Here is a 143,074-nt window from a genome sequence, read left to right on the forward strand (position 1 = left end):
AGAGAAGCAACTTAGAACTAAGGAGAAACTTCCTGACAATGAGAGCACCAAAGACCCCACAGTCCTCCTATTCTCCTCCTCTTCCTCCTCCACCTCCACCTTCTCCTTGTAACCCCTATTCTCTTCAAGCACTGATGAGGTTACCTAGTTTGGGTCATGAAACAAGCAAGCTCAGAGAGCACCCAGGACCCCTCATGTCAACCGTGAGCTTCAAATGTTCTCCTTTATTGGTTCATGTCTTTCTCATTTTCTCCAAACTTTTAGTGGGGCCCATCGTTCAAGTCTGCCAAGACCTTTTTGGATCCTGAGCTTATGTCCAGGTACAAAGCAGGAGTAGTTTTCCTCTGCTGTGCCCCACCCGTAGCACCACCTCCCTACCTTTGGAGGACGGGGAGCAGGCTGGCCAGGCAACATTTTCCATCCGGGAAAGAATTCCTGCCTGGGAATGGAATTGCTTGACAGTTTGCAAGATTGGTGTGGCTGGGCGAGTAAATTTAGACCCCTCTTCGCTGGCTTTGGGCAAAGGAACAAAACTTTCCTTTGCCCAATAAATCACCCTAAGAAAGGCAGACGGGTTCTAAGGAAACGCCGGATCTTACTCACCTATATTAGCAGATAGTCCTTCCGATTTACAAAAGTTCACTTAGTGACCGTTCAGAGCTACAACGGCACTGAAAATAGCGACTTAGGGCCGTCTTTCACATTTACAACCCCCGTGGTCATCTTCTTTTAACGACCCCATATAATCCCTTGCGGGGCAGAGCCTGGGCAACTGAATGAAGCTAGCAGAGTATTTACTGGCCGGATGCCCTTCCTGTCACCAATGCGGAGTTATATTCAGCGGATATATTCTCATCGCGCCCAGAGAGAGAAATAGCTGCCTCTACCTAGGATCGAACTCACAGCCTCCTGACTGTGAGGCGAGAGCTCCGCCTCTAGGCCACCGCACCCACTCTGCAGCATCCCATGGTCATGCGATCAAAATTCAGAGGCTTGGCAACTGGCATGTACTTATGACGGTTGCAATGTCCCGGGGTCACGTGATCCCCTCCTGACAAGCAAAGTCGATGGGGAAACCAGATTCACTTAATGACCGTGTTAGTAACTTAACAAATGTAATGATTCACTTAACAATGGTGGCAAGACAGGTCCTAAAACGGGGCAAAACTCAATGAATGTTTCACTTAGCAACATAGATTTTGGGTTCAGTTGTGGTCGTAGCTCAAGGACTACTTGTATTTCTTTGCCTCTTTGCATCTGCCTTTTAAGAAAGGACTGGACAACCAGTCTGAAATGGTCTAGGGAATCTTGCTTGAGCAGGGGGTTGGACTAGAAGACCTCCAAGGTCCCTTCCAACCTTATAGGATTCTAATTCTCAAATATTTGGGGCGTGTGTGATTTTCTCTTGACTCAGCTCACCATAAGGAATTAAAACTGAAATAATAGCAGCGCTCTCCTTGCTTGGTGGCTTTCGGAGTCACTAAATTCTTCTTCCCCTCCCACCCGAGTCCTTTCATTTCCATGTTGATCTGCACCTGATTTGGGGAGGAAAATGGAGCACCCACGACTTCTGGTGGCAAGCTGTTCCACTGGTTAATTGTCATCACTGTTAGGAACTTTGTCCTCAGTTCCAGGTTGCTTCTCTCTTTGATTAGTTTCCATCCATTGTTTCTTGTCCTGGTGCTTTGGAAAATAAATTGAGCCCCTCTTCTTTGGGGCAGCCCCTCAAGAGGGAGTCGGGCTGTTCTCCAAAGCACCTGAAGGCAGGACAAGAAGCAATGGGTGGAAACTGATCAAAGAAAGAAGCAACTTAGAACTAAGGAGAAATTTCCTGACAGTTAGAACAATTAATCAGTGGAACGACTTGCCTGCAGAAGTTGTGAATGCTCCAACACTGGACATTTTTAAGAAAATGTTGGATAACCATCTGACTGAGATGGTGTAGGGTTTCCTGCCTAGGCAGGGGGTTGGACTAGAAGGCCTCCAAGGTCCCTTCCAACTCTGTTGTTATGTTATGTTATGTTAATCCCCCCCTAATTCTTCTTTTCTTTAGCCTATAGACATACCCAATTATTGCAAACCATTCTCACTGTCCAGAAATTTCTCCTTAGTTCCAGGTTGCTTCTCTCCTTGATTAGTTTCTTTCTGTTGCTTCTTGTCCTGCCTTCTGGTGCTTTGGAGAATAATTTGGCCCCCTCTTCTTTGGGGAAGCCCCTCAAATACTGGAAAACTGCTGTTACGTCCCCCCTAGTCCTTCTTTTCTCTAGACTGGCCAAACCCAAATCCTGCAACCATTCTTCATATGTTTTAGTCTCCAGGCCTTTGATCCTCTTAGTTGCTCTTCTCTGAACTTAACATCTTTTTTTGTAATGTGGGGACCAAAACCGGATGCAGTACTCTAGGTGTGGCCTTACTAAGGCTTTACTAAGCAGTACTAATCCTTCACCTGATTTTGAATCTACGCCTCTGTTTATACAACCAAGGATTGTATTAGCTAGATTGTATTATTATACTGGACTGTATTAGCCTAGACATACCAAATTCCTGCAACCATCCATCATCCCTTTCCACAGATGAGATGTTCCCCCCCCCCATTGATCTTGACCTCCTATGGGGAGCGAAGCCCCTTTCCTGTGGCCTCTGCTTCTGCACTGCTTCGGTTGTGGTCTAGATCGCGTTGTCTTTTATAGCACAGGTCCCATTGTGTTTATTTGGATTCGCCTCGGGGGCTTAAATTTAGCTCCACGGAACAGCAGGGCAGACCGAGGGCATTGCAGCCATTTATTTTTACATCTCCCATTTCTGTATCTTGATAATAAGGAGGCGGCTCCTTCCTCAGCCACCAGCTGCAGCTTCTGACCGTGGTGAGTCCAGTGTTAAACCCTCCCTCCCTCCCTCCCTTCCCTTTTTCTTCCCTCCCTCTTCTTCCTTCCTTCCTTTCCTCCCTTTCTTCCTCCCTTTCCTTCCTCCCTCCCTCCCTCCTTTCCTTTCCCTTTTTCCTCCTTCTCTCCCTCCTCCCTCCCTCCCTTCCCTCTTCCTCCCTTATTTCCCTCCCTCCTTCTTTCCTCCCTCCCTTTCTTCTCGCCCTATCTTATTTCTTTCTTTCTTTCTTTCTTTCTTTCCTTCCTTCCTTCCTTCCTTCCTTCCTTCCTTCCTTCCCTCTTTCTTTCTTTCTTTTTCTTCTTCCTTTCTCCCTTCTTTGCAGGATTTTTTCACCCTCTTTGCTGTTCTTCTCTGCACTTGTCTCTGATTCTCAGGATCCGTTTTGCATTCTGTTAACCAACCCTAGTGGCCTGACGGAGGCAGCCTCCTGCACAGCCGTCTCTCCAGGTGATCTCCGCATCCTCCTCCTGTTAATGCAGCCCAAGGTCGCATTGGCTCTTTTGGCTGCTGCAGCTCAGAGCTGGCTCCTGCTTCCCCCGTGGCCTTCCAAGACACCGGCTCCTTCTCCAAGGTTGAGCCAGGTGTTCCTGAGCCTCTGGTTTGCCTTTCCTTACGGCAAGACGTGGGCAGCAAGCGCCTTCTTTAGGAGCCTGGATTATTTTATAACAGGATAACAGAGCTGGAAGGGACCTTGGAGGTCTTCTAGTCCAACCCTAGATGATTCTGGACAAATGGCTGTCCAATCTCTTCTTAAAAACCTCCATTGTAGGAGCACCTGCAACTTCTGAAGTTTTCACAGCTTAACTGTTCTCACAGTCAGAACATTGATCCTTAGTTCCAGGTTGGGTCTCTAATGATCTTCCACCCATTACTTCTTGTTGAGAATAGAATACAGACTACAGAATAAAAGAGTTGGAAGGGGCCTTGAAGGTCTTCTAGTACAGTCCCTTGCTCAAGCAGAAGTTATCTAATCTCTTCTTAAAAACCTCCCGCAACTTCTGGAGCCAAGTTGTTTCACTGATTAATTAAAAGATTAACAGAGTTGGAAGGGACCTTGTAGGTCATCTAGTCCAACCCCCACCCAAGCAGTAGCCCCTACACCACTTCTGACCAATGGTAGACCAGTCTCTTCTTGAAAGCTTCCAGTGATGAAGCTCCCACAACTTCTGAAGGCAACTTCTGTTCTATTTGTTCTCACTATCAGGAAATTTCTTCTTAGTTCTAAGTTGCTTCTCTCCTTGATTAGTTTCCACCCATCGCTTCTTGTCCTGCCTTCAGCAGCTTTGGAGAATAGCCTGACCCTGTCTTCTTTGTGTTAGCTCCCCCAAATATTGGAAGACGCTATCATGTCACCCCCAATCGTCCTTTTCATTAAACTAGACCAGGGGTCTCCAACCTTGGTCCCTTTAAGACTTGTGGACTTCAACTCCCAGCTTTGCTGGCTGAGGGACTCTGGGAGTTGAAGTCTACAAGTCTTAAAGGGACCAAGGTAGGAGACCCCTAAACTAGACGTACCCGGTTCCTGCAACTATTCTTTTATATTTTAACTTCCAGTCCTCTAATTATCTTTGTTGCTCTTCTCTGAGCTCTTCCTGAGCTGAGCTGAGCTGAGCTGCCTTCTGTTCCAAAACAGCAGTAATGACAAATTCTACGTGTGGCTGAGCTCAGCAGCCTTTGGGACTTTCTGAGAAAATAAAAAAAAAAGAGTGCATTAATTCTAAAAAGGATCCAAGAATAAAAACCGAGCAAACTTTCAGTCTGGCAGCATTTTCGTTGTCAGTGAAGGGAGATTTGTACAGCTTTGCGGAGCCTGTGTTTGTAAAAGCTTTTCAGAAACCTTTGGGCACAAAGCCTGCCCTTCACAATCTTGTCTACCTGCTGCAGACACAGATCAGGATTTTTAGCCCATGCTTTTATTTCCTTGCTCCAAAGAAGGAAGCAGAAAGAATTCGTTCCAACTCGGCCTCCTCGCTCGTTTGCCCAGCTTATTGTGCACGTGGGAACAAGAGGCGGAATCTTGCAAAGAGTGGGGCAGCCCCACTCCCTCCTGATCCTGCTTTTAAATCACATCAGGTGGGGAGGGGGATTAGGCCTCCTCCTAATTCTTATGCAGAAACATTTGTGCAGTTGAGAGAGAGAGTGGTGGGCGAAGCTGTCAGTCTGTCTTTCCCCAAAGAGCAGAGCAATCCTTCCGCTCAACCCCAGGAGCCAGGAGAGCCAGCTGGAACCAAAGTCCCTAAAAGGCATTTTAAAAACTTCTGCCCAATGGAAAGATTTATGGGGATGCTGTCCTTTGTTTAATTTTGCTATTTTAAATATCCCTCAGTGCTCCCTGAGCTTGGTGGTTTTCTTGCAGACATTTCATGACCCAACTAGGTAACATCATCAGTGCTAGAAGGGAGAGGGAGTTGCAGAGAAGAGGAGGAGAACTGTGAGGTCCTTGGTGCTCTCTGAGTTTGGGGGGTCTCTTGTAGACATTTCATGACCCAGCTAGGTAACACAATCAGTACCGGGATAATGTTCCCTAGTTGGGTCATGAAATATCTGCAAAAAACATCCAAGCTCAGAGAGCACAAAGGAACCTGCAGTCCTCCTCCTCCTCAAATCAAATCAAATCAAATCAAATCAAATCAAATCAAATCAAATCAAATCAACCTTTATTGTCAATGCACAACATGGGTACAATGAAATTGAATGAGCCTCCCTTGGTGCAGCTCCACCCGCCAAAACACAGAATACATCTCAATAAATCAGTAAGTAAAAAGAAATCCCTAAACCCAATAAGTAATAAACTAACACGCACGTATATATATATATATATATAAATTGGCAGAGCTGGTTGTGACAGATTCGCCCAAAGCAGTAGCGGAAATCACAGGTGGGCCCGTCCCCCCCCCATTCCCCCCATGCCATCCTATTTAAGCGTGTTTTTGTGCGCCTGCGAGCAAAGCACATGAACGGAAGGCTGGGCGCATGTGTGGAAAGCAGGCACGTGTGTGCATGAAGCGAGTGTACGTACATGTGGTGAACCAGTAGTAAGAAAATCTGAAAGCCACCACTGTATTATATACTATTATATTACACCAGTGTGTTACATGTTACTCTGGCCCCGCGAGTCTATCACATTAGCCTGATTGTGGTGTTGTGTTGCATTTAAAAGTCTGACAGCCCCTGGATAAAACTTGTTTTTCAGCCTATTTGTTCAGCTGGCTACACTTCTGTATCTCTTGCCCGATGGTAGGTAGGAGAATAAAGAAATGCTGTCCAGAGTGTGAAATCATCCCTGAGGATTTTCCTCCCTCTGCTGAGACAGCCGGACCTGGCCATTTCATCCCCCTCCCCGCAAACCCCTCTCCCTTCTAGCACTGATGATGTTGCCTAGCTGGGTTATGAAATGTCTACAAGAAAACCATCCAAGCTCAGAGAGCAGGTAGGACTCCACAATTCAGTTGTGACCCACCTCACAGGGTTGTTGTGGAAAAAATAAAAAAAAATTATATATGTTTGTCACCTGGAGCTATTTATAAAATAATAAAGACAAGATAAAAATCTGAAATAAAAAAATCATAAACTTTATTCTGTCTCTCTAAAATCCCATATCGGAGCTACTTAGGAAGGTGTTGTTAGTTTTCCATTTTGGCACTTTTGAAGCAACAAGCACATCGGAAGGTAGTTGCCTTCTGCACCAAATTGTTCTTCTTCTAACGTTGTGATGCTAACCACAACCAAACACAATGAGGAGCAAAACTGTGTCTCTTCCAGTACATGAAAATCAGGGGTGGGTTCTACTCACCTTTACTACTGGTTCGCAACGGGGCCGCTTCTGTGCATGCGCAGATCGTCATTTATGATGTCCGGACGGGGGGGTGACACCTCCCACCGATTTTATTACTGGTTCTATAGAACCGGACAGAACCGGGATCTACCCAGCACCGGTGAAAATGCTTCATATTGTGCTTGGTAAGACATCTTCCAATTTTGGCAGGCAAAAAATGTCTAAACTGGACTTGTGCACCAAGGTTTTGAAATGAGTGTCTTATTTCCTGTTCTTTCTGGATTTTTGTGTGAATTTTTACACAATTTCTTGGACCAGAAAGAATTCTCCATTTAACAATCAATCAAATTGTTAAATGAGGAGAATCAAATGAGGGGCTACAATGCAGCAGCCAGAGAGCACCAGTGCCATCTGGTGGTACATTGGAGCACAGCAGCTAGTTCCTGCTGTTTTGACCAGGACCTTATCTGGCCCAGAAGTGGGTAGATTTAGAATTTAGAATAACAGATTAACAGAGTTGGAATGGACCTTGTAGGTCATCTAGTCCAACCCCCCACCTTAGCGGGAGACCCTACACCATTTCTGACAAATGGCAGTCCACTCTCTTCTTGAAAGCTTCCGGTGATGAAGCTCCCACAACTTCTGAAGGCAACTTCTGTTCCATCGGTTGATTGTCCTCACTGTCAGGAAATTCCTCCTTAATTCCAGGTTGAATCTCTCCTTGTTCAGTTTCCATCCATTATTCCTTGTCTGGCCTTCAGGTGCCTTGGAAAATAGCTTGACCCTCCTCTCTGTGGCAGTCCCTCAAATATTGGAAGATGCTATCCTGTCTCCCCTGGTCCTTCTCTTCACTAGACCAGCCATGCCCAGTTCCTGCAACCATTCAGCGTAGGTTTTAGCCTCCAGTCCCCTCATCATCCTGGTGGTTCTTCTCTGCACTCTTTCTAGAGTCTCAACATCTTTTTAATAGTGTGATGACCAAAACTGGATGCAGTATTCTAGGTGTGGTCTTACTAGGGTTTTATAGAATGGTATTAGTACCTCCCTTGATCTTAATTGTATTCCTCTGTTAATGCAATTTAGGATTGCATTGGCTTTTTTGGCTGCCATCACACACTGTTGGCTCATATTTAATTGGTTGTCCACTAAGACTCCAAGATAAGGTGAGCAACTTTTTTACAATGAGAAGGAGGACACAAATAAATTGAAGAAAAAATATCGTAAATAAAAGAAACATTTTATTTATTGCAACAATAATACAGAATACACTATGATAAATGCATAATAAAAACATTTGTAACAACATTTTATATTGTAATTATGCTTACATGCCTATTAATTATTATTTAAATGAGTACTTTTCCATTGAATGAATATTTTTTGCCAATGTATCATCTTCTAACAATATATTGAAAATATCTGAACAAGAAATATCCTTCATATTGAGTATTACGGCAAGTGCTGCAGCTGGAGTATCAACATTCAATCTCGATTTCTCACCTTTCCAAAAATCATTAGCAATTGAATAAATAAAATTAATTATTAAAACTGAAACAATAACATAAGCGAATACACTTGTAAATAAAATTATACATATCTGGAAATTATTAAATAGATAATGAATTAATAAAACGTGAATTATTGTGCTCACCTGTGTATGGTTGAATATTCACTGAGAAAGAAGTGAGTCTAATGCGTGCACGTGTGCCATGCCGAGTTTCGGTAAAAAGTAAATAAAGCCACTTGCACGCGGCACACTCATGCATGTGCAAAACAATTCTCCTTTGGGGAACGCATGCGTCTCATAATCGTGTCTCGACACACTGTACCGAGCCTTGACGAATCGTCATGTCAAATACAAATACGTCACATCGCACAAAACGGATTGGATTGGCATTGATCGAATATGGAGATTTACAAATTAGTCTTTAAATATCGAAAAGGAGGACAGAACTTGCAAAAGAAGGACTGTCCTCCCTAAAGGAGGACGATTGGTCACCTTACTCCAAGATCCCTCTCACAGTTCCTGCTATTAAGACGGGTTTCACCAAGTCCATATGTGTCCTTTTGGTTTTTCTTGCTTAAGCGTAAGATTTGACTTTTTCTATGCTGAATTTCATTTTGTGAGATAAGTGTTCAAGTCTGTCAAGATCCATCTAAGTTTACTGTTATTTTAAATATACACTAATCGGCATATTTTAAAATGAAATTTTGTTGCATACTAATATATCTTTTTTTAAAAATATATATTTTTTATTTTTTATTGTGAAAGTTAAAATGCAAATTCCACAAAAAAGGGAGGGTGGAAATCAGATTTTTACCAAAAAACTTTAACAAAGCTTCAAAAAACATTTATTAAAAAAAACGAAAGAAGATTCTACTTCACCTTTCTGACTTTTTTCTCTTTTAGTGCATGCTAAAATACCTTGTGCCCTCCGGGAAAAGCTCAGGCGGGCTTCCCCTAGCAACATCTTCCTGCAAATTTAAGAAAGGAGCTGTTTTCTTTTGCAGATGCAGCCCTGCCAGCAGACAGCGGGATACCTCATCCTGACCCTTCTGCTCCTCTGGCAGCCCAGGAGGGCCTTCCAGGCACAAGCCATGCAAGAGGTAAAGTGGGGCGTGGGTGGGGGCTGAGACCACCTTCTGCCGGTGCTTGGCCAAAATCACTGGGTGGTGACATTCTCTCTCCTGTGGCTTTCGCCTGGGGGTGATCTCATGTGGTGAGAATTCCTTTCTCGCCAAACTTTCCAGAGTTTCCAGAGTGTTCACGTGTAATTGGGAAAGACCTCGGGAGATGGAGGAAGGGAAGGTAGCAAGGGAACAGACAGATTAGAGGCAGCTGAGTCCTCAGCTGCATAACAGATGGAGAAAAGAGTCTTAGAAGGGACCTTCCTTCGTTTCTCAGGCTGCAAACAGACGGTGGGAAATTTGTACTTTCAGACAGCTTTAAAGAACAGTCAGGTAAGAAATAGCTCAGCCCACAGTTGCATAATGCGTGGGGGGGGGGGGGAAAGAGGCTCAGAAGAAAGCTATAAAAAGTACAAGTCTCAGGCTATAAAAAAGACAGTGGGAGACTTGTACTTTCAGATTTGCAAGATTTTATTAATGGATCTTGAAAACAGTCAGATAAGAGTTAGAATAAGATCATCTTTATTGTCATTTGATGACAAATGTACCTTGATGAACGTATCTTTTCTTTTATGTACACTGAGAGCATCTGCACCAAGACAAATTCCTTGTGTGTCCAATCACACTTGGCCAATAAAATTCTATTCTATTCTATTCTATTCTATTTTTACTGTGGATACACTGGCACATATTAAAAATGAAATTCCTGGTGTACACATACATACATACGTAACATACATATAGACGTGCTATATACATACATATGTGTATACCTACACCCATACGTATAAATACATGTAAATGTTAATCACTGTTCATCTTGAATATATGATGGAAAGAAGAAGTTTGAAAAGGTTGATACTGTATGGAACAGATAAGGGACAGCGTAGCCCACAGCTGCATAATGGATGGAGAAAACAGGCTCAGAAGGGACCCTCCCTAGTTTCTCAGGGTGTAAAACAGATGGTGGGAGAATTGTACTTTCAGACTTTCAGGATTCTATTAATGTTGGTTTAAGGAAGAGGCAGGTAAGAGGCAAGGAATATAAACCCATCTTCCACCATTCAGTCAGAGCTAAAGAATGGCCCACAGCTGCATTATGCATGGAAAGGGAGGCTCAGAAGGGACCCTCCCTAGTTTCTCAGGGTGTAAAAGAGATGGTGGGATAATTGTACTTTCAGGTGTCCAAGATTCTGTTAATGCAGCTTTGCAATAAAGTGGAATTAGCTCACCTGGTCAAGTTTCCTGTCTGGTCTACCTAATAAGATGGACATCATGCTAGCCTCAGTCAGGGTCAACATCATTTAGTGAAGGTGGCAGGAAGCAAAAAACACTCACAGGAGTTTTAAATAATAAACTCTGCTGGCTGGGGAATTCTGGGAGCTGAAGTCCACAAGTCTCAAAGTGGCCAGGTTTGGAGACTTCTGGACACACCCAGTTCCCACAACCATTTATTGTATGTTTTCCAGGAGACGTCTGCCAGATCTTCAGGCTGGAGATTTGGGGGAGACCTTGAGACCTTCTGCCTATATAGCCACTGTCCCTCACTCTCCATCTTCTTTTATGTCACAGCAGCCCCTTGATCCCGCGCTCGGCCCCGGCCCACGACAGCTTCTTCCTTCCAGGGAAGAGAAGTCCACGACTGACCTGGTGGCCAAAATGTTACTCCTGAACGAACTGGTGTCCTTGGAAAATGACGTCTTTGAGACCAAGAAGAAGAGAAGCTTCACAGGGTTTGGTTCACCCCTCGACAGGCTTTCCAAGGGCCTGAAGACCAAGCAGAGGTGGGTGACTCCTCCTCCTCCTCCTTCATCATACTTGCTGCTCTTGAGGTGATCCCAGATGTTCTCCATTCAGTCGTGTTCGATTCTTGGTGATCCTCTGGGCGAGGGGGTCTCCCCACCTCTTCCAGTCTTGCTCTGCTTCTTTGAGTTATTCAGTGCTCTGGCTGAGGTCAGCTTTGATGGTTTCCAGCCACCACTGTTCTTTAGCGGCCTGGTTTCCTTTGACCGCTGATTCTTCACACAGTTGCTTTCTCCAATGAATTCTCCTGCATCACGTGATCAAAATAAGGGAGATGCAGTTTCCTGATATTGCTTTCTTTCAATCAGATTGGAGCTGGAAGGGACCTTGGAGGCCTTCTAGTCCAGCCCTCTGCTCAAGCAGGAGACCCTTGGCCATTTTAATGCAATCTCTTCTTAGAAACCTCCAGTGAGTTCTAGGCTGATTCTTGTGACGTGTCTGGTTTGAGGGGGTGACTCCTAGGAAAATTAAGTTGGTGAATTGGGGCATTGGCTGGAAGACCACCCAAGGACATCAAAATGGGTTAAGATCCTGCTTTGCAGCTTCACGTATGTCCTGGATCCCTCACATCCTGGACATAAACTGTTTCAACTCCTACCCTCAAAACGACGCTATAGAGCACTGCACACCAGAACAACTAGACACAAGAACAGTTTTTTCCTGAAGGCCATCACTCTGCTAAACAAATAATTCCCTCAACACTGTCAGACTATTTACTAAATCTGCACTACTATTAATCTTCTCATCGTTCCCATCACCAATCTCTTTCCACTTATGACTGTATGACTGTAACTTGGTTGCTGGCAATCCTTGTGATTTATATTGATATTGATTGTTCCTGATTGCTTATTTGTACCCTATGCTTATCATTAAGTGTTGTATCATTAAATGTTAAATTTGTACCCTATGACTATCATTAAGTGTTGTAAGTGTTGTTGTACCTTGATGAAGGTATCTTTTCTTTTATGTACACTGAGAGCATCTGCACCAAGACAAATTCCTTGTGTGTCCAATCCCACTTGGCCAATAAAAATTCTATTCTATTCTATTCTATTCTATTCTATTCTATTCTATTCTATTCTATTCCACGTACACATGTCTGTGAGTTACCAAAGTTCCAAACAGCAATGAAAACAGTGACTTATGACCATTTTTCACACTTACAACTATTCCAGCATCCCCAAGCTCATGTGATCAAAATTGTTTCCTGATTGCTTATTTGTATCCGAGGACTACCATTAAGTGTTGTACCTTATGATTCTTGATGAAGGTATCTTTTCTTTTATGTACACTGAGAGCATCTGCACCGAAGACAAATTCCTTCTGTGTCCAATCCCACTTGGCCAATAAAAAATTCTATTCTGCTCTGCACTGCTCTGCATTGAATGAACTGGATGGAAACTCATCAAGGAGAGAAGCAACCTGGAACTAAGCAGAAATTTCCTGGAAGTGAGGTCAGTTAACGAGTGGAACAGAAGTTGCCTTCAGATGCTGTGGGAGCTCCATCACTGGAGATTTTTAAGAAGAGATTGGTCAACGATCTGTCTGGAATGGTCTAGGGTCTCCTGCTTGAACAGGGGGCTGGACTAGAAGACCTCCAAGGTCCCTTCCAACTCTGTGATTCTGCTATTCTGTTATTCTGAGGGGCTGCCCCAAAGAAGAGGGGGTCAAGCTATTCTCCAAAGCACCTGAAGGCAGGACAAGAAGCAACAGATGGAAACTCATCAGGGAGAGAAGCAATCTGAAATTGGGGAGAAATTTCCTGCCCATTAGGACAATTAATCAGTGGAATAGCTTGTCTCCAGAAATTGTGGCTGCTTCATCACTGGAGGGTTTTAAGAAGAGGTTGGACAGTCACTTGTCTGAAATACTCTAGGGTTTCCTGCTCGAGCAGGGGGTTAGACTAGAAGACCTCCAAGGTCCCTTCCAACCCTGTAATTGTACAATGCTATGAGATCCAACTTGGAAATATGGAGAATCTTCCTGACAATTAGAACAATTAACCAGTGGAACAGCTTCCCTCCAGAAGTTGTGTTTGCTCCATCACTGGAGGTTTTCAAGAAGAGATTGGACAGTCACTTTGTTTGAGATGGTCCAGGGTCTCCTGCTTGAGCAGGGGGTTGGACTAGAGGACCTCCCTGGTCCCTTCCAGCTCTGTCTTTCTCTTACTCTGAATTCTATTTGGGAGCCAATTGAACTGAGGACCTGCAAGAATTATTTTTTTAGACATCGGCATGAAAGCGATTGAGAAACGGCAAAGAGTGCAATTTGAGGAAAGGTTATATAAATGCTGGTGTCACAGGGGGAAGGGAATGATGACCGCAAATGGTTTTCAAAATGTTGGGAGAATGGTATTCTTGGTGTGACCAGGAAAACAAATGGCCCGAGTGCAAAAAGAGCTGTGGAGAAAAGCGAAAACGCCCGCGTGACAAAGCGGCTGTGCAATCGGCCAAGTGGGGCTGCGGAGGCTGCAGCTGCGCCCCACAATCGGAAGACTGGGGGGGGGGGCATTGTTGTGCGGTTCAAAGAGACGGGAGGCTAGAATGAACACAGAAATGAAAAGGGGTCCTTTCATTTGGGAAAGAATTTTAATTGAAAAATTCTGAAAGGATACTAAAAAGTGAACGAACCTGGGAAGGTGATGGGGAAATCTTTATGCCGATCTGCAAGCTTTGCTCTTCAGCAGCTTTCTCAGAAATAAATGAATTTCAGAAATGTGGTTTTGTTCGTGGACGTTTTGCAAAAAAAAAAAAAGGGGGGGGGATAGCACCAAAAAAAAAACAAAAAAACAAAAACGGAGCTGGATGATGGAGCGTTTTGTGCAAAGCTGGAGCCGAAGGTCGATTTCCGAAGAAGTTAAGATCGGTGCCTGATGGAAGTGAAACATTGGAGAATAAATGAAATTCTTCAAAGAAGGTTCAGGGCGGAAACGAGAATCGAAATATGATGGATGATGTTCCTCTGTTTGTTGAAGGCATCAATGGAGGGATGGAGGGATGTGTGCTGTGAGGGAAGAATCCTGATGAACTTAGAGGTGTGGTGGGTGGGGACATGAAAATAGGGGTGCTTTTGTACCCAAGACTGGGAGGAGGAGGAGGAGGAGGAGGAGGAGGAGGAGGAGGAGGACTGTGGGCTCCTTGGTACTCTCTGAACATGATTGTTTTCTTGCAGACATCTCATGACCCAACTAGGGAACATCATTAGGAATAGAATTAACTTCTCCATCAGCAAACCCCTCTCCCTTCTAGCACTGATGATGTTACATAGCTGGTTCATGAAATGCAAGAAAACAACCCAGCTCGGAGAGCATCAAGGACCCCACAGTCCTCCTCCTCCTCCTCCTCCCATCTACATACCTTCTCCCTTCTAGCACTGATGATGTTCCCTAGTTGGGTTATGAAACATCTGCAAGAAATCAACCCAGCTCAGACAGCACGCAGGACCCTACAGTCTTTCTCCTCCTCCTCCTCCTCCCCCCGCAAACCCCCCTCCCTTCTAGCTGACGATGTTCCCTAGCTGGGTCATGAAATGCCTGCAAGAAAACCTCCAGGCTCAGAGAGCGCCAAAGACCCCACAGTTCAGCCCTGAGCTAAAGAGATGCTCTTCCATGGGTTGGCAGGAAGGCTGATGGGGTGGGGTCTACCCGCCAGGCCTGGAAGGAGCTGCCTTGATGCCTCTCTTTCTTGCAGGAAAGTCGTGCCGCTGCCAAAGAAACGGTTTGGGCTTCCTCTGGACCGGATCGGCGTGAATCGCCTGAGCAGCTCCAGAGCTTAGGAGAAGTGGGTAAGATCAAGCCACCCAAAGCTGATTCCAGGAGCACCCCGTCTCCCGCCCCCCCACCTTCTCCGTCTCTTGCCAGGGGCTGGGGAGGGGGCGGAGGGGGGCAGGGAGGGACCTGTTTTCCTCCTCCGTCTTCCATTGGTGGGAAATTCTTGGACACTCCTTGTGGACCTTCTCCCTCTTCTAGGGTCACCTCCGGGGTTTAAAACGCCTCTTGGGGGGAATTGCAAGTGGGAGGAATCTGGGTGCTACCTGGGTCAAGTTTCGAAGGGACCCAAAAAGCTGAATTGGTATCTTGGGCTAAATGGAAGTTGCTTTACTTTATTTTAATTATTATTTATATTTATTATTATACACAAAATGACCGTATACACAGCAAACGAGATAACTATGCTGGATTTCGTATCACAGATCGCTAGTCGAACTCTTCCCAAGCATTTAGGACTGCGTGATGTATCAGCGAATTATGCGAGCAAATCCCAGTAAGGTGGCCGTCTGCAGCTGACCGATGGTGATCTTGTCAGCGCCAATTGCTTTTAAGTGCTTGCCCAGGTCTTTAGGCACAGCTCCCAGTGTGCCCAGTACCACTGGAACCACCTGCACTGGTTTATGCCAGAGTCTCTGCAGTTCGATTCTCAAATCTTGATATCTGGTGACTTTTTCAAGTTGTTTCTCATCGATTCTGCTGTCACCAGATATAGCAATGTTGATGATCCACACTTTTTTCTTTTCCACAATCGTGATATCTGGGGTATTGTGTTCCAAAACTTTATCATTATTATCATTTATTATCATTATTTATCATTTATTATTATTATCATACTATACTATTTTATTTTACATTACGATTTTATGTACTTTACTTTATTTTACTTACTTCATTTTCACTTCACTTCACTTTTTTATTTTATTTTATTTAATTTAATTTATTATTTTATTTTATAAATATTTTATTTATTTATTTCTATTTTAATTTGTACCCCACCTTTATTATTTTTGCAAATAACTCAAGGTGGCAAACATACTAATATTTCTTCCTCCTATTTTCCGCACAACAACCCTGTGAGGTGGGTTAGGCAGAGAGACTGGCCCAAAAGCCATCCAGCTGTCTTTCCTGACTAAGGCAGGACAAGAACTCGTCTCCTGCTGATTAGCCCAAAGTCACTCAGGCGGCTTTCGTGCCTAAGGCGGGACTAGAACTCACCTGGTGATTGGCCCAAAAGCTTTTATGCCTAAGGCAGGACTCGAACTCACAGTTTCCTGATTTCTAGCTTAGTGCCTTAGACCAAACTGGCTCTTCAACATTAACCGAGATTTGCTTGGTGTGGCTAACACAGCCCCGATTGCATAACTCGGTTTAACCTAGTTAAGGATATTAGCCAGCATCAGGAGCTGCTTCATCTGGGAGATGCAAACCAGAGGATTCCTCCCCAATCCTGCAAACTGAAAGCCTTGGATTCGATTCCTTCCATCTGCAGACGGGCTGGGAAAAATTCCCTCTGTTGCGCTTTTCTCGTGGGACAAAAGAGGGAAACTATTAAATGCATCTGGAATATAACCGCTTTTAATTCATCTGATTTCATCGCATTTTGTGTTTCTATTGAAAAAGCCTCTGTAAAACTCTTTTTTTCCACCCACTTGGCTTGTCGGACCCCCTCCATGGCCAGACGCAGCCCCCTCCTCCCAAATACCCACCTGATCTGCTACGAAATTTGTGTTCCAGGGTAGAAGCTGTCTCCCCCCAGGAAAGCTCCTTCTGACTCAATGTCCCTTCCTTTCCTACAGATTCCCGCCTCCTGGAAGGTCCCCCCATGCCTGGAGAAAGAACTGCGGTGACCCTCCCCACTCCGCTCCCCCCAACCCATTTCTTCCCAAAGACCTTGCAATTAAGGGGACCTTTTGTTAAGCTGCTTCTTCTGTAGTTCTTTGCCGAGTATTTCTGGCTAATTTCGTTCACTGGGTCAGACTTGTGTTCACTGACGCTCTGTCCTCCTGATAAAACAGGCACAGAAAGGCTGTGTGTGTGTGTGTGTGTGTGTGTGTGTGTATGTGTACGCATGTACTATCTAAGAATTGCATTGCATGCCACTGAAAATAAAATAAAAGGATGACTTTAGGCATTTGTAAGGTTCCTGAGCGGTTGTGTTGATGTCCTTCTTCCTGGACAAATTCACAAAAGTTGTGAGCACAGCTGTGGAGGGCTACAACCGAAGCTCTTTTCCACATCTTTGCAGGTTGGGGAACTTCTGGGAGTCACCCAGTTTTCAGCTGCCAAGGTTGAGAAACACTGTGGGCTCCTTGGTGCTCTCTGAGCTTGATGGTTTTCTTGCAGAGGTTTCATGACCCAACTAGGGAACATCATCAGCTAATAGAGAAGATGATGTTACTGAGTTGGGTCATGAAATGTCTGCAGGAAAACCATCAAGCTCAGAGACCACCAAGGAGCCCATAGTCCTCCTCCATGAACCCCATTCTCCACGAACCCCATTCCCTTCGAGCACTGATGATATAATCCAGTTCGATAATGAAACATCTGCAAGAAAACAAACCAAGCTCAGAGAGCACCAAGGACCCCACAGTCATCTTCCTCCTCCTCCTCTTCCTCCTCTCCACGAACCCCATTCTCCTTCTAACACTGATGGTGTTACTTAGTAGGGTCACGAAACACCTGTTAAGAAAATCACCTTCCCCCCAGAACACCAAGGGCCCCCCAGTTCGACCCTGAAACACTCCCTGGTCACTCCAGGTCTCTGGTGAAATGATGCAGTTCACCCAAGTGGGCCTCTGGTGGCTCAGACTGCTAAGACAGTCTGTTATTAACAGCAGCTGCCTGCAATTACTGCAGGTTCAAGTCCCACCAGGCCCAAGGTTGACTCAGCCTTCCATCCTTTATAAGGTAGGTAAAATGAGGACCCAGATTGTTGGGGGGGCAATAAGTTGACTTTGTATATAATATACAAATGGATGAAGACTATTGCTTAACACATTGTAAGCCGCCCTGAGTCCTTGGAGGAGGGCGGGATATAAATGCAAAAAAAAAAAAAGTTAAAATAAAATGTCACCTTCACCATTCATCCTTGTAGCCATGGTCAACTCAGGATGAAGGCTTCTTCCCAACTCAGACGGTCCTGAGCTCTCTTTTGCCAATTGGACCCCCAATACTTGCTGATGTCATCACTCCGTCTTGTTGTAGGTCTCTTTCGATCAAGTGGGATCCATTCTGTGACTGCCCTGGTCCACTGCCACCGGTTCTTCTTGCTATGCGATCAGCCCCATTTCCATGGCAGTTCTTTGACTCTTCTGATGCCATTGAGTGCTTGGGTTTGTCCTCTAGTCCAGGGGTCTCCAACCTTGGCAACTTTAAGCCTGGAGGATTTCAACTCCCAGAATATCCCAGCCAGCTTTGCTGGCTGGGGGATTCTGGGAGTTGAAATCCGCCAGGCTTAAAGTTGCCAAGGTTGGAGATCCCTGCTCTAGTCCAAGCGTGGGGCTTTCTATCTTCTCTTGGGATGCTGAGCATCTATCTTTCTGCGGCTCTTGGTGCCACTTGTAGCTTTTGTATCGATTGTGAGGTTAGTGTCCACGTTTCGCTGCCGTGTGTTAAGAGCAGGTAGCAGGCACCCATCAAAATCTTCCCTCTATAGGCTCAAGGGAGAAAGTTGTTCTTGAAAATTATGTTTAGCTTGCCCACTGCCTGTCAACCCCCTTGAACACGCCCTTCAATTTCCTAGAATCAAATGTGCCAGGGAGAAAAAGGGGCTACCAGGTTCCTTCTCATTTCTATTCCATTCTAGAATATCTTCTAGAAGAGAAGTTCTACAGAGGAATTATTGAGTCTGTCATTTGCACCTCTATAACTGTCTAGTTCAGTTCTGCAACCCAACAAGAAAGACACAGACTTCAGAGGATAATTAGAACTGCAGAAAAAATAATTGCTACCAACCTGCCTTCCATTGAGGACCTGTATACTGCACAAATCAAGAAGAGGGCCGTGAAAATATTTACAGACCCCTCGCATCCTGGACATAAACTGTTTCAACTCCTACCCTCAAAACGACGCTATAGAGCACTGCACACCAGAACAACTAGACACAAGAACAGTTTTTCCCGAAGGCCATCACTCTGCTAAACAAATAATTCCCTCAACACTGTCAGACTATTTACTGAATCTGCACTACTATTAATCTTCTCATCGTTCCCATCACCAATCTCTTTCCACTTATGACTGTATGACTATAACTTGTTGCTGGCAATCCTTATGATTTATATTGATATATTGACCATCAATTGTGTTGTAAATGTTGTACCTTGATGAAGGTATCTTTTCTTTTATGTACACTGAGAGCATATGCACCAAGACAAATTCCTTGTGTGTCCAATCACACTTGGCCAATAAAATTCTATTCTAGTCTATTCTATTCTATTCTCTGTTCTCCTCCTGACCAGATCTGGTTATGGATACAGTGCTCTAGAATGGGAAGGATAAGAATTCAAGAATTCCTTTTCTGGCCACTAGAGGGCAGAGCGCCCTTTGGTGAGAGAACCAGACATTCCGAATGTTGCCTGTTTCCAGTACTGTGGACTTCAACTCCCAGAATTCTTATCAATAACCAAGCTGGGTGTGGAATCTGGGATTTGAAATCCAGGCATCTGGAAATGGCCAAAACTGGGATCAGGGAGCTATGATCTCACTACAGGTAGTCCTGAATAGAGTAGAGTAGAGAATGCAGAATGGAATGGAATGGAATGGAATGGAATGGAATAGAATAGAATAGAATAGAATAGAATAGAATAGAATAGAATAGAATAGAATAGAATAGAACAGAGTTAGAAGGGACCTTAGAGGTCTTCTAGTCCAACCTCCTGCTTAGGCAGGGGATCCTATATCATGTTAGACAAATGGTTGTCCAATCTCTTCTTTAAAACTTCCAGTGTTGTAGCATTCGTCTGGACTTATGTCCACAATTGGGACTATGATTTTTGTTGGAGGAGAAGAAGAAGAAGAAGAATAGAATAGAATAGAATTTATTGGCCAAGTGTGATTGGACACACAAGGAATTTGTCTTGGTGCAGATGCTCTCAGTGTACATAAAAGAAAAGATACCTTCATCAAGGTACAACATTTACAACACTTAATGATAGTCATAGGGTACAAATTTAACACAAAATTAACGCTTCATCACTGAAGGTTTTTAAGAAGAGACTGGACAGTCACTTGTCTGAAATAGCAAGAGCAGAAGCTCTTAGACTTATATTCTGCTTTACATATAGTGTTTTTACAGCCTTCTCAAAGCAGTTGACAGAGTCAGCCTCTTGCCCCCAACACTCTGGGTCCTCATTTTACCCACCTCGGAAGGATGGAAGGCTGAGTCAACCTGGTGATATTCGAACTGCCAAATTGCAGGCAGCCAGCAGTCAGCAGAATTAGCCTGCAGTATCGCACTTTAACCACTGCACCATCGCAGCTCTTGGCATAGGGTCATAGGAGGTTGGACTAGAAGACCTCCAAGGTCCCTTCCAACTCTGTTCTTCCAAGTTGCATCTGTTTTTGTTGAGTGGCATTGTATTTTTACTTGTGTCAGTTAATAACCAGAAACAGAAGCTGAAACATCTGGAGCCCAGCTGTTGCACATCCGTTATGTGTGGTGTATTTCCAGAACAGCTACACACAACCCGATTGCACTAGAAGCAGGAACCAAGGAGACCCTCTCACGCTTGCAAGGAGATGCATCTGAAGGCCGCCATCACTGGACGTGCACAAGATGTTAAGCTTGTTTGTTTGTTTGTTTACATTTATACATTTATACCCCGCCCTTCTCCGAAGACTCAGGGCGGCTTACATTGTGTAAGGCAATAGTCTCATTCTATTTGTATATTTATATACAAAGTCAACTTATTGCCCCCCCAACAATCTGGGTCCTCATTTTACCTACCTTATAAAGGATGGAAGGCTGAGTCAACCTGGCTTAGGGTTTATCTCCGTTCGTGGTTTAGTGGGATGTCTGAGCCCAGCATGTGGGGTGAGCTTAAGAGTCAACACAGAGAAACCTCTTCTTCACCACGGAATCCCTTTAAATACCTTTTGTGGCCACGAACCCCCAAGACTTAACTCAAGATTTAAATCATAACAAGAGCTCCTCGGTGCTCTCTTAGCTTGCTTGTTTTCTTGCAGACGTTTCATGACCCAACTAGGGAACATCATCAGTGCTACTGAGGAGTGCTGTTTGTTGTCAGCTTATATTCTGGTGGCTTGCTTGTCTGTGTTGGTGGGGGCAGTCATAAAGATTCTTTGGTTCAGGTGTTTACTGATGGCTCTTCGGCAGTTTCTAGATTTGGGAATTGTTTATTTGATTGCTGGTCGGGTGTTAACAGCAAACAGCATTCCTTACTAGCACTGATGATGTTACCTAGCTTGGTCATGAAACGTCTGTGACAAAACAAGCAAACTCAGAGAGCACCAAGGACCCCACAATCCTCCTCCTCCTCCAAGACTTTGCAGACACCCTGTGATGACAACGCAGCCCCCACCCCAGGCTCCGAGGATCATAGGCTGAGAACCAATGATGTAGTAGAGTCTGAGTTCAGCAGATGTTGGAACAAGCTGTATGAAGGTAAGGGCCACAGATGGTCCCCCCTTTTGTTCGGATCTGCTCCCAGATTCAGGACCAGCTCTGAGTGCTCAAAGCCTCCAGTTCCCAGGATGAAGAAGGGCAATGGTAGTCAACCTGGTCCCTACTGCCCACTAGTGGGCGTTCCAGCTTTCATGGTGGGTGGGAGGGGTTTTGTCCGATACTGTAGCATTCCTTTTTTTTAATTTAATTGACTTTTAAAAAAAAAAAATCATAGCATTATTTAAAAACATTTTCATTAGGTTTTCGTCAAATTCCCCATGACAGTTTAAATTTCTGAAAATATACTATTTATTTATTTATTTATTTATTAAACTTATATACCGCACCATCTCCCATAGGACTCAGGGCGGTTCACAGGCATATTAAAACAATATAAAACAATATAATAAATAAACATTTAAGACCCAGATTAAAACTAAATATTATCAAAGCCTGATCACTAAAACAATAAGAACCAATAAAACCCCCATTAAAATTTGGTTAAAACATTTTGTTCTTAGGCTAGTCCCGCACGCTGAAATAATAGAGTCTTCAGTTCACGCCTGAAGGTCCGGAGGTCAGGGAGTTGTCGTAATCCTGGAGGAAGCTCATTCCACAGGGCTGGTGCCGCCACAGAGAAGGCCCTCCCCCTGGGGGTCGCCAACCTACATTGTTTGGTCGACGGCACCCTGAGGAGGGCCACTCTGTGGGAGCGCACAGGTCGTTGGGAGGCAATCGGCGGCAGAAGGCGGTCTCGAAGGTATCCCGGTCCTAAGCCATGGAGCGCTTTAAAGATGGTAACCAAAACCTTGAATTGCTCCCGGAAGACTACCGGTAGCCAGTGCAGGCCGCGCAGGATAGGTGTTATATGGGAGCAATGCGGTGCTCCCTCTATCACCCGCGTGGCCACATTCTGGACTAACTGGAGCCTCCGGGTGCTCTTCAAGGGGAGCCTTGTATTTTGTATTTTGTATTTTGTACAATATTTGTATTGCCCGCGCATAAGTTTAGTTCATGTTACCTAACTGAAACTAAATGGCGCTATACTGCGACCGCAAACAAAAGAGCCTCGTCCCAGAATAGCTCGCGCATCTCCCCCCACACCATCCAGCTGTAACAGACAAGCAGAGCTGGTAGCTGGTGCTCCCCCCCCCCAAACCCAATCCACGATGCGCAAGAGGCATGCGCAGACGACGATACATAGCGCATTACTGTGGAACCGGTGGGCGGTTAGAAAATTTTACTACTAACAGAGATACAAAAGTGGGCGGTAGGTATAAAAAGGTTGACTACCCCTGTTCTAGAGGGTCTCTGAGGCTGGCCAAAATCTGTAGGAAAGGAAGTTGCCTTCTCCAACTACAACAATTGTCAAAAAGACAACCTGGAAGATGGAGGTTTCCACCAAAGCCTAGGTGGCATCCATGGGACACTTTTCAACGTGATGCTTATGGCACAGAATGGCACACTTTGGCTCTTCCTTCTCCCTCGCTCTCTCTCACACACACAGGACCCCACAAACAACATTTGCACGCTAGAGCACACACAAGCACGCTTGCCTGATTCCACAAGGTTGAATTAAGACTTCATTGAAGGGAGTCAGGCTCTTACGTCATTTGCTCTTTCCCTGAAAGTAATCTTCACTTCGCCCCAGAGAGTAGAATTGAGCTGTTGCGAAACTATTGGTTTGCAATAGAAGGGACGTTTCATGACCCAACTAGGGAACACCTTCAGTGGCTGGAAGGGAGTGAGGTTTTATACACATACACACATATATACACACAAATATACATACGCACATATACATATACATGTGTGTCTGTGCGCACGTGTGTGTGTAGAATTTATAAATAAATATTTTGAAAACGTAGGGTCCAAGCATTTCGTTTTATCAAAAAACCAACAGATAAAATAATAATAATATCATACATAGCAATTATAGCAATATTAATAGTTATATTAGCTTATTTATAATCACGTTCATTATACTAGCATACTTACAGCCATAAACAACGTCTATATTTTACGTGCCCATAACAATAATCTTTCTTCATCTAACCAAGAAATAATCTTTCTTCATCTAACCACTACCTCTTATGTCCAACCATTGATAAAACCTATCGCACATTGAGTACTTCTCTGTATCTCCTTTATCTTTTATTTTCAATGTTAGTCTATCTATCTCTGCACCATCCAATATTTTCCGAATTATTCTTTCAGCCTTATTAATAAGGTACCACCAAACCCCCTTCCCTTCTTGCATTGATCATGTTACCTAGTTTGGTAATGAAACCGCCACCTGAAACAGCACCAGGGCAGAAACAGCCCAGGCTACCCCACCAGAGGCGGAATTTCTCCAGCAAATCCGTTCTTCTCACCCAAGAAGCCGACTTTTTTTTTTTTTTTGGTCACAACAGTATATACAATCATCAACATAAACAATAACCCATCATGAGAGAAAAAGTATATATAAGTAAAAGTATAGAGCTGTTGGAGCTCCTACTCTTTGGAACGAACTTCCCCCTGGTTTGCGCCAATTGCCTGATCTTCGGACCTTTCGCCGTGAGCTGAAAACGCATTTATTTATTCAAGCGAGACTGGCTTAAAAGTTTTATTAAATTTTAATTGGGGTTATTTATGAATTTTAGGGTTTTAAATTGATTGTTTTAAATTTCGGCCATTTATTTAATATGCTTGGTTTTAAGTTTTTGTTTTAATGTGTATATTGTGGGGTTTTATTATTTGGCTGTACACCGCCTGAGTCCTTCGGGAGAAGGGCGGTATAAAAATCTAATAAAATAAAATAAATAAATAAAATAAATATAAGTAAAGTATGCATATAATACTATAATGAAGAGAACAATAGGACAGGAACGGTAGGCACTTTTGTGCTCTTATGCACGCCCCTTATAGTCCTTATAACTTGATCCCAATCCCAGCCAAGAAACGTTTATTCTCTCTGTGTGTGTCTCCCATCGAGGCTATACAGATCCTAGATTACAGATATTTAACCACTGGTTGGAAATGATATGATAAGCATTAATGAAGAGGACTTGGGACACAGCAAAATTTGGGTTGCAACTCAGCCGGGACCTTGGAAAGAGCCAGCTGGGCCTGCTTCCTTTTCTCTCACGCCTGACTTCCTGAGTTTCCCCAACAATTCCCAATTAGTTTGGCATTTCCGGTCACTTCTAGGGATGGTGGACGAAATACCAGGGAAAGAATGGAACTCAGCTTCCCCTAGACAAGGGGGTCAAACTATTCTCCAAAGTACCAGAAGGCAAAACAACATCTCAACATCTTTTTTTACTGAATATTGCAATTGAAGATTTCATCCGGTTTTGGTCACCACACTATAAAAAAGAAGTTGAGATTCTAGAAAGGGTGCAGAGAAAAGCAACCAAGAGGATTAGGGGGCTGGAGGCTAAAACATATAAAGAACGGTTGCTGGAATTGGGTATGTCTGGTTTAATAAGAAGAAGGACTAGGCGTCCTTCTTAGCAGAGTCTTAGCAGAGACTCTTAGCAGAGTCTTCCAATATTTGAGGGGCTGCCACAAAGAAGAGGGAGTCAAACTATTCTCCAAAGCTCCTGAAGGCAGGACAAGAAGCAATGGATGGGAACTAATCGAGGAGAGAAGCAACCTGGAATTAAGAAGACATTTTCTGACATCACAATTAGAATAGAGTTGGAAGGGACCTCGGAGGTCTTCTAGTCCATCCCCCTGCTCAAGCAGGAGAACCTATACTATTTCAGACAACTGATTGTCCAGTCTCTTTTTAAAAACCTCCAGTGCTGGAACGCTCACAATTAACCAGTGGAACGGCTTGCCACCAGAAGTTCTGGCTGCTCCATAACTGGAGGTTTTTAAGAAGAGATTGGGCAGCCATTTGTTTGAAGTGGTTTAGACTCTCCTGGTCGAGCAAGGGTTTGGATTGGATGACTCTGTTATTTGAAGAAGGGGCAGATTTGCAATGTATTGTCTCTCCCCCTTCTGTGATGGACAAATCTTATTCGCCATGTTTCCACCCTGGTTCTGAAAATACTTTCCCCAAATCTTATAGCCAAAGGCCCTCCTTGCTTTCTCTTGGAGGGATGGGATTGATTGGTTTAACTTTATATCCCACCTTCAGTATTTTTATAAAGAGCTCAAGGTGTGGACTCCTTCCTCTTTCACTTTTCCCAACAACAACCCTGTGAGGTAGGTTGGGCTGAAAAAGAATTTCTCAAAGTCACCCAGCTGTCTTTCATGCTTAAGGCGGGACTAGAACTCACAGGCTCCTGGTGATTGGTCAATTCACCCAACCGTCTTTCATGCCTACGGCGGGACTAGAACTCACAGGCTCCTGGTGATTGGTCAATTCACCCAACCGTCTTTCATGCCTACGGCGGGACTAGAACTCACAGGCTCCTGGTGATTGGCCCAAAGTCACCCAGACAGCTTTTGTGCCAAAGGTGGGACTAGAACTCACCGTCTCCTGGTGAAAAGACACCTAGCAGAGTTGGGCAGGGAAGGAAGACAGGCCCCTCCGTTCTTGGGCTTCATGGCATGATCTGGAAGCCGCCCCCATTTTCCGAGCAGCCACATTGCATCACAACTGGTCGTTAAGCAAGGACTCCCTGTATTCAAGTCTCCTCCGCGGTGGGGGAAGAAGAGAGAGAGAAATGAGGATTTTGACTGTCTTCGATGGGCCGCTTCGGCTATTTCAGCCCCGAATTGGATTGGCCCTTTCGGAAGGCATCTCAGGCTGCTGGCCGATGTTCAGCTGGTTGCCGGTGTGCAAGACAGATGTTGCATTATCAAACCCGGCATTCCCCATCTTTTATGTCTGCCCTACGTTCACCCCCCGCACACACGCAAGGGATTTCTCCTGGTTGAAGGGCATCGTGTTCTTCTCAGCCTGATCCTTCAAAAGCATCCAAATTAAATTTCAATTTTATTCCATCATCCTGGGCATTGAGCCAGGCCTCCCAGTTCTCTGTCCTCTTCCAATTAGCAGCTTCTCAATCCCATCGTCCATGAATAATCCTGCCCACCCCCCACCCCCCACTCCGCTCCCCAAAGAGAAGGGACCTTGCCAGGCATTTTTCCCACCCAAACACCTGCAGCCAATCACGCAGGAGCCAAAACCAGGGGATGAGCTGGGTTTTCTGCAATGGACTTTCCTCCTGCCTCCTCCATCCATCTTCCTTACAGGAAGGAAGGCCCTTCCTAATTCCCTATTTTTCTAGTCCGGCTGGATTCCTGCAGCCACTGAAGCAGATGGAAAAAGCAGCTGAAGTGGGGGGGAAAAACGGCTTTAAGCAGGCCCTTTGTGCACCCGCACGCACGCACACACACACACACACACACACACACACACACACACACACACACAGGCTTGAAATGACAGGAAGACTTTTTTTAAAAAAGCAATGCATAACTTCAGGATTCTTCTCTGGGCAGCTTCGGAAGTCCTGCACCCGAGCTAAGAATATATCGCCCTTCCTGTTTGCCCGCTGGCTGCCAATTCCTCTGGCAGGGAGCAGCCGCTGAAGTGGGTGGAAGCGAAGCCTTCGCGAGAGACCCAGTCTGGAACGGAGGAGGAATTTCCTGGCACTGGGCACAATCAGTCAGCTTCCCTCCTCCGGAAGTGGTGGGTGCTTTTAAGAACCATTTGTCTGTAATGGTCTAGTCAGGGGCTCCTGCTCGAGCAGGGGGTAGGACTAGAAGACCTCCGAGGTCCCTTCCAATTTTTGTTACTCTGTTAATTAACCGGTGGAATGGCTTGCCTCCAGAAGTTGTGGTTGCCCCAACTCTGCAGGTTTTTAAAAAGAGACTGGAGAACCATTTCTCTGGAATGGTGTAAGATCTCCTGGTTGAGCAGGGGGGGTTGGACTAGAAAACCTCCAAGGTCCCTTTAGGGCTATGATTCAAGAGGGAGGGAGGGAGGGAGGGAGGGAGGGAGGAAAGAAGGAAGGAAGGAAGGAAGGAAGGAAGGAAGGAAGGAAGGAAGGGGAGAGAGGAAGGGAGGGTGGGAGGGATGAGACCAATGGATGAAAGCTCATTAGAGGAAGATTTAACCTGGAACAAAGGAGGAATTTCCTGACAGTCTAAACAATTAAGCCTTGGAACAGCTTTCTTCCCAGAGCCGTCAGTGCTCCGTGGACGTCTTCAAGAAAATTTTGGCCAACTGGGTTAGTATAAGGATTCCTGCCTTGATCGGAAGTTGGACTAGAAGACCTCCGGAGTCCCTTCCTTCCCTAGAATTTATGATTCAGCCAAACCCAGTACAGGGGATGAGATGCCCAGTCTACTGGCAAACATAGAACACAGAATATAGAACAATAAGCTAGGAAGGGACCCTGGAGGTCTTCTAGACCAACCCCCTGCTCCGGCAGGAGACCCTAGGCCATTCCAGACAGACCTTCCTTAGCTTCCCACAGCCAGTCCCCAGACCCAAATCTTCTTAATTTCTCCCTTGAATTTCCTGCCTTTGGCAAAAAATCTGGCTCATTTTTTGGGCTTTCCACTTATAGGAGGGATTCTCAGGATGTCTGCTTTCAATCTCCGCTGGAAAATTATGGCATGCCCTGGCTGTCCACACAGCCATCTTTCCTGCAAAGGAAGAGCGAATGATTGCCTTAGCTCCTTGGGAGGAATTTCATTGTTGGGCGTCGTGTGAAGCCAACTTAGTTAAACTGGGTTAACTGAATGAAATAGAACAGAATAGAATAGAATTCTTTATTGACCAAGTGTGATTGGACACACAAGGCATTTGTCTTGGTGCATAAATTAGGTTTATAAAGGAAGCTAGCTAGATACAAGCATTAACCGTATTCGTCCAATGTGCTTAAACCAAATTAACCTTTTTTCTGGACACATACAATATCAAAGAAGGTGGATTTGCAGAAAAAAGCAAAGTCACTGAAGATTAACCAGGATTAATGCTAATTAGGTTTAAACATGTGGATGGTCTTTACCTGTTTGGTCTCTACCTGTAATAGTTAAATACATCATTGTATTATGTTACAAAGTACTGTATAAATATAGAATAGAATAGAAGAGAAGAGAATGGAATAGAAGAGAAGAGAAGAGAAGAGAAGAGAAGAGAAGAGAAGAGAAGCTGGGAGGGACCTTCGAGGTCTTCTAGTCCAGCCCCCTGTTCAAGCAGGAGACCTTATCCCATTTCAGACAAATGGCAATCCCGTCTTTTCTTAAAAACCTCCAGTGATGGAGCACCTGTAACTCCTGTTCCACTGGTTAATTGTCCTCACTATTAGGAAGTTTTTCCTTAGTTCTAGCTTGTTTCTCTCCTTGATTAGTTTCCATCCATTGTTTCTTGTCCTGCCTTCAGGGACTTTGGAGAATAGATTTGACCCCCTCTTCCTCAAATACTGGAAAACTGTTGTCAAGTCCCCCCCAGTCCTTCTGTTCTCTAGACTAGCCAAACCCAGTTCTTGCAGCCCTTCTTCATATGTTTTAGTTTCCAGGACTTTAATCCACTTGGTTGCTCTTCTCTGCACTTTTTCCAAACTCTCAACAACTTTTTCCCCCCTCATTCTCTCTCACACAAAACACATACACAAACACATTTATACAAACAAGGAAAAAAGTATTTTCCATTTCTCCTTTCCCTGAAAACTGGCAAAGAGAACCACTTTGAATTTTGAACTTTAAACCTAGAATTATGCTCCGAATGAAGGCACCCTCTGTTTTCTCCCAGTGCCTTGAAGCTATGCTGTAATCTTCCAAATGAAAGTTTTTAAGGCTAAAAACCTCACTTTCTTTAACTTAAATGTACTTACTTAGGCAGCCTACAGTCCCAGGAAATATTTCCTAGGGGTCGCAGGATACTACATGTGTTTATTTACCCTCCTCATAGCCAAGGCCACCCAACATCACAACATCTGGACAGCACAGGAAATAAAAAGCAAAGGAATAGAACAAACCAGATAACATACAAGGGAGTTGGTCATCCCTGAAGGACAGACAGAAAATCCACCCCCAAACCTGCAACCGCCACCCCCACCCCCCGGTGCTGCACCCCTTCTTTCTAGGGAAGAGCAAGCCCATCGAGCAGAAGAGATAGATCTAGAAAGCAGAGTTGTCCTTGACAGACTGGGTGACTCAAGACCACTCAATGACCACCTCCAGCAGATCAGGCAGGGGACACGGGTGGTCTGAAAGCCAGGTGGGCGTGGGCATCTCTCCCCTCCAGCTGCTGGGATTGCAAGTGTCTCGTTTAATGAAAAGAAGGACCAGGGGTGACATGATAGCAGTCTCCCCATATCTCAGGGGTTGCCCCAAAGAAGAGGCAGTCAAGCTCTTCTCCAGAGGTCCTGAAGGCAGGAGAAGAAGCAACAGATAGAAACTCATCCAGGAGAGAAGCAACCTGGAACTAAGGAGAACCTTCCTGACAATGAGGACAACTCATCAGTGGAATGGAAGTTGCCTCCAGAAGTTGTGGGTGCTCCATCACTGCAGGTTTTCAAAACTAGACTACACAACCATTTGAGTGGGATGGTAAAAGGTCTCCTGCCTTGAGCAGTGGGTTGGACTAGAAGATCTCCATGGTCCTTTCCAACTCTGTTATTCTACTTCCTGGGCCGTCTGTGTCCTGCTTAGAGAAACCGAGTCTCAAAAATGGAGAATGGGCCATTAGCATCTGTTGCAGTGCCTTTACTACAGGACTAAATGTCTTTCCTGCACTGATGATGTTACTTAGTAGGGTCATGAAACGCCTGCAAGGAAACAACCAAGCACAGAGAGCACCAAGGGCCTCTCACGGTTTTTTGAAAGACAGATCCCAATTCGAATCAAGTAAATATGGATTTATTGAGTACAGGTAGCCCTCAACCTACAACCATTAATTAAGTGACTCTTCAGAGTTAGCACTGAAAAAAGTGACTTATGACCATTTTTCACCCTTATGTCTATAGCAGCACTGCAGGGTCACGTGATCCAAATTCAGACGCTTGGCAATGGACTCCTTATCTATGACGGTCGCAGTGTCCCAGGGGGGTCACGTGATCCCCTTTGGCAACCTTCTGACACGCAAAGTCAGTGGGGAAAGGCAGATTCACTTAACGACCGTGTGACTAACTCAACAACTGCAGCGATTCACTTAACGACCGTGGCAAGAAAATTCGTAAAACGGGGTCAAAACTCATTTGATAAATGTTTCACTTAGTAACAGAAATTTTGGGCTCAATTGTGGTTGTTAAGTCGAGAATTACCTGTATTTATGAGGGTTGCAACGACCTTGGGCGATGGGATCACCCTTTGCAAACCCGATGTCGTGTCCCACTCCTCCGCTGACGGCCGGGTCAGGGAAATCTGAATCAGGCTTGCCTCTGCAGCTCTGCCAAAGTCCTAGCAAAGTTCTCAAGGCAGGCAGGAGACCAGAAAGTGACTTCAGCAAGATAAGGTAGACTTTGCCTGACTCAGAGAATGCCAGAAAGCAGATCCTTTATATAGGCCATGGGGTGTGGCTCCATGACTCAGCACTTATCCAGGCCTGCCCCTCCCTTCCTTCTGTTGACGCCGCTTATCAATTCTCCTGAAGTGAGGGTCACTCCAGTCTGCAGCTGTTGGTAATTGACCTCCCTCAGACTCACATGCTGTGGGGGAGGGGGAGGGGTCTAGTTGCTCCGTTTGCCTGGGCATGGAGCCAGAGCTGGGGGCTGGAGGTACTTCCTCCTCTTCAGCCTGTCTGGGCATGGAGCCAGGGCTGGGGCCGGGAGGCATACTAGGACATTCCTCAGCGTTTGGAAGCAGATAAGAAGACCCCGGCTGTGGTGAGATCGGATGAGACACAACACCCGACAGGCGAAGTCAATAGAGAAGCCAGATTCAGTGAAGAACAATTGTGGAAGAAAACTCACTTAACAACCATCTCGCTGAGCAATGGGAATGTTGGGCTCCATTGCAGTTGTAAGTCGAGGACTGCTTGTACTTCGACTTCAAACAAGATGCACAAAGTAGCCTCAAACCTCATTGTACTTCAAGCATCCACTGGCACGGGGATGGACTAGATGTCCCCTGGCGTGCTTTCCAAGTCTATGGCCTGAAATAGCTGCTTGCTCTCCAGAGGAAAGCCCTTTGCAGCTGTTCAGAAGAGATCATCGGGCCTCCCTTGCACGTCCTTCTGAAATGGTCTAAGGTCTCCTGCTCGAGCAGGGGCTTGGACTAGATGACCTCCGAGGTCCCTTCCAACCCTGTCCCTTCTGTGATTCTGCAAGGGTCTCCTGCTCGAGCAGGGGGTTGGATTAGATGACCTCCAAGGACCCCTCCAACTCTGTTGTTCTATTATTCAGAAGAAAGACAAAGTTGCAAAACTGCAAGGCAAATGGGGAACTTGAGGCCGGTTCCAGTTTAAGGAGGGCAGATATTTGTGTGTGTGGGGGGGGGAAACACCCCCTCCCAGCTTCTTCTTTCACCTGCTGTGGTTGCCTGTGGGATGAGGTTCCCCCTCCCCACATGGGAAGGTGTCAAGTGCGGGAGAGTGCCGGGTTCCAGTTTCTCTTCTGGCTGGAAAAGAAAAGCAGCTGTGGGCAGAAACTCGGGCGGCTGGCCGGCCGCCTGCCCTTCGTTCAGAACAGCCCTGGAACCGCAAAATAGCACTTTGTGTCAATTCGCAAAGCCCCTAATTACCCCCTTCCCCTGGGTTATTATGGGTTTGCAAAGATAGCCGGGCTTCCGATGGAGCCTCCCCCTGCAGGAGGTGGGGGGGAAGATGGGTTTTTATAATTTTATTTTATTATTTTTTAACTTTTTAGCCAAATTGAATTAGATTTTTAGTGATATATTGTTTTAATTCTTGTGTTACTGTTTTATTTTGGCTGTACACCGCCCTGAGTCTTTGGAGAAGGGCGGTATAAAAATATAAATAAATAAATAAATAAATAAATAAATAAATAAATAAATAAATAAATAAATAAATAAATGGGTGCAATTCTCTGGCACTTTGGGGGGTGTTTTGTGTGTGCACTTGGGTGTATATGCAGCTCTTAAAGGTGGCTCCTGTCTGGGCTGAAGAAAGAGCAACACCCACCTACCCACCCCCTGGGAAATCCCGTTCCTGTTCCTGCTCCGTTGGGGCTGGGGTCTCATGGGGGACAGGATAACAGTCTTCCAGTATTTGAGGGGCTGCCCCAAAGAAGAGGGAGGGGGGTCAGCCTCTTCTCCAAAGCCCCTGATGGCAGCACAAGGACAAACTAACCAAGGAGAGAAGCAGCCTGGAATTAAAAAAATAATAATAATAATTGCTACCAACTTGCCTTCCATTGAGGACCTGTATACTGCACGAATCAAGAAGAGGGCCGTGAAAATATTTGCAGATCCCTCACATCCAGGACATAAACTGTTTCAACTCCCACCCTCAAAACGACGCTATAGAGCACTGCACACCAGAACAACTAGACACAAGAACAGTTTTTTCCCGAAGGCCATCACTCTGCTAAACAAATAATTCCCTCAACACTGTCAGACTATTTACTGAATCTGCACTACTATTAATCTTCTCATAGTTCCCATCACCAATCTCTTTCCACTTATGACTGTATGACTATAACTTGTTGCTGGCAATCCTTATGATTTATATTGATATATTGATCATCAATTGTGTTGTAAATGTTGTACCTTGATGAAGGTATCTTTTCTTTTATGTACACTGAGAGCATCTGCACCAAGACAAATTCCTTGTGTGTCCAATCACACTTGGCCAATAAAAAATTATATTCTATTCTATTCTATTCTAAAGAGAAACTTTCCGACAGTGAGGACAATTAACCAGTGGAACAGCTTGCCAACCGAAGTTGTGGGTGCTCCAACAGCAGAGGTTTTTAAGAAGAGACTGGACAGTCACTGGTCTGAAATTGTGTAGACCATTTGTCTGGAATAGTATAGGTTCTCCTGCTTGAGCAGGGGGTTGGACTAGAAGACCTCCAGAGTCCCTTCCAACTCTGTTATTCGGCTATTCTCTTATTCTGAGGGGCTGCCCCAAAGAAGAGGGGGTCCACCTATTCTCCAAGCTAATCAAGGAGAGAAGCAACCAGGAATTAAGGAGAACCTTCCAAACAGTGAGAACAATTAACCAGTGGAACGGCTTGCCACCAGAAGTTGTGGGTACTTCAACACGGGAAGTTTTTAAGAACAGACCGGACAGTCACCGGTCTGAAATTGTATAGGGTTTCCTGCTTGAGCAGGGGGTTGGATTAGAAGACCTCCAAGGTCTCTCGCAACTCTGATTGAATGGTTAATCTTGACTTCAAAGGCCCCCAACATCCTCACAATCAAATCTGCCCCATAGCGTCTGTCTCTGGAGGTGGTGGGTTTCCATTGCTGAAGGTTTTTAAGGGGAGGCTGGAGGGACCCCCTCTCAGGATGACCTCATGGGGTTTGCTAGATGACCACTGGGGGTCCCTTCCAATTTAGCAGTACAGGGAGTCCTTGACTTATAACAGTTGAGAATATATCCGCTGAATATAACTCCGCATTAATAATAATAATAATAATAATAATAATAATAATAATAATAATAATAATAATAATAATAATTATTTAATTTTTATACCGCCCTTCTCCCGAAGGACTCAGGGCGGTGAACAGGCAGATAAAATAATACCATATATACAATAAAAACACTCTTTAAAAAACTTATTCAATATGGCCTAAAATTTAAAAATACAATACAAAATATAAAATACCCCAATAAAATCCATATTTAAAAACCCTATTTAAGCATGGTGACAGGAAGGGCATCCGGCCAGTAAACACTCTTCTCCGTTCAGTTGCCCCGACTCCACCCCGCAAGGGATTATGGGGTCGTTGAAAGGAGATGATGATTCTTCTATATTCTATTCTATAAAAGAAGAGGCCGATCTCACCTTTATGAGCTGATCCCTGATGTGCCACGTGAGGCTGACTCGGAAGGCCAGGCGGAGGCTCCAACTCCTGGGTCGATGGGGGAGCAGCTCTGGCGGGGAGACGGCACAACAGGTCAGCACCACAACTGCTGATTTTGGGAAACTAAGCCTGCTTAGATAGTCCTCGACTTACACCACTTCATTTACTGGCCGTTCGAAGTTACAACTGCACTGAAAAAAGCGACTCAGGGCTGTTTTTCACACTTACGACCGTTGCAGCGTCCCCAGGGTCACGTGATCAAAATTCAGCTGCTTGGCAAAACTGACTCGTGTTTACGACGGTCGCAGTGTCCCGAGGTCGCAGTGTCCCGAGATCGCCTCTTGTGATCTTCTAACAAGCAAAGTCAATGGGGGATTCACTTAATGACCGTGTTGAGAAAGGTCATAACACGGAGGAAAACTCACTTAAGAACTGTCTCGCTTACCAAGGTAAGTTTTGGGCTCAGTTGGGATTCTCTCTCCTGCACTGATTCTCCCAGGGTGCCGTGGGGTGACCAGGTTGGCTCTCCAGGAACTGTAGCAGCTACTCAACCTCGGTTGAGCTTGAAAAATCCAAGCCAGGATTGATGGGCTGGTTTATTCTAGGATGGGAGGCCACCAAGAAATCTCTGGGCTGAAATGAGAAACTAAGCCCTTTAAATCTCTGAGAGGGGCAGGGTGGGGCTCTGGCAGTCCCCAGAATGGCCACTCAAGGGCATCTCTCCCCTGCAGTCTGCTTTGGGGGTGGGGGTTGGATTGGAGGGGCCAGCCGGCTGAAGGGGAGCTTCAAGTGCTTCCCAAGTGTGAGAATGGGCAGTGCCCCCACTGACTGATTTCAGCCCAAGGGGGGCCCAGCAGTGGGATGCAATGGGGGAGGAGAAACCAGCCCCGTTTGGCAGAATCCGAACCCAAATCTTCTTGAGCCCGCCTGCTCCGAAAAGGTGTCAAAAGCTCCGCAACCCGGGCTCGCCCTTCAGATCCGCTCCTCCAGCAGACTCGCAAGGCAGGGGTGCCGGGTTCAGTTCCTGCTCGCCCCCTCTCCCTCCCTCCCTCCCTCCCCAGCGCCTTCCTCCTGCCCCTTTCGGGGAGCCATGGGGTTGGATTCCCCCGTAGGCACCCAGCCTTCCCCGGGCTGCCTAGCTGGGCTGGTCCCTGCCAGGGTGGCCGTCTTCCAGCCTTCCCTCTCCGCGACTCCCATCATCCGCAGCCAGCCAGGCCGGCGGGGAAGGGGAGGCCAAACAAAGGGGAGGAGGAGGAACCTCACGGGGGGGGGGGGAATTGGGGGAATCAAACTACACTTCCCGGCATGCGCAGGGGAAGGGGCGGGGGCGGGGCTCGGGGGGGAGAGAGAGAGAACGGGGCGTTCCCGCTTTACCTGGAGGGGGCGGAGTCGGGGTTAGGGTTCCTCCCCGCCCCTCCCGCCTGAGAAGAGGAGGAGGAGGAGGAGGAGGAGGAGGAGGGGAGGCGGGAGTGGCCGGAGCGGCTGAGCGAGAGGCCAGGCGCGTCCCCGCGGCGGCGGGGGCAGAAGAGCAAGCCGGGGGGGGGGGCTGTCCGGACACGCGCGCTCCCGCCCCGCCCGCAACATGGCCGAAGTGGGCATCGACCGCTCCAAGCTGCCGGGCGTCAAGGAAGGTGAGGCGGGCGGAGGGCGGCGGGCGGCGGGAGGCTGCCCGGCTGGAGCGAGGGAGCCGCCAGGGCCGCGCCGCATGGGCTTTGTCGTGCCCGGCTCCTCGGCGGGAAGGCAGCGGCGCCTCGGACTTCGGGCCTCTCGGGCCGCGCGGGGAGGGGCCGCGGCTGGAGCCGGGGAGTGGGCCGGGGTCCCGGGAAGGGCCGGCGCCACCTGTCGCGGGAAGCGGCCGGTCTTGGAGGGGCTGCCGCTGCCTCGGCCGGGCTGGCTTCCCCGGCGGAGCGGCTTCTTCCTGCGCTCGTTACTTTGTAGCGGCGGCCAGGAAGGAAAGGAAGGCGGCTCCGGGGAGGAAGGGGACGAAGCCCCGGCACCCCCCGAAAGAGGAGAGCTGGCTGGGGGTCTTCCCTCCCTCCCTCCCTCTCTTTCTGTCTTTCTTTCTCTCTCCCTCTCTCCCTTTCCCTCCTTCTTTCTCTTTCCTCTTTTCCCCTGTCTCTCTCTTTGTCTATTTCTCTCTTTCCTCCTTTCTTTCACTTTTTCTTTCTCTCTCTCTCCCCCCCTCCCTTCTCCTCCTTCTTTCTCTTTCGCTCTTTCCTCTTTTTCTCTTTCTTTTTCTGTTAAATTTGTACCCTATGACCAGTATTAGTGTTGTAAGTGTTGTACCTTGATGAAGGTATCATTTCTTTTCTGTACTCCGAGAGCATATATGCACCAAGACAAATTCCTTGTGTGTCCAATCACACTTGGCCAATAAAAAATTCTATTCTATTCTATTCTATTCTATTCTATTCTATTCTATTCTATTCTATTCTATTCTATTCTATTCTATTCTATTCTATTCTATTCTGCTCTCTTTCTCTCTTCCTCCTTTCTTTCACTTTTTCTTTCTCTCTCTCCCCCCCTCCCTTCCCCTCCTTCTTTCTCTTTCGCTCTTTCGCTCTTTCCTCTTTTTCTCTTTCTTTTTCTGTTAAATTTGTACCCTATGACCAGTATTAGTGTTGTAAGTGTTGTACCTTGATGAAGGTATCATTTCTTTTATGTACTCCGAGAGCATATGTGTACCAAGACAAATTCCTTGTGTGTCCAATCACACTTGGCCAATAAAGAATTCTATTCTATTCTATTCTTTTCTATTCTATTCTACTCTATTCTGCTCTCTTTCTCTTCTTCCCTGTCTCTCTCTTTGTCTATTTCTCTCTTTCCTCCTTTCTTTCTCTCCCTGTCTCTCTCTCTCTCTCTCTCTCTCACAAGCACATCTGGCTTGCTGGGGCAGACTCCTTCCTCACTTCTCGCAGGTGCAAAGCCTTCTCCTCAACACAGCTGCTCCTTGACCACAATTCAGCCCAAAACTTCCACGGCCAGGCTAGGCAGTTGTTAAGTGAGTTTTGCACCACTCTATGACCTTTCTTGCTGCCGTTGTTAAGTGAGCCACTGAGGGTGTTAAGTTAGTAACCTGCTTGTTCAATGAATCTGGCTTCCCCGTCAACTTTCCTCGTCAGAAGGTAGCAAAAATGGGATCACGTGACTTTGGGACTCTGCAACCGTCACAAATACGAGTCAGCTGCCAAGCCTTTGAATGTTGAGCCCCTGACCCCAAGGTTGCTCCAACAGCCATACGTATGAAAAACAGTCATAAGTCACTTTTTTCAGTACCATTTTAAGTTTGAACGGTCACTAAATGAACCATAGCATCCTGGAGGTCACACAATCTCCTTTTGCAGCCCCCTTGTTGCTAACTTAACAACTGCAGTGATTCGATTAAGAACTGTGGTGAGAAAAGTCATAAAATGGGGAAAAAACTCACTTAAGACTTTATTGCTTGTAAGCAAGCCAAAGTCATTGCAGAGTGAGCGGCCAGCCGTATAAAGCCTCTAAAATAAGTGGAAATTTGGGGCTCGATTGTGGTCGCAAGTCAAGGACTTGATGTATTTGCAGAATTTGTTTTTGAGATGAGCCCTTCTCTTGATTTTTTGGGAAAGATCTTCCTCTTCTTTGTGTAGTTGGAGAACATGATCTAGGACAGGGCTCTCCAACCTTGGCAACTTTAAAGCCTGGCGGACTTCAACTCCCAGAATTCAAAGCTGGTTGGGAATTCTGGGACTTGAAGTCTGCCAGGCTTAAAGTTGCCAAGGTTGGAGACACCTGAACTAGGAAGAGGGATCCATTCTTGTCTCCCTGACCTCCTTTGGCCTCCGGAGCAAGGCTCTTTAGCCTTGTGTAGTTTTAATCCTCCCTCTGGGCAGGAGGCATCAAACACACACATACACACACAAAGACCCCCAAATCCCTGCACACCTTCCTTACAAAAAAAACTTCTCCCAAGATACTCTTCCAAGAAAGCAAATTGTGTTAGCCTCAGGGCCCAAAAAACGGCAATAACCAGTCGAAAGTTAGGAGCAACTTTTCTGACTCACTACTTCTATTAAAAGGTGGTGTAAACTTTTTTGTGCGCTGATGTGTATAGATGGGTTAAGCTGATTGCAGAAGGAGATGTAAGATGTGGGTTATGGCCTACATCCAGGGTGGTTACTAAAATTATTTGCTTTATTTGCTTTATATATACACTCAGGTCTGTTTGCGTATCACCTTTTGCCTGGTTGCTTGTTCTGGATTTGCAGAAAAGAAAAATCTCGGGAGTTGCAAATTGAATTTGCACAATATCGTAGATCACGGAGAAGCCCAAAATGAGGCAGCTTCAAATTTATGCTGGGAACATGATCAAGGAGAATGGAAGTTTTTTAAAAAAAAAACTTCTTTTTTTTTATTGAAAAAGTTTTGGAAGTTTTATCGTGCTGGGTGGACATGTAAGAAAAAAGAAAAGCTAGAGAAGTTTGGATACAAATCCAGCGATTCAGAGTATTTTTAAAAAGGCCAATATTTAGTTGAGAGCAGAGGTCTTTCTTTTGGAGACCGAGGGACAAAAGTGTTGGAAAAGAGACGTGGAACTTTGTATTTGTAGATGAAAATGGCAGGGGAGATTTATTTTATGGTCAAAGATGGAAGCGTTTGGCCATCCTGATAATGGAGGAAGGTTTGGTGAAGACAGTGGTGGCTAAATTGAGGTATTTGATGAGAGAAAAGACAATATCCGTGTTTATTGCTGGCTGTAAATCGCTTATGGATTTTTCGTGTAGAACAGAAAAAAATAAATTTGTGATTTATGGTTTTGGTGCTTAGACACAGATTTTAGGAAGCAGAGAGTTCTGTTGTAATTTTACAGGAAGAGGTAAATTTCTAATTGTTTTTATAACTGCTGTAAGGAAGATCGGAAACCATTTATTTACATCCTATTTTCTGTTTTTCTTCTCTCCTTTCTTTTAGCTTTCTTTTTCCATCCTTGCTTTTTATTAGTTTATATTTGTTTTTATTTTCATTTTAAAAAGTTTTAATAACAGTATTTTTGGGGAAAAAACCCAGAAAAAAGCCAAAGTAAACATTTCGTAATTTTTTTGTATTGTGTACACAAGCCGCTGGCTGGATCTTTACCAAACTTTTAACCCATTTTACCAAAATATGTTAGGCGAACTGTGTTCCAAGACAAACATTTTGAAAACTATAAACTAGAACTTAGAATAATTTTTCTTACGCTGAACAGATAAAAGTTTTTCCTAATTGGTCTGTTTAAGTTATGTGTCCCTGAAAGGGAAGGAAAAACACTTTGAGGTTTATGGAAAACAGCTACAGGCAGTCCTTGACTTACAATTCATTTAGTGACCGTTTGAAGTTACAACGGCACTAGAAAAAGTGACTTATGACAGTGTTCCACACTTATGACCATTGCGGCCTCCCATGGTCACGTGATGAAAATTCGGACATACAAGTAATCCTTGACTTATAACAGTTCATTTAGTGACCGCTCAAATTTATAATGGCAGTGAAAAAAGTGACCTATGACCATTTTTCACACTTATGACCGTTGCAGCATCGGTATATGGTAGTCACATGATTTACATCTGACGCTTGACAGCTGACTCGCATATACGACGGTTTCAGTGTCCCAGAGTCGTGTGATCTCCTTTTGCGACCTTCTGACAAGCAACGTCGACGGAGGAGCCAGATTCACTTAATGACCAGGTTACTAATTCAAGAACTGCAGGGAGTCGCTGAACAAACGTGTCAAGGAAAGTTGTAAAACGGGGCAAAACTTGCTTAACAAATTTCCCAGCAACATAAATTTTGGGCTCAGTTTTGGTTGTAAGTTGAGGACTGCCTGTATTTATGACGGTCGCTGTGTCCAGGGGTCACGTGATCCCCTTTTGCGACCTTCTCACAAGCAACGTCAACGGGGAACAGATTCATTTAACGACTCAGCAACTATGGTGATTCACTTAACAACGGTGACAAGAAAGGTCATAAAATGGGGAAAAATTCACTTAAGCAACGTCTCACAGCAACAAAGATTTCAGGCTCCATTGTGGACTGCCTGTATTTGACTTGACCCTCCACCCAGATGCACAATTCCAGACTCCGGATTCCACCTAGAGACAGTGGGGTTGTTATGGTGTGAAATAACAACTTGTGAACATGTGCAGCAAAAGCACAAATGCAAAGTTTGAGGGCAAGGAGCAGGCGGCAGAGCTGCCCTCCAGGAAACCCTGAACTTTTAGTTTTAAAATGAATGCAAATTTCACACCACGCGGCTCTGTGGTGGCGAGTTTCGAAACTCGGGCTCTGCTGATGGAGCTTATTCCCAGGGAAATTGCAGGCCTCAAAAAAGCACCACCGTAATAATAGTAATTAAGAGCGCAAATGAAGCTCCTTAGAAAGAGAATCTCTGTAGCTCAGGGCTGAACTGAGGGGGACCTGGGTGCTCCCTGAGCTGGGTTGATTTCTTGCAGACATCTCATCACCCAACTAGGTGACATCATCAGTGATTAAAGGGAGCACGGTTTTCAGGGAGAAGGAGATCTGTGGGGTCCTGGGTGCTCTCTGAGCTGGGTTGTTTTCTTGCAGGCGTTTCATGATCCAACTAGGTAACATCATCAGTCCTAGAAGGGAGTGGGGTTTGAGGAGAGGAGGGGGAAGAGGGTTATGGGGTCCTTGGTGCTCCCTGAGCTGGGTTGACTTCTTGCAGACGTTTCATGACCCAAACTAGGTAACGGTATCAGTGCTAGAAGGGAGAAGGTCTTGCGGAAAGGAAGGCTGTAGGGCTCTTCATGCTCTCTGAGGTCAGCTGTTTTCTTGCAGATGTTTCATGACCTCAAAAGTTGAGGCTGTTTGTTATTATGCTATTTTACTAAAAAGAATTGGACGTCAATACTTTTCCTTTGTCTTTCCCCTTTCATCCTTCACTTTTTCTCCTCCACTAAATTCCCATTATTCTCATTTCTCTCCATATTTCTGCATTTTATATTCTGATAAACTCGTTCAAAAGGGAACCCCGAAGGCCTGGTTTGATTTGGAGAAGACCTGAGCCAAACCGGAGGTCCTTCCCAAGGTGGGGGGAGGGGGGAAGAGAGCCTTTTCCTGATTTTTAGGGCAGAGCAGGTGGGTCTCCCTGGGTGTCCAGCGAGTTGCATCTCCTTAGCTTTTGGTAAAAAGCATTTTCCTTCCCCCGAAGGGGCCTGGGAACCTGGTCTGAAGCAGCCCCTGCCCTTCAGTTGGGGGCTTCACCTTTGATCTCCCCTCCCTCAAGGTCCTCCTCTCCAGAGGGGCCCTGCAAGCCACTTTTGCATGGACGAACAAGAGTCTCTTTGTCTCAAGGAGGTGGCCCATTTTTTATAGAGGGAACCTGCTCTGGGTAGTTTGTATCTTTGACCCATATGTAGCACCCCCTAAACACCAAAGGGGGCTGCTGAGACTTTGGATCCAGGGTGAGACACCCCCCCCACTGTAGCCCTGGGGGTGCAGCCAGCGTGGGAAAGAGGCAATGGGTGGGGGCAGCTGAGGATTGATTGGCAGGTGGGGCTGGAAGAGATGGGTGCAGGAACTCCCAAGCACGCTGGGAGGGGATGATGGAAGCAGAGCTCTCCCCCCACTTCCCGGGGGGGGGGGGCAGGAGACAAGGTTCCTTGGAGCCATCGCCCCCCATTTAGAGGAAGAAGGAAAGCCAGGGGAAGCAGCTGCTGTGGGGAAACCCCCTGGGGATTCTCAGTTCTTCAAATCTTGACCCACAGAAATACTTTCTCTGCAGTAGAAGCAACCTTGAACTAAGGAGAAACTTCCTAACAGTGAGGACAATTAACCAGTGGAACAGAAGTTGCCACCAGAATTTGTGGCTGCTCCATCGCTGGAGGCTTTTAAGAAAAGACTGGACAGCCACTTGTCTGGAATAATATAGGGTCTCCTGCTTGAGCAGGGAGCTGGACTAGAAGACCTCCAAGGTCCCTTCCAACTCTGTTATTCTGTTATGCGTGTGCCTGCGTCCTGCTTGAGCTTCACCCCTCCCACCCGTGTCCCCCTTCTCATCCACGCTGCCAGTCACCCAGCAGATTGTGCCACCCCGTTTTCCTTTGCATGCCCCAAATGGTAGAGATTTCCCCAGGATCGGCTGGGAGACCTTCTCAGATTCTTCCTCCTCCTCCTTCCTTCCCTTCATCTCCTCCGTTTCCTCTATGCCAGCCCAGAGGCGCCACGCCCAGCCAAAGGTCACCAGCTCACCTGCCTGCCCGCCTCCTGCTTCCGGGGACTGGCAATGGCGGGAATGCTCCAGGTACTCCTCGACTTACGACCCTTTTATGACCCTTTGAAGTTGGTGACTGCCCTATAAGGCAGGGGTCTCCAACCTTGGTCCCTTTAAGACTTGTGGACTTCAACTCCCAGCTCTGCTGGCTGAGGGACTCTGGGAGTTGAAGTCCACAAGTCTTAAAGGGACCAAGGTTGGAGACCCCTGCTATAAGGTACTGAAAGAGGTGACTTATGACTGTTTTCCACACTTAAACTATGGTTACAGCTTCCCTCTGGCCACGTGGTCAAAATTCAGACACTGAGTTCATCATATTGATTGATCACAATTGAGCCCAGAATTTCTGTTGGTAAGCGAGACCGTTGTTAAGTGAATCACACCGCATGTCACAACCTTTTTTGCCACCGTTGTTAAGTGAATCGCTGCAGCTGTTAAATCAAGTAGCACGGTTGTTAAGTGAATCTGGTTTCCCGGTGATCGTGTTTGCCAGAAGGTTGCAAAAGGGGATCACAGGACCTCCCCCCGCCCCACCCCCAGATGCTGCAACCGTCATAAGTACATGCCAGTTGCCAAGCCTCTGAATTTCGATCATGTGACCCTGGTGATGCTGCAGCCGTCATAAGTGTGAAAAACGGCCCTGAGTCACTTTTTCTAATGCCATTTTGATTCCGCACGGTCACTAACAAATGGTTATAAGTCAAGACCCACCTATAGATTTTGGGGGTTCCTTTTCCAAACTCTCTTGCATTCCCTGGCTTGCTTTTAGAGATCCCGAAATAAGGGTGGGGGGGGGGCGTTGACGGTGGAATTCAGCCTAAGATTTAACCAGGTTTGCCTTTGGATACGTGCGACAACCTGGTGGAATTGGGGTGTTCTCTTCTCCTCCTGGGGAGGAATTTTAGAATAGAATAGAATAGAATAGGATAGAATAGAATAGAATAGAATTTTTATTGGCCAAGTGTGATTGGACACACAAGGAATTTGTCTTGGTGCATATGCTCTCAGTGTACATAAAAGAAAAGATACCTTCATCAAGGTACAACATTTACAACATAAAGGATGGTCAATATATCAATATAAATCATAAGGATTGCCAGCAACAAAGTTACAGTCATACAGTCATAAGTGGAAAGAGATTGGTGATGGGAACGATGAGACGATTAATAGTAGTGCAGATTCAGTAAATAGTCTGACAGTGTTGAGGGAATTATTTGTTTAGCAGAGTGATGGCCTTCGGGAAAAAACTGTTCTTGTGTCTAGTTGTTCTGGTGTGCAGTGCTCTATAGCGTCGTTTTGAGGGTAGGAGTTGAAACTTTGAAATTTGTGCAGAAGTTTTCCTGATTTAGTTGTTGTGTTGAGGCCGGGAACTGGAGGGACCCCCCCTCCCCCTTATCCCCCTCCCCACCGCCTGTGGCTTTGTGAAGAAAGAAAAGAGAAGCTGCATCTGTTATCAAACAAAGCCCCCCCCCCCACCAGCCAAAGAGGGCGGAACGGGAGGGGGCCCATTTCTAGGGCAACCAGCTCCAGCCAATCCATGCTGATCTATCAGAGCAAAGCCCCCCCCCTTTTTCCTCCCACCCCCACTTCTGGAGAGAGGTCAATTAAGCTATTTGTAATGGGGTCGCAGCTGTTTGATTCATTCTTGGCTGACTCTGGGCTGGCTGCGGTTGTTTTGGCTCAAACTTCGGGAACTTGGGTGGAGGCGTCTTCTAAGGGGGGGCCGTGGGGGGGGGGAAAGAGGGCCAGCTGGCAGGCTCCTTTCCTTGCTTGGCTTCCACTCCCCACCCAACCAGCTGAGAAACCAAAGCAACTTGGGATTTCTGGGGATCTGGCTAAAATCCCCGGCTGAAGAGCAGGAGAAAGGGAGAAGGATCCAGGGCAGATGTGTTCTGCAGGGTCAGCTGCAACTTGTCCTCTTCCAGGAGAGGGTCTCTACCCCCTCACACGTTCATGCAGCTGACCAAGAGCAGCTTAATCAGACCAAGACCTTAATCGGAACAGAAGCTGGAAGGGACCTTGGAGGTCTTCTAGTCCAACCCCCTGCTCAGGCAGGAAACCCTAGACCATTTCAGACAAATGGCCGTGCAATCTCTTCTTAAAAGCCTCCAGCGATGAAGCACCCACAACATCTGGTGGCAAGCTGTTCCACTGGTTAATTGTCCTCCCTGTTAGGAAGTTTCTCCTCAATTCCAGGTTGCTTCTCTCAATGACTTCAATCAGAATAGAGCTGGAAGGGACCTTGGAGGTCTTCTAGTCCAACCCCCGGCTCAAGGCAGGAGACCTTTTATCATCTCAGTCAAATGGTTGTGTAATCTAGTTTTGAAAACCTCCAGTAATGACACACCCACAACATCTGGTGGCAAGCTGTTCCACTGGTTAATTGTCCTCCCTGTTAGGAAGTTTCTCCTCAATTCCAGGTTGCTTCTCTCCTTGGTTACTTTCCACCCATTGCTTCTTGTCTGGCCTTGGAAGTCTTGGGAGTCCATTGTTCTGGTTCTCTTTCCTGCCCTTCTGATCGGTTGAGGAACTCTGTAGTAGCAAATTCAAGATAAAAGTTGATTTTTATTTTTATAACTTCTTTCTGAACTGAAGAGATTCTTGGCTGCCCTGTTGACTTTTCCTGTAGATGTTGGTGCTTTTACTATCTCCTCGGTGGGGCCTTTGGTGCAAGATCTGCACACTCCCACTGTCCCTGGCACACACACACACACACACACACACACACACACACACACACACACACACACACACACCAGTTGTGTCTGTTGTGGTATCTTTTGGCCTCCGGGTTGTGTTTGTGAAGAAACCTTGAGATGCATCTGGAGAGATAATTTGTTTTGGAGGTTTTAGGCACCTGGTTAGTGTGCAAGAAGTTTGTTGAAGGATTTTGCACACACTTCCTGGAGGAACCAAATGTTTTTTTCTGCTTTTTCTCCCTAGTGTGTCGAGATTTTGCTGTGCGGGAGGATCACACATTGGCCCACAACCTGCAGGAACAGGAAAGTAAGTCAGACCTGGGAAGCCCTGCTTCTTACTCTCTTGGTTCGCACATGGTGTATTTTGCGCTGTTCTTCTCTTGCTTCCCATTCTGCTCGGTTGGATTTTAATGGAATTTTTAATCCGATTGGGTGGCTCCTGGCATTTCTGTCTCTTTATTTACGGTATGTACCCGGTTTGTTTATCAGTTCATCTGAAGCAGCTCACAAAATTAATTAGAACCATTGGTAAAAATATTTCTTTTTAAAACTGCAAATTATTTAAAGTGGATGCCATGTAAGAAAAATAAGGTACAGGAAGGGCTCAATTTTACGACTGGTCACTTAGCAATTTTTTAAAGTTACAATGGAACTCAAGAACTCGAGGGCGACACACAAACACACACACCCCTCCCCGCGTGGTCACATGACTGCATTTTTGGGCCCTTGGCAATTGGCACATTTTTATGGCTGTTTGCAGTATCTTATGGTCATGTGATCACATTTTGTGAAGGGTTTTTTTTTTCTTTTGCCAAAAATCTGAAATTTGCTTCCGGTTTTGAGGAGGAAGGAAGAGGAAGGACTGTGGGGTCTCTGGTGCTCTCTAAGCTTGGTAGTTTCCTTCCAGGCATTTCACGACCGAACTAGAGAACATCATCAGGGCTAGAAGGGAGGGAAGGAGGAGGAGGATGGACGGTATAATGTCCGTTCGTATTCAGTTGCCTGCTTTGTGTCTCTTTCCAGTTGAGCACCACTTGGCCACAAACATCCAGCGTAACCGCCTGGTCAAACATGACTTACAGATGGCCAAACAGCTGCAGGAGGAAGAGGACCGGAAGGCCAGAGCCCGCCTGCAGGAGCAGCACAAGAACTTGTGAGTTGGGGGGAAGCGCTGCAATGGGGGGCTTTTGAAGGGAGGGGCCACGGAAAGTCTCTGCCGATCCACTCTCTGCACTGAGCAATGGGGGGGAGGCTGGATGTGACCCCCTTTTCTTGTGACGTGAAACATCCCCTCCAGCCACACGGTCAGATTTTGGTCAGAAATGGGGCAGGGCGGTGCGTCTCCTATTTGAGTTGGGAAACTCACAAAACTCAAATTATGGCATTCCGTGAAGAGGCTGTTTTTGACAAACTTTTTGAAAGTTTTTTGAAAGGAGGAGGAGGAAGAAGACTGTGGGGTCTTTGATGCTGTCTGAGCTGCGTGGTTTTCTTGCAGACGTTTCGTGACCCAACTAGGGAACATCATCAATGTGAGTGAGTGGGACTATGACTAGCACTGATGATGATATGTAGTTGGGTCATGAAACGTCTGCAAGGAAACAACGCCGCTCAGAGAATACCAAGGACTCCTCAAATCAGCCTCTCTCCTCCCCCATCAAAGGTTTCACAACCACTTTGAAATGCTCAGCACACTTGGGAGTGGCAATCCGCACACACCCCACCACACCAGATTGAAAGGGGTCAGTCTTGCTAAAATGGTACCATGGTGTAAGTAAACATAAGGCCTTGCACACTGGGGCCCCTCGTCTTTTAACTCTGTGTGTGGGACTGGAAAAAGAGGCCGGTGGGCCTGCTGCAATTGCGAATATAATTCATGTCATGTAATTTGAGCCATATCAGGAGTTAAAATAAATATAACGGAAGTCATATTGTGGCATGAAGTGATCAATGCCGTGTTTGGCAGCCGTTAAAAAAGAGGCAAATTCCGTGTTGTGGAAATGTCGTAATGTCTTTTTTTGGGAAATGTAAATATTGGGGTGCAGTTGTGAGTGTTGCATTTGGAAAAGGATGTAAGGAAGAAGTGCAGAAAAGACACGCAAGCAATCGTAGAAGGCCCAACTGGGGGTTTGGGGCGGATGGAGTCACTCATGGCTTGGCCTGGGAGAAGATTTCGGCTCATGATCTCAGGCGTCTGACTTCAAGAGGACCAGAGCTGAATAGGGCATGTAACCCCCCCACCCCACCCACCCACGCAAGTGCAAGTGGGACCTGGGTGAGCATCTGGCCTAGATCAGGAAAGCCGGCTTGCTGCTCCCAAACAGGCCAGGTTGAAGACGCAAACACGTCACTCTTGGAGCTGCATCCTAGCTTCATAGCTGGAGGACACGAAAAGGGTTGGAAGAAGATCAAAGAAGCTCATATTTCATAAGAACCGTTGACACGGCTGTTAGTCAGGCCTCTTCGGTCTGAAGGGATGAAGGGATCAAGTCTTGACTTCCAAAGCTTTTGCTCCTCATAACGTAGGCTGAGCAGAGGGTGGGTGGGTGCTTCAGGGTCTTTAGAGAGAAAGGAGGTGTGTGTGCAGGGGGGTGTTCTTCTCCATCTCTTTTCCTTCCTTCCTTCCTTCCTTCCTTCCTTCCTTCCTTCCTTCCTTCCTTCCTTCCTTCCTTCCTTCCTTCCTTCCTTCCTTCCTTCCTTCTAGCCTTGATGATGTCCCCTAGTTGGGTCATGAAATGTCTGCAAGAAAACAACCAACCTCTGAGACCACCAAGGACACCGCAGTCTCCTTCCTCCATCTCCTCCTCCTCCTCCATCTCCTCCTCTCTTCTAGCCCTGATGAAGTCCCCTAGTTGGGTCATGAAACATCTGCAGGAAAACCACGAAGCTCAGAGAGCACCAAGGACCCCACAGTCTCCCTCCCGCTCCTTCTCCTCCTCTTCCCCCTCCATCTCCCCCTCCTCTTCCTCCCCCACACTTTCACCATTTCTTTCTCCTTCTTTTCCACAATTTCTCCTCCTCTTCCTCAACCTTTTTCTCTCTCTTCTACTCCCCTGTTTCTCCTTCTCTTCTTCCTCCTCCAATGGCTGGCTGGGGGATTCTGGGAGTTGAAGTCCACAAATCAAAGTGGCAAGGCTGGGCACCCCTGTGTCTCCCACGATTCTTGCACCTGAACGGTCTCTCTCATCTCGAAGGCCTTGGTGGAGGTTCTTCTGAGCCAAGGCAGAAACCTCCCGTTGCCCTTGTCCTCCGTCCCCCCCTTGGTGCTCCCTCCCTGTCTCCCACCCACCGACCCTCTTGCAAAGACCCTCTGCTCCAATTTTCAGAGAACAGCAAGACTGCGAGATCGCCCAGGAAATCCAAGTCAAACTGGTCATCGAAGCCGAAGAGCAACGACGCCAGGAAGAGGATGATGAGGTAACCTTCACCCGGGTGTGGAGACCGATCTCCTGGAGCAGGGGGTCTCCAACCGTGGCAACTTTACCGCCTGGCGGACTTCAACTCCCAGAATTCCCCAGCCAGACGGAGTTGAAGTCCGCCAGGCTTAAAGTTGCCACGGTTGGAGACAAAGAGTAGACTTGCCTGTGAAGGCACACAGCTAGTCCTCGACTTGCAACCGTTCATTTAGTGACCGAAGTTGCGACGGCGCTGGAAAAAGTGACTTACGACCGTTTTTCACACTTACGACCGTCGCAGCCTCCCCAGCGTCACATGATCGAAATTCAGAGGCTTGGCAACTGGCATGTTCTTAGGACGGTTGCAGGGTCTCAGGGAGGGGGAGGGGTCCCGTGATCCCCTTTTGCGACCTTCTGACGAGCAAAGTCAACGGGGAAGCCGGATTGACTTAACAACCGTGTGACTCGCTTAACAACCGCAGTGATTCAGTTTAACAAGTCTGGCCAGAAGGGTCGTAAAGTGGGACAGAACTCACTTAACAAATGTTTCACTTACCCACATAAATTTTGGGCTCCATTGTGGTCATAAGTCGAGACTGCCTGTAGAGGGAAGATCTCCAGGGGGTGGTGGGGGTCCCCAGGAAGAGCTGGTGGTCCTCTTGGCATACGTATCAACAGAACAGGACAACAGAGTCAGAAGGGGCCTTAGAGGTCTTCCAGTCCACCCCCCTGCATGTGCAGGAATCCCCCAGGAAGAAAAACACGGAGATCCAAGTGGATTTCTGGGTTCTCCGTGGTAGCAGATCCCTTCCCTCGTGCTTCGTTTCAGGACATCGCGCGGATTCTGCAGCAGAAGGAACTCCAGGAGGAGAAAAAGAGGAAGAAGCTGCCCCCGGATCCCTTGCGCCTGGCCGCTCCTGAAGAAGCCCCCTGCCCCGAGAACAGAGGTGAGCGGAGGGGCTGCTCCCCCCCCCCGTTGCTTTTTGCCCTTTGACCTCTAAGTGCAAGGGGAGCCATTTGGGTGTGGCAATTGAAACCGGGTGTCCCCCTCAAGGCCTAGGAAGAAGGCAAGGGCTTCTGGGAAGGGGTCAAGGGAAGGGGCTTCTCCACCTGGACGCCAGCAGTCCAGGCTTCTCAAAGAAATTAACACACACATACACATACACAGGCACACAAAGCCCTCAGATCTTGCCAAGTGCCCAGAGGTTCTTTAAGCTGTAACCCAGGAGCCCAAAGAGGATTCAGAATTACAGAATAACAGAGTTGGAAGGGATTTTAGAGGTGGTCTAATCCAGGGGTCTCCAACCTGGGTCCCTTTAAGACTTGTGGACTTCAAGCTTTGCTGGCTGAGGAACTCTGGGAGTTGAAGTCCACAAGTCTTAAAGGGACCCAGGTTGGAGACCCCTGGTCTAATCCACCCCTCTGCCCAAGATCATAAAAACATAACAGCTGGAAGGGACCTTTGGGGTCTTTCAGTTCACCCCTCTGCCCATGGTCATAGAGTCATATGGCTGGAGGGAACCTTGGAGGTCTTTGTCCAACCCCCTGCCCGTGATCATAGAAACATAACAGCTAGAGGGGAACTTAGAAAACTTCTAGTCCACCTTTCTGCTCAAGATCATAAAAACATAACAGCTGGAAGGGACCTTTGAGTGAAAGCAGCTGCTGGCTGGGGAATTCTGGGAGTTGACGTCCACGAGGCTTCAAACTGGCCAAGGTTGGACAGCCCTGCCTTAGACCTCCCTGGGGGCCGAGAGGAATGCCGGACTCTGCTTGGCGTGAATGAACGCCACCAAAGCCAACTGGACAGGCCCTGGGAGGGGCGAGATTTTTCTGTGCTTCCTTCCAATCTTCGCCCGAAAGCCACCCTCGGTTTGATCATCATCGCTGCCGCAGAATGGAAATCGCCTCTCGGATTGTGATTTATGCGCAGGCTCTGTTCCTCCTCCTCCTCCTCCTCTTCCTCCTCCTCTTGGAAGGGCTGACGTGATCGAAGGAACTTCCACAGCTGGGATTGAATGTACTTGGTGGGAAATTCGCTTGGTGTGGTTTCTCCGGCCGGCCTCTTTATTTGTGCATCTGTGCAACACATTCTGCTTTTCTTCGTCTTGGGTGTGTCGGGGAAAAAAGGCAGATCATGGCTGGTAGCGTTCAAATCCAAATGCAGGATGCAAGTTTTCCTCAAGCGCTGGATCGCTTTGGTGCTAACGGCCAGAGCTCACCTGCTGCCGGGCTCTCCTTGGCCACCTGCGCAGGCAGCAGAGTTGATCCCAGCACTCACCTGGCTGACCTGGCAATCCAGCCCTTTCCTGACTCCTCCTGCCTTTTCCGCCCGAGTTGCGGCGGTCTGCCTGCTTTGCAGCTGTGGCGTCTTTCCCATCCTCCTTCATCCTTGCTTCGCTTGGACTCTGCCCCGAGCGTGTGATTACGTACTCCCACCAGTAAAGGAGAATATTTGTAGTTCTGGGTTGAAAATTGGGGTCCTTGGTGCTCTCTGAGCTTGGCGGTTTTCTTGCGGACATTTCATGACCCAGCTAGGTAATATCAGTGCTAAATATGGGGGTGGGGGGAAGGATTCATGAAACATGCGGTAGATTTGTAGAAAAACGGCTCACCACATATTAAGAGCTTCCCAGACAATAACTTCTACCCTCTTCAAATAAATAAATACATTGGGAAGTAATAATGGATGAATCATAGCTTTGGAGTTCTTTTTTAATTTACAAAGCTGATGTCAACAGTTAAGGTATTATTCTTCCTACATTTCTCTCAAAAATGTGCATTGATGATGTTACCTAGCTGGATCATGAAACGTCTGCCAGGAAACAGCTCAGATAGCCCAAAGGACTCCCACAGTCCTCCTCCACCCCTCTTCCTCTTCTTCTGCTCCTCCTCCTCTGTTTCTCCTCTTTTTTTTCCCTGCTCCTCTCCTCCTCCTCCCTCTTCTTTCTCCTCCTCTTCCTCCTTTTTCTCCACTCCACAAACCGCACTCCCTTATAGCACTGAAGATATTACGTAGTTTGGCAATGAAATGTCTGCAAGAAAACCCATCAGACTCAGAACACCAAAAACCCCACAGTTCTCCTCCTCCTCCCTGCAAACCCCCCTCCCTTCTAGTCCTGATGATGTCACCTACTTAGGGTCATGAAACCTCTGCAAGCAAACTATCAGGACCCCTCACCTCCATCCTGAGCTACAAATATTCTCCTTTACTGGTTCCGGCTTCGCTTTCCTTCGCTGCTTCTGGGCGATCCTGCAAAGGTGGTATTTACAAACCTACAAACCTAATATTTGGTGCCAGAGTTCCCTTGATGCATGCCCATGTTCCGATTGGGGGCAGTGGGGGGACCCGAACCTCTCAGTCCATATACAGCCACACAGCTTCTCAATGGAGATTCTCCGCCATCCAGGACCTGCTTGTCCCAAAAGTGCTTTTTTCCCAAAAGGCAACTGGACTTTCTTGGTGTTTTTTTTTCCTCTCCTTCTCATTCACAAAGCTTCTTCAGTTCTAACTTCTTGGATAAGCAAAAAGTTTTCAAAGAGAAAAAAACCCAAGAAAGCCCAGTTGCCTTTTTTGGGGGAAAAAAACTCCTTTGAGACAGCCATGAGCAGGGTGACTGAAGTGACTTTTGACCTCTTGAGCAAGAAAGCCAAATCTTTTGGCCTGCGCTGGGCTTCCCCCAACAATCCCCTGGGAATCTCACGATGTGCGGGGATAATTAGAAAGTGAACAGCAAACAGCCTTTGATTTCTGTCCTTCAACGTGGCTATAATTGAATCGCTGCATTGTCCTGCCTCAAGTTGCTCACAGTCAGTGGTCCCATTCCGGGCAAGGAAGGGACACCCCTGACTGGAGACGGAGGGGGGCCTTGGATTCAAGCTTCAGAGATTAGGATTGTGCTGAAGTGATGGAGATTTTGCTCTGGGGTGAGGGGCCGGGGGCCCTGCAGGAAATTTGCTGTTTATCTGCCCGCCTTCCCTGCCCCTCCAAGCTTTCTCTCCCCCCCAGCTCCCCCTCCCTTCCTTCGCTGTGTAGCCTGATACCTGCCATTAACCCAAGTCACTAACTCACCTCCCTTGTCTGTCTTGCCGCTTCATTGTTGCCCAGACCGCTTGTCCGGGACTCCCCGGGAACCGGGGCCCAAAGACCCTCGGCCCAGGAGCCCTGATGGGCAGTCCCCCCAAACGAGAGAGCCTCGGAGGGGCCCCCCGCTGGTTCCCGAGGGCCTTGACCTGGAGACCTGGGAGAGTGGCTCAGAAACGAGGAAGAGCAAGGATGGGCGGAGGAAGGACCGAGAGAAGTGGCGGGAGAGGAAGAAAGACGGACACGAGAGGCCTCCCCATCACAAGGGTCCTCCCGATGAGGAAGAGGAACCCCCCGACAGGGACCGGAGCCGCCCCAACCGGAGCCAGGACAAATATCGGGGGCCACATCTGCTGGTCTTGGATGCAGAACCACCCTGGGCCGGTCGAGAGACCAGGCCTCGGAGCCACGAGAGACCCCAAAGGACGCCCCCTCCTCTTATGGGCCAAGAAGAGGAATGGAGAAGTGGGCATGGCAGCCGTGGGCCCCGAGGGCAGGGGGAACGGGGGCCGACCCCCAACGGGAAAGAGAGGCAAGCGGAAAGACGGTACGGCCAAAGCCCATCTTCCAATCCGGACCATGGAGGGCTGCCACCTCAGGAGGATCGGGGCTCCCCAAGGGCCCCCGCCCGTCACACCCGACACTACGACTCGGACGCTGCCCACCGGCACCTGCCCAGGAGGGAGGATGGAGAAGGGGGGCCCAGGGGGCCACGGGCCTCCCCCACCTCCCACCGCAGGGAGGGCAGGGACGGGGAAGGCAGGCGCCCCCGGAATCCAGGTAATGGGGCCACGGTCAAAGGGGTCCTTGTGCTCGAGGCTGGGCCTTCTGTCTTCCGCCTTTTCCCCTTGGGCCAAAAGGGTGCCAGCTGCCAGTGGAGAAATCCAGACGGGTGGATTCTGCTAAAATTGCCAGTCAGGAGGAAGGTTGGGTAGAGGTGTTTTTTTTTTCCTTGCACCATGTCAGTCTCGCTCTAGCAGCACCATTGCTTCTGTTACGGGGTGATCGATGTTCCCTGGGTTTCCACCACAGGGTGTTGTATTTGCGCCCCCCGAGCCGGGCCAGGACTTACCTCGGGAGCACCGACTTCCCTGGCTCAGCTCCAGGAGCCAGAGGCAGGCCAGGTGGAGGAGATAACAAGGCCTCCATCCCCTGACTCCTTCCCCCCCCAAGCCACGCCTCCAGGTCCAGCTGATGGCAATCAGGCCTGGCTGGACCCTAGGTTTCGTAGGCAGGAGAGGCGGGAACAACAGAAGCAGGGGTGGGGCAGGCCTAGGAAGTGCTGAGTCATGGAGCCACACCCCACAGGGTATAAAGGCAGCGAGGGCTGTTATACCCCTTTGTGGCAAGCAAATCAACAGCTTAACTAAGAGCTGAAGTACTGTTTGTTCCTGGTTGACTCATCGGCATCAAGGGAGATAACAGAGGCACTTGGCAGACGCTCGCTAGTTTGCTGCCAGAGCTGATAGTGCCGGCTAATTAAGCCATCACTCAGATGGAGGTGAGGGGGGACAGAACACAGGGACTGTTAGGGAGTTTGAAGTCTCTCTCTCTCCTCCCCCCCCCTTTCTTCTGAGCTGAAATGGGGCTCAGTCAAAGCAGCTCCTTCAGGCCCATAAGCAGGTTCCGGTACAGTTCCTAGTGTATTGTGGGGTCTTTGGTGCCCTCTGAGCTTGCAAATGTTTCATGACCCAACTAGGGAACATCATCAGTGATGGAAGAGGAGGAAGACGCTAAGGCCCTTGGTGCTCTCTGAACCGGGTGGTTTTCTGAACGGTTTCATTACCCAACTAGGGTATAACATCAGAAAGGAGAAGGGGGTTGTGGAGTGGAGGAGAAGGAAAAGAGAGGACGGTTAGAGTCATTAACCATAAAACGCTTTCTTGTGGTTGTGACAAGTCCTGGTGTGTTTCACAGATGACGGAATAGCAGATTTGGAAGGGACCTTGGAGGTCTTCTAGTCCAACCCCTCTGCTCAAAGTAGGAGACCTCATACCATTTCAGATGAATGGCCGTCCGGCACCCACAACCTCTTGGAGACAAGTCATCCCGCGGATTAGTTGTTCTCCCTGTCGGGAAATTTAGCTGCTAACGAAAGTGCCGATGTCCGGGGTCACCCCAGCCGGACACCAGCATGGGTGGCCACCATCCCATCTTCTGCCTGAGCTCCATAGTTTAATGATCTGATGGTTTAATGAACCATAATAATAATAACAACAGTTTGGGGGATCAAAAGAAGGGGAAGCCAGCAGGTGGCCCTCATCCTGTCCCGAACTCAGCAAGGGGATGGAGCCTGGTCCCCTGCTTGGGTGGGGAAAAGCACCAAGACTTTCTCCAGTCCAAAGCTGAGAAAGAGACGCCGGGCTCTTGACTTGCTGCAAAGCCCCTTCTTCCCTCTTTGTTCCCAGCAAATCTTTTTCCGACAATCTTTTTGGATGGAACCTGGTTGCATCTGGGCCCATTCGTGCAAACCCCCAGCTTTTGTTCTCCTTCCAATTTGGTGACGTTTTGCATGACTGTCGGATTAGCAGTGCCCCCCCCCCACACCATAGGCCTATAAATAGACCCTTCCACCCCACTCCCATCTCTTCCTGTAGGCCTGGCTTCTCCCTGGGGCCATGCCAAGGGATGGGGGCGTCACGGGAAAGTTGTCTCACTCTCTGTAGTCTCTCTCCGAGTTCTCCCCCAGAGATCCTGCTAAGTGGAGGCAGCTGGGCTGTTCACGCCTTCTGTTCCGCAGATGCTGCGGGGGGGGGGGAGCTCAGTTGCTCTGCAAGAGGGCTGCCAGGGGTTTTGGGGAGGGCATGGTCTGCTTCCCCTCCAAAATGTCTTTTCCAGGGATCTTCTCTGTGCTGCTGGCTGGTCAGGAAAGAGGCGTCAGGGTTCCAAGTAACACCCCCAACAAAAGAAAACTCGGAGGCTAGAAGTTCCTCAAAGTTCCATTTTATTAGAGATGTCATATCGGCACATCTGGGAAAACCCAAATCTGAAAGCTTCCGGGTCTTCCCCACCCAAAGGAAAGTCCAGCACCCACATGTCCATCACGTGGTCCAATCCAAGCACCATCCCAACTGGAGATGCCTCCCAGTTCCAGCCCTCCAGGTGCAGGGCAAGATGTCCTTGACTCTCTGAGGAAGGAATGTTGTTATGACTACATATCACCCATGCTCCATACAATCCCCCCTCCCAGTTTCCCACAATAGTAAACGTGGAGGCCGGAAGGCTCAATGCAAAAGATGGCTTCCAGGCCTGACACAAGGCGGTGCACAGGAGAAAGGCAGAATGTTTTTCACATTACGACCGTTTTAACATCCCCATGGTTACGCGATCAAAATTCAGACCGTTGGCAACTGTCTCACATTTATGACGGTTGCAATGTCCTGGGTGACGTGATCCACCCCTTTTGACAAGCAAAGTCAACGGGGGGGGAGGGGAGCCAGGTTCACTTAACGACGGTGTGACTAACTTAAAAGCTGCAGCGATTTACTTAACAACCATGCTGAGAAAGGTTGTAACATGGGGCCAAACTCACTTAGCAAGCATCTCACCTAGCAACCTAAATTTTGTTCCCCATTGTGGTCGTAAGTCGAGGACTTCCTGAAAACCGAGGCCAGCCATGGATGGATCCTCAGCCGTTCGTTTTCTGCTCTTCTGCTTTTAGCTCTGCTTTCCATCTCGGCCGGAAACAAGACACCCACACCCACCACTTCCTTTTTTTGCAGGGACAAAACCCCGGGGGTCAAAAGAAGACGCCTACGCCAGACCCCGAGTGGGGGCTTCCCGGGACCCCGAAGCCTACGATGCCGAGATTGCCTGGAAGTTACAGGAGGAGGAACTGCTGGTGAGCAGAGCCAAACTCTGCCATTACAGGGGGGAATCCTGAGAGAACCCCCCTCCCCATTCCAATTCTCCCATTTTCAGCTGCTTCGGTGCCCTGCTTTGATTTTCTCCACGGTTCATGGCAGAAAACAGAATAGCACCCCGGGCATGGCTGGGTGGGGGTCTTCTCTGGGAGTTGAAGCGGGTGAGCGATGCAGGGCCTGATCGAAAGAGAAAATGGGGGAAAGGGGCTGGGCGGCTCCCAAAGTTAACTTTCCAGATATTGGAGAACAATATAAATAGAAAATATTTATTTTTCTCTGACATGTAGTTTTAGTTTATTCAAGAAGAAATTGAAATACAAAACTTTTTTTAAAAAAGATGCATAAAAGATAAGCAAAGAAGGAAAAAATAAAAGCAGACAATATATTACACCAAAAAAAATTGCATTAAAAACACACATAAACACATATTTCCTCCCACCCCTGTAGTTGAATACCAATGAATATACTACAAGAATATTAATTGCACCCTGCTTGTGAAACAGGCCCAAAGCAAGTTTTTAAACTTCTAATTCTACTTGCAAATTATTAACCTGTTACCCATCTACTATATGGATGACAACCTACTTAACAGGTAAAAGCATCGGGAGAAATAAAACCCAGAAAAACTGGAATAAAGTTTCAAAACCGTCTGCTAACAAACTATTAACTGCGTATAGCTCATAGAAAATGTACTGCAGCTTCTTATCTGTCCTAAATCACGTTGATCGGAAGGGCTGGGAAAGGGGTTGTGTAGTCCCAAAGTAGAATTTTTCGGAGGCCCAGTGGGGTTGGGGGGAGCCAGAAGCAAAGGAGGGGGTCCAGCAGCCTCTACGATGCTTGCTTGCTTTCGGCTGCCATTGTAACGAGAGCGGGGGAGGCATTGCTGGTATTTGGGGGGGGGGGAAGTGAGCTGGTGGAGATGTCTCACAAAAGGGAGGAAAGTTCTCACAGGCTTCATAGCAGCTGCAGGGGGAGCTGATAGCAGCCAAGGTCAGCCGTTCCTGCATACCAGATAGATGGGAGAGAGGGCCCGGCTGAAGAAGGGCCCCACATGACACCTTGGGGAAATGTGGATTGGACACTCAATCTGGGTCCTTGGTGGGGGGGGGAGGGATTTGGGGATGCTTCCAATATGTAATTTTGGCACCTCTTGCCTCAAGCTTTGCTTTTCCTTTGTTGCATTGAGTTCATACTCAGTAAAAGTTTCTTTCTCTACAAACACGGAGTTGGGATTTTCCTTTCTTGAGTTTTGAACGGAGGCACACCTGACAGGGTGGTTGAAGCACCTCATTTGGGGAGGTGGGGAGAAAGAGTTCAAGGCTCGGGTGAAGGGGGGAGGGGAGGGGAACCTCGGAGGTCCCAATCTTCTCTTTTTAAAGTTTCCCCTTTTTTCTCTCTTTTTTAGGCCAGCCAGGTGGACAGGAGGGCCGCACAAGTTGCTCAGGACGAGGTAGGTTGCCTGCAAGGACAGGTCAACGACAGAGTCACAGAGTTGGAAGAGAACTGGGAAATACCTTAATACAGAATAGAGTTGGAAGGGACCTTGGAGGTCATCTAGTCCAACCCTCCCACCCAAGGTCATAGAAACGTAAGGGTTAGGGTCTAGATCGAAGGGAATAACAGAATACCAGTGTTGGAAGGGACCTTAGAGGTCTTCTACTCCGATCCCCTGCTCAAGCAGGAGACTTTAACCATCCCAGACAGATGGTTGTCCAATCTCTTCTTTAAAAATTTCGGTGTTAGAGCACCCACAACTTCTGGAGGCAAGCAGTTCCACTGATTAAGTGTCTTCACTGTCAGGAAGTTTCTCCTTAATTCCAGGTTGCTTCTCTCCTTGATTGGTTTCCATCCGTTGCTTCTTGTCCTGCCCTCAGGTGCTTTGGAGAATAGCTTGACTTCCTCTTCTCTGGGGCAGCCCCTCAAATATTGGAAGACTGCTATCCTGTCTCCCCTGGTCCTTCTTTTCATTAAACTAGACCTGCCCAATTCCTGCAGTCTTTCTTTGTATGTTTTAGCCTCCAGTCCCCTAATCATCTTTGTTGCTCTTCTCTGCACTCTTTCTACAGTCTCCACATCTTTTTTTACATCGTGGCGACCAAAACTGGATGCAATATTCCAAGTGTGGCCTTACCAAGGCATTATAAAGTGGTGTTTGCACTTCACGTGATCTTGATTCTATCCCTCTGTTTATGCAGCCCAGAATTGTGTTGGCTTTTTTGGCAGCTGCTGCACACGGATGGCTCATATCTAAATGGTTGTCCACTAGGACTCCGAGATCCCTCTCACAGTTACTAGAGTTGATCCAGGTATCACCTGTGCTATATCTGTGCATCTGATTCTTCTGCCTAAATGTAGAGCCTTGCCTTTTTCACCCTTGAATTTGATTTTGTTAGATAGCGCCCACGGTTCGAGTCTGTCAAGATCCTTCTGTATCTTGAGCCCATCCTCTGGGGTGACCTTGGTCTGGAGGAGCTGGCTGCTTTCCGGTGGCCCTGGCATCTCCAGAGGTGTCGTGTCCCACTCCTCCGCTGACGGCCGGGTCAGGGAAATCCGAATCAGGCGTGCCTCTGCAGCTCTGCCAAAGTCCTAGCAAAGTTCTCAAGGCAGGCAGGAGACCAGGAAGTGACTTCAGCAAGATAAGGTAGACTTTGCCTGACTCAGAGAATGCCAGAAAACAGATCCTTTATATAGGCCATGGGGTGTGGCTCCATGACTCAGCACTTATCCAGGCCTGCCCCTCCCTTCCTTCTGTTGACGCCGCCTATCAATTCTCCTGAAGCGAGGATCTCTCCAGGCTTCAGCTGTTGGTAATTGACCTTCCTCAGGCTCACATGCTGTGGGGGAGGGGGAGGGGTCTAGTTGCTCCGTTTGCCTGGGCATGGAGCCAGGGCTGGGGGCTGGAGGCGCTTCTTCTTCCTCGGCCTGTCTGGGCATGGAGCCAGGGCTGGGGCCGGGAGGCATACTAGGACATTCCTCAGCGTTCGGAAGGAGATAAGACGGGCCCGGCTGCGGGGAAAGCGGACGAGGCAGAACAAGAGGTTCCACCCCTGGTGCATTGTTCCCCCTAGTGCAGTATTATTGTGCAGTCTTGGTCATTTCTGCATTTGTGGACTTCAGCTCCCAGAATTCCACTTGCCTGCATGGCGACAAAGAATAGAATAGAATAGAATAGAATTTATTGGCCAAGTGTGATTGGACACACAAAGAATTTGTCTTGGTGCAGATGCTCTCGGTGTACATAAAAGAAATTCTGAGAGTTGAGGTCCCAACAAGGAGCAGTTCAGTGATGAGACACAGAAAGCCCTTTACAGGTAGTCCTCGACTTACGACCACAGTCGAGCCCAACATTTATGTTGTTAAGTGAGAGATTTGTGAGTTTTGCCCCATTTTATGACCTTTCTTGCCACAGCTGTTAAGTGAATCACTGCAGTCATTAAGTCAGTCACACGGTCGCTAAGTGAATCTGGCTTCCCCATTGACTTTGCTTGTCAGAAGGTCGCAAAAGGGGAACACACGACCCCGGGGACGTTGCAGCCGTCGTAAATATGAGTCAGTTGCCAAACCTCTGAATTTTGATCGTATGATGATGGAGCTGCGGGTCATAAGTGTGAAAAACAGCCGTAAGTCAGTTTTTTCCAGTGTCGTAACTTTGAGCGGTCACTAAATGAGGGCTACCTGTACTTAGGCAGGAAAAGCCGGGTGCAGAATAGATTGCACCTGGCTCAACAGTAGCGACCGTGGGAGAGATTGTGCTGGCTAGGGAATTCTGGGAGTTGAAGTCCACGCATCTTTAAAAAAAGTTGACAAAGTTGGAAAACCCTAAAAAGGCCGAACTCTTCCGTAGAGCTCATGTCTGTCAAGGTATCCTGGTGACTCAGTTTTCTTGGCCGCAATGCAGATGTGGTTTCCCATCTGTGGTCGTGGTGGACCACACCCGACCATTTAGGGAAGGAAAACCAAGAATGCTGGTGAACTTCTCCAGATGGGAGAATAAATAAATGTGTCAGTCAAAGGTCCCGTGAGATTCGGTTTAAGCATAAAAGCAAGGCAGGTGGGGGAATAAAATCCTCCATTCTGGTGGAATTTTTTCTTGCCACAGTCGTTAAGGAAGTCCCACAACAGAGAGAAACTCATCAAGAAACGCAACATAGAAATGCTCTGCAAGAGAGAAGAGCTAATCGGTGGAACAGCTTGCCACATGAAGGATGGTCCGTCACTGGAGGCTTTTAAGAAGCGACTGGACAGCCATTTGTCTGAAATGGTGTCGGGTTTCCTGCTTGAAGAGGGGGCTGGACTAGAAGACCTCCAAGGTCCCTTCCAACTCTGTTATTCTGTAGTTCAGAAACTGAGAAGCAGAGAGGCGAGCCCAAAAAAAAAAAAAAAGGTAATTTGTTGGATGGACTGTTTCCCGCAGGAAATAGCTCGCCTTCTGATGGCCGAGGAGAAGAAAGCTTACAAAAAGGCCAAGGAACGGGAGAAGAGGAGGCAGGATCAAGACTTGAAGGTGGGAAATGATTCAGTTTGGGAAGTTATTGGCTTCTTCTGGAAAGGAAAAAGGAGGGGGGAGGGGAGGGAGGGCACACTTATCCCCTCTACAAGAATTATGTTTTTCAATGGAAGAAAATCCTTGTAGCTCAGCATTGAGCTTTGGGGACTTTGCTGCTCTCTGAACCTGGGTTTTGTTTTTGTTTTTTGCAGACATCTCATGACCTAACTAGATAACAGCATCAGTGTTAGATGGGAATGGGTTTGCGAGGAGGAGGAGGAGGACTCTGGGGTTCTTGGTGCTCTCTGAGATTGGTGGTTTTGTTGCAGGTTGTTTCATGACCCAACTAGGGACCATCACCAGTGCTAGAAGGGTGGAGGGTTTGCAGGGAGGAAGGGGGAAAGGAAGACAATGAGGTCCTTGGTGGTCTCCGAGCTTGGTGGTTTCCTTGCAAACGTTTCATGACCCAACTAGGTGACATCATCAGTACTGAAGGGAGTGGGCTGGTGGTGGAGGAGGAGGACAGAGAAGGACTGTGGAGTTTTTGGTGCTCTCTGAACTGGACTGTTTTCTTGCAAACGTTTCATAACCCAGCTAGGTAACATCACCAGTGCTAGAAAGGAATGGAATTTGCTCTCTTTATGAATTATGATTTGATAAACAACTATGAATTATGCTTTCATAAACCATCTCTATTCCCCATCATGTTTGGAGAGCGAGCCTTATTTGGGGCAGGGGCAGGTTGAGGAAGGCTGAGAATTTCTCTCGTTATATCTGGGTATTTCTTTGATAATCCTTTGTCAAGTGACGATTTAATCGGTAGGTTTGGTTCTTACCCCTCATGACAGAGAGCAGTTGGAAGGCCCCAAATATTCATTCAGGGGGTTAATCACGCCTCTTATCCCAAATTAAGATTGGCCTTGGGCAATTTTATTTATTAAATTTATATATTCCTCCCCCTTCCCATCTTGCAATCATGCGACTCTCAATTCTTAAATATATGGTGGTGTTTTTTTCTCCCGTAACTGATGTCAGGGAAGAGAGAGAGAGAGAAAAGCCGAAAGAGAAAAATTCCATCTCTGATTCAGTTGATTGAAAGTTTCAAGGAAGTTTTCAGCTGGTTTTCTAAGCTTTTACCTTCTTGACTTCCAGTCACACCTATAAAGCAAGAATAGATTTATTTTTCCTCCTGTCGACCTCCCACTGCTTCCCATCGAAGCCCAGTTCCACCTGCATCCACCCCTTTGCTCTGAAATTCTCCTGGCCTTAAATTATGTGCTAAGTTCCTTGACTTGCGTCGGTTGGGTCTTCACGGACGTGAAACCTGAAGGTGAATCTTAGCTTAGCTTTTTCGTCTACGTCCAGCAGGACCCCCCTGAGTCGGCGTGTGGACGGTCAAGGGAAGGATATGACCCTCACCGAGGCAGGAGCGAGAAGCCCACACGGTAAATGATGCTCTCTGAGCTGGGTGGTTTTCTTGCAGACATTTCATGACCCAACTAGGGAACATCATCAGTGCTAGAAGGGGGTTTGCAAGGGAGGAGTAGGAGGAAAAAGACAAGTGGTGAGATCCAGTTTTTTTTACTACTGGTTCTGTGGGCATGGCTTGGTGGGCAGGGGAAGGATACTGCAAAATCCCCATTCCCACCCCACTCTGGGGCCAGCCGGGATGGTATTTGCCGGTTCTCCAAACTACTCAAAATTTCTGCTGCCGGTTCTCCAGAACCTGTCAGAACCTCCCTCAGGAGGAAATTATGCATTTTGCTGCTTGGTGGCTGGTCCTGTTTCTATGTCAGTAGCATCTCCTTCTGGAAATACTGATAGTCCTCAAATTCTGACCCCAGTTGAGCCCCACATTTCCGTTGCTAAATGAGACAATTATTAAGTAAGTTTTTGCCCGATTTTACAACCTCTCTCAACACAGTGGATAAGTGAATCACTGCTGTTCTTAGTTCAGTAACATGGTTGTTAAGTGAATCTCCCTTGACTCCACCTGTCAGAACATCACAAAAGGGGATCACATGATCCCAGGGCACTGCGACCGTCGTAAACACGAGTCAGTTTTGCCAAGCAGCTGAATTTTGATCACGTGACCCTGGGGACGCTGCAACGGTCGTAAGTGTGAAAAACGGCCCTGAGTCGCTTTTTTCAGTGCAGTCGTAACTTCGAACGGCCAGTAAATGAAGTAAGTCGAGGACTACCTAAGCAGGCTCAGTTTCCCAAAATCAGCAGTTGTGGTGCTGACCTGTTGTGCCTTCTCCCCGCCAGAGCTGCTCCCCCATCGACCCAGGAGTTGGAGCCTCCGCCTGGCCTTCCGAGTCAGCCTCACGTGGCACATCAGGGATCAGCTCATAAAGGTGAGATCGGCCTCTTCTTTTATAGAATAGAATATAGAATCATCATCTCCTTTCATCAACCCCATAATCCCTTGCGGGGTGGAGTCGGGGCAACTGAACGGAGAAGAGTGTTTACTGGCCGGATGCCCTTCCTGTCACCAATGCGGAGTTATGTTCAGCGGATATATTCTCATCGTGCCCAGAGAGAGAAGTAGCTGCCTCTACCTAGGATCGAACTCACAGCCTCCCGATTGTGAGGCGAGAGCTCCCCCTGGAGGCCACCGCACCACACAGAATAGAATGTACAATAAAATAGAATTTCCTTTATTGGCCAAAGGGTGATTGGTCACACAAGGAATTTGTCTCCGGTGTACATACAAGCAACGGAGTGATAAATCAACAGATACAATCACAGAACATCAGATACAACCAACAAAGTGATCTAAGAGGTTGAATCATGAGAACTGGAGCAAAGTTTATTGAACCGGAGACCTTTCGTGAGTCATCCAAGGAACTCCTTCAGTCAAAATGAAAATACTTAGTTAGGCTGAGAATCAGAGTGATTGGACAGAAGCAATTCTTGCCACGAAGACTGCGGGGGAATTTCCTCCCAAAATGACAAAGCAACATGTAAAATGAAGGTTCAATCGTCAAAGTTTAATAAACTTTGGTCCAGTTGCCATGATTTAATCTTTTAGATGGATGGAAACTCATCAAGGAGAGAAGCAACCTGGAACTAAGAAGAAACTCCCTGACAGTGTGACCAATTAACCAGTGGAACAGCTTGCCACCAGAAGTTGTAGATGCTGGAGGTTTTTAAGAAGAGACAGGACAACCATTTGTCAGGGTGGAATAAGTTATCCTGACTTGAGCAGGGGGTTGGACTAGAAGACCCCCAAGGTCCCTTCCAACTTTTTTTATTCTGTTCTTCTGACCCTTACAGATCTTGTGTTACTCTCTTTCATGATGAGCAACTTCATGCAAAGTGCAAAAGATGGTCACTTATCTAAAATGGTATAGGTCAGTGTTCGCTAACCTTTTTGCCGTCGTGTGCCAAAATCGGGGGGAGCAGGGCGGGTTGCGCGTGCATGGCCACACCCATAACTCAATCCCCCCTCCGTGCCCCGCCCCCCACGCATGCGCACGCAACCCTTCGCACTACCCCCACTTTTGGCATGCGACTGCCAAAAAGTTACCAGTGGGACCGGAAGGCCCGTTTTTCGCTCTCCCTAGGCTCCAGAGGCTTTCTTGGAGCGGGGGTGGGGGTGGGGAAACAGCCCACCCCACCCCACCCAGAGGGGCCCCCTGGAGGCCGGAAACAACCCGTTTCCTGACTTCCAGTGGGCCTGGCACATGTATGTGCGCTGGAGCTGAGCTAGGGCAACACTCGTGTGCCCACAGATATGGCTCCGCGTGCGTGCCATAGGTTCGCCATCATGGGTATAGGTTCTCCTGCTTGAGCAGTGGCTGGACTAGAAGACCTCCAAGGTCCCTTCCAGCTCTATTCTGACTCTAAATTCTAAAATATGCCTTTGCTGATTTGATATTTCTTTTCTGTTTTCTTTGCTTGCAGGTCACCCCTATAAGCAGTAGGAGGAAACCTCCCTAGTCCTTTTTTTCTTCTTCTTCTATAGATACTGACTTTCCATGTAGCAGGCTTTATTGCATTTCTTCCAAGAGATACCCTGACGTCCCTCCGTTCTCCAAGGAGACCATCCTTTCCAGCAGGACAATGTCCACAAACCGTGCCTCCTCCTCCTCCTCCTTCAGCCTGTTGTAGGGCGATGTTCTCCTTGCCTCTGACCTCTCTCTCTCTCGGTCAGGCTGGCTAGTTAAGTCCAGCCTTTGGGCCATTCTCACCCCACCGGCACCCCAAGAATCTCTTTCGCGCTTCCAAGACCTGGCTTCGTTGACCGCAGTTTTCCATCGGCCGAGCACAAGAGTAGGATGTGGCCAGATGGACCCCAGAGGAAGGCCAGGGAAGGGTGGAATAGGTCAGCCAGGAAGGTGGCAGCCTTCATTGTCATGAGATGTCCAGGAGGCTGGGATCAGGCCAGAGGAGGGTTCTGTGGTCAGAATGGGTCGGTGTTTCTTCTGGAGTGGACCAACCTCAAACTTCTGGAGATGTTTCCCCAAGCGCAGGTCTTTCGCCTGGAATTCTGAGCACTATTTCTTGAGAAGACAACTTCCAGCAATGAGAGAGAGAGAGACATGTCCATGTCCTTTTCTGGGAAGGAAAAATGGGATATTTCCCCCCACCCCACCCCAGGAAACACCCAGTGTCATTTTAGGATGGAGCCAACAGTTTTGTACATTTTTAGGTTAGCCCTTCCTTGTTTTCCAAACGTTTCCTGAAGGACAGGAACCAACATGAGATGAGTTGTTTTTAAATTTTAATTTCCATCAACTCACAAACGCATTCATCAGAAACATCATTTGGGATAAATAATGACGACTCAGGTCTGTTTTATTTTAAATTTTTTAAGCTTAGTTTTGAGCACAGAATTTAGACCCCATCCTTAAAATGCTGCAAGTGAGGCCTTGAGGGCCCTCAACCAACTTCTCTCACCCTTTAAAGGCGAAACGCCGCCCCCCCCCCCAAGATGCTTCATCCGGTTCCCGAATTTTTGTCGTTCAGTTTGAATAACCTTTTACGGGTCTTGCAAAATAACAGGGTGTCGTGAACTGGCCAAGCACGCTGGATTCACACAGCACATTTAAGCCACAAGGGAAGGAAGAAGGGAAGCAAGATTTAAAATAATCCAGTTTAGGAAATTGGGGTCAATGCAGCTGTGGATTTTTTTTTTCTACTGGCTTGGTTAAAAGTGATGTGTGAATGTAAGCCATGTGGATGAGTGTTACCACATCAGTGTATCTCAATCTGAACAACTTGAAGAGGAATAGACTTCAACTCCCAGAATTCCTCAGCCAGCCTAGCTGGGAGTTGAAGTCCACTCCTCTTCAAGTTGTTCAAACTGAGATACGCTGGCCTGAATAGATTTAGAATAAATCTTAATCTTACAGAGTGGACATCAAATTCCAGTATTTTTGAAATACTACAGCAAAACGAAGCTTTTTTTTAAAGTATACTTGAAGAACCACGATTATTGAAATTTTCATAATTTGAAATGTGTTTGTACGGGGGAAACCAATGAAGCACAGAAGCTGTTTTTTGGAAAGAATGAACCCTACTGGAATATCACAGCGCAGACTGAAAGTGCCTTCAACCCTTTTTTCTCCTTCGGGGAGCCCACCAGCTCTGTTGGACTGTGACTCACACAATGTTGTGTTGTTTTGTGTTGTTGGGGGGGGGGTAGCCAGGTGAGGCTGATGGCTTTCAATGTATGGTGCATTTATTGCCACTCTTCTCTTTGCTGCTGGAGATAAAAATAATAATTAAAATCTCCAGGACAAATTTGTCTGCAAGAGCCCCTCCCTGCCTTGCCTAGATTTCGCTGCCCAACCTCCGCTCTTGAAATATTATGTTATTTTATTTTTTCCGTATTCATTTCGAAGTCTTTTTGTCTTGTGTCAACGCTATGCTGAAGACGTCCAATGTATTTCCTAATTTTGGTTCGGTTTGATGTTTCTGTCATATCCACTGGTTTCCTTTTTGTATATAGTTTTATTTCGATACGATCCCTATGAACCCTCCAATGGTCTTTTATTCTTTCCGATGGCCTGGTCCAAGCTTTTCACTGGCTGCCCTTCTTCGGTGCTGCTTTATTCCATCAAAAATATTTATTAACGTTCAGAGGTCAGAGGGCTTTGTGTGTCCAAAGCTTCCCTACACAGCAATGAGTTCAGGAATTGGAGGGGAAACGGGACTTTTAAATGTGTCCCGGTGGGCTGGGAAGTTCAAGAGGGCCATAGCAGTCGGGATTTTAAATTTAACCCCTAGAGAAGAGAGTATCTGTAGTTTGGGGATGAACGGGGATGGGGGCTCCTTGGTGGTTTTCTTGCAGACATTTCATGACCCAGCCAGGGAACATCATCAGTGCTAGAAGGGTGAGGGGTTTGCAGAGAGGAGGAGGAGGAGGAAGGAGGAGGAGGAAGAGAAGGACTATGGTGCTCTCTGAGCTTGGTGGTTTTCTTGCAGACGTTTCATGACCCAACTAGGTAACAACATCAATGCTAGAAGGTTGAGGGGTTCGCAGAGAGGAAGAGGGAGGAGGAAGAGAAGGACTATGGGGTCCTTGGTGCTCTCTGAGCTTCTTGGTTTTCTTGCAGACGTTTCATGGCCCAGCTAGGAAACCTCATCAGTGAATAAGGAGGGAATAACAGCCGACCAACAGAAAAACAATCAAGGAACTACCAAAGTGTGGGTGGGGGGAGAGAAACCCCACACTAACATTGGCCGGCCAGGCCACTGTATACAAACAGGAAGTGAGCCCCACACACTGGTACATTTCACTTCTCATCCAAGAAGGTCTTTCAGTTGTAACTTAGAACAGAAGAAGCTGCTTGGATGAGAAGCAAAATGTGTTCAAGGGGGGGGGAAATCCTTTATTTGGGGGGGGGGGGAGCTATGGAGCTGTGGGGTTTTGAAGGTGGCTGGAAGAAACGCCCAGAGAACAGAAGTGGGGAGGTGACACAAATTCATATTGGCCAGAAACACCCTCAGATATTTCTACTTTCCAGGGACTGTAAAAAGCATTTTTGGGCCAGGTCCAAGCTGGGTTTTCAGGTCATGGAAGCTGGAGATTTTCACTCGGCCTAAAAACCACTTGACTCCGTTGGCTGAGCCTCCTGGGCCGGTCAGTTTTTTTAAAATCACCTCTAGAATTCAAAGTGCAACCAGGGAGCAGAAGCAGCTTCTTTTCAGTCGGCTGTCCTGAAAAGTGCTTTTTTCCCCCCAAGAGGCAACTGGATTTTCTTGTTTTTCTTTGAGGACGTTTTGCTTCTCATCCAAGAAGCTTCTTCGACTCTCGCCGGATGAGTCTGTCCAAAACGTGGGCTTTGCAGAGGGGAGGAGGGCCTCTTGTTTAGGCCATCTGTATCCAAACTGAACAGCCCCTTCCTACAACACAGGGGGAGGGACACCACACTACCCATCTCCTGCCTATCACACGGTCCTTTTAACAGTGCCAAGAAGCCTCCGGTCCATTTGCACCACTCAAGTGACCCTGAGAACACAGACAGACCTCCAAGTGGCCTCAAGGACCCTCTCAAAGGATGCAAATGACCAGCTGTCTCTGCAAGGAGTATCAATCCTTCCGTTCAGTCCCACCAGCCAGCCACAGCTGAAGAAGCTTCTTGGAGTAGAAGTGAAATGTCTTCAAAGAAAAACTCCTGTTGCCTCTCGAAAAAGCACCTTTGGGACAGCCGTGACATGGATGGCGGAGAAGCTCCATGGACATTTTCAACGGGCCCTTTGATCGAAAAGGGAGTTTTTAGCGGAAGGCACTTCTTGCTGAAACCTGCCCTGGCAGTCGCTTAGAACCCACCTGGATGGCTGGATGGATTGAAAGAGTGTGTGTGTGTGTGTGTGTGTAGGAGCACACAATCGTCCTCTGTGAGTCTCTCTCCTTCCTCAAAGCCCAGGGGTTCTTGGCAGCTGCTTTCTGCTGGGTGCGACCATGAACTTGGTCCCCTAAATTTATTTATTTTTATTTTATTTATTTTGTCAAACACAACAGTATATATAAGTATAGGCATGAAATAACCACACAAAATGAATACAACCAAAGGGAACATTAGGACAGGAACAGTAGGCCCGCTGGTGCTCTTATGCACGCCTCTTATGATCTTGCTAGAAGAAGATCCTCTCTTAAAGGGACGTGCAGTTGTGTGGGGGGGAGGATCTCTTTTGCACCAGCCTTGTCCAGGTGGACAATGAAAAGAGATTTTGGAAACGGTTCAGAGAAGAGCAACTATGATGATCAAAGGCCTACCGCAGTGATGGCTAACCTCTTGCGGACCAAGTGCCCAAAGTGCGCCCAAACCCCCAAAATGCAATGCGTGTGCACCCCATGCATATGCCCCCCCCACATCCACACACAGCCCCCTGCATTCCCCCCGCGCATGCGTGGCAGTGAGCCAAAGACCACCTGGAGGGTGGGATGGCAGAGCTGAAGTGGGGCAATAGCTCGCATGCCCATAGAGAAGGTGCTGCGTGCCATAGATTTGCCATCACGGGGATATTGCATCAGAGTCCAAACTTCAACCAAACATAGCTCAGACAACCTACAGAGCCAGCTATGACCCCTACAACAACCAATAGAATACATGTTCTTGCACAGGAACAGGACTGGCATAGAAATTTTTAGTAGTTTTAACATTTGTATGTAAATTTTATGGGGTTTTATGGTTTTAAATGGATTTTAATTTGGCCTTATATTTAATAAGTTTTTTAATTGTTGTTTTATGGTGCACATTTTCTTGTTTTATTTTGGCTGTGAACCGCCCTGAGTCCTTCGGGAGAAGGGCGGTATAAAAATCTAATAAAATCTAAAATCTAATCTAAATCTAAGTTCAAGTGCAAAGCCTAAGAGAAGGTATAACTCCCCACCTCTCAGTTCCATGTGGTTCAGCTTCATCCTTAAACCATCTTTCCAGTGTCCTCCTCCTGGCTTGGAACTGAACCCGGCGGATATTTCTCCCAACATCAACAAGAAGGGATAGTAAAGAAGATGACAATATAATACCACCAATACAATATAATACTACAGCCCTGCTCCATGAGTAAATATCCTTAGGCTTAAAACAGTGCTGTGGGAATTTGGCTTTCAGCAGAGTGACGGCACAAGGCGAGGGCGGGGGAGGGGACTGCCCTTCTGTCTCATTGTTTTGGCCTGGGATGCTCTATAGTGCCCTCTGGAGGGGAGAAATTGAAACAGTTTATGTCCAGGATGTGAGGGGTCTGCAGATATCTTCTCAGCCCTCTTTTTGACTCGTGCAGTATACAGGTCCTCAATGGAAGGCAGGTTGATTGCAATTGTGTGTTTTTTTCACACAGTGGACAAAAACAAAGTCTTAGTGGACAACCAACTAAATATGAACCAGCAGTGTGCAGTGGCAACAAAAAAAGCCAATGCAATCCTAAATTGCATTAACAGAGGGATACAATCAAGATCAAGGGAGGTACTAATACCACTCTGTAAAGCCTTAGTAAGGCCACACCTAGAGTCCTGCATCAAGTTTTGGTCGCCATACTATAAAAAAGATGTTGAGACTCTAGAAAGAGGGCAGAGAAGAGCAACTAAGATGATGAGGGGACTGGAGGCTAAAACCTATGAAGAATGGTTGCAGGAACTGGGCCTGGCTGGTCTAGCGAAGAGAAAGACCAGGGGAGACAGGAGAGCATCTTCCAATATTTGAGGGGCTGCCACAGAGAGGAGGAAGGGGGTCAAGCTGTTTTCGAAGGCACCCAAAGGCCAGACAAGGAATAATGGATGGAAACTGAACAAGGAGAGGTTCAACCTGGAAATGAGGAATTTCCTGACAGAACAATCAACCCATGGAACAGAAGTTGCCTTCAGACGTTGTGGGAGCTTCATCCCTGGAAGCTTTCAAGAAGAGACTGGACTGCCCTCTGTCAGAATTGGTCTAGGGTTTTCTGCTTGGGTGAGAGTTGGACTAGATGACCTACAAGGTCCCTTCCAACTCTGATAATCTGTTAATTGGATTAACATTACATTAGACAGTAGATACATGTTAGATTCATTGCCTTTTTGTCATGAAGCTATTGAAAAGGGGTCCGTCCTTTTCCTAAGTTTGCCTGGTGCCTTCAGGTGTGATACACACTTTCTTGTGACTCCATTCAGGGCCTGGTGAGTTACCCTCCATTCATGACTCTGCAGTAGAAGAATTCCTGGTTTTTACCTGCTGCATCAATTTTTTTCCCCCAACCCGACTTTCTAAAAACATGAAAATAGGAGACGACTTCCGGTGTCCAGAGGCAACGGTCGTCTGGAGGCTTCTCCTGCCTCCAGTGCCCGAATCCGGCCGCCGCCGAGGCCCCCAGGGGCCAGGTGTTCCGAAAAGGACACCTGCCGCACGGACGGCTCGCCAGGGGTCTCCCAGCCGACATACAGGACTGGGGGGACCGATGCTGGCGCGTCCTAGGCTCGGCGGGGTTCGGAGGCCACGGGCCACGGCCATTACTTTGGTCGTCGCCTGGGCCGCTGTGCCCGGTGACACCGGGGCTTTGGATTTATAACTGCAGCAGCCTGGTGGTGAACAGGGAACGGAGAAGAATTGAGGAATGGAGAAGGGAAGGGGATATCGGTAAACGCGAGTGGAGTGCTCCGGAGTGCGGGGGGGTTTTTCTCCCCTGCGGCTGGAAGGAGCACGAGTCATTCTGGAGAGAGGAGAACTTAAAATAAGAAGATTACTGGTTTTGTGGAGCTCTGGAGAGAAGAGGTGATGGAGAAATTTAGGAGGGAGGGTTTGAGGCCCCCCCTCCCTCTGGGGAACAGTGGTGGCGTCCAGCTTCCGCCTTCACTATGAGAATCTTGATGACATCACTTCCCTTCGGCTTCCTGGTTGACTAACTGTACTCTGGACTCGTTGCTACTGTGAGTGCCCCCTGGTGGATCCGGAGGAAATTATAAGGATACTGTGCTTGCCTGAGGATTAAGGTCAGAGACCAACTGCTGGAGAGATGGAGAGAATTCTGGAAAAGTTATCCAATATGGACAAGAAACTGGATGATTTGCAAAGAGGCCAAACGGAAATAAGAGCAGAAATTGTGACTATCCAAAAGGATTTAAAGGATACTCAACAAGTCTCAGCAGAAAACAAGCAGAAAGTGGAAGGTCTGGAGGGTGAGATGCGGGCAGTGCAGAAAAGAGAGGAGATGACAGGCAATGCTGTGCTTGGACTACAGATGGATAAAATGTCTTATTTCCTTAGGTTTCAAAATTTGGAAGAAGTGGACCAAGAAGATTTGAGAGATGTTGTGACTAAATTGTTGGGAGAATTTCTTGGGAGAGGTGTTGATTTCATGAATTGGGATGTGGATCGAGTTTATAGAGTTAATTCACAATATGCACGCACGCATGCAGTTCCCAGAGAGGTTCATGTCAAATTTGTGAGAAGAGAGACGAGAGATGAAATTCTTAGAAAACATAGGAGTGGGGCACTGACTTACAGGGGCAGGGAGATAGCCATTCTGAGGCAGATTCCCAGACAGGTACGTGAAATGAGAAAGAAATATTACTTTTTGTCAAGCAAATTGTACCAGAAGGGAGTAGGCTTCAGATGGCTGATGCCAGAGGGATTGATGATTTTCCGGGAGGGCATTACGAAAAAAATTAGTACAATTGCGGAGGCTACCGCCTACGTGGAGGAATACAAAGCCCTCCTGGAATCAGATGACCCAGGAATTGAAGAAGGGGAGGTTATAGACCATGGGGCGGTGGCGGCTGCCGCTGTTGCGGCCCTGGAGTTGGGTCAGGCTGAACCCAGAGTTCTGAGATCCAAAACTAGGAAGTGATAAAGATATTTGGTATTGTGTTGGTTTTCCTTATTCTCTTTTGTACGATATTCTGTTTATTCTTGACCCTTCTTTATTGCGTATGTAAGATTTGTAAACTTAGCTACTTCGTGTCACCTGTTTGCCATATGGCTGTTGTATGTGTTAAAAAATTTGAGTTAAATTCTTATCTTGTATAAGAAAAATGAAAATTTACCATACCTGATATGTATTTGTATAAACCTTTTTTGACCAATAAAAACTTTTTGAAAAAAAAAAAAAAATAAATAAAAACATGAAAATAAAAATTGAGCGGCTGTTTTCTGGCAGGTTGGAGGGGCCTTTGGCAAATTCATAAATAACTGCGGTTGTCCTCCACTTATGACCCCAGGTGATCCAAAATTTCCGCTGCTAAGCAAGAAAGTGAAGTGAGTTTCACCTCATTTTTACAACCTTTCTTGCCATCGTTGTTAAATGAATCACAGCAGTTGTTAAGTGAGTAACACAGTTAAGTTGCTTCCCCACGACGGTTGCTTGTTGGAAGATTGCAAAAGAGGATCATGTGACGCTGGGACATGGCAGCCGTCATAAATACGAGTCAGTGGCCAAGGATCCGAATTTTGATCCTGAGCACGGGGATGCTACAGCTGTCAGAAGTGTGGAAAATGGTCATAAGTGCTTTGTTTTAGCAGCCAGACCATCAGTTGTAACTTTGAAGCAGTCACTAAATGAACGGTTGTTAGCCAATGAGGCAAGTTAAAAGCAACATGTCTTGTACTCATATGAACTGTAGAAAGTCAGCACCCGCCCACCCACTCACCCTTCTAGAGAATGAAATATTTGGGGGGGGATATTAAAAAGGCAGGATAGAATATTTTCCCTCAAGGAGAAATGGAGGGGGGGGGGGAAAGATCTTAAGGGAGGCAGAAACCAGCCCCGGGGGTCTCCCTGCCCCAAGCAGAAGCTGAGGAGGCCAGTTTTTAGAACTGCAGATCTGGTGATCCCTTCAGAAAGGCTGGGTCAGACAGAGACTCCCGATAAGCCACACAATTAGGCAAGCCAAAGGCTGACAAGATGAGCTCAGACAACCACCTAGGATCTGCATGGCCCCTTCTGCCTATAGAGCCAGCCATGACCCCGTAGGAATCTTGACAACAGCCAATAGAATATTAAAAGACATGTTCTTGCACAGGAACAGGAAGCTCAAGTACAAAACCCAGAGAAGGTATAAAAACCGCACCCACTCTCAACTCCATTTTGACAGTTGTCCCAGCTGTTGTTCTGTTCATCAATTCATTTCTTTCTTTCCAATCAGCCTCCATTTTATTCCCGGCTTGAAACTGGACCTGGATTTTCCTTCCAAGCGAAGTGAAGAGCCATTATGACAATAAGACAAGGTTTTATTCACACAACAGGCTTAACCTGGGTACGGAATGAACTCTCACTGCGTTCTGAGTTTGCATGGTGCGTTGAACTAACTCATGCTACGGAATGGCTTCCTGGCGTGATGAGCTGCACAAAACTTCACACTAACAGCTACACCTAATAAAAGCTTTGCAGGTTGCGTCAATCACACACCAGGCCTTTTGCTGGCCTACTTAATTGTGTTTTTGTAAATAGAGCTAAAACTCTAGTTTTACCCATCGTCCCCCAATTCTCTTGGCCTTTCCAGGAGCGCTTCAATACTTGTCATTTTTAAAAATAGAAAACCCTCAGTGAAGAAAATTTCACAGCCGCTGAAGTGTTCATTACAAGGCCCTCCTGGTGATAGCACCAATTTTTTTTTTTCAAAAGTCATCAGGTGCACACAAGGCTTTTAAATTTGGTTGCTGCATTAATGCTTTCTGTGGGCTGGCAGAATATATTGATTCTCAATAGAAGGGCTGAACTGTGAGATCTTTTGGTGGTCTCTGGGCTTCGTGGTTTTCTTGCAGACATCTCATGACTCAACTAGAGAACATCATCTGTGCTAGTGACTATGCAAAACAAGTAAGCTAGAGAGCACCAGGGATCTCAGAGTCTTTCTCCTCCTCTCTACAAACTGATGATGTTACCTAGTTGGGTCATGAACTAGCCTGGAAAACAACCTTCATCCCCACTCCTCCTCCTTTCTGCAGCCCCTTTCCCTTCTAGCACTGATGATGTACCTCAGTTGGTTCGAGATATTTGCAAGAAAACAACCAAGCACATTGTCCGGTTGTTTCATTCTGAACTGCAAAGATTCTCTTCTTTTTTTTAAAATTATTTTTATTATTTATTCGATTTTTATACCGCCCTTCTCCCGAAGGACAGCCAAAATAAAACAAACAATACAATATACAATTAAAACCCAAATTAAAAAACTTATTACACCATTGGCCTAAGATTTTAAAACATCTGTGGAACATCTATTCTGTGGAATAGAAGGATGGAAACTCATCAAGGAGAGAAGCAACCTGGAATTAAGGATGAATTTCCTGCCAGTGAGGACGATTAGCCAGTGGAACAGCTTGCCACCAGAAGTTGTAGCTGCTCCAACACTGGAGGTTTTTAAAAAGAGATTGGACCACCATTTATCTGAAATGGTCTACGGCAGCGTTGGCTAACCTTTTCGCTGTCATGTGCCAAAAGCGGAAGCGCGTGCGGGGGGGGGGGTGATGTGCACCTGTGCCCACACCCATATTTCAATGCACACGTGAACCCCCCTGCGCTCCCCCCACTTTTGGCATGGTGGGTCTGGTAGGCCCGTTTTTTGCTGTCTCCAGGCTCCAGAGGCTTTCTTGGAGTCTGGGGAGGGTGAAAATGGCCTTCCTCACCCCCCCCCCCCCCGGAGGCCAGAAACGACCCATTTGCCGACTTCCAGTGGGACTGGAAGGCCTTTTTTTTTTGCTCTCCCCAGGCTCCAGAGGCTTTCTATGAGCCTGGGGAGGGCAAAAACGGCCTCCACCGGTCTGGAGGACAGAAATGCCCTGTTTCCTGAGTTCCAGTCCCACTGGAAGGCCCGTTTTCCGGTCTCCCCAGGCTCCCACTGGAAGTCAGCAAACAGGCTGTTTCCAGCCTCCGGGGAGGTGGGGAAGGCCATTTTCGCCCTCCCCAGGTTCCTAGAAAGGCTCTGGAGCCTGGAGAGAGTGAAAAATGGGCCTTCCCCCTCCAGAGGCCTTCTAAAAATCAGCTGGCTGGCACACACATGCACACTGGAGGTGAGCTAGGGCAATGCTCGCGTGCCCTCCAATATGGCTCTGTGTGCCACCTGTGGCACGTGTGCCATAGGATCGCCATCATGGGTAGAGGGTCTTCTGCCTAAGCAGGGGGTTGGACTAGAAGACCTCCAAGGTCTCTTCCAATATGCTATGCTATGCTATGCTATGTTATTCCATTCCATTCCATATTTTTTTCTCTGATTAAAACTGTCAGAGTTGCCATTTCTAAAGAGCCCCTCTCTGAGGTAGGCTTGCAGCTAAGAAAAATGAAACATAAATAAATGAATAAATAAGATTTCCAGCACTTTTTCCATCCACCCATTAGGCAGGTTTAACATCCTGGGAACACGCAGCCCCTAAGAAGGGCAAAGTGGGGAGAAGGGGAAACCCAGCTTCAATTCCAAATAACAGGAGGGTGCATTTTCCAGGCATGGCAGGCAGGGGGCAGACTGGCACCAGGCTTCCATGCCCAATTTATTCTCTGACCTGTTTCAGCTTCAAAAACCAAACAATTCTGTTCAACTTGGGCCAGTTTTTCCGGAATCACTCAAGAAATAAAAGCTTGAGAAGAGAATTTAACTGATCATAGAGCAATTATGGAGAAAAGTTTGAGTCACCATCAGATGGATTCATAACTGGCTGACAAATCGGACTCAACGAGTAGTTCTTAATAGTATTACATCAGGGGTGGGTTTCAAAACATGTCACTACCAGTTCACTCGTGGGCGTGCACACATTCAACATTTATGCGCATGCACAGAAGCGTCTGGGCAGAGGGTGGAGCCTCCCTCTGCTCCCACTACTGGTTTGTCCAAACTGGGGTGAACCGGTAGCAACCCATCACTGTATTATATCCACATGGAGGGAAGTAAGCAGTGGGGTAATACAAGGCTCCGTCTCAGGCCAGGACTCCTCAATATCTCCATCAATGACTTAGATGAGGGAATAGAAGGGGAACTCATCCAAGTTGCAGATGACTCTTAAACTGGCAGGAACAGCCAACAGCCCAGAAGACAAGCTCAGGATCCAAAAAGATCCTGACAGACTTGAAGAATGGGCCCTATCCAACAACATGAAATTTAATGTGGAGAAAAGCAAAGTTTTACACCTGGGCAGGTAAAACCAGAGACAAGTACAGATTAGGCAAAACCTGGCTCAAAAACGGGAACCGCGAGAGAGACTTTGGAGTCCTAGTGGACAATCACTTAAACAGGAGCCAGCGATATGCAGCAGCAGCCAAAAAAGCTAATACAATCCTGGATTATATAAACAGAGACATAGAATCAAGATCACATGAAGTAGTAGTATCACTTTATAAAACCCCAGTAAGACCAAACCTGGAATACTGCAACCAATTTTGGACACCAAAGTACAAAAAAGTTGTTGAGACTTTGGAAAAGAATGCAGAGAACAGCAAGTAAGATTATTAAAAGCCTAGAGACTAAACCATAAGAAGACTGGTTGCAGGATTTGGGTTTGGCCAGTTTAGAAAAAAAGAAGAATTAGGGGTGACATGATAGCAGGGTTCCAATATCTCAGAGGTTGCCACAAAGAAGAGGGAGTCAAGCTATTCTCTGAAGCCCCTAAAGGCAGAACAAGAAGCAACGGATGGAAACTAACCAAGGAGAGAAGCAACCTGGAACTATGGAGGAATTTCCTGACAGTGAGAACAATTAATCAGTGGAATGGAAGTTGCATTCAGAAGTTGTGGGTTCTCCATCACTGGAGGCTTTTAAGAAGAGATTGGACAGCCACTTGTCTGGAATGGCATAGGGTCTCCTGCTTTAGCAGGGGGTTGGACTAGAAGACCTCCAGGGTTCCTTCCGACACTGGTATTCTGTCATTCCCTTCAATCTAGATTGGAGTGACCGACTATGAGGGAAAAATCTATACAACTAATTTATGCAGATTGTTCTAAGGCAGCATTTTTCACACTTGGCAACTTTGAGATGTGGGAGTCCCCTCGATTTAGGTGTCAAGCTCAGGAAATCAGGAATCAAGGCAGTTCACATGAATACAATGTTATTGCATGCCAACACTCACTACAAGAATCTGACCTACTAACAGTCAAAGCACGTTGGCAGCAGAGAAGAGTCCATGGAATTCAAGGAGGGCTCGACTTAGATCCCTTTTGGGCAGGAAGGGACTTAAGGCTGATGATGCCTTTGACCCCTCCCTCGGACTCGGCCGGCTCATCTCCTACACTAGGCCCTCTAATAGTGCTTAATGGGTGGGCTCTTGGTGGTTCCTTAAGTTGTGGTTTACTTTTGATTGTGGTTGATTGTGGTTAGACAGTAGTTCCTTGATTGTCTCACCAAAACTGTCTGGACAACACTTGTATACAAATAGAGAGAAAACCACATTTCCTTCTAGCACTGCTGATGTTCCCTAGTTGGGTCATGAAGCATCTCTAGGAAAACAGCCATGCTTCGAAAGTACCATGCATCCCATACTCCTCCTCCTCCTCCTCCTATCCACAAACCCTACTAACACTGGTGATATTCTCTAGTTGGGTAAGGAAACATCTGCAGGAAAACAACTCAGCTCAGGGAGCATCAAGGACCCCACAGTCCTTCTCCTCATCTCTGCAAATTCCTCTCCCTTCAAGGATTGAAGGTGTTACCTAGTTGGGTAATGAAAAATCTCCAAGAAAACAACCTACGATCAAGGATCCCACAGCTGCCCTCCTCCACCTCCTCCTCCTCCCTGCAAACCCCCCTCCCTTCTAGCACTGATGACATTCCCTAGTTGGGTCATGAAACATCTGCAAGAAAACCACCAAGCTCAGAGAGCACCAGTTCAACCTCCGAGCTCCAAATATTCTCTCCGAAAGAGTCATAATTTCTCTGTTCTGCTCCCAGTACAAGGCCATTCCTCTCTTTCAGAGCCCCAGGACATTTCTTTATTCACAAATTGGAAGAGGAAGTTTGCAGATTTCAAAAGTGCCTGGGAAATAAATAAGGACATCTACTTTGGCTACAAGATCCATTTCAACAAATTGTTTCAGAGTTACTCTCACTAAAGTCACTTGTTCTCTGCTTCAAATTTAGCTGTGTTTGCTCAGTTTCTGCTGACTGGCTCAGCGCTATAAAACTGAAGGTCTGTTTCGGAGTCAAATCCGGTGATATCTTGCAATGAGGAAAGCAACCAGTGAAAACAGCAGTATCAGTCTGGGAGAATCAGCCCCTTCATAGAATCCTAGGGCTGGAAGGGACCTTGGAGGTCTTCTAGTCCAGCCCACTGCTCAAGCAGGAGACCCTGTACCATTTCAGACAAATGGTTGTCCAGTCTCTTCTTAAAAACCTCCAGTGTTGGAGCACCCACAGCTTCTGGAGGGAAGCCGTTCCACTGATTAATTCTTGAAGCTGCAGGAACCTTGGGTGAGAGTGACCATGTCATACTAGAATTCAACATAATGCAAACACAAGCAGTAGAACAAAATGATACCAGAGTCTGAGATTTTAAAAGAGCTGATTTTAATAAACTCAGAGAGAACTCGGGAAAGATTCCTTGGATGAAAATCCTAAAGGGAAAAACAACTCAAGAGTCTTGGGAAACTCTGAAAAATATGATCATAAAAGCCCAGACCAGCACAATACCACTGAGAAACAAGAAATCCAAGAAGAAACCAGCATGGCTGCACAAAAATCTCCCTGACAAATTGAAAGTCAGAAAGGATAAGTACAAAAAATGGAAAGAGGGACACCTAACCAAGGCAGGATATCAGCTGACAGCCAGAATCTGCAAAGACAAAGTCAGGAAAGCAAAGGCTCAGAATGAAGAAAGACTTCCAACAAAAGTCAAAGATAACAAAAAAAGGTTTTTCCAACATATAAATAACAAGAAAAAAATCAAGGAAACAGTCGGTCCACTAAGGAGAGAAGAGGGCAAGGAAGTAACAGGCAACAGAGAGAAAGCAGAGCTATTTAACTCATTCTTTGCATCTGTCTTCATGCAAAAAGAAACTATAGCCCAACTTACCAAAAACATAACTGTAAAAAACAGACTGGAAATAAAAGTTAAAATAAGCAAAAAAATAATAGTAAGAGAACACCTGTCTGATCTTGATGAATATAAATCACCAGGACCTGACAGGTTACATCCCAGAGTTCTAAAGGAGCTGGCAGATGTCATCTCAGAACCATTTGCACCACACGAGGGAACTACCAGAGGACTAGAAAAGAGCTGATGTGGTTCCCATCTCCAAAAAAGGGGGAAAAAAACCAGACCCAGGAAACTACAGACCAATCAGACTAACATCAATCAGACTAACATCAATACCCAGGAAGATACAGGAAAAGATAATAGAAAAACCTAGAACTAGGTTCAACACCTAGAAACGAGTAAAGTAATAGCTAGCAGTCAGCACGGGTTTGTTAAAAACAGATCATGCCAAACCAATCTTATTTCATTCTTCAACATAGTGACTAAATTAATAGACCAGCAAAATACTGCAGACATAATATACTTAGACTTCAGCAAGGCATTCAACAAAGTAGAGCACAATCTAGTTCTTCGTAAGCTAGAAAAAAGTGGGATAGATAACTTCACCACCAGATGGATTCACAGCTGGCTGACAAACTGTACTCAGTGAGTAGCCCTTAATGGGTCTACATCCGCATGGAGGGAAGAAAGCAGTGGGCTGCCACAAGGTTCCGTCTTAGGCCCAGGACTCTTCAATATCTTCATAAATGACTTAAATGAGATGACTTAGATGAGGGAATAGAAGGGGAACTCACCAAATTTGCAGATGATACTAAGCTGGCAGGAATAGCTAACAACCTAGAAGATAGGCTCAAGATCCAGATGGATCTTGGCAGACTTGAACCCTGGGCCCTATCTAACAAAATGAAATTCAATATAGAGAAAAGTCAAGTCTTACACTTAGGCAAGAAAAAACCAAAAGGACACATACAGGATGGGTGGAACCAGGTTCAATAGCAGGGACTGTGAGAGGGATCTTGGAGTCTTACTGGACAATCAGCTAAATATGAGCCAGCCGTGTGCAGCGGCAGCCAAAAAAGCCAATGCAATCCTAAATTGCATTAACAGAGGGATACAATCAAGATCAAGGGAGGTGCTAATACCACTCTGTAAAGCCTTAGTAAGGCCACACCTAGAGTACTGCATCCAGTTTTGGTCACCACCCTATAAAAAAGATGTTGAGACTCTGGAAAGAGTGCAGAGAAGAGCAACCAGGATGATGAGGGGACTGAAGGCTAAAACATATAAAGAACAGTTGCAGGAACTGGGCCTGGCTGGTCTAGAGAAGAGAAGGACCAGGGGAGACAGGATAGCAGTCTTCCAATATTTGAGGGGCTGCCACAGAGAGGAGGAAGGGGGTCAAGCTGTTTTCCAAAGCACCTGAAGGCCAGACAAGGAATAATGGATGGAAACTGACCAAGGAGAGATTCAACCTAGAAATAAGGAGGAATTTTCTGATAGTGAGAACAATCAACCAATGGAACAGAAGTTGCCTTCAGAAGTTGTGGGAGCTTCATCACTTTCAAGAAAAGATTGGACTGCCATTTGTCAGAAATGGTGTAGGGTCTCCTGCTTGAAGGGGGGTGGGTTTGGACTAGATGACCTATAACATCTGTTACATCTGTTCTCACGGTCATAAAATTCCTCCTGATTTCCAGATTGCATTTCTCTTTAACAAAGTTCCATCCATTGTTTATTTATTTATTTTATTTTATTTATTTATTTGTCACAATAGTATATGTAAGTGTAAGCATGAAATAACTATACGATATATAAGCATATATATAAGTGTAAGTATAAAAAAAGAAAAACTATATGAATTGGATATAATCAAAGGGAACATTAGGACAGGAACGGTAGGCACACTTGTGCTCTTATGCACACTCCTTACAGACCTCTGAGGAATGGGGTGAGGTCAATAGTAGACAGTTTTTGGTTAAAGCTTTGGGGATTTTGGGAAGAGACCACAGAGTCAGGTAGCGAATTCCAGGCATTAACATTATTGTCTTTCCCTCAGCGGCTTTGCAGAATAGACTAACCTTCTCTTCTCTGTCACGGCCCCTCAAGTATTGGAAAATGCTATCATGTCATCCTGAATCTTTCTCTAAGGCATACCTACTTTCTTTAATCATTCATTGTATGATTTAACCTCCAGGCTCTCTTTCTTGCTCTTCTCTGCACTCTTTCTAGAGTCTCAACATCTTTTTTACATTATGGCAACCAAAACTGGATGCCGTATTCCAAGTGCCGTATTTATAAAGTGGCATTAACAGTCCACATGATCTTGGTTCACATGATTGATGGTTGGTTCACTTGGTTGATGCAGCCTAGGATTGCGTTGGCTTTTTTGGCAGCTGCAAGACACGGCTGGCTCATATTCAAGTGATTGTCCATTAGGACTCCAAGGTCCCTCTTGCAATTACTGGAGTTGATCCAGGTATCACCTTTTTTTTTTTAATTTACATTTATATCCCGCCCTTCTCCGAAGACTCAGGGCGGCTTACAGTGTGTAAGGCAATAGTCTCATTCTATTTGTATATTTTTACAAAGTCAACTTATTGCCCCCCCAACAATCTGGGTCCTCATTTTACCTACCTTATAAAGGATGGAAGGCTGAGTCAACCTTGGGCCGGGCTTGAACCTGCAGTAATTGCAGGCTACTGTGTTCTAATAACAGGCTCTAACAGCCTGAGCTATCACGGCACCTGTGCTCTACCTGTGCATCTGACTCTTCTGCCCAGGTAGTAGGCCTTCCTTGTCTAACCCCTGAATTGCATCTTGTTGGATGTTGGATTCATGGCAGGCCCAGCCCAGATAAGAGAACTTCCTAGATTGTTAATGGTTTCCATGGGGATGCTGAGATTTAATTGTTGCTTCCTTTAATAGCTCTTTCCCATAATAGCCCACTTACTCATCCTTGCACCCTCCTTCTCCTGGAATATTGGGCAAAAAAACAACAACGCAACATTTAAGATTTCTGCATCTGGTCTTCACCCGACCACCTGGCTCCCATGTCAGTCTAAGACATAGCTTCTTTAACCACTGTTTACTGAGCAAGCCACGGATGAGCAAATTGGGATGTCTCCTGCGTGGTTTATAAACCATGGTGGCTTATCCCACCCTACCCAATCTCATCACGGCAAAGTCCCATGGGTAACAAACAAAACTGTTGGGAGATTTTGGGTTGAGCCACAGTGGCGCAGTGGTTAGAGTGCTACAGGCTACTTCTGCTGACTGCTGGCTGCCTGCAATTTGGCAGTTCAAATCTCACTAGGGTCAAGGTTGACTCAGCCTTCCCTCCTTCTGAGGTGGGTCAAATGAGGACCCAGATTATTGAGGGCAAGGGGCTGACTCTGTAAATCACTTAGAAAGGGCTGCCCTTCCTTCCTTCCTTCCTTTCTTCCTTCCTTCCTCCCTCCCTCCCTTTTCCCAGTATTGCAGGCTAATTCTGCCAACTGTCAGGGGTTCAATCCTGACCGGATTAAGGTTGACTCAGCCTTCCATCCTTCCGAGGTGGGTAAAATGAAGACCCAGATTGTTGGGGGCAAGAGGCTGATTCTGTAAACTGCTTAGAGAGGGCTGTAAAGCACTGTGAAGCGGTATATCAGTCTCAGTGCTCTTGCTCTTGCTCTTGGGTTGTTCCCTGCGGGACTGAGACCCCCGCTGATGAAGCTGGTGTGAGGTCATAGAGGGTGGGATACTTGGAAAGGTGTCACAGTTGCGAACTTATTTATCTGAGCTCTCAGTGCTAGGATGAGAATTGGTGGGTAGACAGAAGGAGCTGCCGAAAGAGGCAATGCAATCCAAGGCTGCATCTACAGAGGAAGAAGGAATGGGACTTTTCACCTCGGACTCTTGGCGCTACCTGTTTCTCCACCAGGGTTTCGCCTCCGCGTTATTACACCTAGGCACTTTGGGCCACGGCCCCTCCGTCCCAGTCCCTTCGCCGCGGCCCATTCATCGGGGTACAATTTGCAGAGGGCTTTTGGCCGCACAGGACAGTTCAAAGCCAGCCAATCAGTGCAGGGGCTCGGGGGCTTTGGGAGTAGAGCGGGGGTTGCAGTTCAGAGGGAAGCTCAGTCTTCAAACTGTCCTGTCCTAGGGCCTCTGGTGGCTCAGCAGACTAAGTCTGTCTGTTATTAACAGCAGCTGCTTGCAATTACTGCAGGTTCAAGTTCCACCAGGCCCAAGGTTGACTCAGCCTTCCATCCTTTATAAGGTAGGTAAAATGAGGACCCAGATTGTTGGGGGCAATAAGTTGACTTTGTATATAATATACAAATGGATGAAGACTATTGCTTAACACATTGTAAGCCGCCCTGAGTCTTTGGAGAAGGGTGGGGTGACGAATACAATACAACGTGAATTGTACCACGACGAATGGGCCACGGCGAAGGGACTGGGACGGAGGGGCCATGGCCCAAAGTGCCGAGGCGTAATAACGCGAAGGTGAAATCCTGGTGGAGAAACAGGGAATGCCAAGAGTTCAAGGTGAAAAGTCCTAGACCAGGGATGGCCAAACTTGGCCCCTTGAAGAGCGGTGGACTTCAACTCCCAGAATTCCCCAGCCAGCAACTTGCTCATATTTATAGCTCATGCTGGTTGGGGAATTCTGGGAGTTGAAGTCCACCGCTCTTCAAGGGGCCAAGTTTGGGCACCCCTGTTCTAGACCCAATGGAGATTATCAAGATCCTCAGAAGTTAGCACGAACAGAGGGATTCAATCTGGGTCACGTCATAAGTCACTTTTTCCAGTGCCATTGTAACTTTGGACAGTCACTAAATGAACTGTTGTAAGTCGAGGACTAGCTGTGGTCTGAGGTCCTAGGAGGGAGGGGTTGCTCCCCAAAGAGGCAGCAGAGCAGAGGATGTCTGGTAGGCCAGAAGAGAGCCAAGGCAGCTCCTCCCTAGCAATTCACGGAGTACATTCCGAGTTATGCAGGTAGTTGCTTGAGTCGGGCAAGATTCTGTCTGTAGGCGAATAGCAATAAAGACATTACTCGGAAGGAAGTCCAGGTGCCTTCAGCAGCTGTGCCAGCAGTCCCTCCAAGGGGTGGGGGGTCCCCATCTCTGTGTCAGCAGTTCCATGGAGGAACCATTCCTAATGTTGAAAAGGTTTTCCTTGTAACTAATAGAATCAGCAGGCAGAGCCAGCCAGTGAGTCATTGTCTTTCTATTAACAGCCCAGGGAAAGAGGTTTTCGAACGATCAAAGCAAAGTCCCTCTTTCCCTAACACCTACAGGCTCCAACACCGTCCTACACAAATGTAAACAGAAACCACAAGGGGGTGGGGACGGGGGTGGGGAGAGAGATCTAAGCCATGGCTTCTCCCATGGGGGGAGGAGGAGGTGTCTGAAATAAAGCTCGCAGAGAAGTCAACCTTGTGCTCTGAAGACACCGAGACACACAGCCTCAGCTGGCTGTAACTCAAAGGCGCCTTGTCTGCACCTCTGCTAGGACCACAGATTTATTCCTGGTGATTCATCATTTCATTTTGAGATTTATTGCAAGAGACAAGTTATTCCATCCTTGAGAATGAAGGCACCAGGGAGCTGTCTCAGATGCTCTCTCTCTCTCTCTCTCTCTCTCTCTCTCTCTCTCTCTGCCCAGAAGACAGAAAAGCCACATTTCCCTCAGTTTTGGTTCTCCTGCAGATCCAACTACTCCACATTTTGCCTTGGGGGGTGGGGGTGGGTAGAAGTCCTCTCTTACCTGGAAAAGTGGGAGGGAGATGATGGAAGATGAGACTCTAGAAAAAGTGGAGAGAAGAGCAACCAGGATGATGAGGGGACTGGAGGCTAAAACATACGATGAACGATTGCAGGAACTGGGCCTGGCTAGTCTATTTATTTATTTATTTATTTATTTATTTATTTATTTATTTATTTATTTATTTATTTATTTATTTATTTATTTATTTATTTATCACATTTGTATACCGCCCTATCTCCTTAGGGACTCAGGGCAGTTCACAGGCAAGTAAAAAAGTACATATAAATACAGAATAAAATAACAGTTAAAAAAACTTATTCTACATGGCAGAATTTTTAAAAGAACAATATAAATAATAAAACCCATTAAAACCAATATAAATTTAAAATCTAATCCAGTCCTGCGCAGATGAATAGATGTGTTTTAAGCTCGCGACGGAAGGTTCGGAGGTCCGGAAGTTGACGAAGTCTTGGGGGGAGTTCGTTCCAGAGGGTGGGAGCCCCCACAGAGAAGGCCCTTCCCCTGGGTGTCGCCAGACGGCACTGCCTAGCTGACGGCACCCTGAGGAGTCCCCCTCTGTGAGAGCGTACGGGTCGGTGAGAGGTATTCGGTAGCAGCAGGCGGTCCCGTAAATAGCCCGGCCCTATGCCATGGAGCGCTTTAAAAATAGTTACCAAGACCTTGAAGCGCACCCGGAAGGCCACAGGTAGCCAGTGCAGTCTGCGCAGGAGAGGTGTCACATGGGAGCCACGAGGGGCTCCCTCTATCACCCGCGCAGCCGCATTCTGAACTAACTGAAGCCTCCGGATGCCCCTCAAGGGGAGCCCCATGTAGAGAGCATTGCAGTAATCCAGACGAGACGTCACGAGGGCGTGAGTGACCGTGCATAGGGCATCCCGGTCTAGAAAGGGGCGCAACTGGCGAACCAGGCAAACCTGGTAAAAAGCTCTCCTGGAGATGGCCGTCAAGTGATCTTCAAAAGACAACCGCCCATCCAGGAGAACGCCCAAGTTGCGCACCCTCTGCACCGGGGCCAATGACTCGCCCCCAACAGTCAGCCGTGGACTCAGCTGACTGTACCGGGATGCCGGCATCCACAGCCACTCTGTCTTGGAGGGATTGAGCTTGAGCCTGTTTCTCCCCATCCAGACCCGTACGGCTTCCAAACACCGGGACAGCACTTCGATAGCTTCGTTGGGGTGGCCCGGTGTGGAAAAGTACAGCTGGGTGTCATCAGCGTACAGCTGGTACCTCACACCGAAGCCACTGATGATCTCACCCAGCGGCTTCATATAGATGTTGAACAGAAGGGGCGAGAGAATCGACCCCTGCGGCACCCCACAAGTGAGGCGCCTCGGGGCCGACCTCTGCCCCCCTGTCAACACCGTCTGCGACCGGTCAGAGAGATAGGAGGAGAACCACCGATAAACGGTGCCTCCCACTCCCAATCCCTTCAACCGGCGCAGCAGGATACCATGGTCGATGGTATCAAAAGCTGCTGAGAGGTCTAATAGGACCAGGGCAGAGGAACAACCCCTATCCCTGGCCCTCCAGAGATCATCCACCAACGCGACCAAAGCCGTCTCAGTGCTGTAGCCGGGCCGGAAACCGGACTGGAACGGGTCTAGATAGACAGTTTCATCCAGGTGTAGGGGAAACTGATATGCCACCATACTCTCTACAACCTTCGCCGCGAAGCGAAGGTTGGAGACCGGACGATAATTACCTAAAACAGCCGGGTCCAGGGAAGGCTTCTTGAGGAGGGGCCTCACCACCGCCTCTTTCAAGGCGGCCAGAAAGACTCCCTCCAACAAAGAAGCGCTCGTAATCGCCTGGAGCCAGCCTCGTGTCACCTCCTGAGTGGCCAGCACCAACCAGGAGGGGCACGGGTCCAGTAAACACGTGGTGGCATTCAACCTACCCAACAACCTGTCCATGTCCTCGGGAGCCACAGGGTCAAACTCATCCCAAACAATGTCAACAAGACCACCCTCAGACGCCCCATCTGAATCGCCACAATTTTGGTCCAGACCATCCCGAAGCTGAACGATTTTATCGTATAGATAACCGTTAAACTCCTCAGCACATCCCTGTAACGGGTCATCCCACTCCCCCTGGTGAAGGAGGGAACAAGTCACCCGAAACAGGGCGGCTGGGCAGTTATCTGCCGACGCAATGAGGGAGGAGACGTAGCAATGTCTCGCTTCCCTCAGTGCCACTAGGTAGGTCCTACTATAGGACCTAACTAGTGTCCGATCAGCCTCTGAACGGCTAGACCTCCAGGAACTCTCTAGGCGTCTTCTCCGGCGTTTCATCCCCCTCAGCTCCTCGGAGAACCAAGGAGCCGGTTGGGATCTACGCCGGGTCAGAGGCCGCAAAGGCACGACACGGTCTAAAGCCCCAGCCGCAGCCCGTTCCCAGGCCGCGGCTAGTTCCTCAGCCGTGCGTGAGCCAGACCCTCAGGAAACGACCCAAGCTCCATCCGGAACCTCTCCGGGTCCATCAGGCGCCTGGGACAGAACCAGCGTAGTGGTTCCATCTCCCTGCGGTGTTGAGTGGCGGTCAGAAAGTCCAGGCGAAGGAGAGAGTGATCTGACCATGACAAAGGTTCTGTGACTACATCCCTCAAGTCCAGATCCTTCAACCACTGACCAGAGATAAAAATCAGGTCCAGTGTGCCTCCCCCGATGTGAGTGGGGCCATCCACTACTTGGGTCAGGTCCAAGGCCGTCATGGAAGCCATGAACTCCTGAGCTGCTGTCGATGACGAACCGGAAGATGGCAAGTTAAAGTCCCCCATGACTAAAAGTCTGGGGGTCTCTACTGCCACTCCAGTAAGCACCTCCAGAAGCTCGGGCAGGGCAGCTGTCATGCAGCAAGGAGCCAGGTACGCGACCAGCAAGCCCATCTGACACCTATGACCCCACCTCACAAAGAGGGATTCACACCCGGCAATCTGAGGTACAGTGGTCTCCCTCAGCTCTAGACTCTCTTTAATAACAACCGCCACCCCCCACCCCTACCCTGAGCCCTCGGCTGATGGAATGCGCGGAAGCCCGGTGGGCACATTTCAACAAGGGGCACGCCCCCTTCAGTGCCCAACCAGGTCTCCGTAACCCCTATAAGATCCGCGGCGCCCCCCTGAATAAGATCATGTATTAGGGGGGCCTTATTGGCCATGGACCGTGCGTTGCATAACATAAGCCAAAGGCCCAGGCTCTGAGGGTCTTGACCATCCGGGGAACGGGAGAAGTCAGAGGGATCGGGGCGCGCGATCGCCTGGAAGCATCGGGCGCGCGCCCCCCTAAACCGATATGATCCCCCCCTTCCACCATATCTGCCCCTCCCACTTACCGTGCAAATAGAACCACCCTCACAAAAAGGAACACATTCCCCCCCCATAACCTCCGAACCCGTTAAATAACCGCCGCGAGCACGCGCAGGAACTGGTTTCCCTCCCGACGGGCTACCCCCAACACCCGCCCTAACCCTCCCACCCCTTAAAAATGCCTTATCTAAAAAAAACCAAAGGCTCTTTCTCTTCGCATGCCACCTCTGTGGGTCCCAAGACCCGTCATTGAGGCAGGCCCTTGGTAACGAGGCGGGCCATTCCTGCGAGGCGGGGGCACCTCGCAGGTGCAAGAGTTCACAAGACGAATAGCGCATGACGACTGAAGAAAAACTGCAAAGATAAAAATCGGCGATAAAAAGGCTCCATCTCCAAGTGGATAAGATGTTAACATATGATAATAGTCCAGAATAAGGACGGATATAGAATGGAAACAGGAGGACAGTCTAGATGGTAAATTGTCCAATCTTCGTCCAAACATCATGGAACAAGGGGTGGGGGTATTTCGGTCGCAAATTATGTCCTCCTCCGTCCCCAAACAAGTCTCCTACGTAATCCCAAATTAGTCCAAACAGGACCGACAACGGCCATAAAGATCCCAAAAGGCCGGAAAGGGACAAGATGGTACTGCAACAGTCGCAGGATGACTAGATGGGGACAAATCAGGAATGCTTCCGTTGCCTCCCCGCAGTCCTCCAACGTCCGCCTCCAGAATTAGCCAGAAATACCGTCCAGGGGGTCACCTCCATCTCTATCACCCCCCTAGTACATCCAGCCACTTCAAACTCTCCAAACCTCTCCCTCCAGGTGGCCAGTCTAGTCAAGAGAAGGACCAGGGGAGACAGGAGAGCATCTTCCAATGTTGGAGGGGCTGCCATAGAGAGGAGAAAGGGGGTCCAGCAATTCTCCAAAGCCCCTGAAGGCCAGAGAAGGAATAATGGATGGAAACTGAACAAGGAGAGATTCAACCTGGAAATAAGGAGAAATTTTCTGACATGAGAGCAATCAATCCATGGATCAGCTTGCCACCAGAGTTTTGCTGAGTTGTTTTCTCTGGCACACAAGTTTGGTGTATGCGTGGTTTTGTGTGTGCGTCCTTGTCCAGTTCCTTCTTTCTCACTTTCATACAAAAAAACCCTAAGGGCGGGGGGACAGGAATCAAAGGGGCTCATTTCAGGAAGCAACTGGACTTTCTGTTTTTCTTTGATGGTGTTTCCCTTCTCATCCAAGAAGCTTCTTCAGCTCTGACTGGAGGGTGGGGAAGGAAGGAAGGAAGGAGAGAGGGAGGAAAGAAGGAAGAACTGGGGGTCTATGGAGAATCTTCATCATCCAGGTCATGGTTGTCCCAAAGTTGCTTTTTTCAGGAGGCAACTGGACTTTCTGGTTTTCTTTGAAGACGTTTCTCTTCTCATCCCAGAAGCTTCTTCAGCTCTGTCTGGATGGTGGGACTGAATGGAAGGATTGATACTCCTTGCAGACAGCTGGTCATTTGCATCCTTTGAGAGGGTCGTTGAGGCCGCTTGGAGGTTTGTCTGTGTCCTCAGGGTCACCTGTGTGGTGCAAATGGTTCCTGTAGTCTGCAATTTTTTCTCTGGAAATCCGTTCATGCTCCCACCCCATTCCAAGGGTCTACATCTCAAACTCTATAGCTAAAAGTCTGTAGAGATTCTCAGCCATCCAGGTCCTGGTTGTCCCAAAGGTGTATTTTTTTTCCCCAAAAGGCAACTGGACTTCCTTGTTGGATGAGAAGCGAAACGTCTTCAAAACAAAACACAGAAAGTCCAGTTGCCTCCTGAAAAAAAAACCCCCCGACCTTTGTCACAACCTGGATGACCGAGAATCTCTATTGACCAAAGTGGGGGAATATTGCAGAGATTTTAAAAAGCAAAGCAAAAACAACAACAATACAAGAATCCATGCAGAAGACGTATACAGGTAGTCCTCGACTTGTGACCATCCGTTCAAAGTGACAACGGCATTGAAAATGGTGACTTGTGACCGTTTTTCAGAGTTACGACCGTTCCAGCATCCCCAGGGTCCAAATCCAGATGCTTGGCTACTGATCCATATGTACGACGGTTGCCGTGTCCCCGGGGGTCACGAGATCCCCTTTTGTGACCTTCTGACCAGCAAAGTCAATGGGGAAGCACCAGATTCGCTAAACAACGATGTTGCTAACTTAGTACCTGCAGTGATTCACTTAATGAAGTCGCTAGAAAGGTCGCAAAATGGGGCAAAACTCACAACTTTTGAGCTCAGTTGTGTTCATGGCAAGAACTACCAGTAGATCAAGTTTCAAATGTACACCTGGATTATGACAGGGAGATAATAGGGTAACCAGAGCCCCTAATGTGAATGCCAATTAATTCACATGACTTGATGTTTTTTATAAGATATATGGAGAAGCACCAGTGAGAAATCAGATTTAAATCCAAGTTAAGACAGTTTCTTGCCTATTTAAATCAAGCCATTCTGCAAATGAACTGGCAGAGTAATTCACAAAGGGGAGGACTCTGGAAGCACTTTCTCAGGCTAAGAAAATGTAAGATAAGGCATAAACTTTTGTGCACAAAAAATGATGCTTTTTCATAAAACTCATTAGTCTGGCTTTCAAGAAGAGACTGGACTGCCATCTGTCAGAAATGGTATAGGGTCTCCTGCTTAGGTGTGGGGTTGGACTAGATGACCTACAAGGTCCCTTCCAACTGTTATTCTGTTCTGTTCTGGAAAGGTATTGCTAATTTCTTTCTGCTTTGGGGTTACCACAGTTTCTGTTCTTATGATGTCTACAAAGTGTGGGAGCTGGATTCATGAGTCTACCCTAGAAATAAATCATATTTTCTGTCTGGTTCAGTGTTCAAGTTTCCAATGCTGTGACCCTGGTCTGGAGGCAGATGGGAGAAACTGGACAGTTGTCCTTCCTTGCAAGGATGGAGGGTATAAAACGAGACTGGCAAAATAAACAAGATAGTTTACTGCACATGCTGATATTATCTGGAGGCTAAAACGTATGAAGAACCGTTGCAGGAACTAGGTATATCTAGTCTAATGAAGAGAAGGACTAGTGGGGACATGATAGCATCTTCCAAAAATTGAGGGGCTGCCCACAAAGAAGAGGGCATCAAGCTATTCTCCCAAGCTCCTGAAGGCAGGACAAGAAGCAATGGATGGAAGATCATTAAAGAGAGATACACTGTAGAATGAAGGAGAAATCCTAGGGCCTCTGGTGGCTCAACAGACTAATGCAGTCTATTATTAACAGCAGCTGCTTGCAATTACTGCAGGTTCAAGTCCCACCAGGCCCAAGGTTGACTCAGCCTTCCATCCTTTATAAAGTAGGTAAAATGAGGACCCAGATTGTTGGGGGGCAATAAGTTGACTTTGTATATAATATACAAATGGATGAAGACTATTGCTTGACATAGTGTAAGCCGCCCTGAGTCTTCGGAGAACGGCGGGATATAAATGCAAAAAATAAATTAAAAAATTCCTGACAGTGAGAACAATGAATCAGTGAAATAGCTGCCCTTCAGAAGGTGTGGGTGCTCATCATTGGAGGCTTTCAAAAAGAGACTGGACAGCCATTTGACAGAGATGGTATAAGGTTTCCTCCATGAGCAGAGGGTTGGACTAGAAGACCTCCGAGGTCCCTTCCAACTCCATTATTCCTACTCCTTAGAAAGAAGGAATAATGGGGGAAAGGAAGGCTAGCAGAAGCATAGGAGCTGAAAGGACCCTTGATGGACCCAGACTCCGCTCTCTTCAGTGGGGAATCTGACCACCAGGTCCCAGTGAATAACAAATTATGTTAGGGGGTCATGACAAGACAGTTGTTCTAGCTTCTATGTTGGGCTATAAACGTTCTGGACAATTTGTTCTCCTGGTCTATTTTGCTTTGTTGAAACAATATATAACGGCTACTTGAGCAATGATCTGTATACAAAGTCAAATTGGAAATCATATTTCTAAACATGGACTAACCTTCTCACTGACTAAGCCTTTACACATCACATCAATCAATCCGTCAATCTGTCACTCCATCTTTATTTATAGCCAAAGGAGCAAATGCAAGTTACAAATATAATCTAACGATTAAGATGAAAACAATTTAGCAAGCAAAATATTTGATGTATGCAAAATGCTTAGAACCCCAATGAATGGCTTTGTTACTGAAAACCTTGTTCTGACAGCCATGGTTAAACCCTGGGCTCTTCCTTCTTTTATTTTAGGTTTTTCATCTGCAAGTATCATTTTAAGGTACTCAGAAATATCTCTTCCGAGTTTTGATTTTAAAGTAGGCCAGTTAACTTCCTGCCAAAGGCTCTTATAAAATTCACAGCAGCATTAAATATGATCCGCCATTTCAAGATCAATACCATTACAGGGTCAAACTCTTTGAGAGTTGGGGATTTTATTTTATTTTTTGAAAACTACCACATAGCATATTTGATGGCAGCTTATTTAATCTTTGAAAAGGTTTCTCTGCTTTTACTTAAATATACACTATTCAGATATTGAGGGAATTGAAAAGTATACCTATAACTGATTCCCCAAAGTGAACACGAGACGCCGTCTTTAGCTGTTGACCCCAGTGCTAAATTTTCTCACTATCTCTATTTAATACAATAATGTCCTAAGATCATAGCACTGGAAAATAGAATAAATAGATAAATAAATAGAACCAAGATCATGTAAAGTGTTGATACCACTTTATAAGGCCTCGGTAAGGCCACACTTGGAATATTGCATCCAGTTTTGGTCGCCACAATGTAAAAAAGATGCTGAGACTCTAGAAAGAGTGCAGAGAAGAGCAACAAAGAGGATTAGGGGACTGGAGTCTAAAACATATGAAGAATGGTTGCAGGAACTGGGTATATTTAGTTTAATGAAAAGAAGGACCAGGGCAGGGATTAAATGCTCCTAGTTCAGACTGGATCGCTAGGGTTAGATGGTGGGTGGTTCGGAGAACTGGTAGCAAAAATCCCTGCCCCCCAATTGCGTGGCTCAGCTGGGATCGTCAGAGCCTTTTAAAAGCATTTTTTCTACAACTTCTTCAGCCGAAGAGGTTGTAAAAAAATGCTTTTAAAAGCCTCTTATGATCCCAGCAGAGTTGCCTGATCATCAGGGGCTTTTTTTTTTCTTTTAAAGTCAAAAAAAAAGCTTTTAAAAGAAAAGAAAAGCCTCTGATGATCAGGTAACTCAGCTGGGATCATCAGAGGAGCCTTTTAAAGGGATTTTTTCTACAACCTGTTCGGCCGAAGAGATTATAGAAAAAATGCTTTTAAAAATAAAAAAAAGTTGGCCATGCCCACCCAGTCACATTACCCCCACTCCCACCAAGCCACGCCCACAGAACCGGTAGTAACAAATTTTACATTTTACCACTGGACCAGGGGTACCATAATAGCAGTCTTCCAATATCTCAGGGGCTGCCCCAAAGAAGAGGGGGTCAAGCTATTCTCCAAAGCACCTGAAGGCGCAAGGAGAAGAAGCAACAACAGATGGAAACTAATCAAGGAGAGAAGCAACCTGGAACTAAGGAGGGATTTCCTGACAATGGCTTCTCTCCAGAGGTTGTGGTTGCTGGCCAGTCATTAGTCTGAAATGGTACAGGGTCTTCTGCTTGAGCCGGGGGTTGGACTAGAAGACCTCCAAGGTCCCTTAATCTGTTATGGTTGATTTGTACTTTATTTATTATATTTGTATTTGTATACCGCCCTTCTCCCAAAGGACTCAGGGCGGTTCACAGCCAATAAAAAACACAATACATAGAATACAAATTAAAAACTATATAAAAAACTGATTCAATAACGGCCTAAAAATTTAGATACAATTTAAAACCCCATTTAAAACCCCCAATTAAAACCATAAATTTAAAAAACTAACCCAGTCCTGCGCAGATGAATAAGTGAGTTTTAAGCTCGCGACGAAAGGTTCGGAGGTCCGGAAGTTGATGGAGTCCCGGGGGGAGTTCGTTCCAGAGGGCGGGAGCCCCCACAGAGAAGGCCCTTCCCCTGGGCGCCGCCAGACGACACTGTCGCGCCGCCGGCACCCTGAGGAGTCCCTCTCTGTGAGAGCGCACGGGTCGGTGGGAGGTATTCGGTAGCAGTAGGCGGTCCCGTAAATAGCCCGGCCCTATGCCATGGAGCGCTTTGAAGACGTTCACCAGAACCTTGAAGCGCACCCGGAAGGCCACAGGTAGCCAGTGCAGTCTGCGCAGGAGAGGTGTCACACGGGAGCCACGAGGGGCTCCCTCTATCACCCGCGCAGCTGCGTTCTGGACTAACTGAAGCCTCTGGATGCCCCTCAAGGGCAGTCATTAGTGCCTCAAATAGACGTTTCATACCCAATTCAGTATGTCAGAGAAGAACAGTGTCCTCTGTGTGTCAAAGGAACGTTGTTGTTGTTTTTTTCCGTTTTTGACTAATGATGGGGAGAGGCCCTCATCCTGAAGTCTCAAGATCAGGGAGAAGTGCCTGTATTTAATATGCGAGGCTCCTGTCAAGGAACAGTTGGGCTCTAATTTAGCCCAGCATTTAGTTCTATTAACGGAGCCCAAATCGGATTTTAAAAATCTATAAAAGCAGCAAATAATTTACTTTCCAGGAAGACGGAAGAGGTTCCTCCTCCTAATACAAAACAAGGGTCGATGGTTGGATTTGCCGTTTCAAAACGTAGCCCCAGCATTGGTCAAAACAGAAATATTCCTCCATACGAGAGATTAATTTTTCATTTAAATGTCTTGGGTAAAGTTTTCCCAGGACTGATAATGAGCTTAATTGGCCTCTAATTGACCGGGTCTCCCGTTTCTCCCATCCGACCTAGGGGAACTATTAAAGCCCTCGTTTGGCCGGAAGGAATTAAATCGGGGTTATCAATTGGCAGGGAATTTGATGTCAGTAGTATTTTAATTTTAAGCTACATAACAGATAACTGGTTCTTATCATAGATTTTATTTGATATATATTATTTTATTCTTGAATTTTTAATTGTATATTTACTGAGTGTTTTTTATTTGTTCTGGCCTATGGCTGTAATAAACTTACTTACTTATTTATTTGGCAGGGAATAAGAATGCTAATCAAGGCCCCACCAACCCAGAATTGATTCAAGGAGTTTGATTCAAGGAGTCCGGTCATTTTTATTTTATCTTTTGATAGAAGGTCAACAGCCTCTTTCACTGACATTGGTTCCCCTACGGAAGGGCAAGCAATTTTGATCTGATGTTTATTGCACAGATAGTCCTCGACTTACGGCCACACAATTGAGCCCAACGTTTTTGTTACTGAGCGAGATGGCCGTTAAGCGAGTTTTGCTCCATTTTATGACCTTTGTTCGTACGGTGGCTAAATGAATCGCAGTGCTTGTTAAGTTAGGAACCCAGTTGTTAAATGAATCTGATGCTTCCCCATGAACTTGGCTTGTCAGAAGGTTGCGAAAGGGGATCACGTGACCCCAAGACACTGCGACCGTCATAAATATGAATCAGTGGCCAAGCATCTGAATTTTGATCACGTGACCACAGGGAATGTTGCAATGGTCATAAGTGTGAAAAATGGTCACAAGTCCCTTTTTCAGTGATGTTGTAACTTTGAGCAGTCATTAGAATTTAGAATAGAATAGAAAATAGAATAAAACACAATAGAGAAAAGAAGAGAACAACATAGAATAGAATAGAATAGAATAGAATAGAATAGAATAGAATAGAATAGAATAGAATAGAATAGAATAAAACAGAGGAGAGGAGAGGAGAGGAGAGGAGAAGAGAAGAGAAGAGAATCCGGAAGGGACCTTGGATTCCAGCCCCCTACTCAAGCAGGAGACCCTATACCATTTCAGATCAGGGACTGTCCAGTCTCTTCTTAAAAGGCTCCAATAATGGGGTACCTACAACTTCTTGTGGCAAGCTGTTCCATTGGTTAATTGTCCTCACTGTTAGGAAGTTTCTCCTTAATTCCTGGTTGTTTCTCTCTTTGATTAGTTTCCATTAAACAAATGGATGTAAGTCTAGGGCTACCTGTATTTACAAAAGACTGTCATTGCTCCCTAAAAATAGATTTAAAATATTTTTTTCCTAGGTCTTTGATGATATTCAGCAATCTGCGAATATCAGTTAAAGCCTTGGAAATTAAATTCCAAAAGGTTTTGGAGTCTTCACCCAGAGAAACGTTTATTCAGCAATCTCTCTTTTCTTTCAGTTTCTCCTGGCGTCTTAATATCTTATAATTTTCCTTCAGTTAATAGTATCTTAAAAGGGGGGCTGTTGTAATTAGACTGTCTATATGCTAAATGTAAAGCTCTCCATATTTTTCTTAGCAGTGGCACAATCCGCATTAAACAGCTGGAAGTACCGGTAATACTCAGCCGGAGGCTAAAGATTTAGTGATTAAATTTGTTGGAATATTAAAAGAAGTTATTTTTCCCCATAAATCTCCCATCTTTTATTATGCTTAATCTAAAATCTAAAACTTGAGTAGAGTTTAAAACTGTAACTGAAGAATCCTTCAAGTATCGTCCAATATAAATATAAATCACTTGGATAATTGTTATCAAATCAGACTAACATCTTTATCGTGACTTTTTTTTATTTTATTTGAATTTATATCCCGCCCTTCTCCGAAGACTCAGGGCGGCTTACACTATGTCAAGAAATAGTCTTCATCCATTTGTATATTATATACAAAGTCAACTTTTATTGCCCCCCCAACAATCTGGGTCCTCATTTGACCTACCTTGTAAAGGATGGAAGGCTGAGTCAACCTTGGGCCTGGTGGGACTTGAACCTGCAGTAATTGCAAGCAGCTGTGTTAATAACAGACTGCATTAGTCTGCTGAGCCACCAGAGGCCCTTCACTTATAACGATTCATTTAGTGACCGTTCAAAGTTACAATGGCACTGAAAAATGTGACTTATGTCCATTTTTCACCGTTATGACCGTTGCAGCATCCCCAGGGTCACGTGATCAGTAACGTTTTGCAACTGACTCATATTTATGATGGTCACGTGATCCCCTTTTGCGACATTCTGACAAGCTAAGTGATTCACTTAACAACTGGGGCCAGAAAGGTCATAAAATGGGAGGGGAAAACTCACTTAACAAAAGTTCCACTTACCAACAGAAATGTTGGACTTAATTGTGGTCGTAAATTGAGAATTAACTGTACTTAATAACAACAACAACAACAACAACAACAACAGAGTTGGAAGGGACCTTGGAGGTCTTCTAGTTCAACCCCTGCCCAGGCAGGAAACTCTACACCATTTCAGACAAATGACTATCCAACATCTCCTTAAAAATTTCCACTGTTGGAGCATTCACAACTTCTGCAGGCAAGTTGTTCCGCTTATTGATTACTCTGTCAGGAAATTCCTCCTTAGTTCTAAGTTGCTTCTCTCTGTGATTAGTTTCCACCCGTTGCTTCTTGTTCTACCCTCAGGTGCTTTGGAGAATAGCTTGACTCTCTCTTCTTTGTGGTAACCCCTGAGATATTGGAACTTCATCATTAGGGCACTTAAATTACTCAGAGTCACAAAATGAGGGATTTTTGAGAGCAGATTGCTCCAGTTCCCTCCAAATTAGTTTAATCAGGAATCTTGTTTTAGCCGGTGGGAGATAAAGGTTTCTAATTATTATGTTAAAATGCTTCCATAGCACCCTTCTAAGGATGACTCTGCCCTTAAGCCTTGTGCTAACCCTGCCCTGTTAAGTCCCTTTCTTGGAATTTCTAAAAGCCTTTACAAAAAGTTAAGTCAAAAACCTGAAAATAAAAATCATGGCGAGCCCAGGTTTCCTGTAATAATAATCCTGATCCGCCAGTTGCGCCCCTTCCTTGACCGGGATGCCTTATGCACGGTCACTCATGCTCTGGTCACCTCTCGCTTGGATTACTGCAATGCTCTCCACATGGGGCTCCCCTTGAAGGGCACCCGGAGGCTCCAGTTGGTTCAGAATGCAGCTGCGCGGGTGATAGAGGGAGCCGCACGTGGCTCCTATGTAACACCACTCCTGCGCAGGCTGCACTGGCTACCTGTGGTCTTTCGGGTGCACTTCAAGGTGTTGATTACTATCTTTAAAGCGCTCCATGGCTTAGGACCGGGTTACTTACGGGACCGCCTACTGCCACCGATTGCCTCTCACCAACCCGTGCGCTCCCACAGAGAGGGACTCCTTAGGGTGCCGTCCACCAGACAATTTCGGCTGGCGGCCCCCAGAGGTAGGGCCTTCTCTGTGGGGGCCCCCACCCTATGGAATGAACTTCCCCCCAGGACTTCGCCAACTTCCGGACCTTCGAACCTTCCGCCGCGAGCTGAAGACATACTTGTTCATCCGCGCAGGTCTGGCATAGGGTTATAGTTTTTATTGGTTTTAATTGATTGGGTTTTACTCTTAATTTTTAATATGGGCCAAATTGAATTAGTTTTTTAAATTGTATTTTATTCTGTATTTATTTTGTCTTATGTTTTAGCTGGCTGTAAACCGCCCTGAGTCCTTCGGGAGAAGGGCGGTATAAAAATTTGATTAATAAATAAATAAATAAATAAATAAATATTCAGGTGGCTAAAAGGAAGGAAGAAAGATACGAGGGAGGGAGGGAGGGAGGGAGGGAGGGAGGGAGGGAGGGAGGAAGAAAGGAAGGAAGGAAGGAAGGAAGGAAGGAAGGAAGGAAGGAAGGAAGGGGGATCATCCAGGAGTGGGATTTGGGGGTTCTCTGAACTGCACAGAATCTTAGCTAGAGATTCTCCCGAACCAGATGCAGTTTCTATTCCAATTGAGATAATATTCCTTTTTGGTTTTGGTAATTGGTGAAAGTCCATTTATTGGACCCAGATTTGTTATTTCCAGAATATATTTGCAGCATTTGAGAGTCATCACAGTTGGAACTTCTGGCACAAGACTTTAATTTTACATCACGAGTTATTTGAATTTGACAAGCAATCATTTTGCTTACAGGGTTCAATGATCAATTTGTTGGGGCTTGCAGATTTATTATTTTTTTTATATCAGTGATTAAAACCGTCTTTGCTTTCTTGCTTAGTGTCTTGTAATATCTATTTCCCCCTTTTTGCTCTTAGTTGCATCCATAATATTAAAGAGTCAAATTTTAGATTGCCAGCCATTTTTTTTTCCCGTAGCGTTTTTTATATTTTTACTTTTTTCTTCAGCCATCTGTTTTAATTTAAACTTTAAAAAAAAATATTTGTGCCAGAGTCATTTGGACTTGAATTTTCTTCCCTAGAATTCAGTGATTCTACATGTTAGGGGCTTTTTTTGGGAGGGGGGGATTCAGGGGGATGGTGGAGTCTGTAAATTGGGGCATAAGGAGGAATTTTCTGACAGGGAGAACAAATAAGCAGTGAAATGGCTTCCCTTCAGAAGGTTTGGGTGCCCGTCACTGGAGGATTTTAAAAAGAAATTGGGCAACCATTTGCATGAAATGATACAGGGTTTCCTGCCTTGGGCCTTGGGGGTTGGACTAGAGGACCTCTGAGGTCCCTTGCAGCCCTATGATTCAGGAAGGGAGGGAGGGAGAAAGGAGGGAGGGAGGGAGGGAGGGACGGAAGAAATTGGACAACCATTTGCATGCCTTGGGCCTTGGGGGTTGGACTAGAAGACCTCTGAGGTCCCTTGCAGCCCTATGATTCAGAGAGGGAGGGAGGGAGGGAGGGAGGGAAGGAAGGAAGGAAGGAAGGAAGGAAGGAAGGAAGGAAGGAAGGAAGGAAGGAAGGAAATGGGTGGAAGGTTCTCAGAGGGAGATCAAAACTACTGGTAGAATTAAGGAGAAATTTCCTGACAGTGAAAGCAATCAAGCTTGCCACCAGAAGTTGTGGGTGCTCCAGAGGCTTTCAAGAAAAGACTGATCAGCCATTTATTTGAAATGGTCTAGGGTCTCCTGCCTGAGAAGGGGCTGGACTAGAAGACCTCCAAGGCCCCTTCCATTAGTTTGTTATTCCAAGCGATCCAGAGTAAAGCTTAAAGACTCTAAGGTGGAGCTCCGATGAAGCTTTGAGAAGGTTAGAAGAACTTCACAGATGAAGGGGTCAGAAAGATAGACAGAGCCAGTGGAGAAGTTTAGCGTCTTAGAGAGTACAGAGGCTAAAATATAAGGAACACAGATAAGGGAATTTGGAAAAGTTAGATAAATATTATCATTTGGGACAGAAGGGATAAGTGAGAAACCAGAAAAGCTAGAGGGAAATAAGCGATGGGGAGATTGAAGGATAAGGCAAGATAAGACTTCAACTATTTCCCCCAGTTGTGCGATTCTGACTTAATTTGTGCCACCAAACTGAAGGCTGCAGTTCTTGATATTTTTCCGCCTTTACAAATAGAAAAAGAAATTTTTTTTTATACAGCTCTGTTCATGTAAACAAATGCTTCAACCAAACAATACTATGATCATAAAATTCACAAATGTAGAAGCCTTGATCTCGAAAGGATCTTGGAGGTCTTCTAGTCCAACCCCCTGCTCAAGAAGGAGACCCCAGACCATTTCAAACAACATTTAACATAACATAACAACAGAGTTGGAAGGGACCTTGGAGGCCTTCTAGTCCAACCCCCTGCCCAGGCAGGAAACCCTATACTATCTCAGTCAGATGGTTATCCAACATTTTCTTAAAAATTTCCAGTGTTGGAGCATTCACAACTTCTGCAGGCAAGTCGTTCCACTTATTAATTGTTCTAACTGTCAGGAAATTTCTCCTTAGTTCTAAGTTGCTTCTTTCTTTGACCAGTTTCCACCGATTGCTTCTTGTTCTACCCTCAGGTGCTTTGGAGAATAGTTTGACTCCCTCTTTTTTGTGGCAGGCCCTGTGATATTGGAACACAGCTATCATGTCTCCCCTAGTCCTTCTTTTTGTTAAACTAGACATGCCCAGTTCCTGCAACCGTTCTTCATATGTTTTATCCTCCAGTCCCCTAATCATCTTTGTTGCTCTTCTCTGCATTCTTTCTAGAGTCTCAACATCTTTTTTACATCATGGCGACCAAAACTGGATGCAATATTCCAAGTGTGGCCTTACCAAGGCATTATAAAGTGGTACTAACACTTCACGTGATCTTGATTCTATCCCTCTGTTTATGCAGCCCAGAACTGTGTTGGCTTTTTTAGCAGCTGCTGCACACGGATGGCTCATATCTAAATGGTTATCCACTAGGACTCCAAGATCCCTCTCACAGGTACTACTATTGAGCAAGGTACCACATATACGGTACTGGTGCATTTTGGGTTTTTTGCCTAAATGTAGAACCTTACTTTTTTCACTGTTGAATTTCATTTTGTTAGATAGCGCCCAATGTTCAAGTCTGTCAAGATCTTTCTGTAACTTGAGCCTATCTTCTGGAGTGGCTGTCTACTCTCTTCTTAAAAACCACTAGTGATGGAGCATCTACAAATTCTGGTGGCAACTGTTCCTGGTTAATTGTTCTCACTGTTGGGAAATTTCTCTTTAGTTCCAGGTTGCTTCTCTCCTTGATTAGTTTCTATCCGTTGCTTCTTCTCCTGCCTTCAGGTGCTTTGGAGAACAGGTGGCTCCCCACGTCTTTGTGGCAGCCCCTCAAATATTGGTAGACTGCCATCATGTCCCCCTTAGTCCTTCTTTTCCTTCAACTAGACACAGTTTCTGCAACCGTTCTTCATATGTTTTAGCCTCCAGCCCCCTAATCCTCTTGGTTGCTCTTCTCTGCACTCTTTCTAGAGTCTCCACATCTTTTTTACATCATGGAGACCAAAACTGGACAGAGCATTCCAACTGTGGCCTTACCAAGGCCTTATAAAGTGGTATTAACACTTCACGTGATCTTGATTCCATCTCTCTGTTGATGCAGCTCAGAACTGTGTTGGCTTTTTTGGCAGCTGCAATACACTGCTGGCTCCTATTGAAGTGATCGTCCACTAGGACTCCAAGGTCCCTCTCACAGTTACTGCTTTTGAACCAGGTACCACCTATTCTCTACCTGTCCATTTGGTTTCTCCTGCCTAAGTTCAGGATCTTACTTTTGTCACTACTTGCTAGACTATTTTGGGAATCAGGGGAGGGATGAGGGATGTGACAGACATTGGCCAAGGATGTTGTTACCCAGGTCACCGTGTTCCCATTCCAACTCTTCTGCATTAAAATATACGACTTACTGGCCATGCTGTTTTCTCTGGCTGTTTGGAAAGGGTATAATTAATCTACCATAAATCTCATTTGGGTGGCTCCAGCTGGGCAAGGTGGGAAGGGAAGACCATGCTATAATTCGTGGTGAAAACCTCATTGCTGATTGAAAACAGGACAGAGGCATCTCAGCAAAAGTGGCGACCTAGCTGCAGCCTTCCGAAATATGCAGGACTTAGAAATTGCAGAGAATATTCGTGGCTTGGGTTGTAGATAATATACATGATTTGCTTGGTGAGAGCCAATTTGGAGTCATGGTGAAGGCATCAGTGTAGAAACTGGGTGACTGTGAATTCTAGTACCACCAACTGGGTGTACTTGAGCCAGTCACTTTCTCTCAGGTCCTAGGAAGGAGGCAATGGCAAACCACCTCTGAATAACAGAATAACAGAGTTGGAAGGGACCTTGGAGGTCTTCTAGTCCAACCCCCCACCCAAGCACCACCATTTCTGACAGATGTCAGTCCAGTCTCTTCTTGAAAACTTCCAGGGATGAACCCGAACCCAGTTCCTGTAACCATTCATCCAATGTTTTAGCCTCCAGTCCCTTCATCATCTTCGTTGCTCTTCTCTGCATTCTTTCTAGAGTCTCAACCTCTTTTTTATAGTGTGGTGATCAAAACTGGATGCAGGACTCTAGGTGTGGTCCTTTATAGAGGCTTTATAGAGTGGTATTAGTATCTCCCTTGATCTTGATTGTATCCCTCTGTTAATGCAATTTAGGATTGTGTTAGCTTTTTTGGCTGCCACTATACACTGCTGGCTCATATTTAACTGGTTGTCCACTAAGACTCCAAGATCCCTCTCATAGGCACTGCTATTAAGCCTGGTTTCTCCCATCCTGTCTGTGTCCTTTTGGTTTTTCTCTTCTTAAAAGGAATGTTATTATGGCTAAATATGTCCCCAGCTCCATACAATCCCCCCTCCCAGTTTCCCACAGCACTAAATGTGGCGGCCCTGAAGATCCAGAGAAAAAGAGGACCTCTGGGGCTTTCTATTCAGTGTTGTGTGGCATCCTTGGTGCTCTCTGAGCTTGGTTGTTTTCCTGCATATTGTCTATTGCAGGAAAAGAACTGCAGAAAAAATAATTGCTACCAACTTGCCTTCCATTGAGGACCTGTATACTGCACGAATCAAGAAGAGAGCCGTGAAAATATTTGCAGATCCCTCGCATCCTGGACATAAACTGTTTCAACTCCTACCCTCAAAACGACGCTATAGAGCACTGCACACCAGAACAACTAGACACAAGAACAGTTTTTTCCCGAAGGCCATCACTCTGCTAAACAAATAATTCCCTCAACACTGTCAGACTATTTACTGAATCTGCACTACTATTAATCGTTTCATAGTTCCCATCACCAATCTCTTTCCACTTATGACTGTATGACTATAACTTGTTGCTGGCAATCCTTATGATTTATATTGATATATTGATCATCAATTGTGTTGTAAATGTTGTACCTTGATGAACGTATCTTTTCTTTTATGTACACTGAGAGCATATGCACCAAGACAAACTCCTTGTGTGTCCAATCACACTTGGCCAATAAAATTCTATTCTATTCTATTCTATTCTATTGTGTGTAGACAGACAGAAAACCCCACTCCCGTCCAGCACTGATGATGTTACCTAGTTGGGTCATGAAATGTCTGCGAGAAAACCACCAAGCGCAGAGAGCCCCAAGGACCCCAGAGTCCTTTCCCTTCTCTTCCTCCTCCTCCTTCTCTCTCCAAACCCTTCTCCCTTTCAGCACTGATCGTGTTACTAGTTCGGTCGTGAAATATTTGCAACAAGACCACCAAGCTCAGAGGCCGCCAAGGATTTCCTCCTCCTCCCTTCTAGTACAGATGATGTTACCTAGTTTGGTAATGAAACGTCTGCAAGAAAACCACTAAGTTCCGTGATCAAATTTCAGATTCATGATGGTTGCTGTGTCGGGGTGTGTGTGTGTGTGTGTGTGCGATCCCCTTTTGCAACCGTCTGACAAGTTAATGGGGAAGCCAGATTCACAAAATGATCGTGTTCCTAACTTAACAACTGCAGTGATTCACTTAACAGCTGTGGCAAGAAAGGTGGTAAAACCCACTTGACAGCTATCTCACTTAGCAAGAGAAATTTTGGGCTCAAGGGTGGTCGTAAGTCGAGGACCGCCTGCATAGCAACCAAATCTTGCAAATCTGAATGTGCTTCCACCCGCTCTTCATCTCTGGATCAACTAGGGAGGGTGCTCCCATTTGAGAAGTTTTGCCTGTTGCCTCTTTGTGAAGAATGTTGTTGAGCTGCCACTTCGAGAGGACTGGGAAGAGACTGAGGGGTCCGGGTTGCACCCCACCCTCACCTTCACCGCATGCTTCTCTCTTTGGTGTCAACTCTGCATATAGACGAGAGGTTGAACGACTAGCCTTGTGGTGCAACCAAAACAATCTGGAACTGAACACACTCAAAACCGTAGAAATGGTGGTAGACTTTAGGAGAAACCCTTCCATACTTCCACCTCTCACAATACTTGACAACACAGTATCAACAGTAGAAACCTTCAAATTTCTAGGTTCTATCATATCGCTAGATCTAAAATGGACAGCTAACATCAAAAACATCATTAAAAAAGGACAACAAAGAATGTTCTTTCTGCGCCAACTCAGTAAGCTCAAACTGCCCAAGGAGCTGCTGATTCAGTTCTACAGAGGAATTATTGAGTCTGTCATTTGCACCTCTATAACTGTCTGGTTCGGTTCTGCAACCCAACAAGAAAAACACAGACTTCAGAGGATAATTAGAACTGCAGAAAAAATAATTGCTACCAACCTGCCTTCCATTGAGGACCTGTATACTGCACGAATCAAGAAGAGGGCCGTGAAAATATTTGCAGATCCCTCGCATCCTGGACATAAACTGTTTCAACTCCTACCCTCACTGCACACCAGAACAACTAGACACAAGAACAGTTTTTTCCCGAAGGCCATCACTCTGCTAAACAAATAATTCCCTCAACACTGTCAGACTGTTTACTGAATCTGCACTACTATTAATCGTCTCATAGTTCCCATCACCCATCTCTTTCCACTTATGACTGTATGACTATAACTTGTTGCTGGCAATCCTTATGATTTATATTGATATATTGATCATCAATTGTGTTGTAAATGTTGTACCTTGATGAACGTATCTTTTCTTTTATGTACACTGAGAGCATCTGCACCAAGACAAATTCCTTGTGTGTCCAATCACACTTGGCCAATAAAATTCTATTCTATTCTATTCTATTCTAACTCACCTGATTGGATCATAGTCCCCAAAGTGGTTCTGTAGCAATGGAGTTTTTCTCCACCAAAGGACCCCGGCAGGATTGATTGTTATTCCAGACAAGACACACAAGAACTAAACTAAATGGTAAAACCAGGTTTTTCTGTATTCTGTATACTGGCCCAGTTAACAGAACAACAGAGTTGGAATGGACCTTGGAGGTCTTCTAGTCCAACCCACTTCTCAAGCAGAAGACCCTATACCATTCTGGACAAATGGTTGTCCAATCTCTTTTTGAAAGCCTCCAGTGATGGAGCACCCACGACCTCTGTTGGCAAGCTATTCCACTGGTTAATTGTCCTCATTGTTAGGAAATTTCTCCTTAGTTCTAGGTTGCTTCTCTCCTTGATGACTTTCCATCCTTTGCTTCTTCTCCTGCCCTCAGGTGCTTTGGAGAATAGGTGGAAACACACACACCCCTTCTTGTGGCAACCCCTTAGATATTGGAAGCTGCTATCATGTCACCCCAGCCCTTCTTTTCACCAAACTAGACCTACCCAATTCTTGCAATTGTTCTTCACATGAAGGCAATGGACTTGCCTCGGGAAGTTGTGGGTGCTCCATCGCTTGAGGTTTTTAAAAAGAGACTGGACGAGCATTTGTCTGGAAAGGTCTAGGCAGATCTCCTGCTTGAGCAGGGGGTTGGACTAGAAGACCTCTGAGGTCCCTTCCAATTGTTATTCTGTTTTCTTGACTTCATTGGCCATACTCTGCAGACCCCTCTGGATCTCTCCGAGATGCTTTCATTTCAATCCTCGCAGTGACGGGGTGATGGGGGTAGCATCATGACTTAAATAGCCTCCAACAATGGCATTAATTGTGCCATTCAATAAAAGATTTATCACAGATTTATTAAGAACATTTCCCCGTCCCAGATTTATTAAGTCCAAATAATAAAGGTATTTATTATTTATGTGCTGGAAACCAACTGGATGAGCCTACCTGCCACAGCTTCCAGCTCTCTGTTTCCAATCAATTAATCGGAATAGAGCTGGAAGGGACTTTGGAGGTCTTCTAGTCCAACCCCCTGCTCAAGCAGGAGATCCTATGCTATTTCAGACAAGTGACTGTCCAATCTGTTCTTAAAATTTTCAGTGATGGAGTACCCACAACTTCTGGTGGCAAGCTGTTCCACTGGTTGATTGTCCTCACTGTTTCTCCTTAATTCCAGGTTGCATCTCTCCTTTGTTAGTTTCCACCCATTGCTTCTTGTCTTGCCCTCAGGGGCTTTGGAGAATAGGTGGACCCCCTCTTCTCTGTGGCAGCCCCTCAAATACTGGAAGTCTACTATCACATCCCCCCTAATTTTTCTTTTTTTCCAGACTAGCCAAACCCAAATCCTGCAACCATTCTTCGTATGTTTTTATCTCCAGGCCTTTGATCTTCTTAGTTGTTCTTCACTGCACTTTTTCCAAAGTCTCAAAGTCTTGTAATGTGGTGACAAAAACTGGATGCAGAATTCCATGTGTGGCCTTACTAAGGCTTTATAAAGCGGTACTAATCCGTCACGTGATTTTGATTCTATGCCTCTGTTTATACAACCCAGGATTGTATTAGCTTTTTTGGCTGCTGCCTGACACGGCTGGCTCATGTTTAGGTGATCGTCCAGTAGGACTCCAAGGCAGGGGTGAAATCCAGCAGGTTCTGACAGGTTCTGGAGAACCGGTAGCGGAAATTTTGAGCAGTTCAGAGAACCGGCAAATACCACCTCTGGCTGGTCCCAGAGTAGGGTGGGAATGGAGATTTTGCAATATCCTTCCCCCAGGAGTGGGGAGGGAATGGGGATTTTGCAGTATCCTTCCCCTGCCATGCCCACCAAGCCAAGCTCACAGAACCGGTAGTAAAAAAAAAACTGGATGTAATGTATTTTGAACTTCGAGAGGGAATTTTGGGCGGGAAATTGCACGTTGCTGATTGGTTGAAGCCGCAGCCAAAAGAGTATTTAAAGAGGGGTTTTTGCCGGTTGTCTTTTGCTGGGTCACAATAAACTAAAGAGCTGTTGCTACTCGTTGGTCTCCTGCCTCTTCATTGCCCGAACATAACATTGGCGACGAAGGTGGGATGTTGGGGCAGTGAGATCCAAAGGAAGAGCTGAAGGAACCAGGAATTCCTTAACCCAGCCAGTTTGCGGAGGCGGAAAATAGCGATGTCCAGCTACACGCCGCCAGCGCCATTCGACCCAGCCAAGGAAAAATGGGGGTCGTACATGGCTCGTTTCGAGTGTTTCCTCGAAGTGAACGAACTACAGGGAGTCTCGGACAATCGGAAGCGGGCGTACTTCCTGAGCCACTACGGTCCAGAGGTCTTCGATACGGCAGAGTCACTCTCAGAACCAACGCCGGTACAATCGGTACCGTGGCAGACACTACAAACAACACTTCAAGCGCACTACGCACCGGTACCCTCAAAGTTCGTCCAACGGTTCGAACTGAGGCAACGGGTACAGCGAGAAGGCGAATCCATAAGTGTGTACATGGCGGCATTGAGGAAAGCCGCAAACCACTGCGAGTACAGAGATTTGGAGGACTCCTTACTCGAACAGCTCATTTGCGGGGTCAGAGACATCAGACTACAAAGGCGGCTGCTGTCTAAAAGCAACCTGACCCTAGCGATAGCCCTGGACGAAGCCAGGGCTCATGAAATGTCCACCAAGGCGGCGGAGACCTTGCAAAAGCCAAACGCGCAAGGTGCCGGGATAAAGACTACACCGGTCCATAGCGAGGAAGTCCAAGCCGAATCGGACGGTGAGGAAGAGGAAGAAGTGTTCCACACCGGGAGGCTGGAGAGAGGTGACCGGGACGAATGTGTGAGCTGTGGGGGGCAACACCAACGGCAAAGCTGCAGATTCAAGGATGCGGTTTGTCGGTGTGAAAAAAGGACACATAGCCCGGGCATGCCGAGCCCCCCAACCTTCCCGCCAAAAATTCAAACCGACCAATCAGAGCGCGGGAGCAGCAAAGCGGCCAGGGATTGGTCCATTTAAAAAGGGCGCGAAGTTAAACCAGACCACTGTGAGAGTGGGCCACGCATCGACACGACTAGAGAAGAAGATATTTACCCAAGTCTACGTTGAAGGGGTGCCGTGTCCCATGGAAGTAGACACTGGGTCGTCAATCACAATTATGTCCTGGGACACCATCGTGAGAGACTTGCCAGCGATCGCCAAACGTCAGCTACAAACCCAGAAGTTGAGGGTGCAGGACTACCAGGGGAATCGGATCCCTGTTCGAGGAGCTACAGCCGTCCAAGTCAAATACGGACAATTCACAAAGACCCTGCCGATCACCATAGTAAACGGAACCCTACCGAGTTTGCTAGGGTTGGACTGGTTCCGAGCTTTGGGTATGGGAGTGACCGGGGTCCACAGGAGCGGCGTCATCCTCAGAGACGAACTACTGAATGAGTTCGAGGACGTATTCAGGGATTGCCTGGGCAAGTACGTGGGGACCCCTATTTCTTTCAACCTCGACCCCCAGGTTGCCCCTATTCGGTTAAAGGCTAGGAGGGTCCCTTTCGCCCTAAAACCTAAAATTGACCGGGAATTGGACAAGTTAGTAAGCCAGGGAATATTAGTCCCCGTCGACCATGCAAAATGGGAGACACCCATAGTAACCCCAGTCAAACTGGACGGTTCGGTCCGAATTTGCGCTGACTACAAAGCAACGCTTAACAAAGCGTTGCAGAAAAGTGCATACCCCGTTCCAGTGGTGCAACATCTGTTACACTCTTTAGGGCAAGGGCAGGTCTTCGCCAAACTAGATTTGGCCCAAGCCTACCAGCAGCTACCTGTATATAGCAGCACAGCTGAGGCGCAGACAATCGTCACGCACCGGGGGGCTTTCAAATGTACGCGACTCCAGTTCGGAGTTAGCGTGGCCCCGGGGCTTTTCCAGAACCTAATGGAGCGATTATTACAGGGCCTACCAGGAGTGGTACCATACTTCGACGATGTATTGGTATCAGCTGAAAACTTAGAGGAACTCGGGGTGAAACTGAGAAGGGTGTTGGGAATTTTTAGGTCAGCGGGGCTTAAGGTTAAGCTAGACAAATGCCAGATTGGGGTGAAATCCATAGAATTCCTAGGTTACAGGATAGACAGGGAAGGAATCCACCCCACGGAGAGCAAGGTATGGGCCATTAGAAAGGCCCCAGCCCCAAAAAACAAGACAGAATTACAGGCATTCTTGGGGCTTGTTAATTTCTATGCGCTGTTCTTGAAGAATAAAGCAACAGTAGCCGAGCCGCTACATAAGTTGCTAGCAAAGAAAGCTTTGTGGTCATGGGGAAAAGAAGAGGCTAGGGCATTTGAAGGGGTAAAAAACCTTTTGTCCAGCGATAGCCTCCTCATCCAGTACAATGGCACGTTGCCACTAGTACTAGTTTGCGACGCTTCACCATACGGGGTGGGGGCAGTGCTTAGCCACAGATTACCAAATGGAACAGAAGCCCCTATAGCGTATTATTCCCGAACTATGTCCTCGGCAGAAAGGAACTACAGTCAGTTAGATAGGGAAGCGTTGGCCATAGTCTCCGGGGTTAAGAAATTTCACGAATACTTATTCGGACGGAATTTCGAGATAGTCACGGATCACAGACCCCTTCTAGGGCTTTTAGCGGGTGACCGCCCTACGCCCGTGGCACTTTCCCCCAGGCTGACCCGATGGACTATTTTCCTAGCAGCATACTCCTATAAGTTGCTCTACCGCCCAGGAAAAGACTTAGGGCATGCGGATGCTCTGAGCAGATGCCCTCTACCAGAGACAATTGAGGACCCCACCCCGGGAACACCCGTCTTACTAATCGACTCTTTGGACTCTGGCCCAGTCACATCCAAGCAGGTGGCTAGGGCATCGTATAGAGACATTACAATTAGGACTGTGATCGGTTGGGTGCAAAGGGGTTGTCACTGCGCCAAGTAGCGTTTCAAAGAATTTGCGAAAAACAATCAGAACTGTCTGTTCAAGGGGTGTCTGTTATGGGGGGATAGGGTAGTTATTCCAGAAAAATTAAGAGAAAATGTGTTGGAACTGTTGCATGAGGGCCACCCAGGGATTGTGCGAATGAAGAGTTTAGCGAGGAGTTATGTATGGTGGCCCTTAATGGATAAGGACATTAGCGACAGGGTAGGGAAATGCCAATCCTGCCAAGAATCGAGGCCGCTACCCCCTACAGTCCCAGTTAGAGAGTGGGAGAAACCCCAGGGGCCATGGTCCAGAATTCACATAGATTTTGCGGGGCCATTCCATGGGCAGACCTTTTTAATTGTGGTAGATGCCTACTCAAAATGGTTGGAAATAATCCTCATGAAAAGCACAACGGCCGAAGCAGTAATCACAGTCCTAAGGCATCTATTCGTAACACACGGCCTGCCCGACACCCTAGTCTCTGACAACGACCCACAATTCACGGCAAAGCAATTTGAGGGGTATCTAGCTGGAGAGGGTATCAGACATGTCCTCTCAGCGCCTTTCCACCCAGCGACGAACGGACTTGCAGAACGTTTCGTTCGGAGCACCAAGGAAGCACTATCCAGGATAAGTCCAGGCGACTGGCAAACGAAAATAGACACCTTCCTGGCCGTCCAACATAGGACCCCTTGTGTAACAACTGGCCGCAGCCCAGCAGAACTTTTAATGGGCAGGAAACTTAGGTGCCCGCTAGACCGACTAAACCCAACGTATACCCCAGACGGGTACAAGGGTAGTCTGGAAAGAACCAGAGAAATGACAGTGGGTGACCTAGTTTGGGCACACAACTATAGCGAGGGCCCAACATGGTTAAAAGGGGAAATTTTGGGCATAACCGGACCCAAATCATACGTAGTCGACATGGAGGACGGCCGGGTATGGAAACGCCACATAGACCAGCTAAGAAAACGTATACCAACCAGATTAGAAACCAAACAACCAGGCCCTGACTACCAATTGTTTGAATCTGCAGCTGACTCAAACCCGAGGCAGGCGGAGGACTTATCTGATTCCGATGAAGTCCAGCGACGCCAACCAGTTCCTCCTGAAGGCAACAGGAACGAGTCTGCCAATAATCCAGGGCCGGACGGCCTAGAGGAGGAGCAGGGAGGAACAAACAGTCCCTCCGACCAGCTCGACTCTCTCCCAGAAAATGAACTGCGCAGGTCAGAAAGAGTTAGGAGACGCCCTGTCTACCTGCGTGACTACGTAGAGAGATAACATGTAAATATTCTGTAAATAGAGGTACAAAGCGTTCTGGGAGGGAAGGAGTGTAATGTATTTTGAACTTCGAGAGGGAATTTTGGGCAGGAAATTGCACATTGCTGATTGGTTGAAGCCGCAGCCAAAAGAGTATTTAAAGAGGGGTTTTTGCCGGTTGTCTTTTGCTGGGTCACAATAAACTAAAGAGCTGTTGCTACTCGTTGGTCTCCTGCCTCTTCATTGCCCGAACATAACACTGGATTTCACCACTGCCCAGGTGTAAAACTTTCTTCTCTAACCCCAGAATTTGGTTTGGTGGAGCAGGTGTGTCAGGGATGTAATTTTGCAAGTGACAAAAGGAGCTTTGAAACTGTATTTCCAGCTGCTTCTCCTGGCTAAAATCCCTGCCGGGCTCTTTCTGCAGCTGCTCTGGAAATGCTGGTGGGTGGGCAGCCTTTGCTTGTGAGTTTTAGAGAGAGACAGAATGTGTGGGGAAAATATATAATAATTCAGCTCTCAAAACAAGAGAGTCTGGCATCGAGTCCCAGGAAATTAATTCAGGATGGCTTTTCCGGGAGAGAAAGTCTGCTTCAAGCTCTCTTCAAACATTTGCTTGGAACAATTAGGAGGCTGTTAATGGCTTATGCGGAAGATGAAATAATTTAACTCCTCTTTTCACTGTCCCCGGTCTGAAATGACAGCTGGAGCCCTAAAAATTGCAGAGGTGGAAGGGGTGGGTGTTGTCTCCAAAGGAGAGGTGAGAATGGGTAGAGTCCTCTTAGGAAAAGGCAGACGGACTGAGAAGGAAGCTGGGTGGGGGGGTGAAGAACCCATGGATGGACTCTGGAGACTTCCGAGTTGCACAGAATGCTGCTTTCCAAATTATGAAAACAATTTTGGGTTCTGTCCGGGACAAGGAAGCTGGGGACCCCTCCTCTTCCTCCAGGATAGGAATCTGGCTTGGAGTGGAGAACTTCCTGTAACAGGGGTGTCCAACCTTGGTCCCTTTAAGACTTGTGGACTTCAACTCCCAGAGTTCCTCAGCCAGCGTTTCTGGCTGAGGGACTCTGGGAGTTGAAGTCCACAAGTCTTAAAGGGACCAAGGTTGGACACCCCTGTCCTGTAAGCATCTTTGATGTTGGTTATGTTGGGAGAAAACTCCAGGTCCAGGTCCAATCCAGGAATAAAACGGAGGCTGATTTTGAGCTTCCTGTTCCTGTGCAAGAACATGTCCTTTAATATTCTATTGGCTGTTGTCAGATTCCTACGGGGCCATGGCTGGCTCTATAGGCAGAAGGGGCCATGCAGATCCTAGGTGGTTGTCTGAGCTCATCTTGTCAGCCTTTGGCTTGCCTAATTGTGTGGCTTATCAGGAGTCTCTGTCTGACCCAGCCTTTCTGAAGGGATTACCAGATCTGCATTTCTAAAAACTGGCCTCCTCAGCTTCTGCTTGGGGCAGGGAGACCGGGGCTGGTTTCTGCCTCCCTTAAGATCTTTCCTCCCCCCTCCATTTCTCCTTGAGGGGAAATATTCTATCCTGCCTTTGTAATATTCTCCAAAACATTTCATTCTCTAGGAGGGTGGATGGAACTACCAGCTCAATAAACCATGGCCTAATCAAGAAGCCAACAAAAAGATTCCCACCAACATTCAGAGGGCAAGTCAGGAGTATATAAACGGAGAGCACTCTAGCTCTGATGATGAGTGCTCCTCACAGAGTCATCCTAGGGCTGGAAAGGACCACAGAGGTCTTCTAGTCCAACCCTTGCCCAAGGCAGAAGACCCTGTATCATCCTGTCAAATGGTCGTCCAATCTTTTCTTTAAAGATTAAGAGTTGGACTAGGACATCTATTCCAACCCCCCACCCAAGCAGGAGACCCTGCACCGTTTCTGACTAATGACAGTCCAGTCTCTTCTTGAAAGCTTCCAGGGATGAAGCTCCCACAACTTCCGAAGGTGACTTCTGTTGCATGTGTTGATTGTTTTCACTGTCAGAAAATTCCTCCTTATTTCCAGGTTGAATCTCTCCTGGATCAGTTTCCATCCATTATTCCTTGTCTGCCCTTTGGGTGCTTTGGAAAACAGCTTGACCCCCTTCCTCCTCTCTGTGGCAGCCCCTCAAATATTAGAAGATGCTCTCCTGTCTGCCCTGGTCCTTCTCTTCTCTAGACCAGCCATGCCCAGTTCCTGCAACCGTTCTTCATATGTTTTAGCCTCCGGTCCCCACATCATCCTGGTTGCTCTTCTCTGCACTCTTTCTAGAGTCTCAACATCTTTTTTATAGGGTGGTGACCAAAACAGGATGCAGGACTCTAGGTGTGGCCTTACTAAGGCTTTATAGAGTGGTATTAGTACCTCCCTTGATCTCGATTGTATCCCTCTGTTAATGCAATTTAGGATTGCATTTGCTTTTTTGGCTGCTGCTGCACACGGCTGCCTCATATTTAATTGATTGTTCTTCCTGTCAGGAAGTTTCTCCTTGTATCCAGGTTGGATTTCCTTCTGAGGAGCTTCCACCTTTTACTTCTTAGCCTGCCGTCAAGTGGTGGAGGGTCTCCTGCTTGAGCAGGGCGGGGGGGGGGGGTTGGACTAGAAGACCTCAAGATCCTTTCCAAGTCTGTTATTCTGTTAAATCAACTTTCCCCTTCCCTGTGACAGCCTTTCCTCTAAGCCTTCCTTTCTTTAGGCTAGACATAACTAGAACATAGAATACAACAGCTCTTACAACAGTTCGTTTAGTGACCATCCAAAGTTATAACGCCACTGAAAAAAAAAGACTTACGCCTGTTGTGGCGTCCCCATGGTCACTTGATCAAAATTGGCAACTGACTAATATTTATGACTGTTGTCCTGGCGTCATGTGATCCCCTTTTGCGACCTTCTGGTAAGAAAAGTCCATGGGGAAGCCAGGTTCACTTACCAACAGTGTAACTCACTTAACAACTGCAGCAAGAAAAATCATAAAATGATTTACGATTTTAAATCCGCTTAGCTTGATCCCATCTCTGCAGCTGGAGACGTCTTACTATTTCTTTATTTAATTTAGATCCCGCCTTTATATATTTTTGTATAAACAACTCAAGGCAGCAAATATATCTAACACTCCTTCCTCCAATTTTCCCCACAACCACCCTGTGAGGTGGCTTCAAGTTGAACTGAGAGATGGACTGGTCCAAAATCACCCAGCTGGCTTTCATGCCCAAGGCGGTACTAGAACTCCCTGTCTCCTGGTAATTGGCCCAAAGTCACTCAGCTGGCTTTCATGCCCAAGGGGGGGACTAGAACTCACTGTCTCCGGGTGATTGGCCCAAAGTCACCCAGTCAGCTTTCATGCCTAAGGTGGGACTAGAACTCACTGTCTCCGGGTGATTGGCCCAAAGTCACCCAGGCAGCTTTCATGCCTAAGGTGGGATTAGAACTCACTGTCTCCGGGTGATTGGCCCAAAGTCACCCAGTCAGCTTTCATGCCTAAAGTGGGACTAGAACTCACTGTCTCCGGGTGATTGGCCCAAAGTCACCCAGTCAGCTTTCATGCCCAAGGGGGGGGACTAGAACTCACTGTCTCCGGGTGATTGGCCCAAAGTCACCCAGTCAGCTTTCATGCCTAAAGTGGGACTAGAACTCACTGTCTCCGGGTGATTGGCCCAAAGTCACCCAGGCAGCTTTCATGCCCAAGGGGGGGGACTAGAACTCACTGTCTCCGGGTGATTGGCCCAAAGTCACCCAGGCAGCTTTCATGCCCAAGGGGGGGACTAGAACTCACTGTCTCCGGGTGATTGGCCCAAAGTCACCCAGGCAGCTTTCATGCCCAAGGGGGGGACTAGAACTCACTGTCTCCGGGTGATTGGCCCAAAGTCACCCAGTCAGCTTTCATGCCCAAGGGGGGGGGGACTAGAACTCCCTGTCTCCTGGTAATTGGCCCAAAGTCACTCAGCTGGCTTTCATGCCCAAGGGGGGGACTAGAACTCACTGTCTCCGGGTGATTGGCCCAAAGTCACCCAGGCAGCTTTCATGCCCAAGGGGGGGACTAGAACTCACTGTCTCCGGGTGATTGGCCCAAAGTCACCCAGGCAGCTTTCATGCCCAAGGGGGGGGGACTAGAACTCACTGTCTCCGGGTGATTGGCCCAAAGTCACCCAGGCAGCTTTCACGCCCAAGGGGGGGACTAGAACTCACTGTCTCCGGGTGATTGGCCCAAAGTCACCCAGTCAGCTTTCGTGCCTAAGGCGGGACTAGAACTCCCCGTCTCCCAGTTTCTGCTATGTTTTTTGCAATGAAATACTTTTGTTGAAAGAGGCAAAACATTCCTGTGTGCAAAAGTGGTTTTCTGCTGACCTCTTTTTGCATTGAAATGAGAGTTGGATATATCGGGAGAAACTGAAATGCGAGCTGAATGTTGAGAAAGGGAAGACGGGAGAAGCTGCGCTGTTCAAGAAGAGGAGATAGGATGAAAAAAAAAAGCAACCGAGAATGATGAATGAAAGCACACAGAAGAGGCTTATTAGAGTCAACAGAAGGAAAGAAGTTGGTTGAGGGGGGTTTGGTCAGCGAGAGAATAAACAGGATTAAGTCACAAAACAAAGATACGTGGGGTTGCATGAATGGATCCAGAGTGTGACAATTGGGGTGGTGTGAGGTTGACGAGAGGATAAGATGGAAGAAGAAAAGACCAGGCATGGAGCAAAGAAAGGGAAAGAGGAGCAGCCATGGACGCTGTGGGTGTAAATTCATTTAACAGTTTTCTTTTTCTTACCTCCTTTGCCAGGTTGTATCTTTTGCACTTTGCATGAAGTTGCTTATCGTGAAAGAGAGTAACACAATGGGCAGGCACGTGTAGGGGTCAGAATAACAGAATAAAAAAACGTGGAAGGGACCTTGGAGGTCTTCTAGTCCAACCCCCTGCTCAGGATACCTTATTCCACCCTGACAAATGGCCGTCCAGTCTCTTCTTAAAAACCTCCAACATCTACAACTTCTGGTGGCAAGCTGTTCCACTGGTTGATTGTTCTCACTGTCAGGAAGTTTCTCCTTAGTTCCAGGTTGCTTTTCTCCTTGGGTAATTTCCATCTGTTGCTTGGGTCCCAGGTGCTCCCTGAGCTGGGTTGTTTTCTTGCAGACATTTCCTGACCCAACCAGGTAATATCATGGGTGCATCATTATTGGGCCATGAAACAATTGCAAGAAAACCACCAAGGTCAGAGAGCACCCAGGACCCCACAATCTTCTTCTTCATCTTCATCATCTCCTCCTCCTCCCTGCAAACCCTTCACCCTTCTAGCACTGATGTTCCCTAGTTGGGTCATGAAATGTCTGCAAGAAATCCAAGCTCAGAGAGCCCCTCGTGGACCCCACATTTCAACCCTGAGCTACAAACATTCTCTTCTATTGTTTTTTAAACGAAACTGCAAGCCAGGAAGATTATTCAAGACTGTCATTGTCACGAAGCATTTTACAAAACTAGGTTTGAGGAACCCAACCTCTGATTCAGAGCGATCCCGTCTTACAAAGACACACACCTACCCGCCCACCCACAGCTTTGCATAAAGCTTTGCTTGTCTTCCTTAGGTCACCAAATGTTTTGGATGACCAAATCTGGGTTCCAAACCTCAGAAAGCCCCTAGATTTCCCAGAAAAGCCTTCCCGAGAAGGGCCTGGTGTTAGTAGCCCAGAACACCTGGCTTCCTGACACGCTAAGTTGAATCAGAATTCATCCTGGTTAAAGTGTGAACGCAGCCAACCTCCTTGAACCAAAGGTCAGCTTTATTCAAGCTTAACCAGTGATTTGCTCAAAACTCGGTTTGTTCCTTGCAAATGCTCCCAACACTGGAGGTTTTTAAGAAGATGCTGGATAACCATTTGTCTGAAGTGGTGTAGGGTTTCCTGCCTAAGCAGGGGGTTGGACTAGAAGACCTCCAAGGTCCCTTCCAACTCTGTTATTCTATTCTATTCTATTTAAATAGGTGCAATGAACACACACACTTCCTTTTTTAAACAATTACATTTTATTAATTGTGTATTAATTACATTTCTTAGCGCTTAATAAACATTGTGTTGTCCCTTCCTTTCAAACTGTTCCAGAGTTTTGGAGACGAAAGATCAAACGTGAAAAAGGGGGGCGGGATGGCTTGTGATGGCTGCTTCACCTTAAATTATTCCTCCCTGAATCCCGCTTTTTGGCAGAAATGAGCCATCGGCATGTGGGAACAAAGAAGGAAAGAATCCCTCAAAAAAGAACAATCGATTATGTGACAAACTGCACGGCCTCCAAATCTTTAAAAGACGTACCGGCGCTGACAGTTTAGAAGAGAGTTTGGATTAAGGTTTGGATTAAATACAAAGAGGAAGGATTTGATTCTGTGAGCTCCACCGCTGGTGAATTTGCAGGCTTGGGGATACGTTTATTCAGAAGTAAAGCTTTACTCCCAAGTAAAGGTGCCCAGGATCCTTCCTCTGAACCAGTGTGCCCGGCTGCAAATACAGGTAGTCCTTGATTTACGGCAGTTCATTTAGTGACCGTTTGAAGCAGGGGTGGCTTCCACTTACCTTTACTACCAGTTTGCAACGGGAGCATGAGAGCTTCTGCGCATGCACAGATCACCCATGATGATGTCATGGCGGGTGGGCGGAGCCTCCTGCCGGTTTTACTACCGGTTCTATAGAACTGGACCGAACCGGGAACAACCCACCACCAGTTTGAAGTTAGAACAGCCCTAAAAAAAGTGACTTATGGTTATTTTTCACTCTTATGACTGGTTGTAAATCAAGGATTTTGGTCACGTGACCAAAATTCAGACACTTGGCAACTGGCATGGACTTATGACAGTTTCAGTGCCCCGGAGTCACGTGATCCCCTTTTGCGACCTTCCGACAAGCAAAGTCAAGGGGGAAGCCTGATCTACTTAACAACCATGTTACTAACAACTTCAGTGATTCACTTAACAACTGTGGCAAGGAAGGTTGTAAAATGGGGCCCAACTCACTTAACAGCGGGAATCGTGGGCTCAATTGTAGTTGAAAAGGATTACCTATAACTCCCAGAGGTTAGACTGGGATTTAATGCCATGTAAGAATGGGCTTTCCTGGGCTCCAGGATCACCGCAGATGGGGACTGCAGCCAAGAAATTAAAAGACGCTTTGCTCCTGGGGAGGAAAGCGATGGCAAATCTAGACAGCCTACTAAAAAGCAGAGACATCACCCTGCCAACAAAAGTGCGTATAGTCAAGGCTCTGGTTTTCCCAGTTGCAATGGATGGCTGTGAAGGTTGGACCATAAGAAAGGCTGAGCGCCAAAGAATGGAGGCCTTTGAACTCTGCTGCTGGAGAAGACTCCTGCGAGTCCCTTGGACTGCAAAGCCACCCAACCGGTCAGTCCTAGAGGAGATCAACCCTGACGGCTCTTTAGAAGGCCAGATCCTGAAGAGGAAACTCAAATCCTTTGGCCACCTAATGAGAAAGAAGGACTCACTGGAGAAGAGCTTAATGCTGGGATAGATTGAGGGCAAAAGAAGAAGGGGACGACACAGAACGAGGTGGCTGGATGGAGTCACTGAAGCAGTAGGCATGAGCTTAAATGGACTCCAGAGGATGGTAGAGGACAGGAAGGCCTGGAGGAACGTTGTCCATGGGGTCGCGATGGGTCGGACACGACTTCGCAACTAACAACAAGAATGGGCTCTTTAATGGCAGAGAAAACCTATTTGGGGTTTATCATGGTGGAAAACCAGATGGTTTCAGTCTGGTTCCATTCTGACCTTGTTTAGGTCCTCTGCTTGTGGGCTTGGTTCACACAACATGCTAAGTCAGCATCCAACCATATTAGCAGAATAACAGAGTTGGAAGGGACCTCGGAGGTCTTCTAGTCCAACCCCCTGCTCAAGCAGGAGACCCTACACCAGTCCAGACAAGTGGCTGTTTTTGAAAGCCCCCAGTGATAAGAGCAGCTGCATCTGGAGTCAACTTCTGTTCCACTGGTTAATTGTCCTCACTGTTAGGAAGCTTCTCCTTTAATTCCAGGTTGCTTCTCTCCTTGGTTTGTTTCCAACCATTGTTTCCTGCCTTCAGGTGCTTTGGAGAACAGCTTGACCCCCTTCCTCCTCTCTGTGGCAGCCCCTCAAATATTGGAAGACTGCTATATCATGTCTCCCCTGGTCCTTCTCTTCCCTAGCCTGGCCATTTCCCCTCGATCCCCCCTAGTCTTTCTTTCTATACTATTTAATTCCTGCAACTGTTCCTTTCTTATGTTTTTAGCTTCCAACCCCTAAACAGCTTTGTTGCTCTTCCCTGCCCTCTTCAAAGTCCACTAAAAGTTTGTGCTTTGAACTTGCTATTGCTACGTCCCAAAGGAACAACAGCTTCAGGCACCGGAGAAGCCAGCCGGCATCTCCAGGGATCCCCGAAGGCTCTCAAGGGCAACTCCTGGCAGACCAAGAACACCAGGAGTTTGCACGGACGGAGCGAAGGGAGAGAAGCCGGCGAGGAAGAGGAGGATGAAAGTCGCAAAAGAGGAACACGCATGCGCGCAACCCCGCCCTTGCTGGGAGGCTTCCCAATTGCCAGCTGTTGGCAATCTGCAGGAAGGGCTGGGCTGGGGGCGGGTAATGAACCTCTGGAGGGGATTGGCTGAAAGGCAGATGGGCGGAGCATAAGAAGGCAGGGTTTCGCTTTAAAATAGGCAGCAAAGGGCGGCTCTGTTGCATTGCTTTGGGGGAAGCTGAGGGGTCCGGAGGGGGAAAAAAATGCTTTGTGGCTGAAGAGAGTTTCTTTGCCTGGATGCAGACCAGAGGGAGAGCCCAAAAAAAAAAAAAGACTTACAAAGAGAGTGCTTTTTTTTTTCAATTACTGATTATTTTTTTTTATCAAAGTTTGAAATACAAAGAAGAATGGGAAAGTCAGGGAGGAAAAAGTGCAGGATGAAAAGAAGGGAAAAGAAGAAAAAAGCTTGAACTTGAGCCTTTTTAGTGCAGTAGAACAACGTTCAGCCTCAGCTTTTTACTTTTGCAAAAATATACAAGCTATTTCTACAACAAACCTTTGTAACCAATTGCAATTGCAAACCAATTGCTAAAGCTCAGAATTGCAAAGCTCAGAATTGCAAAGCTCAGAATCGCAGTTTGTTTTTTCCCCTTAAGCACAAAGACCAGAAGGGGAGAGAACTTTGTTTTATTACTATTGCTTGCAAAGGGGGGTGATTTCATGCTTTGGCTTCTACAGTGGGAAAGGACTGGAAACAGGCTTAGTAACTACGTAGTACGTTGCTAGAGATCTCGGAGTAGCCAGCAAAATGAAAACGGAGCTCCTACCTCCTCCAATATTCAATATATTCTTTTAACCAGTGCAGTGACTAGGTCTCCTGTAAATTTCTTTCAATTTCCTCAAAATTGGGGTGCTTTTGTGTGTTGGCAAAAGACCAGTTTAGACTTTCAAAAAAAATTTATTGGATTTTGAACATACATATATACACATACATTCCTTGTTTTTTTCCCATCAAACAACCCTGCGAGTGACCAACCCAAAATCCCCCAGTGGCTTTCTTTCATTTTAGTCAAGGCAGGAAGAAGAAAACAGTAGAAAAGGAAGGCAAAAGACTGAGTTAAACTTGGGGTGCCTCTTAGTAAATCCAGCATTTACACAAGAGTAGGCAGGGCTGCTGAATGCAGGAAGCCACAGGATACTTCTTAGGGAGTCAAAAACATGCAATTCCATAAATATTCCCATTCACCTCAAAATATTGTTTCTTTAGTAAAGAATTACACTTTATTCCAACTTTACTTAAGTTGGTGCCGGTTTTTGAGCTAAAGCTGGTTAAAATCAAAAGCATCTAACCAAGGTTATTTTGCTTCTGTCAGTTTGAAAACTCTTTGCAAGTAGGAAAAAACGGCTAAGAATTGAGGTCAGCTGAAGGTGGTTAGTTTTTTCTCAGCCAATCCAGCCTTTTAAGAAGGCTGATTCCTGCAAACTCTGTGTAATCCTAGCCACGATTTATTTGCCTTCTGGCCACAGCTGCTATTGCCTCCCAACAATGTGCAAGTTGCCTTTCTTTAAAATCTTGGTGCCAAAAAGTTTTTAATTTCTACAGCTGCCCATCTTTACCCAAGTGACCCTTGCCTGAGAACCACTCTAAAACAATTTTTAAAAAATGCACACAACAGCTGAGAAAATTTTATGAATAGGTTGCGAAACCTTGCCTTACGCTGAAAGGAATTTAGGGTTTTTTAACCCTGTAGGATTTTTTTAATTGCTCAAAATGTAGGTTTTTTTCCAGCAAGAAAATCCCTCTCCTCCTACACGGAGTTTTCTTTTCCATTCCATCTTATTTCTCCTGTGATGCAGCCAATTTCCTTGTCTGGATTCTCAAGTTAGTTGCTTGTTTAGTTTCCCCTCTTCGTGGTTAATCCATTATTGACAGTAATGCAAAATTGGTTGCTCTCCGCTAGTTGTTGGCAAAACTTTTTTGTTGTTCCCAGCCGGGAAATGCTTTAACCCAGAAGTTTGTAATTCTGACATGCATTATGTATGCCTCTAATACTACTTTTTTTTAAAAATCCAATTTCTCTTCCCTTACTGAAGAAGCGAAATGCGGAAGCGGCTACTTATCTGCTCGGTGAAATATGGGGCCGTGGGAAAGGGAGGTTAACCACTTAGGTTGAAGTATTTGTTTCTCAGCCTTCGTAAGAGAAATAATTGCTTGCAGGAGTAATAAAAGATCAGCCGAAGAGTTAAAGGGGATTTTTTCCCCCTCTGTAAAGATTCTGCTTTTTTCTTAAAAAGATGTCCTTAACAGCTCACTCTTGCTGCAAATTGTTGGCTCTAGAGTAGCTCCTTTTGAGCATATTCGGTTGAGTTCAAGCTTTGGAAGAGTTTATTCTTAGGAATGAAAAGAAAAAACATTTGTGGTTTACACGCAGTAGTGTCCCTTTCTAGAAGTAGGGCTCTGTCTTTGTTGTGGGAACTAAGCTGTTTCTTTAACAACAGAACAGAGTTTAATTTCTTGGGCCACAGCATTCTTTACCCCAATGCGGGAATTGTAACTTAGTTAGAGGGTGTGAATAGGAGTCTTTGGGGGCCCCTCCCCAAGGGACAGATATTAAGAGTCCTTGAGTTAGGACTTGCAATCAATCCCACCTCCGTTGCTTTTAGTTGCCATCTGCTCCAGATAAAGGTCTTGTGGGAAGCCCCCCCTCCCCAGAAGAATGAAATATTTCGGGGAAATATAATCTACCTTTTAAAAATATTTCCCAAAGGAGAAATGTTTTTAGAGGCAGGAAGCAGCCTCCAATCTTAATAGCCCACAGCAGAGACCAGGACTTAAAGGAGATAAAGAGCTTATTGAAAGAGGGAAGCCAACTCTCTAGATGGCTCTGTTCATAAGCAAAGCAAATACAGCCGGAGAAGCCCATTCAAGACAGGCTATTTTGAAAGTGCTTGCAGCCAAAGTTTGACGGCTAACCAAAGCAGAATGGTAGGATTAGAACAAGCGGCCTCTCACCCAAGACCCAGCACAGAGGACAAAAGCCATTAGCCGTGATAGGAATTGTCCAACAACCCTTACAGAACACAAGCTCCTTCATTGCACACCCACACCCGCATTCCAGGACCTGTATAAAAATCCTGGCACTCATTCAGCTATAAAATTGGTCTGTGGTCCCAGAGTCACATGTGGTTGGTGGTTCTGCTTCAACGATAAAGGGAACCTTTCTTTTCCAATCTGCCTCCAGCCTCCATTTTGTTTCCAGTGTCTTTCTCCCGCTCGGACCTGGGTTTTTATTCCAACAATATATACTTCTCCTGACATTGGAGGCTCTAGGCCAGCCAGCAGGGCTGAGCTCCCCCCACATGCATTTCCAAGAGATCCTCCTCCTGTCTGCAGTGTTGATGCACTGAATCTTGTACCCCTTTGGGTTAGAAACCATGGGGGGGGGGTCTCTCTTCCCCTCTAATCCTACTCCCCCCCCAGGGGGGTTTGGATTTTCCTAGAGAAGATCCAAGACTGGAAGGAATTGCGAGTTTAACAAGAACTGCTGAGCCTTATCTCTGGGTGAACTCTTGATGGGAAAGCAACATGGTTTAGTTGAAGAGAGAGGGAATCCTGGCAAGTTCTTGGGGGGGGGTGGACTAGAAGTCCTCTAAGATCCCTTCCCAACCCTATTTTTTTTTATATTCCTTTGACTAATACTCTTAAGGAAAGGCAGAGCAGAGCAGTAGTCATGAAGTTGAATTGGTTGCTTGTCTGCCTTATCCACAGACAGATAGTCCTTGACTTATGACCACAATTGATTCCACAATTACCATTTACTGAGTTTTTTACTCTGTTTTATGACCTTTCTGGCCATGTTTGTTAAGTCAGTCACTGCAACAAGTTAGTAACCTGGTTGCTAAAGTAAATCCAGCTTTTCCCCTTGACTTTGTCCGAAGGTTGCAAAAGTTCACGGGACCCCAGGACCCTGTGCCCCTCACAAATAAGTCAAACGCCTGAATTTGGATCTCGTGACCGCAGGGAGGCTGCAGTTGTGCTAAGTGTGAAGCTATAAAGTGCAGAAATAGTGGGGGAAGGGCACAGTTTTTGAAGTTGAAAAATTAAATTTTTCAGGACCCGTCTTGGCTTCCTGCTACTGTACCCCTTCCTCTCAAAAATATTAAACTGTGAAATTAGATAAATCAATGATACGTATATTTTGAAATTGCACAAAGGATTTGAATCAACCAACCGACCGACTGACACACTGTATTGAAGATGTTTTTGTTTCTTTGTCTAAAAAAATAAAAAAATTCAAAAAATAAAATAAAATATTAAATCCTGGATGGATTGGCTGGTCTCTTTGCCACACGAAGGATAATCCTTCAATGGAATAATTAGCAAATGATTACATTCATCCCATCAGCCTGCACTGCCCTTGGTTTTTGGTATGTTTTAATGTCCCTATGCAAGACTGTCCATACATGGTTCAAACCAGACAGCTTTAGTTTTGCAGATGGTAGCACTTAAGTGAGCCCCCACTGGTGGTCAATGGGTGAAGGTCCATGATGGTCCTGTAGAACAAGCCCAGGCTTTATGAGGGACCAACTTAGTTCCTTGAATGAGAGCCAAGCCACCTGGCAATCTGTGCAGTTCATGAACGAGTGGTGGAGTTACCTGGGTAATTTTTAAAAAGTCATAATTGCTAGTACTGCTGCATTCTGAACCAACTGAGGTTTGCACGTGGCCTTCAAGAAGTCCCCAAATATGATGATGAGGTGGAGGGTATCACTGTTATCACCATGTCAGAGTCTTGATGATTCTATGGGCGAGGTGGTCTCTCTACCTCTTTTTGCTCTTGCGGTCTTGCAAGGGGAGCCTTTACCTATTTATGCTATGCTGGTGTCCACTTTGATGGTCTCCAGCCACTCTGTTTTTTTAATCAGTTTAACAGTCAAAATTTGATACTGCTTCCGTAAATCCTCCTTAGGAATCTGTTTCAGAACCACAATTTCATTCCCTCTGTGCTGCAATGGATCATCTCTTGCCTTTTTAGTATTTTCATCACTTGTTGATTTCTTAACAAAAATTATGTCTCCTGGCATAGCTTGTGTTTATTCTATATATTTCGTCTATCTCCCCCTCCATCTCTTGCTTTCCTATCTCTAGGGCACTTGCCAATAACTCTTATCATCGCTTCTGGGAGGTTTTCTTCTTTATCCTCTATGTTCTGAAATCTTAAGAAATGAGCTGCTTTCTCCATTTCCACCCTGTTCTTTAGCTGCCTGGTTTCCTTCTACTGCTAACTCTTCCCAGCATAATTGCTTTCTCTATGAATTCACCAAAAAGTTAGTGAGACCTATGCGCTCCGGTGCTACCCAGGAGCCATTTCTAGCTCAGAGTCAGTATTCTTCCCATCTTCCTTTTTTAATGTCCAACTTTTCACAACCCTTGGAAGCTACGGGGGAGCACAATAGAGCAGACTAACCTATATTTGATTGCCAGGCTGATGTCCCTGCTTTCCCGGCCCAAAAGAGAATACTTTGCAATTTCCAGGTGACTTAAGGCATGGCTGATAAGGCATGAATTAGTGGTGCTACCTTTACAGATTTTTCATATTTTTAAAACAATTGAGTCAATAAACAATCGGAAACAGTCCTTTTAACACCTCATTCTTAAAATGTAAGATAGTTTAACCCTGGTCTTGACTCTTGACTCTGGTTGACCTCCAAGCAGAGGTAGGATGAGTTTGTCAACAAAGGGTGCTCCTAAGTGTTCATTTATTTTTATTTTTATTTATAAAATTTATTGGCCACCCATCTTACCTCATGGTAACTCATAAGTAACTCTCATTTGTGTCTCATAATAGAGACTCTCCTTTTCAAAAAGCTGTTAGAGGAGGAAACTAAATGAGTTTTAATTTCAATGTTGCAGTCAGCCTGATATTGGCTTTGGGCGATGGGTCCAAAGTTGGGGAATCCTATCGGGAGGGGGTAAGGCAATTTTACCTCCACTGAATGATGTTCCACAGAGAAGGGCCCCCTTGGTCCCATCCAAGGACCTCCTTAAAAGAGGAGGACCTGTAACATCCATTGCCTCCCTGCAGTGGTGGGGTCAGGTAGATATGACTGGGGAAAGATAGTATTTCAAATAACTCCCCCCCGCCCAGCCAGTTGTGGCTTTAAAGGTGACGACTCACACTTTGAGTTGCATCCAGAAGCAAATTCTCAGCCGGCGTAGCCTCCTGCAAGAGAGAAATGATACCTGTGCAAATCTTCTGGACACTTTTCAAGGGCTGCCCCTTGCATAGCACATTGCAGTAGTCAAGCAGGAGTTGACTAGGGTGTGGATGAGTGGGAGCAGGGATTGTTGATCCAGGAAAGGGCCTGTAGCTGACACACAGATACGTACCATGGTTTGTAGTGCGCTACTTACCCATCCACTCCAGAATCTGGATTCATTTGAAACTTGGCGTTTTAACAGGAATCGGCTGACATTCTGACAGTTCTTAAGCCAGAATGATGGTTTAACTGGCTGGTAAAAAGTCCCACCTTGAGTTGCATCCAGAAGCAATTCTTCAACCGCTGCAGCTCCCGCAAAAGAGGTGTGATGTTTGTGCTTGCACAAAACTTGGGGCATCCCATGGTGAAGCAGTTGAAGCTTTTGGATACTTTTCAAGGGCTGCCCCATAAAGAGCAGATTCTAGTAGTCAAGCACGAGACGACTCGGGGGTGGATGAGTGGGAGCAGGGACTGTTGGTCCAGGAAAGGGCGTGTAACTGTGATGCACCGATACATTCCAAGTTTGTGGTGCGCTACCTACCACCCACTCCAGAAAGTGGATTCATTTGAAACTTGGCATTTTTACAGGAACTGGCTGACATCGTGTCTTTTTTCGCAGCTTGTTAAACCCTCGTTCTGGTTTAGGAGCTCTATTACAAAGTCTGTGAAATTGCTCTCCTGTTACATTCAACCCACCCCTTGAGTTGCACACAGAAGCGAATTCTCAGCCAGTGCAGCCTCCCACAAGGGAAGGTGACACCTGTGCAAACTTTCCAGATACTTTTTCAAGGGAAGTGCCACGAAGAGCTGATTGCAGAAGTCAAGACAGGAGGGGGTGGACTAGGTGACGAAACAGGCTCCAGGCCATGGAGGGCTTTTGAAGGTGACCAGCCACCCCTTGTGTTGCATCCAGAAGCGAATTCTCAGCCAGTGCAGCCTCCTCCCGCAAGAGAGTTGTTTGACATGTGTACAAAGCTTCCGGACACTTTTCAAGGGCTGCCCCTTGTAGAATACATTGGAGTAGTCCAGCAGGAAGTGACTAGGCTGTGGGCGATGGATTTGTTGGTCCAGGAAAGGGCCTCACTTCCAGATACTTTTCAAGGGAAGTGCCACGAGGAGCAGATTGCAGTAATCAAGAAAGGAGGTTGACTAGGTGACCAAGCTGTCTCCAGAAGGCTTTGGGGGTGTGATTGCCCAGCCCTTGTGTGGCCTCCATTCTTGAACATCAGCACAAAGTTCTTTTTTTTAACAGTTTATTTATACATTTTCTCTTTATATACGTACTGTAAGTGCTTTGTGAACAGCCTATTGTCTGGATCATTTTGCTTACATAATAGTACTTTTCCAGTCCCTAATTACTACCTCTATTATCCAACCATTAATAAAACAAGTCCCATGTTTGGAAATATTCTGTATTTTCTTTTATCTTTAATGTCAATCTGTCCAGTTCTGCACAATCTAGTATTTTTTTAATTACCTCTTCTGTAGGTGTTCATTTTTCCAGTGCTGTGCAAATACAATTCTTGCTTCTGTCAAACATGTAATATTTTTTTTTAATTTGCATTTATATCCCGCCCTTCTCCGAAGACTCAGGGCGGCTTACACTACGTTAAGCAATAGTCTTCATCCATTAACAGTCCATTAATATTAAGTATATATTCCCTTTATCATACTTTTCTGGCACTATACCTAACAGAAATATTTCTGGTTTATAATCTATATGCTGCTTTAACATTTTTTTCCCAACCATGTATGTATTTTTGTCCAATTTCTTTTATCAGCACAAAGTTCTTGAACCAAAATTGTTGGGCTGAACTCAGGCCAGTTCCAAAGTCACAAACTGTGAAATTCCTCAGTGCCACATTCTTTTGGCTACGATTCTTAGCTCTTAATAAGGAAATAAAATTTTAATCACACGTTCCCCCCCCCCCCCCGTTATTTTATCTTTGTAATTATGCTTTTCTAGCCGTTTGCTCAGCACAGATGTTAAGCTAAGCTGCCTGCAATTTGCAGATCCCTCCTGGATCCCTTTTTATAAACTGAAGTGACCCTGGCTCACCTCCAAACCCCAGGCCTGGGGCCAAACTTTTAAGAACAAGTTACATATTTTTTTACTGGAAATCTGAATCCCGGGAGCGCCTTTTAAAACTGGCAATTTTTGTGAGCTGCAGTGGGATTTAAATACATTAGGACCAGGCAGGGAAAAGTTACCCCGGCACACCAGGGGTGGACTTGCATCGCTTTGGAGGAAGAGCAGGGGAATCCACTCCGAATCTTATGTGTGGGACATTGCTGGGGCCTGGGATGGTTGTCCTTGGTGTAGATGTGGCCACAAAGTAGACCCCTGGGTTGGTTCAAGTTCCGGCCCTCATGTTGACTTCATTATCTTGCTTCTTGTTTCATGTCGGGATCATCTACAGGTCGGGTGTCTCCATGCAAGTGTGGCCCTACCACCCATGGTCTGAGAAAGTGTAGGACCCAGCATGGACAAGAGCTGCTTAAGAATTGGGTGGTTTGAGCTTTGAGCTGTAGGAGCTTCTGTGGTGTCTTTCAACAGATCCATCCTCCCAGAGAATTCATCTGGTTCTATTTTTTATTTTTTATTTTTTTTAATTTGAATTTATATCCCGCCCTTCTCTGAAGACTCAAGGCGGCTTACACTGTGTTAAGCAATAGTCTTCATCCGTTTTGATTTGCTTATCGATCTCATTGGGAGGATTAGGAGCTGGATAGAGACACAGCTATCAATAACCAAGAGAAACTCTGTCTTGCATCCGAGTTCGTTTTGCCTCCACTGCTGCCATCCTGTTTTATCAGGGCTGAGGGCAAGGAAATAATAATTTCAGAGACCGGCTGCATTGGGAGAGCACGGAAATGTGCTTGGAATAGCCCACCTTGCTTGGCCGTTTCCAATTTTCCCAAGATTGCAAGATGGCGTAAAGTCTATTTTCTGTGAACACAGAAAGAGCAATAACGTATTTATTGCTGGGATTTCTATGCTGCTCTGGTCCAGCAGGATACCGAGTGGTTTGCATTCCTTTCAGTGTGAGAGCTAAAAAAAACAACAACAAACAAACCCTGAGATAATAGAACTACAGGGCTCTCGCTAAGAGATAGAAATTGCTAAGAGAGTCGAAGGCCTCTGGGGAAAAAAACAGCACTCAAATAGAATCCAAGATATGGTCTATGAGCTCAAAGTCCCGAAGGGAAGCACCAACCAAGATATAATGAAGGTCGCCAGGTTTGTTCTGGAAGGAAAGAAAAGGAGGCAAATTCTCTTCCCCCTTTGAATTTCTCTGCTCTGAAGCTGCTTCTCTTAAACGGAGAAAGTTAGCAACACCCCAAAGCGAAAAGTGTGTTTCATTTCCAACCCCAGGAGAAAAGCAGAAAAACTTGGAGAGGGGGAAAGGAGATTATTATATACCCGGTTTGTGACCCAACTTAAAAATAAAGCCATCCCCGAGGTTTGAGAGATGCAGCAGCCGAAATTCCTCCCCCAGACACGATGCAGCATGAAGTATTTTTCCAATTCCTGGCCCCAAAATTTATTTTCAGGTCGATGTCTTGCATATTTCCCGTGAACCTCCACTCTTACCCATGAAGATTCTCAATTCTTGAAGATTTTCTTTTGAACACATGGCATTTTCCCACAGGCAAGCCGTGCGTCTCCTTGGCTTTTACACAGCGAACAATATCTGGGTCAGCTCTGAATTTGGGGAACGTGCAGAAGGGCCCCTCTTTTGAAGGCTAGAAGACCACCCCCTATGCGATGCCTTTATTCTAGAATAGCCACGTTGTCTATGAAGATTGGGGTTTTCTAGGTCTCTACTGTTGAGGGCAACACAACACCCACCCACACACTCACACTCCTCCTCGTATCTGCTGTTGGGCACAGCCTTCTCCCTGTTGTTGGCAGGAGGAAGAATTGGGGGTTGGATTGGCCCCTTCTCTTGACTTATGTGCCCTTTGCAACTGGGGGAGATGGTTTCATCTCTTGAAACGAGGTTCCGGATTCTCCCGGGGTGAATAAGATCCAGTGAGCTGATCAGGTGGGAGGATCCTTTGTGTGGGGTGAAGCTAAAATGTCCCAGAGAAGCCAACAATCTGTGGCCTTGAGGCAACCCACCCACAAGCACACAACACACACAGTGAACTCGCCTTTCCTTCTCACACACTACTACTACTACTACTACTACTACTTTCTCTAAGCCTAGAACTCTGTCCTGGATAGTCTCACCTGTCGCAGATTTCAGAGGGGCAGATTTCTTCTGGGTTGGACCTAAGGCCTCCTTGATGCCATCATACTGTGCATTCTCTTGATGTTACCTCTGTCGGCTGCTATCTGGATCCGAGAGCAAAGCTGCAGCCAAGCGAGGAAGAATCCAATATGCACAGGCAATGCGCACAGCATACTCTCACAGAAATAGTTTTTGCTCTCTTTTTTAATTTTGCAAGAAGGCTGTTTCTCTGAGAACAAAGGCCACCATGCTTTTATTAATTAAATGTATTAATTACATTTATGTAGCCCACTGTCAGATTCTTTTATCAATACCCAAAGTCAGTGCTCTCCCCCCAAAAAACCCCAGAGAAGCCAACACAATTATCTGTGGCCTTGAGGCAACCCACCCACAAGCACACAGTGAACTCGCCTTTCCTTCTCACACACTACTACTACTACTACTACTACTTTCTCTAAGCCTAGAACTCTGTCCTGGATAGTCTCACCTGTCGCAGATTTCAGAGGGGCAGATTTCTTCTGTGTTGGACTTAAGGCCTCCTTGATGCCATCATACTGTGCATTCCCTTGATGTTACCTGTGTCAGCTGCTATCTGGATCCGAGAGCAAAGCTGCAGCCAATAATTGTTAGCACATCTCTTGGTGGTCTGCTGGACTTTGCTACGAGCAGCTCACAGAACCTGGAAGTTGCGCTCACTGGAACAGGCTTTATTTGCAATTAGAGCTCTCCTTTTTTCCTCGATGGTTGGCGTCAAATCCTCCGAATGGGCTTCAAACCACTCTGCTGTCTTTCCTTCTCACACACCACCACCACCACTACTACTACTACTACTACTACTGCTTCTACTCCTAGAACCCGGGCTCCCAAATTGCAGTAGTCTACTGCCAAAGAAAGAGTTACTTCTGCCTATTGGGTCTCAACTGCCCCCAGTGGTTTTATTTCCACAAAGTTCACAGAAACCCACCTCCCCCCTCTCATTCCCAAAATGACTCCACCACAACCACAACTCCTCTACCACAACACCTACCACACTTGACTGCTTTTCTGCTTGGCTTTGAGGGCTACTCGTAGCTGGGCTGGCTAGGAGAAGTCCAAAGAGAGCAGGGCACCATCGCCACCAACTCACAGCAGGGCACAACCATGGATGAAACGGGCATACAAAAGCAGGAAATGTGGATATAACAACCTTTGTAATAAATACCATAAGAACCAAAGAGAAAAGTTGTAGGTGAAGGGAGAATTTAAAATGGTCCCGTCAACCCTGGAGCTCTCTAGACACATTCCCACAATGGCACAACTTTAATTCAGAGTGTAGATTCCCATTTCCTGACAGCGTTCAAAGTTCATTAATAGTGTATCTCTATGTATTTCTGTTTGATGCCAATTTTTTAGAAAATGTGAAAGCTTCTAATTCCAACTTCAGGTTTTAGAAAATTTGGTTTCAAGGCACATTGTTACCCAGTAAAAAACTATAAAGCAACACAAAAGGTTTCCGGTAAACAGATATAGGCAATACCATGATATGCCCCATATGAAGTCATTTTTGCCACATCTAAAGGGAAGAAAAAAACTTGCCATAAGCTATAATTTCTGTATTCGTAAAATGCCTGATTTTCCAAATGTTTAAGACTCCAGAATTAAAATTCCTTCTCTAAGTAAAATGAAGCAACGAATAGATAACAATGGGAGTTGTATACAGAAACGGAAATATTTGCTAAATTAAGCCCCCAGGAAATGAATTACTTAGGAGGCTGATAAAACTGAAGCTAGCAAGAGGAAGAAAAAAATCGCTCTCCTATGAATTGTGTTTAGTAAGGTTATATCAAATGTGTCTATGCTTCACGTAGTTGCTCCTAAACGCTCTGAATGTTCGAGCAGTCTTGCAAGTATTAGCTGGGCACAGTGGCATTTGTAGAATTTGAACTAGAAATGGCCAATATTACATAATGCAGACAATTTAAACCTCCAAAAATAAGAGTGGGAAAAGGGCCATAATGTTAACCGTAATTCTGAGATGATGTTGACAGAATTGTACAATTAAAGCTAAGTGTTTAGCTTAGCACGAATAGACCACTGCAAAATGCATTGAATTATTTTGTAGTATAATAAGAATTTCAGTCTATCATTTACTGTTTATGAATATTAAAAAGAGAAAGAAAAATGAGCATTTTAACTTCTGGTATTTTTCTTTCTTTACATATCTCCTTCTTAAGATGAGATTTTATCCTTTGGGCAATTTGTAAGTACATCAACCACGGTACATTCTGGTCTTTGCTAAATAATTCTTGCAGTTTAATCTGTTATTTGGGTCTAAGTGAACCATATCTGCGGATGTAATTACATTTTTTCTTGTCTCCAGCATGGAAGGCATTTGAAGGAGAGCCTAACAGGGAAATTGTTGATCTTATTATTTCTCATTATCAAACTTTGTTTGAGATAATACATCCCTTTTAGAGTGTTGTCATCTTTTTGTATCTTTGTACTATAAATATCAAGAGCCCGTTGGCTTAGGCCAGCTCCTCACGTAGTAACCTATTATTTGAGGACTTCCATCTTTTGAATCTTGTAAATGTTTTAATTTAACTTCTCCCGCCATACAAATGTATTGATGATTTCTTTTCTGAAATTGGATTGGTGAAGTTTGAAACGACTGATTTATCTTCATTTTTAATCGGTGCGATTCATCCTCGCCAAGATGGCTTTAGATTTCTGCACCTTTGAGGGATCTTATTTATTTATTATTTATTTATTACTTTAATTTATATACCACCCTTCTCCCGAAGGACTCAGGGCGGTTTACAGCCAAATAAAAAACAGATTTCACAAAAATTTAAAAACTTTTTAAAAAGCTAATTCGATTAGGCTGAAACAGACTAAAACTATAATAAAACCCACATTAAAACTACATTAAGCCAGCCCCGCACAATGAAACAAAAAGGTCTTTAGCTCGCGTCAAAAGGTCCGAAGGTCAGGGAGTTGACGTATCCCTGGAGGCAGCTCATTCCAGAGGGCAGGAGCCCCCACAAAGAAGGCCCTCCCCCTGGGGGTCGCCAGTCGACATTGTTTGACTGACGGCACCCTGAGGAGACCGACCCTATGGGAGCGCATGGGTCGGTGGGAGGCTATTGGTAGCAGCAGGCGGTCTCGTAAATAACCCGGTCCTATGCCATGGAGCGCTTTAAAGATGGTAACCAACACCTTGAATTGCACCCGGAAGACCACCGGAAGCCAGTGCAACTTGCGCAAGAGAGGTGTTACATGGGAGCCTCGAGTTACTCCCTCTATTACCTGCGCAGCCGAAATCTCTTGATTTCCTCCTGTAATTTAGCATTTTTTGAAACTGGTTTACAAATAGAACAACTAGATTACTTGGGATTGTTTTTTTTTTCAGTTTTGGAGGAAGAGTGCAAATAGCAGATCAAGCCCCCCCCACCTCTTGTTGAAGGACATCGGATTGTCTCTTGAGTGAGGGGTGGCCTAGTGGCCATACTAGAGATGTGACATGGGAAAGCTGTGGCTTTGGGTCTCCCACGTTTCGTATTGGATATCAAGAGAACGGACCAGGGCTGGATCCAATTATGACACTTAATGTGCCATCCATCTCGCCCAGAGGAGCAACTCTAGGTGGCTTATAATTCATAAAAGCAACTTGAAACATGAATGACGACTCTTGGCGATTCTATGGGCCTGGTGGTCTCTTCCCATCTTGCATTGCTTCTTTCATCTGTTCATCTTCCAGCTTGTGATGCCAGCTTAGATGGTGCCCCAGCCACCATGTTCTCCTCCTTTTACCAATGACTCTTCCCAGTGTGCGTGCTTTCTCCGGCAAATTCCCTGGCATGATGTGGCCAAAATAAGTGAGATGCTGTTTTGTGGCTTTGCCTGCTTTCCAGTAGCATAATTGTTTTTGGTGCTCTTCTCTGCCCACTTTCCCGAATTTCGGCATCTATTTTACTCTCAATTAGTCTTCTTTGTTCCATCATTTGTTATTGAATTATAAATTATTGTAAAATACAAAATGCAAAGTAAATAGAAAAACGGTTGGGGGGCGGGGAAGGGGAAAGAGAAATGAGGAAAGATAAGAAAAAGGATTGACGTCCGACTCTCTCGGTTACAGTAAAATAAGGCATTAGCCTCAAATCACAGCTTTTTGCTTTTTCATAATAATACGAACAAGCCATTCCTATAAAGATCAATCCGTCTAATCGGTAAAACCCAAAGTCAAACTTTCATTCTTTTCCACATCAAGCACGAAGGTCAGAGACGGTCTCCGTGTGGAAACCGAAGTATTTATGTTCTTTAATGAAAAGGGGTTAATTTTTGCCATTTCAGCCAACTCCATCAACTTCTGCAACCATTCTTCCATAGTAGGGATCGAAGTGTTCTTCCATTTTTGTGTATCTAGTAGTCTTGCTGCGGTCAACATATATAATAACAAAGTTCCAGATTCAGTTTTCTGATGTTACGCATAAAACATAATATCTAGTATTTGTCCTCCTCCTGTTGTTCCGCTGTTGCTACCCGATGGGCAAAAAAAAAAGGAAAAAGCAGCTTTTGCTTGAAGTTGGAGATTTTTGGGATACTTTCTTCAATCCCTTGGTGCTGTAATGAGAATTGGAGCCTTTTGAGAGGTTGCATAAGCAGCGTAACACCCATTTATTTATTTATTTATTTATTATTTATTTATTTGATCATATTTATATACCGCCCTATCTCCCAAAGGACTCAGGGCGGTTTACAGGCACTTAAAAACACATAAATACAATATAAAAGCAATTAAAAAACTTATTCTAAAAGCCCAATAATTAAAAATATAGAAATAAAACCCAATTTAAAACCCAGAAATTTAAAATCTAACTCAGTCCTGCGCAATTAAATAAGTATGTTTTAAGCCCGCGGTGGAAGGTCCGAAGGTCCGAAAGCTGACGAAGTCCGGGGGGTAGTTCGTTCCAGAGGGTGGGAGCCCCCACAGAGAAGGCCCTTCCCCTGGGCGTCGCCAGACGACACTGCCTAGCTGACGGCACCCTGAGGAGTCCCTCTCTATGAGAGCGCACGGGTCGGTGAGAGGTATTCGGTAGCAGTAGGCGGTCCCGTAAATAACCCGGCCCTATGCCATGGAGCGCAAAATGATTTTGGGCAAGATGAGATGAGATTTTGGGCAAAATCTCTGTTGGTTCTTTGAACATAACTCTGAAGACTGCAATTCATTCATTGGCATGAATAATGAATAATTTAATTTCTATACCGCCCTTCTCCCGAACGACTCAGGGTGGTTTACAGCCAGGTAAAAAACACAATAAAAAACATACAATATACAGCTAAAAACCGATTTTAAGAAACCTATTCAATTTGGCCCATTAATTAAAATACACATTAAAACCATAAGAAAAACCATTAAAATTACTAATAGTTTTTAATTTTATGCCAGTCCTGCAATGAAGAATAAGTACGTCTTCAGCTCACGGCGGAAGGTCCGGAGGTCGGAGCTGTCGAAGTCCTGGGGGAAGCTCATTCCAGAGGGTAGGTGTCCACACAGAGAAGGCCCTCCCCCTGGGGGTCGCCAGCCGACATTGTTTGGCCGACAGCACCCTGAGGAGGCCCTCTCTATGGGAGCGCACGGGTCAATGGGAGGCAAACGGTGGCAGCAGGCAGTCCCGTAAATAACCCGGCCCTATGCCATGGAGCGCAAAATGATTTTGGGCAAGATGAGATGAGATTTTGGGCAAAATCTCTGTTGGTTCTTTGAACATAACTCTGAAGACTGCAATTCATTCATTGGCATGAATAACGAATAATTTAATTTCTATACCGCCCTTCTCCCGAACGACTCAGGGTGGTTTACAGCCAGGTAAAAAACACAATAAAAAACATACAATATACAGCTAAAAACCGATTTTAAGAAACCTATTCAATTTGGCCCATTAATTAAAATACACATTAAAACCATAAAAAAACCCATTAAAATTACTAATAGTTTTTAATTTTATGCCAGTCCTGCAATGAAGAATAAGTACGTCTTCAGCTCACGGCGGAAGGTCCGGAGGTCGGAGCTGTCGAAGTCCTGGGGGAAGCTCATTCCAGAGGGTAGGTGTCCACACAGAGAAGGCCCTCCCCCTGGGGGTCGCCAGCCGACATTGTTTGGCCGACGGCACCCTGAGGAGGCCCTCCCTATGGGAGCGCACGGGTCAATGGGAGGCAAACGGTGGCAGCAGGCAGTCCCGTAAATAACCCGGTCCTAAGCCATGGAGCACTTTAAAGGTGGTGACCAACACCTTGAATTGCACCCGGAAGACCACCGGGAGCCAGTGCAGATTACGCAGGAGAGATGTTATATGGGAGCCACGAGTAGCTCCCTCTATCACCCGCGCAGCCGCATTCTGGATCAGCTGGAGCCTCCGGGTACTCTTCAAGGGGAGCCCCATGTAGAGAGCATTGCAGTAGTCCAGGTGAGAAGTGACGAGGGCATGAGTGACCGTGCATAAGGAATCCCGGTCTAGAAAGGGGCACAACTGGTGGATCAGGCGAACCTGATAAAAAGCTCTCCTGGAGACGGTCATCAGATGTTTTTCAAAGGACAACCGTCCATCCAGGAGAACGCCTAAGTTGCGGACCCTCTCCATTGGGGCCAATGACTCGCCCCCAACAGTCAGCAGTGGCTGCAGCTGACTGTACCGGGATGCCGGCATCCACAGCCACTCAGTCTTGGAGGGGTTGAGTTTAAGCCTGTTCTTCCCCATCCAGACCCGCACGGCCTCCAGACACCGGGACAACACTTCAACAGCTTTGTTGGGGTGGTTAGGGGTGGAAATGTACAGCTGAGTATCATCAGCGTACAACTGGTACCTCACCCCAAAACCACGGATGATCTCACCGAGCGGCTTCATATAGATGTTGAACAGGAGAGGTGAGAGAATCGACCCTTGCGGCACCCCACAAGTGAGGCGCCTTACGGTCGATCTCTGCCCCCCTGCCAACACCATCTGCGACCGGCCAGAGAGATAGGAGGAGAACCACCGAAAAACGGTGCCCCCCACTCCTAAACTCCCCAATCGTTGCAGCAGGATACCATGGTCGATGGTATCAAAAGCCGCTGAGAGATCCAAAAGGACCAGGGCAGAGGAATAACCCCTTTCCTGAGACCTCCGGAGATCATCAACCAACACGACCAAAGCCGTCTCCGTGCTGTACTCAGGCCGGAAGCTGGACTGGAACGGGTCTAGATACAGTTTCATCCAGGTACTGGGGTAACTGTCGTGCCACCACACTCTCAACAACCTTCGCCACAAAGCGAATGTTGGAGACAGGACGGTAGTTTACCAAAACAGCTGGGTCCAGGGAGGGCTTCTTGAGGAGGGGGCTCACCACCGCCTCTTTCAGGGCGGTAGGAACGACACCCTCCATCAAAGAGGCGTTGACAATTCCTTGGAGCCAGCCTCGTGTAACCTCCTGTGTGGCCAGCACCAACCAGGAGTGACACGGGTCCAATAAACATGTGGTGGCATTCAGCTTTCCTTCAGTCTCAAAGGACGATGGTATTGCGCTCTGGAAAGAGATCCTAAAACAGCATCCAATGTGGCTTAAAAGGCCAATTGGAGAGTGGCAATCCCTTCCACACTGAGGGCAGATACATCCTATCCCCTGCCCAGCCCCCAGATTTCACTGGTTCTGGGACGGCCTCTTTGCCTCAGCCTGCTGAACAAATGTCTCTTCGAATTGGAGAGGGCCAGAAGGCCATGAAGACTACAAGTACTCCTTGCAAAACATGCACATAATTTATACATTTCTAGAACATTTGCTTCCTCAAACCCCTTAGCCAGACATCTGAAGAAGCTTCAGCAAACCTGAAACTAGCCATTGAGGTCACAACCCTGCATATGTCAGATGAGTTTCAGTGTCACGTGTCCCATTAATAGCAAGATTGTAGTTGGACTGTATAGGATGGGAGCAGGATGGGAGAATAAAACCCTCTTGGCTTCATCCATAAAAGTTCTTCCACCAACCTTAAGGACCTTGGACGTTTCCTCTGCTCTGCTCTGCTCTGCTCTGTGCTTACCGTGCATGACTTCCAAAGATGGTTTATTAATCTTCTGATCTAACTTGTATCTGTCAGTTTACCCTCTAAAGTAGGAAGGAAACTCTGCATGGGGGAGCAGCTACATTTGCTATTCACCAATAAACATAAGGTGAACAACAGAACGACCTTCAATCATTCACTTTTAGACAACTGACAACAGTCCAGTGCCACAAGCACAGGCAAGGCTGATCTTTCCCCCGTTCCCACATGCGCTGCTGAAGAGCCACAGCCTTGAGGTTGTTCAGAAGCCCAGGGACTGAATGGTCTCACAGGCCCAGGAGACCCAGGTGTGCTTCCTGGAATGGGAACCATCCCTGAGAAAAGAAGGTGCACCAAATACATCTTCTGTAGGTGGCATTTTGTCTCATCGGATCTGGCCGGTCAGGCAGATCCACCCTGGAGAAGGAGGATGGTTGTAGAGAAGTCCAGATCTATGGAGATCTTTTCAGGGGACAACCACCAATATCCCGCCTGAAATTGTAGCTAATACTACTGCTATAGTGGCGTGAGTTCAAGCTTTCAAAATAGCGTTCAAGGGCAGCTCCATATACAGTGAATTATAATAGTCCATTTCCGGTTGACCATGGCATGTCTGACCACCCTTAAGGCCTCCTGTTCTCTAGGTCAGGGCCCCCAACTCTTGTACAGGTCAAAACTGGGCAAATGCCTCCCTCTGGAGTCCTGCCCTGAGAACGACCCCTTGCTCCTTCTGTCCCGTGGCCAGTATGGAAAAGGAATGGCGACAGATGGGACCCCGATCAGATTGGGGACGAACGAAGCACGGACACCTATTTCAAAAAGATTACTGTTAAAATTAACCCTCTACAGTCAGATTTGGAATTTAAAGAGCACAAACCATTTTTCTTATTTTTATAGTTTAGGAGACCAACCATCTCCTTCACAGATGTTTAATTTTATGTTAAAATATAACATGTACAATTTAAGAGGGTGAGGCATGTTAAAACTTAACAGGTGGGGGGCGGGGGAGGAATGCCAGGGAGCTGACCAGCCCCACGGCTGCAGACTCCTTGCCCCAAGACAGGGTGCAGAGCTCTGTTTTTGCTCTTTGCAGGAAGTTGCAAAGAGTTAGGGAGTCTATTCCCTAAATTGCTATGGAATATTAACTTAAATATATTTCACTTTTCTGCTGCCTGCTGGTCCCTTTTGACTTCTAACATCTACTGGGGTAGCACCCTTCGTTTTTCTGGTCCTTTGGTCATTACTGCTCCATCTGTTCCTCTCGCAGTTTCGTGTTCAGCTTGTCCTTCGATCCTAAAACAGAGGTTGTTGTAAAAAAAAAACTGATGGGCTTCCTCTCTGAAGCTCATTAGGTTCACGTTTCTCTGCATCTTCGCACCGTTGCTCCAGTTCTAGAGTTTTCTGTAGAACTTTGTAGGTCACCACCACAAAGCCCATCGATCAATGGCTGACAGTCGCTCTCTCTGGGGTCCCTCTACCCTTCCTGCAGGGTCTTCTGTCACACAGATATATAGCTCTTCTTCTGGAATGGCTGCTGCCGCTTTCTTCTCCAGTGGTGTAGCTTCACTGGTGCACATCGCCATGTTCCACTGCGCAGCACCACAAATTGTTGACCCCGATTCTGGGGAGAACCTGGAAAACATGTATGTACAGATGGTACCCTTGTCTCTGGGCACCTGCAGGGCTGTGGAAAGTCCCCAGGGGGACGCCCAAAATACCAGGGACCACCGAATTTCTTATTTAGGGAATTTATACTGCTGCCTATTCGCCCGTGAGACTCAAGGCGGCTTGCAGAATGTAAAACCACATTTAAAACAACGAAACTAATAAAAAGAAACAAATTAATATAGTATAATAAAATCACCCCCCCAGCCCGTCGACAACACATCACACCAGCCATTTCATGGGCTCCATCCCTCTCTGGGTTCCCCAGGCCCAGTGGCAGAAGCCCATCCTTCAGTGCCTTCCAGAAGAGTGTCCGAGTGGGGGACGTTCTAATCTCTGGGGGCAATGATGATGTTCCAGAAAGAGCAAGAGCCACCACGGAGGCCCTTCTGGGTCCCACCAGGTCCCTCAGGGATGGGACCCGCAACGTTCCCTGCCTCCCCAGTGTCCCTAAAGAACCTCCCTGTGTGCTAAGAACATCTTGGTAATCTTATCTCCTGTGCGCCAGACTTTCCGGGTGATTCCTGTATCTCTTAAGTGCCTGCATGACTGGGGGTGGAGAAAAGTATAAAAACAAGAATCTGTGTGTTCGGGGCTCCGTCTCTGTTAGAGAGGCCCCGTTTTTGTTTAGCTGAATAAACGCGTAACCTAAAAGGGAATCTCTGGTTCTTTGGTTCCTTTTTCCCAAGCCACACCTCGAATCTGACACAACAGAACCCATGTCTGTATTTAAAATGGAGAGATTTGAAAGTCCAACTCCTTGAAAGTTAGTGTCAGGTCCCACAGATCCCTCTCAGGGTGCTGCCATTCTGGTGGGGAGGGGGCCTGGAGGCGTTCCTCAGTTTATAACCTTTTTCCTGGTGCCTCTCTATGCTGTGCTTTGATTTACCTTCCTGGGGATGAGAGGAGGGAGGGGCGTCTGTTTTGTCTCAGCTCTGGAGCCTCCAGCGAGTTGACGCCTGAGAACGGCTCCTGATCACCACCTCAGCCTGTTGTTCTCAAAACATCTTCAAAAGCACCTGCGGATTGGCTTGTTTGAGACTGGGCTGAGGGGAGGGGTCTCTGTTTTAATCTTAAAGGGATTGCACGGCATCCTCAGATCCTGCGTTCTTTGTCTTGCTATCACTTTCCCTCAATAAGTTTCATTTTGAAAATGCCAATGGTTTTAAGAGTTCTACTTTCTTGAGCAGAGCGGAGAGGAGAGCCAAGCTCTTACAGCTAGGTTGGCTTCCAATTTGGAGCAAAGGGTGAGCAATTTATCCAGTATGGGGACCCTTCCCCACACTAATTGGCAGAGCCCGGACTTCAGGCTCTTTTGGAAGGATGGGGGTGGGCTTCACCTTGGGCTGCAAAATATTCCAAAGGGGGGGGCCCATGGGCCATGGTGGAAACGGCTCTTTTTCTAGACTCCACCAGCCAGAATTCCTTGACCAATGGGAACCTTTCCATAGTGGAAACTCCCCCCCCCATGTTGTTATTCATTTGACCTCTCCAGGCTGGGCTAAACTGCCACACGCAAACTTGCTTGTATTCCTGACTTCCGCAGTGTTGCCGTTTCTCTCCTGCTACTCCAAGTGCTACTCCTTGTGAGTATCGCTGCTGCTTCTTCTTGTGCCATGTCCGTCATCGGAGGTT

General features: G+C 46.5%; 2 protein-coding genes and 1 long non-coding RNA gene across 9 annotated transcripts; 2 read left to right on the forward strand and 1 right to left on the reverse strand.

Annotated features, from left to right (window-relative positions):
- Positions 1-7,040: 7,040 nt before the first annotated feature.
- Positions 7,041-14,863, forward strand: OSTN (osteocrin). Its single transcript, XM_058189172.1, has 4 exons — positions 7,041-7,136; positions 9,170-9,265; positions 10,859-11,070; positions 14,779-14,863. The coding sequence occupies exons 1-4, from the start codon at positions 7,041-7,043 to the stop codon at positions 14,861-14,863; spliced, it is 489 nt and encodes a 162-aa protein (XP_058045155.1).
- A 3,466-nt stretch (positions 14,864-18,329) lies between these two features.
- On the reverse strand, positions 18,330-35,390 carry LOC131201213 (uncharacterized). The gene is made up of 3 exons (XR_009155799.1): positions 34,347-35,390; positions 25,949-26,108; positions 18,330-18,507 (listed from the first exon to the last, which is right to left on the reverse strand). It is a non-coding gene; the product is annotated as an uncharacterized LOC131201213 (long non-coding RNA).
- Positions 35,391-35,828: 438 nt separating this feature from the next.
- CCDC50 (coiled-coil domain containing 50) lies at positions 35,829-67,119 on the forward strand. 7 transcript variants are annotated; one of them, XM_058188939.1, is made up of 12 exons: positions 35,829-35,996; positions 45,554-45,616; positions 46,333-46,462; positions 48,633-48,723; positions 49,531-49,648; positions 56,508-56,626; positions 58,054-58,098; positions 61,063-61,152; positions 62,500-62,579; positions 63,403-63,491; positions 64,414-64,490; positions 65,044-65,247. In XM_058188939.1, the coding sequence occupies exons 1-11, from the start codon at positions 35,948-35,950 to the stop codon at positions 64,488-64,490; spliced, it is 951 nt and encodes a 316-aa protein (XP_058044922.1). In that variant the 5' UTR covers positions 35,829-35,947; the 3' UTR covers positions 65,044-65,247. The 7 variants fall into 7 exon arrangements, with proteins under 7 accessions (XP_058044922.1, XP_058044919.1, XP_058044920.1 ...); XM_058188936.1 differs by lacking the exon at positions 64,414-64,490 and having other exon boundaries at positions 65,105-67,119; XM_058188937.1 differs by lacking the exon at positions 64,414-64,490 and having other exon boundaries at positions 62,503-62,579; positions 65,105-67,119.
- Positions 67,120-143,074: the final 75,955 nt, after the last annotated feature.

The sequence above is a fragment of the Ahaetulla prasina genome, chromosome 6, assembly GCF_028640845.1.
Source record: "Ahaetulla prasina isolate Xishuangbanna chromosome 6, ASM2864084v1, whole genome shotgun sequence".
NCBI classification, from domain to species: domain Eukaryota; kingdom Metazoa; phylum Chordata; class Lepidosauria; order Squamata; family Colubridae; genus Ahaetulla; species Ahaetulla prasina.

What these genes read in the sequence shown, in the direction of transcription:
- OSTN (XM_058189172.1), top strand. Translation starts at nt 7,041, where the DNA reads ATGCAGCAGCCAGAGAGCACCAGTGCCATCTGGTGGTACATTGGAGCA. An exon ending in AGGCACAAGCCATGCAAGAG is followed by an intron (nt 9,266 to 10,858) that starts GTAAAGTGGGGC and finishes TTTATGTCACAG; the next exon opens with CAGCCCCTTGATCCCGCGCT. An exon ending in GGCCTGAAGACCAAGCAGAG is followed by an intron (nt 11,071 to 14,778) that starts GTGGGTGACTCC and finishes TCTTTCTTGCAG; the next exon opens with GAAAGTCGTGCCGCTGCCAA.
- CCDC50 (XM_058188936.1), top strand. Translation starts at nt 35,948, where the DNA reads ATGGCCGAAGTGGGCATCGACCGCTCCAAGCTGCCGGGCGTCAAGGAA. An exon ending in CAGGAGCAGCACAAGAACTT is followed by an intron (nt 46,463 to 48,632) that starts GTGAGTTGGGGG and finishes TCCAATTTTCAG; the next exon opens with AGAACAGCAAGACTGCGAGA. An exon ending in GGCAGGATCAAGACTTGAAG is followed by an intron (nt 61,153 to 62,499) that starts GTGGGAAATGAT and finishes GTCTACGTCCAG; the next exon opens with CAGGACCCCCCTGAGTCGGC.